Raw genomic sequence first — 144,179 nt, 5'->3', positions numbered from 1 at the left:
TGAAGCACCAGTTTGCCGTCCTGGCAGTCTAGTCTTGTTTGCCGCTTGTCACCAGACACATTGCTGTTTGACTGCGTCTGCTGTTGGGCCATGGCTGCCGCCTCTAGTGTCTTCTGCGCTGCCATGTCTTCTGGGGGCCACCATTCATCGTCTGTGATATCATCTATCTCAGTTTCACTGCATCCACTAGACAGTAGATACAACTGCTTGTCCTGAAGGCTTCTAACCTTGACTTCCGCTACTAAAATATTCTCTATAGTGTCCACATTTTGAACTTCACGTGAGAGATCTTCCACTTCCCTTCCAACCTCGTGAAGCCGATTACCTCTGTGACACAGTCTCTTGATTTTCACGAAGCAGCTGCTCACCTTTTTCATAATATCTTTTTTATTTTCGTTTAGATTTTGATGGTAGGCCTGAATCTGGCCCTGAAGAGCTCGTTTCTTCTCCTGGAGGCAAACTTTGGCTAGCTGGACGTCGTGGCCTCGGGGGTGACCAGAGTAGAGACACAGGCCGCAGAGAGGTAGAGCGCAGCCCCGGCACCAATAGGTCAGTTCTCCCCCGTGATCCCTACACAATTCGTGCTGTAGAAAACGAGGAAACTTCAGTATATTTGGTTAAATTATTTAAATTAACTGGGAAGCAAAAGACCCGTAGGGATCATAAAGCAGCTTGGAAATGGCACGTGGTTAGGTTTGATCCGAAGAGTAATTGTAAGTCTAAGGATAAAAAGCCCTTAAAGAATAAAAATGGCACAATACCGTGATAGGAACAATACACAATTAACCCACACATTTAGAAACCTATACACATACTACGTTTCAGTCCGACTTGAACCATTAATAACTCATTAAGAGTGCGTGACTAGTTGATGCTTCAAGTCTTGACAGAAACGTCCTAAGTGTCTTCCTATGTGCAAGTTATTTGTGAAAAAAAAGGTAAATCAACGAACCTGACGAATAAAGTAAATTTTACATATGAAGAACGTATGTTAATACTATGGCTGGAGCAACTGATACAAGACTGCAAATCACAAGTGGAATCTAGATGATATTTGGGTCGGTCCTTGACTTAAAAATCACCAACATTATTACTCATGAAGTGACAAGAGTCCAGAACACAAAAACGGATCATTATTGGTACATATCACCTTTTCACCATAAAGAATATTTTAATCCTTAATTAGGAATTAAGGTAAACTCCCTTAGCATGTAATACACAGACACCTCATGGTGAATATGTCTCAATTTAGACATGCTGTATTCTCAGATGTTGCTTTTTTTTCCATTTCTGCAAAATTTACGTTAAATCCCTAAAGCTCTGCCACAAATACCGTGAATTTTTAATGTTTACAGTACTACTAGCAATTAGGTAATTATACAGATTACATATTATCTATAATTTCTTTAAAAGTTTGACCTAAACACATTCTGACACCATCTAAGCATAAAATAGTTCCCTCTAATATATCTTTGATGAGTTACGAGAATTTTTCTACTCCCAGAGCCCGACAACCTGGTATTCTATACCTGGAGTTTACCTGGAGAGAGTTCCGGGGGTCAACGCCCCCGCGGCCCGGTTTGTGACCAGGCCTCCTGGTGGATCAGAGCCTGATCAACCAGGCTGTTACTGCTGGCTGCACGCAAACCAACGTACGAGCCACAGCCCGGCTGGTCAGGAACCGACTTTAGGTGCTTGTCCAGTGCCAGCTTGAAGACTGCCAGGGGTCTGTTGGTAATCCCCCTTATGTATGCTGGGAGGCAGTTGAACAGTATCGGGCCCCTGACACTTATTGTATGGTCTCTTAACGTGCTAGTGACACCCCTGCTTTTCATTGGGGGGATGTTGCATCGTCTGCCAAGTCTTTTGCTTTCGTAGTGAGTGATTTTCGTGTGCAAGTTCGGTACTAGTCCCTCTAGGATTTTCCAGGTGTATATAATCCTGTATCTCTCCCGCCTGCGTTCCAAGGAATACAGGTTTAGGAACCTCAAGCGCTCCCAGTAATTGAGGTGTTTTATCTCCGTTATGCGCGCCGTGAAGGTTCTCTGTACATTTTCTAGGTAAGCAATTTCACCTGCCTTGAAAGGTGCTGTTAGTGTGCAGCAATATTCCAGCCTAGATAGAACAAGTGACCTGAAGTGTCATCATGGGCTTGGCCTCCCTAGTTTTGAAGGTTCTCATTATCCATCCTGTCATTTTTCTAGCAGATGCGATTGATACAATGTTATGGTCCTTGAAGGTGAGATCCTCCGACATAATCACTCCCAGGTCTTTGACGTTGGTGTTTCGCTCTATTTTGTGGCCAGAATTTGTTTTGTACTCTGATGATTTAATTTCCTCGTGTTTACCATATCTGAGTAATTGAAATTTCTCATCGTTGAACTTATTGTTTTCTGCAGCCCACTGAAAGATTTGGTTGATGTCCGCCTGGAGCCTTGCAGTGTCTGCAATGGAGGACACTGTCATGCAGATTCGGGTGTCATCTGCAAAGGAAGACACGGTGCTGTGGCTGACATCCTTGTCTATGTCGGATATGAGGATGAGGAACAAGATGGGAGCGAGTACTGTGCCTTGTGGAACAGAGCTTTTCACCGTAGCTGCCTCGGACTTTACTCTGTTGACGACTACTCTCTGTGTTCTGTTAGTGAGGAAATTATAGATCCATCGACCGACTTTTCCTGTTATTCCTTTAGCACGCATTTTGTGCGCTATTACGCCATGGTCACACTTGTCGAAGGCTTTTGCAAAGTCTGTATATATTACATCTGCATTCTTTGTCTTCTAGTGCATCTAGGACCTTGTCATAGTGATCCAATAGTTGAGACAGACAGGAGCGACCTGTTCGAAACCCATGTTGCCCTGGGTTGTGTAACTGATGGGTTTCTAGATGGGTGGTGATCTTGCTTCTTAGGACCCTTTCAAAGATTTTTATGATATGGGATGTTAGTGCTATCGGTCTGTAGTTCTTTGCTGTCGCTTTACTGCCCCCTTTGTGGAGTGGAGCTATGTCTGTTGTTTTTAGTAACTGTGGGACGACCCCCGTGTCCATGCTCCCTCTCCATAGGATGGAAAAGGCTCGTGATAGGGGCTTCTTGCAGTTCTTGATGAACACGGAGTTCCATGAGTCTGGCCCTGGGGCAGAGTGCATGGGCATGTCATTTATCGCATGTTCGAAGTCATTTGGCGTCAGGATAACATCGGATAGGCTTGTGTTAACCAAATTCTGTGGCTCTCATAAAAAATTCATTTTGATCTTCGACTCTCAGTCTGGTTAGCGGCTTGCTAAAAACTGAGTCATATTGGGACTTGAGTAGTTCACTCATTTCCTTGCTGTCATCTGTGTAGGACCCATCTTGTTTAAGTAGGGGCCCAATACTGGACGTTGTTCTCGACTTTGATTTGGCATAGGAGAAGAAATACTTTGGGTTTCTTTCGATTTCATTTATGGCTTTTAGTTCCTCCCGCGATTCCTGACTCCTATAAGATTCCTTTAGCTTTAGCTTTTGATGTGCAAAATAATGTCGCCAAACAAGTTCTAAAAATCATTTCGTGTATGCAAGTTGTCCCTAATATTCATCAACATGAAATGCTTAAACATTTTTATATGGTTTCAGCATTTCTACATGGTTTCAAGAGTAGATATGAAAGGTTTTAAGACACTGAAAACCAGTAATGCCAGCCAGCTCTTTGTTGCCACTGAGGGGCTCTAGATTCAAGAATTGAAACTATTCTTACCTTCCTTTAATCGAATCTTTTCCTCTCATTCCATAGTCGCTATCTGTGTACCATGGGCGAGGCCAGGTACCAGGACTCAACCCCGGCAAGCAAGTCATTGGGTGCACCGCCATTTACCTTAATTCCCGTGTACATGGACGAGAGACCGAGAAGGGAGAAGCAGAGTGGTAGAGAGTCCACTTGTAGATGGTTGAGGTCTCGCCTACATGAGGGGCAGAGGAAGTCTCCAGAGGTTTGTAGGTTAAGTAGGCAGGTACGGCAGAAGGTGTGACCACAGGGGAGCACTAGAGGCTCTCGTGGCCCCGCCTGGTACACCTCCGAGCACACAACACATGTGATCGCGTCCTCCATCCTGCACACCTAACCACTCTGAGGACAAATAATTCAAAAGTTAGGTTTACTGAATATAAATGTGTACATGTGTGTACCGAGTGGCAGTATTGCACATAAATTTAGCTCTTTCCAGGGATGGAAATCAGCTTTTCTTCAGGTTATCCATAATTTATATTGTCAGAAGACAAGAGAAGTCTCCGGACACGGGTCTTAATCATATAGATGACCCGGGAAAGTTAATAAAAAAATATTTTTTGTGGGAATTGTGTATTTAGACAAATTAAGATTATCATTTAATTTTTTTTTTATTAGGTTTTGCAACGGAAGCAGTTATATTTCGTATAGAGAAACTATTTTGATGTGTAAATTTAATAATGTAACCCAGTCTAACACATGAAACCTAACCTAGACAGAGTTTGACGTGTAATCGGTCCTTCAGCACCGAATCTATGTAGGTTAGGCTGAGGAATATTAGGCCACGTTATATATACCTAAAAAAAACGCTACTTTCCCGTAGGCACTAAATTTAAATATCGGTGCACAACGCAGTTAATACTGGAGAATTTATGTAATAAAAATCTACCTGGGCCTATTATAATATTCTGTATATAATGAAACGTTGGTTACGTCTGTGATTAATCAATTGCCAGTTCAGAGCAGAGAAGAAATTCAAGTTGTTGCGTCAGGGCGATGAGTGGAGATTCGTAAGTTCATTTACTAATTAATACATATGACAGTGCATGCCAATCAGGTCTGAGAGTTTACATTATGTATGAAGAGGGTCGTTGTTGTCAGTATCCAGAGAGAATTTTACACAAGCCTCAGACCAGCCAGAATTTTTTGTTCATGTCAAAATGCAACGAGATAGGGTATATACACTGGTATTGCACGAGAGTAATTATCACTTTTTTTTAATTAAAGGATTCCTGACTGATAATGAAACTTATATGAAACCTTAAATGACCCTCGCGTAGTCGAAAACTTATAATTAATACAATTAACCGACTACCCAACCAATGTATGTATATATATAGCATATATAATATATATATACATGTATACACATAATATTCGTTGTTAGAGACAGGATTTTATCACAAGTGTTATCTGTACAAGATGTTTATGTTGTTTCATAGTTAAACCAAAAATCTTTTTCTGCTGTGTTTGGCTAGAATATTTACACCATCGCAGTCTTTAATATCTTTCATGGAGGGTATACCACTGAACTTAATATCGAACCCTTTCTATAGCACGAAGGCAGCACCTTCTTACGAGCGTTGTAAACCCACTTTTAAGCTTCAGAAACTAAGCTTATGTTCCTATAAACAAATATATATACAGGACGAGGAAAGATGATGTTCCCGTATGCAGGTGGAATATTGCAGGTAGTTAGTAAGATTCACGGGGCTGACAATGAAGCACGTGAAAGACTAGGTTGTCGTAGTTAGACAAGACGTAAAAGTCCACATTTCAACGAACAACAGTAGAGACACATGCACTAAGCTGTATATGGTGTTTCACCCTTTGAAGACAGCAGGGTAATTTGAAACTGTTATCGTTAAAGTACTCGGTTATGTAGAGCTTAGAACCAGTTGCCCGCCTTGTCTCGCATGCGTCGGACGACCCAAGCCGAATCACAAAAACGTAACAGCTAAAATCCCGGACAAGCAGTCACTCACATGATAGGCAGAAGGCCTTTAAAACAAACGGCGAGAACTTGCAAACATTACGTTGCTAAACATAAAGTCAAATCAGGTTCGGTTATATTAACATATAAACCCAATACCTACAACATAAAAAGAAACAGGAGTTAAATCCCATACTTAAAATTTGGCGGGAGTAGGAAGTCAAGTGGTTGAAAACTCGCTAGGAGGGTCCCTTGTCAACTACCACCGGGTGGAGTACAAAGGGGGGAGGTAGAGAGGTAACTATGCCTGACCCTTATTCAACAGTCATTCACTCATTTATACCACTACTTGTCATTCATGTGTCCACTCTTATCTAACGAACTTTTCCCCCTCACATTAGGTAAGTATTTCCTGACGTGGATCTTAAATCATAAGATGGCCCGCCACTGGAGCTTTTGGTTATCTGACCGAGGGCTTCCACTGGCTTACCTGTCCGCCTATGCGTAATGTACCATATAAGTAGAAATAATTTTGAAGGTTCAGTTTCTCATTTTCTAGTTTTTATCAATGGTTTGTGCAATGCGGATGATTACATTTTGTGCAGATATTAATAAAACATTTTAAGGTAACCTAACCTAATATAATGCAATTTAATTTAGAATTACTCCTAATTTAGATTAGGTTTCGTTGAGTTTGTTACGTTATGTTAGCCTTGATTACCAAAAATCATTTTTTTCCCCATAGCCCAAAATATAACTTTCTGTTACACGGTCCGATTAATATTGGAGAAATTACATAAACTTTTTTTTTTTTTTTTTTTTTTTTTTTTTTTTTTATTGAAAGGAGACGGTCTTCATAGGATACATGATCGACACCATGCCCAGCCCTTCTAGGGTAGGGTAGGTGCCTGAGCCCGAGCCTTTAGCTCATAAGACTGTCATTCCCATTTGCTCCCTTGGGGCGGGGATGGCAGACCAGAGAGGCCTAGCTTGTGGCTAGGCCTGGGGACAGTTGGTCCCAAAGATGAGGAGGTACCTGTGCCTCCTCCCATGGGAGACTTAGGTCTCAGACACTCCCTAAAGAGGGAGCCAAGGCCGGGCCACCACTTGGACAAGGCCCGGGCTGGGAGAATACCGGCTAATCTTTAACTAACTAATAGGATACATCAGGATATGCGACGGTGGTGGGGGGGTAGGGAGTTCATGATAGGTGAGGCAATGTTACGGGTATTTATAAACGTGAGGGATCCTTTACATATTAAATTGAGAAATCTTGATAGGGCAGATGGTAAGGCTTTGGTAGCGGCGGTAGAAGGAGTTTATCCGATGTATGATTGGCGTAATATTTGGGGGCGTTTAAACAAATTGCGTTTAAAACCTAAAGTCAGAGAAGTTATGTATAGATTTTTACATGGAATATTGCCGTCAGGAATGGTTTTATTCTATAAGAGAATACGAGAGGATGGGGAATGCAAGGATTGTGGAGGATTGGCGACTATTTATCATACGGTGTATTTTTGCGATTGTATTGAACTTATAAGGGTTTGGATGGGTAAGGTTTTAAGGTTAGTGGGGGGAGGGGGTTTGCAGGTCTTGAGGGTTTTAAGTTTAGATATAACTGGGGTGAATAAAAGGGTTGAGAATGCGATTGGGTATATGATTACGGATTATATATACATGATGTGGGCTATGAGGGAGGCGGACGTGCGTGCAAGAATTAATGCGTTGGCAGCAACTTTTTATAGGACACAGTGTAGGAATAAAGGGGTGTATGGAGGGAGATGGGAGAGAGATTTTAGTGAGGGTTATCGAAATTTCACATTAAGGGATTTATGGGATTTGCAAAGTGGGTAAGGGGACACAACGGGCTATTTTCCTAGACATGGGTGTGAGCATGGAGAGCTGTTTATAAGGATGTATAATTGAGTTTTGATATCTATGGGCAATATGGTTATTGCCCCGAGGGTTTCAGAAACTAAAAAGTTATCATTTAGAAATGTGTTGCACTACGATTGCATATTATCATTTATCATGCATAAATCATTTCAAGGACTTTATGATGAAAATTTCAATGACTCAAATATGTTATAGGTGTCTTTAATGATTTTGATTCAATTGTAATTGTTTAAAAAAAAAAAAAAAAAAAAAAAAAAAAATTGTTTTTCCTAGCATAAGCTACTGGGTCTTATTTTATGTTATATTTTATGTTGTGTTACAGTCTGCTTTTCAGTAATATTATATTACATGTAACTACTTGCATCATTTTTTTCTTAGTTCCGCTGAGATGTAAAATTTCACATCGTAGTTTTGTTTTGTTATATTGGATGTTTTTATTGTGACTTTTAGTATTATACCGTTTCCTTCTTTGTATCCTAAATACCTATGTATGTTCAGATCTTGTGATAATCGCCTAAATTAATGTTTGAGTATCGTGGTGCTCTGTTAAGCACCTGAGATCTTAGATTTAGTCTCGCATACGTGTGTGTTGACAGGCAGAAACCTCACCTATGTGTGCTTGTGTATGTGTGTCATTGTGCGTGTTTAGTTTTTTTTTTTTTTTTTTTTTTTTTTTTTTTTTGTTTTTTTTTTTTTTTATCTCTTGTTTTATTGTACAATCTTTAATTTCCAGTGTTTGTTGTTTTGTATAAGTAACCTTGTTAGAGATGTTCTTTAACAAATAAAACAATATCACTGTAATGTATAGTGTTGAGTGTGAGTGTGTATATTCACTGTAATATACGGTGTGTTGTGTGTGAGAGTGTATTACCATTGTAATATACAGTGTGTTGTGTGTGTGTGTGTGTATTACCACTGTGCAGTATGGTATCAATATTAGGTTTCGGGTTAAGTGAAATTCTAGTGCAGTAAGCTTTTGTCGTGTATCTTTTTAATATATTTCTGCTATTTGTATCGCACTGTTTTAAATAAAATATAAAAAAAAATTACATAAACTATCGCTAAGCTCAACACCGACGAACCACATTCAATACAAGCCAAAAGGTAGGAGGCTTTCTTCTTTTTCTGTAGTATTATAAGTGTATGAAAGAATGGGTGAGGCTCACCACTAACCTGCAGTTTGGATAAGAAACTTTAGATGCCATACACAACTCGACTCACGAAATCGTAATGACACGATTGCAAACAAACCATACCACGGGCGGGGATGGAACCCGCGATCATAGTCAAAACTCCAGACCGTCGCGTTAAACACTGGACCAGCTAGCCACAATAAGATTCGTCCAACTAGGTATATTTCTACACCATAGGAAGGCTAGCATAGACACCACTGTGACCACAAATGCAAGTTTTTACAGACGAATCTCTAGCTAGCGTGGCCGTGACGAGCTCTAGCTCAAGTCCCCTCAAAGCCGTTAACATGACTTATTGTGGCTAGCTGGCCCAGTGGCTAACACGACGGTCTGGAGTTTTGAGACTCTCTGATCGCGGGTTCTATCCCCGCCCGTGGTATGGTTTGTTTGCAAACGTGTCATTACGATTTCGTGAGTCATGTTAACGGCTTTGAAGGGACTTGAGCTAGAGTTCGTCACGGCCACGCTAGCTGGAGATTCGTCTGTAAAAACTTGCATTTGTGGTCACAGTGGTGCCTATGCTAACCTTCCTATGGCTTAGAAATGTACCTAGTTGGACGAATTTTATTGTGGCTAGCTGGTCCAGTGGCTAACGCGACGGTCTGGAGTTTTGAGACTCTGATCGCGGGTTCTAACCCCGCCCGTGGTATTTTTTTTTATGGCATACACAAATAACCCGCACATCGAAGAGAGGAGCTTACGACGACGTTTCGGTCCGACTTCGACCATTTATTTATGTTATTTATGTATCGTTCCAGTCACGGTATTGTGCCTTTTTTTTTTATATAGATGGCATTTCGGTCCGTCATGAAGTATTTTTAAGTCTACCTGATAATGGTCCACGGCGAAATAAAACGTCGTTCGACACATTCTCTCCAAATTGTGGGCAAGATGTCACTTGCTTCAGCCACGGTGTTGGACTTATATTCTTCTTGGAGCACAAGATATTAGCAGTAAATTTTATTATCAGTCAATCTGCAAACTGTACGAAAAGCTTACCGTCAAAATATAGCAATAAAACCATGCTGCATGTTGGAGCATGAGAAGAAAGCCATCCTATACATAATGGAATGTGACAGGAAAACCATCTCGTGTGAAAAAGCATGAAGCAAAAAAAAAAAAATTATGTGTGACGGAGCATGGCAGGAAAATCATCCTGCATGACGGAGCATGGCAGAAAACTCATCTTAGGTAATGGAGTATGTATTACAGAAGTATCATGCGTGATGGAGTATGGCAGGCAAACTGTCTTAAGTATGAAGACTCACGAAATCGTAATAACACGATTGCCATGGATTCTAACCCATTTTGTACCGTGGTTTATGTCATGAAATAAGAGAAAAAACATCCTGCATGATAAAACATGACAGGAAAACCATCTTGCGTGATAGGTGTGTTAGATAAAAAATATATTGGTACATCAGGGTAGTCACACAATGTGATGTAACCAATTCCGATAATAACCATAATAATAATAGTAATAATAATAATAAAAGGAGTCTCCTTGGGATGATAGATTCTACTGACTAGTATTACAACAATGCAGACACCAAATTTAACAAACTTGTTCAGCAAATCTTTGTTTTCAGCTCTCAGTTATTTTTTTTTTTGTGATAAAATAGGACAGAAACGTGATGATAGCATAAACAGCTTGATCGGTAAAAAAATTTCCTTAAAGAACAAAAGGCGACTTCACTCGCCGTCTTGCTGAAGCATCCCTTACACAACTTTCCTGGTATGAATCTTAGTCCTCGCTTTGTCTCCGTTGATGCCTTCCTTTCCTGTCTCATTACACTGTTAACACTGCTAAATGCAACAAACTTCAGAACACTCGTTACTTGACCTGATCCTTTCTTCTCCTTTCCCTACCTCTTCTTTCCTATCTTTTTCTTTTCTTTGTTTACCTTTCTTCTACTTAAGTGTTCTATCCTCCAGTTCCTCCCTTCCCCTGTTTCTGGTCCTGCCCCTTGTGGGCCTTTAGCTCTCCTGCAGTGCTCCTTTTCCATGTCCTCAGATTGACCCCAATTCTATGACTACTTCTCCATTTCTACTACTGTTGTTACTATTGCCTCCCTTCACTCCCCTTTCTCTCTTGTGTCACTAAACTACTCTCCCTACTTTCTACTACCACTATTACTTCTACTACTTCCTCTACCAGCCTTTCCACCACCACTACTTCTCTTTCTTCCTTAATTTGTTCCGTCCCTGTCTCCCTCGCTTATATATATTGGCTCCCTCACTTGTGTGTTAGAAAACCAAAATGTTTATAATTATAACCATAATTTTTAAAGGGGTGGGCTGGTAAGCCTGCGAAAGGCCTCGGTCAGATGATCAAAAGTTCTAGCTGCGGATCATCATATGACTAGGACTCGCGTCAGGAAACACTTGTCCTGTTTCCTGACAAACATTATACTTACCATCTTGTGTGTTAGTGTCGTAGTTTCTCTCTCTCCTATGTGAGGGTTATTTGTGTATTGTTCCTTAAAGGCTATGCAAACAGCTATCTAGTCACTGGGCTCTCCTAAGAACTGCTATTCGAGTAGTTAATTTCCAGTATTGTATATAGTCATTATAGATATACAGACGTGACATCTGATGATGACTTGACCTAGAATATTCTGACAGTGCCTCAAGAAGGATTAAACTCATTTAATACAAGTATGTTAACTGTTGCCGTGGAGCTGAAACAATTAAGCATGTATGTTTTACTTATCTGCATTAGCAGGAGTGATTGTAACAATAATTTTTCAAATTGTAAAGTCAAATGATAAAGTAACCCACAAAATACGAAAGAGAAAATTCATTAGTGTATTGTTAGATATAAAGCCTACTCGTTTGGTTTGTTAAGATTAAGTCTGTTGTGTACACGAGCAAGAATACTCTCACAGTATATACACAGATATACACATCTCGGTGTATATAATTTTGTAAAGAGAGATTCACAAAGTATTCATATCTACTGGACTGCTGCTACATGTATTAAACGCGTTGATTTTTAAATTCATCGTCATTAGTTTTATTTAATCCGATTTGAACCACTGACTAGGCCAGTATTGTTCTAGTCAGAGTGTTGTGCCTTTTTGATATTGTCTGGAAAATCCTACAGTAAATTGATATACCTTAACTTAAGCTTTAAATACAAAACATTTCTTCCTACCAGTAATTATGAGTTCTGATTCAGTCACACAGCTTGGCTTTCTTGGGTTATTCTGGCTTTGTTGCCTTCTGGATAATAATAATAATAATAATATTTTGTTTTTCACCTTCTCTTCCTCCTTCTTTCAAGAATATGCAATGGAAATAAGCCACTTTAAATTTTTGGGGGGTTATCCTACGTAATTTACACGTTACTATTGTGTAGCATATGTAGGCCCGGTGGCCTGGTGGCTAAAGCTCCCGCTTCACACACGGAGGGCCCGGGTTCGATTCCCGGCGGGTGGAAACATTTCGACACGTTTCCTTACACCTATTGTCCTGTTCACCTAGCAGCAAATAGGTACCTGGGTGTTAGTCGACTGGTGTGGGTCGCATCCTGGGGGACAAGATTAAGGACCCCAATGGAAATAAGTTAGACAGTCCTCGATGACGCACTGACTTTCTTGGGTTATCCTGGGTGGCTAACCCTCCGGGGTTAAAAATCCGAACGAAATCTTATCTTATCTTACTAGATAAACGGAACATTATCTCTACATGGTAAGACCAAAGTCATACCGCAGGTTAATGTCCTCAGAAATTTATAATGATGAACTTACCGTGACCTGGTGAATTAATACTGTACTTAGGGTGACGAATATGATTTATTAATACAACTATGCCATTTGAAAATAACTTCACAAACACACACAGGGAAAAAACAACAATCGCTTAATGAGTGACATCAATCGTCTGGCAGCGCGGAAACATCTCGCAATAATGAGTGTGTTTTTTATGAACCCAGAGAGAAATAAGGAGTAATTGTAACAGTCTATATATACATTATACTTGTTCTCCACTTCTTACTTACAGTTAATGTGGGATCAGTTTGGAGAGTGAGACAACAGTAGAGTGTAGCAGAAGTCTTTACATTGTACAGGGGCTCAACATGCTTCCGTAGGGCATCTCCATAGTTATATCTGGAATACAATCACTTTATTTTCTTAAATTTTCAGCCATGCAGTGGAGGAAAGTAATGTAGATACCTCCTCTAGGTCTCCTTCAATGTCACTTTCATCTCTTCAGAAGAGAACTAGAGAGTATTACTGCGCGGCAGGGCGTACCAACATCACATCAGGAAAAAAAAAAATACAGCTCCGGTCCTCACTGAGTCTGCCAGAGAACTAAATATTATCTCTGACCTTCACACCGAATGCCACATTATCTAGTTCATCCCCTCACCAAAAATATATATATGGAGCACTCCTACACAATTGGGATTCAAACGCAGGTGCTGGATGCTGTCACTGTTTAAGGGAGATACGTTTTATGAGATGATAATTATAAAAACAATGGTGTGTGGAGAATATTTTGGTGTGCAGCAACTCATGGTAGGCTGAGAGATGCACTTCATCTCTGGAAAATCAGATTTACTGCCACATGGTAACACAACAATAAAACCAATATTATTTCTAATAACGATAGTTATAATAGTAAACTGTTATAACAATCATGTTTTTTTAAATAAGCATTTTATAACAATAATAAACCAATACTAGTAGCAGTAGCTGTTATTGTTATATTAGTAGTATATTTTATTAATATAAAAATTAATATATCATGTGATATAAATTAATATTTACATGCATATTTCAGATACAAAGTCACATAGATACGTACTAAAGCACACGTACATGCTGTTATAACCTCACAAGTTATTCATTAAATATTCCATAACCATATTCTTTAAATTAATTTATACTTTGGCTGGCCTTGATGTGATGAAGTAACCCATTCCTGTTGTTAATATATATAAAATAACTGTAATTGTAACTATAACTTTTATAGGAGTGGACCGGTAAACCAGTGGAAGGCCTCGGACAGATGACCAAAAGCTCCAGCTGTGGGTCATCATATGACTAAGACCCGCGTCAGGAGACACTTGTCGTGTTTCCTGATAAACCTTACCTAGCGTAATCTAACATGTCGTAATATTCGCAAGGACAATGTCCTGACAAGGCTCTTAATATTCCGACGACCCATTTTTATATATACCTATTCCTGTCTCACGAAATCGTAATGACACGATTGCAAAAAAAAAAAACCACGGGTGGGGATAAAAGCCGCGATCAGTCATAAAACTCCAGACCGACGTGGCAAGCTCGTCGGTCTGGAGTTTTATGACTGATCCCGGGCTCTAACCCCGCCCATGGTATGGTTTTTTCTATCCCTGTCCTTTGTCGCTGTATAATGGGTGCTGAGGCCTCGCCAACTATTGTGGCTACCAAAAAATTATGTTCACCTCCCCCATTAGTGTTATAATTATCTTTTTTAATTTGAAGCAAGATATTCTGTCTATTGGTTTACCTGGAGAGAGTTCCGGGGGTCAACGCCCCCGCGGCCCGGTCTGTGACCAGGCCTCCTGGTGGATCAGAGCCTGATCAACCAGGCTGTTGCTGCTGGCTGCACGCAAACCAACGTACGAGCCACAGCCAGGCTGATCAGGAACTGACTTTAGGTGCTTGTCCAGTGCCAGCTTGAAGACTGCCAGGGGTCTGTTGGTAATCCCACTTATGTGTGCTGGGAGGCAGTTGAACAGTCTCGGGCCCCTGACACTTATTGTATGGTCTCTTAACGTGCTAGTGACACCCCTGCTTTTCATTGGGGGATGGTGCATCGTCTGCCAAGTCTTTTGCTTTCGTAGTGAGTGATTTTCGTGTGCAAGTTCGGTACTAGTCCCTCTAGGATTTTCCAGGTGTATATAATCGTGTATCTCTCCCTCCTGCGTTCCAGGGAATACAGGTTTAGGAACCTCAAGCGCTCCCAATAATTGAGGTGTTTTATCTCCGTTATGCGCGCCGTGAAAGTTCTCTGTACATTTTCTAGGTCGGCAATTTCACCTGCCTTGAAAGGTGCTGTTAGTGTGCAGCAATATTCCAGCCTAGATAGAACAAGTGACCTGAAGAGTGTCATCATGGGCTTGGCCTCCCTAGTTTTGAAGGTTCTCATTATCCATCCTGTCATTTTTCTAGCAGATGCGATTGATACAATGTTATGGTCCTTGAAGGTGAGATCCTCCGACATGATCACTCCCAGGTCTTTGACGTTGGTGTTTCGCTCTATTTTGTGGCCAGAATTTGTTTTGTACTCTGATGAAGATTTAATTTCCTCATGTTTACCATATCTGAGTAATTGAAATTTCTCATCGTTGAACTTCATATTGTTTTCTGCAGCCCACTGAAAGATTTGGTTGATGTCCGCCTGGAGCTTTGCAGTGTCTGCAATGGAAGACACTGTCATGCAGATTCGGGTGTCATCTGCAAAGGAAGACACGGTGCTGTGGCTGACATCCTTGTCTATGTCGGATATGAGGATGAGGAACAAGATGGGAGCGAGTACTGTGCCTTGTGGAACAGAGCTTTTCACCGTAGCTGCCTCGGACTTTACTCTGTTGACGACTACTCTCTGTGTTCTGTTAGTGAGGAAATTATAGATCCATCGACCGACTTTTCCTGTTATTCCTTTAGCACGCATTTTGTGCGCTATTACGCCATGGTCACACTTGTCGAAGGCTTTTGCAAAGTCTGTATATATTACATCTGCATTCTTTTTGTCTTCTAGTGCATTTAGGACCTTGTCGTAGTGATCCAATAGTTGAGACAGACAGGAGCGACCTGTTCTAAACCCATGTTGCCCTGGGTTGTGTAACTGATGGGTTTCTAGATGGGTGGTGATCTTGCTTCTTAGGACCCTTTCAAAGATTTTTATGATATGGGATGTTAGTGCTATTGGTCTGTAGTTCTTTGCTGTTGCTTTACTGCCCCCTTTGTGGAGTGGGGCTATGTCTGTTGTTTTTAGTAACTGTGGGACGACCCCCGTGTCCATGCTCCCTCTCCATAGGATGGAAAAGGCTCGTGATAGGGGCTTCTTGCAGTTCTTGATGAACACAGAGTTCCATGAGTCTGGCCCTGGGGCAGAGTGCATGGGCATGTCATTTATCGCCTGTTCGAAGTCATTTGGCGTCAGGATAACATCGGATAGGCTTGTGTTAATCAAATTTTGTGGCTCTCATAAAAAAATTCATTTGGATCTTCGACTCTCAGTCTGGTTAGCGGCTTGCTAAAAACTGACTCATATTGGGACTTGAGTAGCTCACTCATTTCCTTGCTGTCATCTGTGTAGGACCCATCTTGTTTAAGTAGGGGCCCAATACTGGACGTTGTTCTCGATTTTGATTTGGCATAGGAGAAGAAATACTTTGGGTTTCTTTCGATTTCATTTATGGCTTTTAGTTCTTCCCGCGATTCCTGACTCCTAAAGGATTCTTTTAGCTTAAGTTCGATGCTTGCTATTTCTCTGACCAGTGTCTCCCTACGCATTTCAGATATATTGACCTCTTTTAGCCGCTCTGTTATTCTTTTCCGTCGCCTGTAAAGGGAGCGCCTGTCTCTTTCTGTTTTACATCTACTCCTCCTTTTTCTTAGAGGAATAAGCCTTGTGCATACATCGAGTGCCACCGAGTTAATCTGTTCTAGGCATAAGTTGGGGTCTGTGTTGCTTAGTATATCTTCCCAGCTTATATCGGTTAGGACTTGGTTTACTTGGTCCCACTTTATGTTTTTGTTATTGAAGTTGAATTTGGTGAATGCTCCCTCGTGACTAATCTCATTATGTCGGTCTGGGGCTCCGCGCATACATGACTGAACCTCAATTATGTTGTGATCTGAGTATATTGTTTTTGATATGGTGACATTTCTTATCAGATCATCATTGTTAGTGAAGATGAGGTCTAGTGTATTCTCCAGTCTAGTAGGCTCTATTATTTGCTGGTTTAAATTGAATTTTGTGCAGAGATTTAAAAGCTCGTGTGAGTGTGAGTTTTCATCAGAGCTGCCTCCTGGTGTTATTACTGCAACAGTATTATTTGTTATATTCCTCCATTTTAGGTCCCTTAAGTTGAAATCCCCCAGGAGCAAGATGTTGGGTGCAGGAGCTGGAAGATTTTCCAGACAGTGGTCAATTTTTAACAGCTGTTCCTGGAATTGCTGGGATGTTGTATACATAGTTTAGTTTCTATTTCTCTAGTCTATCTTCCACTTTATCATATCCAGTTCCTGCAGTTTCCTTTCCTACGTGTTCTCATGGACCTCAGATCAAGGAGGAATCTCATCATCTTTTTTTTAAAGATTTGCAACATGATTTTCCTTTGGTTTTGTTAGGGCAAATTACCATAAAGAACAAAAGTAACGTATATGGCACACACATATATATATATATATATATATATATATATATATATATATATATATATATATATATATATATATTATATCCTCCATGGGGAAGTGGAACAAAATTCTTCCTCCGTAAGCTATGCGTGTCGTACGAGGCGACTAAAATGCCGGGAGCAAGGGGCTAGTAACCCCTTTTCCTTTTTGGGCTACCCTGCCTCGGTGGGATACAGCCGGTTTGTTGAATGAATATGTATATATATATATATATATATATATATATATATATATATATATATATATATATATATATATATATATATATATATATATATATATATATATGTGTGTGTGTGTGTGTGTGTGTGTGTGTGTGTGTGTGTGTGTTTGGGTGGAAACGTTGGGCATGTTTCCTCACACCTGTTAACCTAGCAGTAAGTAGGTACCCGGGTGCTGGGTGGCTAACAACCCTCCGAGTTAAAAATCGGAACAAATCTTATTTTATCTTATAAGGAAAATAGAACACGGTATTTGTAATGCGACAAGCGGATTTCCTGTTTTGTTTTGTTTTTCCTACGGTAAAGTGATAAGGAAGGAAGCTGAGGTTTGGGCGTCTAAGTCTACGTCGGTATAGGTGAGGACAGGAGAGAGTACCAGTTATCAAATAAACTAGTAAACTGACTCAAAGTGAAGAAATAAGACAGAATCGCGGTGTACTAATAACAATTTATGTGAATTGAAAAAATAAGCAATGAATGTTTCAATATTTAAGTAACTATTACACACACACACATATTAAAGGGTGGACCACTAAGTCAGTGGAAAGCCTCTGTCAGATGACCGAAAGCTCCGGTGGCGGGTCATCATATGGCTAAGAACCGCGTCAGGAAACTAATGTCCTGTTTCCTGCTGAGTCTTACCTGATTTAACCTCATGTAGTAACTCCTTTCGTCAAGAAATTGGAGTTAGCCTTCTTTTAAATCAAACCTTTCATCCTGTCCCATAGTCAATGCTTGACCTTTAATGAGTTGTGTTTTTTCTTGAATATAATCCCCTCAAGGAAGGTTCCTTGATGTTGGTGAGGGGCTCTTGATTTAGGGAATTGGATCTGTGCTCCAGTTCCCCGAATTAAGCCTGAATGCCTTCCACATATCCCCCCCCCCAGGCGCTGTATAATCCTCCGGGTTTAGCGCTTCCCCCTTGATTATAATAATAATAACTTGAATATAATAATAGCCTTAATGTAGCAGTGACACCATCTTGTAGCCTACTGATGTTACCTGATTAATTCTTACAATATAGACATGACAATACAGACTTTTTCAGTCGGATATAGAGAATAGGAAAAAAGTGGATTATGTTTGTGAATAAAATCAAGTGAGCATGGCAAGGTCAGGTCTTGTGCTGCAACAGGTGTCACCTACTCGCGTAATGTGTGTGTGTGTGTGTGTGTAGTGAGGTAGAATCAGCATGCTAAAACTACCTGAGGTTTTGGGCTACTGTCTCGGAATCTTCGATCAAGGCAGCCCCAAGTTTGCGACGTTTCTGCAGATTGTCCTCCTTCACGACCAACTTGGCACCTTTCCTTTTCATCAAGTGACCTTGTGAATGCTTGTGTATTTCGCAAGTGTTCTTCAGATTGTTACATGCGTGTTTGCATTCACCCAGGCGCTGGTTCAAGTTCCTCTGAACTGTTAGCTACTGTCTACACTCTTCTCTTTCTTCAAGCTCATTTTGCTATTGGTTCTAAAATTTATTATACGGTTCTTTCATTTTATTTATATAGATGGCATGTTAATTACAATATAACATAGCATTTACGATACAAGAAATTAAGTTACATTAATTCTCGACTGTATCTATTTCAAATTAAAATTATTGGTATTCACAGCATTATAATCTGTATTTACAAAATTCGGATATTATATACATAAAATATACATACCTAAATCAATTTAATTTTCATGAATATCATGTAAATATGTCTTGACAATACAGGTAATCTGGAGACATAACGGAAAGTTATCTCACAAAAGGAGCAATAATCTGTCAGATTCGGACCAAAAAAATGAGACAAAACGGATGAAACGAGTCTGTACTTTACGACACTTCCTCAAGGATGGTCCATAAAATAAGCTTCCAAGACATGTATGATTTTTTTTTTTTGCTAGTTCTCCAGAGTATCTTGGCGATTAGGTTTAGCGTGGTCTTGACAAGGTCTGGCGTGGTCTTGACAAGGTCTGACGTGGTCTTAACCAGGTCTGGCGTGGTCTTGACTAGGTCTGGCGTGGTTTTGACAAGGTCTGACGTGGTCTTAACCAGGTCTGGCGTGGTCTTGACCAGGTCTGGCGTGGTCTTAACCAGGTCTGGTGTGGTCTTGACTAGGTCTGGCGTGGTCTTAACCAGGTCTGGCATGGTCTTGACCAGGTCTGGCGTGGTCTTAACCAGGTCTGGCGTGGTCTTGACCAGGTCTGGCGTGGTCTTAACCAGGTCTGGCGCAGTCTTGACAGCCAAGGTTGAAAGTGTCTCAGGGATACATTATTTTCAAACCTCTGCAAGTGTTATTAGAGATCCGCTTTGAAGTTATTAACTGAATAATAGATCAGCGATGACGAGGCCACAGTGATGATGACCTTGGTGATAGGGTCACGACGTGGTGGGTTGTGTCAACTTGGTGGGTTATGTTAACTTGGTGGGTTGTGTCACATTGTAAAATCAGGAATGACCAGGCCACAGTCCGTAATATTGACCTCGGTGACTACGTCACGACTTGGGTTGTGTCAGGGTGTAAGGTCAGGAATGACTAGGCCACAGTCCGTAATCGTGACCTCAGTAACGGGTTCATGACCAACAGCCGCCCGGACCACCTCCAGCCCTGACGATACCTCGCCGAAGGGACTGGAGAAATTGGCCCCAGGCTTTCCTTTGGTACAAATGCCGAAGCCGTAATCATTAACGTCATTGGAGTAAGCGACCACCAAGCCCTCTCTGGGCTCTCTCCTATGCTCGCCGTCCCATTCCATGTCCAGCATCAACTCCCGGTATCCCGTGCCTCCATCGGGCGAGGCGTACTCAGTACACCAAATAGTTTCTCGTTCTTTGTTGGCATCTGAAACACTCCTGAAGTGTGCACCGACTAAGGAAGGGCCCATAGTGCCGAGGCAGAGTGCCAGGAACTGCTGTGCACGTCGCATGTGGCACCACAGCTGAATGTAAACACGACCAAGACAACGCTGACCATTACTGAGTTCCAGGAACACTTCAGACGGAAGCTGCAAGCAGAGAATGACTTTTATAAACGTGGATTACTAGATATAATCAATTTTTACATAAACATAAATGAAAAATATATATATTTAAACGTATAAAAGAAAATTTTAGAAAGGACTGAATTTTAAATGAGTTCTTACTAATTGACCAGTTTTACTTATTCAGCACGATATATATATATATATATATATATATATATATATATATATATATATATATATATATATATATATATATATATATATATATATATATATAATAGCTACACGACCTTGGTCCTTCAGCACAGGCATTCTTCCTCACATTCTTAGAATTGCAATGAACAGGTATAAGGATTGCAACATATTGTACTATGAAACGATCAGGTTGTGGAAGGCAAAATTAACCACTCGCCATACAATTGCCGTTATAACCCTCATCAGGCTGGTATTTCAGTTAAGATAGTTGAGAGTACTTGAGTAACGGTGGTATGTAATACACTCTCCTAATATGCCTTCTTATGTTCACTCTAATAAATTCTAATTGCAATACTTATACCTTGTTTATGGAATATCTGATAGAGTGAGGAACTTCGAAGATGAGAGGCCCAGGTTCGATTCCCACAATACTCTTTGAAGGGCACACACACACGCACACATACAGAGCTAGTGGGTAATTAAATTCTTGGAACATCACAATTGTTTAACGTCCTTTGAACGGGGAGGTTTAAGACCCTGAAGCATACTATTATATAATTACCTGCAAAGATAGGTGACTGTCGATGCGCTGTATGAGTGAGTGTAGCAGCAACCTGCCATCCCGGCAATCCAGTCTAGCACGGCGACTGTAAACAGTTGGTAGAGTGGCAGGCGGCGGCGTCTCCACCTGAACCACTACCTCTGTGGCGACCTTGTCTCCTCCTCCTTCTTCTTCTTCTTCTTTTTCTTCTTTTTCTGCGTCTCCACCTCCTACAGCTGCGTGCTCTACAGTAGAAACTTCAATACCGTCGTTTATCAAGGAGCTCAAACCCTCGTTCTGCAGATCTTGTAGTTTTTCCTCTAGATTAAGAACAGGCCTAATACTACAAGCTTTCTGTAGATCATTGAGTAGTGTGACCACATCTGTTTGAACTTGAGTCAGTATCTTCATTCTGTGCAAGTATTTGCGAAGGTTAAAGTTGACCTCCTCCATCATATCTTTAACAGAGTTTCCTATATACGTGGCGTTGTCTTTGATTATCTGCTTCCTCTCCTCCAGGAAGTTCTTGGCCAGGAGGACCTGATGTCCATGAGGATGGTTGGAGTAGAGGCAGAGGCTGCAGAGAGAACCCTCACAGTTCCTACACCAGTACTTAAGTTCGTCGCCGTGGTCGCTGCAACTCTCTTGCTGTTGATAAAACACAAGGTAAAGTCAGCATCTTTTAAGCTGTCTTGATATTCTAAATACAACATTTCTCCTCCAGACAGTAGATGAACGATGGTGTAAGGTTACAGATAGTGAGAGAGACGGTGTTTGAAGTGAAATATTTATTACGAGGTTTCGATGGTGACTGGATTTTATCAAGACAAGATATACTCATCAGGATGTATAGTGTAACACTATATCCAGTCATGGAAGAAAACGTCATGATAATGGCTTCATTGCAAATAATGTCTTTCTCACTAAAAATGTTAATGCATGCTGTGACTGAAACAATATGGGAGAAATAGAACGACAAGGGGTTGAAGTTGTGTAACTAATCCTGGACTATCCATCGTTCACAACGCATACTGCACCCAGATTAGGTTAGGTGGGTTCGTCCGGAAACAGGACAAGTGTTTCCTGATGAGGTTCTTAATCACAAGATGACCGAGGCCTTCCGCTGGCTGACCGGTCCACCCCTTTAAAAATTATAATTATAATTATTACATATTGCTATGTACCTCAAATACACGGTACCCAGGACCCTCGACAACAGTTTTGACCCACAAAATTCTTAGATGTGTTATAAACCAGAAAAAAACAATAAGCTGGTTCTGGCTCCTTATATCCCATTCTATTCCATTTCCTCACTAAACATTATTTAGGGGAAAAATAAACCATGAAAAAGGAAGCCAATAAACTTAACCAGAACGGTCATACAAATATTATACCATATAGATATAGAATCTATCTGGCAGACGTCTACACGACTAAATTTTCTCAATACGCGTATCAAAATATGTCACAAAGGGATACTGTTATATGCTCCATTCAAGGTAGGAGACTTGAGTGGGGAAAGTGACGATATTAGTGAATAGCTTATCATTCAAAGAACTGGAGAATTTCTTCCCTTCCTTGGATCTGACCTTATTTCCTGCTCCCCAGGAGCTGTACGACCCCCCAACGGGTTTATCCTTTACCCACAATAAGTAGGGAGAAGCGGTAACAAGAAGGAACTACGTAGAGGTGTATATCTCAGTACACACAGAGTTTACCCTTTTTCAGGGAGTAAAATATTATTGATGATCACATACAGATGAATTGCAACTTCGGAATATTCTCATAAATTAAAAGTTAAAACGGACGACGTTTCGCCTCCGCTCTGTGTCATTATTATTATTATTATTATTATAAAAAAGAAGCGCTAAGCCCACTAGGGTCATATAACTCCTTTGTGTCATTATCAGGTCGCATGAGTAATACGATAAAAGCATGAAGACCAAGATAATGGAAGATAAGATAGCAACTCAGGTAATGTTGTGTCGTCAGATTTAGAACAGTTGGAATTGTACTAGGCGAAATATGATAGAATAAAAGTCTACACAATATGAGAGAAAAACATCTCTAAAACCTGAAACAAACATTTACAGAGCGAGAGACAAACATCTGGAGTTAGAGATCCAAAGTTCTGATTGTCCACATCGCTCCCGGGCCATGCGGACAGGCTGCGCAGTAGCTCCTGATTCAACTGATTTCTGCGCAGTTTTCACAGACCACTACAATTCACAAGATGGCGGACCGACAAGGCAGGAGAGTTAACACGGTTTCTGTTGCATTCACACAAGGCTCCCTCAGTGTTCCTACAATGCACACATTAATGCCAAGCATTATACGAGACGTATACGGCATCCCCAATGAAGTATTATATGGCGTAGCTTTGAATGGGATGTCAAGGGTATTTATAAAATTCGTGAATGACGGCTTCTACAACAAGATTGTGGAAACTTTTCAAGAAAGGAGAATGGTAGTGAATTCAGCTGTGGAAGTGTGTCTACATGACGTGTCGACGTATGTCACCTGGGTCAAGGTGAGAAATGTGCCTTTCGAGGCGGAGGAGTACTATCTGCAGGATGTTTTCGGCAGATACGGAACTGTGCATGCAGCGACCAAGGGAGTGTGGAGAGAGGGCCCATACGAGGGGTTCCCGGAGGGCTCCTTCACCATCAAGATGACGCTCCGCCAGTCGATTCCCTCTTATGTACGTCTGGAGAAATATAGGACCCAGGTGTTTGAACATCAAAATGGTATACAATACCGACAGGTTGTTAGGTAAGACACTGTTGCATATGTGTCTTACCTAACGACCCAGGTGTTTGTTCATTACGCGGGCCAAAGGAAGACTTGCAGACTATGCAACTCTTTTGAGCATATGGCTGCCCAGTGCCCCCGTCAACTGGTTGGCCACTCCCAGGACCATTCACCTGTGGGCCTACGGGCTGAGGCTTTCGTGACTGAGCCTGGTACCTCAGCTGGGCAAGTTCCCAAGCTTTGGAGTGACGAGATGCAACAGGAGGACATGCAGTCTACGATGTGTGCCACCCTGTCTGTGGATGCATCGACCGTGCCCACGCTTACAGTGGATCCTGGGGGGCCTGAGGTTTTGCCACAGGATAAGTTGCTGGAAGACGTGTTGCAGGACCTTCTAGATGGAACAGAACATGGTCCTGTTGTTTCGACGGCGTGTCGTGAGTTAACGACTGAGGAATCCCCTAACATGGAAATGCAGGATAAAACCACGTTCGTACGGACGCATGAGGTGGTGGTGGAGGTTCACCAGGAGGCTTCGTCTAGCGAGGAGATGCATGTGGATGGCAGCTCCCGCAAACATTCGGCGGGAGCGTCGGATATGGACGACGTCTTGACACCAGGACAGCGCCCGGGGAGGAAATCGTGGGCGAAAGTGGCTGAGCCGCCTGTCACAGAAGGGATAGTTTCAAGGTCCCAGCATAAGGGTAGAGTATGGGGGGAGGGGGGTCTCGAGAAGCCGAATGACAAAGACGGGCAGTCTAATGTGCGAGTGGGAACAGGAAAGACCCAAAAACATAGAGGTAAACCACCTTTTTTGTAAATTCAAGTGTGTTACTATCAATGCCAATGGCTTAAGGACTGAAGTTAAAAAAGTGTGGATGGAGTGGTTTTTGCGTCGTTACGATGTGGATGTATGTTTTATGCAAGAACATAATTATAAATTTGGTAGAGAGTTACGGTTGAAAGGCTACCGAATGTATGTGAGTAATTCTTTAAAATTAAAGGGTGGGGTGGCTATAGCGGTGAAGGAGTCTAGCCCTTGGAGCGTCTTGGGATGGGAGGAGGGGGGAGATGAAAGGATGGTAAGGGTGGATGGGTATTGGGGTGGGGTTAGAGTTTGTTTTATCGGAGTTTATATGCCAGCGGACAGTAACTCTAAAGTTAAAATAGACTTTGTGAGGGAGGCTTTAACGTTTCACATCCGGGGTTTACCTTTAATTTCGGTCTTAGGTGGGGATTGGAATTGCATTATCCGCCATGGGGATGTTGAGCAAGGGGGGCGGGGTGCGTTCTACCTGTCCTAAGAAATCTGCTGGGGATATAGGGGTTTATGATGTAGTGGGGAGGGGTGGGTGGGGGGTGGAACATACGTTTGTGCACAGAGGTTACGCGGCCCGACTGGATAGGATTTATGCAACACAAGGAATTCGAGTTGGGCGCGTGCAGACACTTGATCTGGGGTTTTCCGATCACCGTGCAGTGCTAGCGGACTTGGACTGGGACGGAATGATCAGGGTTTATTCAGGGTATTGGAAACTGAATGGGCGGCTCTTGGAGGGGGAAGGGGATGGGTCCGCTTCTCAGGATTGGTGGAAAAATATCTGGGAAACGCGGATGGCAGATGAATGTTTGTTGGAATGGTGGGAAACACGTGCCAAACCCGGAATAGCGAGTTATTATAAGAAGTGGGGAAAGGAGGAAGCAAGGTGGAGGTTTGGGCTACAAAACTATTTGGAGGGGCAGCTTAATGATTACTATGTAGAGGGTGGAAGTAGTAGGTATGACGACATTGAACATCTTCGTAGTCGACTTGCAGAAATTCACAATGAACGTTTTAATGCGGTTCGAGTCAGAGCAGGTATGGAAGAAGTGCTATGGGGTGACAAACTTTCCAGTTGTGTCTTGCGCAAGTTCAGGGTCAGACAACAGGCGACGTCCCTCTTGCAATTGGAAGTATGCACGGGTTTGGGTGGTTACCTGCCGGGTCAAGTACTCCTCACCACGGACAGCATGAGTTTTTATACTGATCTATGGTTTGGGGAAAAGCTACGGCGGGGAGTAGGGGGGGTCCAGGCGGGTGGCCTGGGGGGGAGGGATTTCAGAAAAGTTATGTGACAGGGATAGAACGGTACTAGAAGGTAGAATTCGAGTGGAGGAGGTAGAGGAGGCGATTTTTAGTATAAGTAAAGGAAAGGCACCAGGTATAGATGGCATTTCGAATGATTTTTATAGGGCGCATTGGGGAAGTATAAAGCATTGTTTGGTTGATGTATTGAATTGCATGCTCACGGAGGGGAGGTTAGGTATGTCGCAAAGTACGGGGGTAGTTGTGTTGGTGCCAAAAAAGGGAGGGGGGAGGGGTCTGAGTGCATATAGAGCTATGTCTCTTATGTGCTCGGACTATAAAATCTTTGCAAAAGTTTTAGGAAATAGAATGAGGAAGGTTATGGGGTTGGTTATTCACGAGGGACAGCTAGGCATACCAGGTAGGAGCATGAGGGACGGGCATGTACGTATTAGGGAATTTTTGGAGGAATGTCAAGGGGGGGGGTGTCCTCGGGCTTGACTGGAAAAAAATGCTTACGACTGTGTTGATAGAGATTTATTGAGGCTTATTTTATTGAAGCAGGGTTTTGGAGAGGAGATTGTAAGATGGGTTGATACCTTGTATGTCTCGGCTATGATACGCGTACAGGTAAACGGTAAATTGGGGCAGCCGGTCCGTATGGAACGGGGTTTGAGGCAAGGGTGCCCCCTCTCCCAGCTGCTTTTTGCTTGTATGCAGAACCCCTTTTATGAGCTGGTGGATGGTGGTTTGAGGCGTGGGACGCGGAGTAGTGACCATGCAGCGCATGTGGTCGGGTACGTAGATGATACCACGATTTTGTTAAAAGGGGAGGAGGATTTGCGGATCGTGGGATGGATTGTTGAGTTTTTTGGGACAGTCTGGCATGTGCGTCAATAAAGCAAAATCGAAATTGTAATAAAGTTGGTAGAATTACCGACAATATGTATAGTAAAAGGACACAAGTGCAACTAATGTGACATTTATTGTGGCAACGTTTCGCTCTCCAGGAGCTTTATCAAGCCATGGCTTGATAAAGCTCCTGGAGAGCGAAACGTTGCCACAATAAATGTCACATTAGTTGCACTTGTGTCCTTTTAAAATCGAAATTATTGGAGGTGGGTACATGGGTGGGAGGGGGGGTTGGGCGAAAAGTATGGGTGGTCAGTCGTGGTGCAACTTAGAATATGTGGTATCGTGTACATGGCAGATGAGAGGGAGGGCCGAAGGGTGAACTCAGAATTGGTGGTTAATAAGGCTTTATATCGACTTCGGGGGCTAAGAGCTGGGGATGTATCTTTGCAGCAGAGGACAGTAGTGGTTAATACACTTGTTAATAGTAAAGTATGGGGTGTGGCTGAGGTGTACCCTTTAAGAGATGTGGATATTCAGGAACTGCAGAGAAGGGTCTTACGTTATGTTTGGGGTTTCGGGAGGGCTTGGTTAAACCGGGAGGTTGTCATGACCCATGTTCGCCGTGGGGGTTTAGGTCTCCTGGCTTTGGGGCCACGGGTGAAGGCCCTCTATGTTAAGCAGCGGTTCCTCAGGGCGGGCGGTGAGAAGGGCATCCGGGTGGGTCGGGTAATGATCCACATACGTAAATGGTGGAGCGGGAGGGGATTAATCGAGTGTGAGGACATGCTACGTTTGTTATTAAAGTTGAGAAATGCGCCGGGAGGGGATTAATTGAGTGTGAGGACATGCTACGTTTGTTATTAAAGTTGAGAAATGCGCAACGGATTCGGGTGGGGCAAATGGTCAGCATATGTTGTCGTAGGGAAATTGTACAGGGATTGTCTGTTTTCCGCTGTATAATTGGGGGAAACATGGGACGGATTTTGTAAACTTAAGTTCGCACCAAGGGTTCGTGAATTGGTGTACAGATTTGTCATGGGGATTTTAGCATCAAAATCGGTCTTAAATAGGATGGGTTTGGTAAGGGAGGCGGATTGCTTACGTTGCGGTCTCGAAGAAACAGCTTTTCATGCAGTCTACTTTTGTGATACCTTGGACAAAGTTCGTTCGTGGTTGGGGCGGGTTTTAGATTTTCTTAGTGGGGGAACTATCTCAACCTTACGAGCCTTAACATTAGACGTTAGCGGAGTATCAAGTGAGGTACGAAGAGCAATAATGTACGTGGTGGCTGATTTTCTTTATATATCGTGGGGTATGCGGGAAACCGGGGGATCAGTTAGGATCAGGGCAATTGCGGCAGGTATCTATAGAACGTATTGCAGAAATAAACTCATATATGGTAGAAGTTGGGATAATAGTTTTCCTGCAAACTATCGAAGTCTTATTGTTCAAAGGTTGCTGCAACTGGGGGTGGGGTAAGGCAACGGGGGGCTGGACTTCTCCCGTGGTAGCACCAAACGGTGGGTTCGGGACTTCAGGGTAGAGGGCGGGTTTGGGGAGTGACGTGTAGGTATTATGAATGGTTCCGTGCGTCTGTGTGTGTATGGTTGTGGCGTTGTGTGGAACTGAGATCTTGGATTAATCCTAATATGGTCGTGCATCTTGATAATACAGATAAAAAGCAATATTTCAGTATATGTTCCAGCCTCTGCAAGGCTGAACCGGTTCCCGACTATGACCGGGGCTTGGTGAAGTATGTTGGGTCTTTCCTGGGATTCCCGTTAGGTTTTGTTTAGTCATTTGTAAGCGGAAGCCTCGCTGATATCACTGCTTAAAGTACACGTTATACTGCCCTTTAAGGGGAATGTTCATAAACAGACCTTTGGTGTTGGTTGTAAACTTTTGATGAAGGGCAAAAAGTTTCATTGGCCTAAGATTGTTCGAATATGTAGTAGAGGTCACCTATGTGAGGGGGGAGGTTGAGATGTATAATGTCCTATATTGTAATCTTTGGGCATTTAAGTTCCTTGGTCAGCAGCTTTTGTGGGATATGTTGTTCTGTCACCCAGTGATATCACATGTATTTTTTTTTTATCATTTATGGTGCATTATAGTCAGCTGATGTTCAATTAAGCACCTTTACTAATATCACTGTATACAAGTAAGGTATATTTTTTTTGTGTGGGTTTATAATTAGTTTGAGAAACTAAATAGGGGGTTGGTCGGGGTATTAGGTGTCTTAGTGTTTCCTCATATATAATCATACATGTTAGATCTGTAAAAGTCTTATGTTGATTATTAAAGACTTTTTGCATATTTTGATTCCTTTTTCAATACATGCAAAACCAAAAATAAAGAACACCATGTTTTAATTTCAAGTCATGTGGGTTTCTGATAGTTATTTTATATAACCATAGTACTAGTGAGTGTGTAATGTATTAGTTTATATGATATTGTTTTTGTATATAAAATTTTTATATATCCATAGTACCATTGAATGCGCAATGCATTAGTTTATATGACATTCTTTTGTATATAAAATTTCATACACAATATGAATAAGACTGTCAGGTTTGGTTATATATTTATTTGGTGTTTAAGGTATGTTCCGGTAGTTCTCTGTTTAGTTATATATATTGTTGTTGTCTTACATAAATTTTTTACGGTTCTTGTTTTAAAATAAATTTTGTATGTCACACATGTATACTGTGTTTTAAGTCAATTATGTATAACACATGTATACTGTGTTTTTTTTAAATAAAATATAAAAAAAAATGTTGTGTCGTCAGATTTAGAACAGTTGGAATTGTACTAGGCGAAATATGATGGAATAAAAGTCTACACAATATGAGAGAAAAACATCTATAAAACCTGAAACAAACATTTACAGAGTGAGAGACAATCGATCGACACCATGCCTAACCCTTCTAGGGTAGGGTAGGTGCCTGAGCCCGAGCCTTTAGCTCATAAGACTGTCATTCCCATTAGCCCCCTTGAGGCGGGGATGGCAGACCAGAGAGGCCTAGCTTGTGGCTAGGCCTGGGGACAGTTGGTCCCAAAGATGAGGAGGTACTTGTGCCTCCTCCCATGGGAGACTTAGGTCTCAGACACTCCCTAAAGAGGGAGCCAAGGCCGGGCCACCACTTGGAAAAGGCCCGGGCCGGGAGAATACCGGCTAATATTTAATAATAATAATAATAATAATAATAATAATAATGAGAGACAATCGACACCATGCCTAACCCTTCTAGGGTAGGGTAGGTGCCTGAGCTGGAGCCTTTAGCTCATAAGACTGTCATTCCCATTTGCCCCCTTGGGGCGGGGATGGCAGACCAGAGAGGCCTAGCTTGTGGCTAGGCCTGAGGACAGTTGGTCCCAAAGATGAGGAGGTACTTGTGCCTCCTCCCATGGAAGACTTAGGTCTCAGACACTCCCTAAAGAGGGAGCCAAGGCCGGGCCACCACTTGGAAAAGGCCCGGGCCGGGAGAATACCGGCTAATCTTTAATAATAATAATAATAATAAGTGAGAGACAAACATCTGGAGTTAAAGATCCAAAGTTCTACAGAGACAAACATCTACAGAGATACAAACATCTACAGAGCGGGAGACAAACATCTACAAGTGATACACAAGTCTCGTTGTGTCCCATAGAAGACATTAGCCTCTCAGCATGACGAGGTTTTGGCTTGCTCTGTCAGCACTTATATAAGAATGAGTGTGATTTATAAACAACACTTTCACCGGAGCTAACTTGTTTGCGGTTATTGTTAGCATAATCGTTTAGAAAGCTCAATTGGATATATAGAAATCCTTACTAGGGTTATTGATAACATCTGGGTATAGAAAACTCATGTAGGTATCCAGGATAGGTTAGGTAGAACTCGTCAGGAAACAAGACAAGGGTTACTATCCGTCTTACTGGTCCACCACTCTTTTAAATATTATATAAAGTTAAAAAGAAATCTCTGATCAATATTGGGTTTAGGTATTTGGGATTTCACCATAAATATAAGTCAGCAAGTAAAGTTTTTAACATGAAATCGTTATGCCATGGAATAATATATTACGGGCTTTTGATTTTTTTTTTTTTTTGTAGTAAAATGCCTTATTGCATAAAGTATTCATTTTGGGCTTATATAAAAAAAATTGGTAAATGGTCTTAATATAATAAAATAAACAGTTTATCTCATTTGCTCCGGCGCACAACCCACAAAATTTTGAAGTATTAACACGGTCAAGATCCGACCAGATAAACACGATATTGACCAAATTTTTGTTAGGTTTATTGGCAGACAACCTGTCTTAGAAAATCAGTCCCTGAAATGTGATACAACTGAGAATTATAGAACACAACACCTTACAACGTGCACGCGATAACCATCTTAAAATTCTCAACTAATTCACAGACTGAAAAGGGTAACTAGGCGATGTTTCGGTCCTTCCTGTACCATCTCTAGTCCTAAGAACTGCAGATACAAATTAAACAAGAGTAAGGAAAGGCACTCACTTGACACTTGGTATAGGCGAGAGACAAACTCAAGGCTTGGATGTTGACGGGAAGATCTGCGGCATCAACCTGGCTGATATCCTGACTACAAGATGGGCAGGAGAGGTCTCCCTCCTTCTGGACGCTGACGATACAGGTGCGGCAGAAAGTATGGCCACAGGGCAGGAGAACCGGGTCGCGGGAGTCAGTCTGGTATAACTCAGAGCACACCTCGCACCTCACAGTCTCGGACATCCCTGAAGGGGTGTGGCTGGCTGCTGTAGCTCAGGCTACTGCCGTTGGTTTTTATCCTGAAGAGGATTTCTGAATGTCAGGGATTTTTAAATGTCATGGAACTAGATTCTCTCTCTCTCTCTCTCTCTCTCTCTCTCTCTCTCTCTCTCTCTCTCTCTCTCTCTCTCTCTCTCTCTCTCTCTCTCTCTCTCTCTCTCTCTCTCTCTCTCTCTCTCTCTCTCTCTCTCTCTCTCTCTCTCTCTATCTCTATCTATCTATCTCTTACACAAGATTTTACGAGGTTAGGTTAAGGATTCTTAACTTTATTTACACGTTAAGAGCGAGCTCTGTCTCTCTCTCTCTATCTCTCAGAGAGAGAATTTTCACTAGTGTATTTGTGGTTTATGATACAGTAAGACGATGTTTATCAGGTCTTCAGTAAGGATCTTGATAAGGTATCACGCAAAGGCAACCATACTAAGAATCTACGTAAGATTACTAATATCAGTTTTTAAAGGGGCGGAAGGGTAAGCCAACGGAAGGCCTCGGTCAGATGACCAAAAAGCCCCAGAGGCGGGTCTTCATATGACCAAGACCCGCGTCAGGAAGTAATTGTCCTGTTTCCAAACGACTCTTATGAAACCTAATACAGATTTTCTATAAATTATGAAAAATACTTCTTTACAGATGTGTGTGCACTGAAAATAATAGTTCATGTTTATGTGGAGTATATATCTCATTGTGGTGTCCCGTGGCCTGGCGGCTAAAGCTCTCGCTTCACACGACGAGAGTCTGGGTTCGATTCCCAATGAGGGTAGAAACATTGGGCATGTTTCATTACACCGGTTGTCTATGTTCCCCATTAGTAAAATGGGTACCTGGGTGTTAGTCGACTGGTGTGGGTCGCATGCTGAGACAAAATTGACCTAATTTGCCCGGAATGTTCTGCATAACAAGCGGCTTTGTATATAGTAATATGTCATTGATGTCAGCTATGGTCTGTATACCTTGTAAATGTACTATTATTATTAATATATATTTAGTATTTACCTTGATTTCAGTGTACTCACATTTGGATTTAAAGTACTCTTGATTGTGAGTAAGTGACATATAGCCTAAGTGACCCTCGTGTCCTGTCGATAGGCTTTGACCTCAATTAACCAACCAATCAGTTGTGTAGGATATAAACACCGTGAATACATCTCTTAATGTACTTACACTGAGAGTTCACTGTAATCCCTATTTTAGTGGTAAAAATATTCTTGTATGGCGGTGAACAAGTAACATACAACCTTATAAACTCTTGAGTAGGCTTGTAGCTTAAGTAATCAACCGGAGTTATGGCTGACTGAAAACAAAATGGGGATTGTATAAATGTGGACACATCAGAATAACACTAGACACAAGCAGAGTTCCACAGGAGTCAGTATTGGGACTCCTAATCTTCACACTTTACATATATGATTCAGATTTAGGATATTTTACGTATTCAATATATCTTAGATTATTATTATTATTATTATTATTATTATTATTATTATTATTATTATTATTATTATTATCATCATCAAAAAGAAGCGCTAAGCCACAAGGGCTATACAGCGCTGCAATATATCTTAGAAAACTAGACATTATCTAATTAAAGAAAATTTGCACTTCATGTATTGCTCTTAGTATTGGCTAGATTATGGTGATACTGTTATGATGCTGTCCTTAGTCGTAGGAAAGAGCATACATATACACATTATTAACACCCGGGTACATACAACCAATGCGTAGCGACTACATCAACAGACGTCGTCTCACATTAAGTACACACAGTGATTGTATCTACAAACACACACAGTATCAGAATCAACACCAGCACACTACTAGTAAAGTACACACAGTGTCAGCATGAACACCCTCCACACAGAATGATTGCATCAACATCCGTACACAATAAACAGAGACAGCCTCCTCCTGGGGAGCACAGGGATGTGACGAGACTAGTGTCTCAGCTCGGCTTCAGTGTCAGTGGCTCGTGATATCTGAAGGAACCAGCAACACTATCTCAGCGAGTGGCCACACGTGTGTGTCCTGGAGTCCTAGACTTCTGGAGTCCTACACCTCCTTCCTCCTGGTCCTACGCTCCTCCCTCTTCACTCCACCTCACGCTTTTTTTTTCCCCCCACATCTCCACCTTGTTCACTTCCTCCTTCCCTCCTCTGAATGATGCTGCAGTTTGTGCTAAATTAATTGTGCGTCTCGGGGATATTTTCTTCAATTACTAAGCATTCGTTAATTCCTCCCCTTACTCATTCATTACCACCTTTAATTCTCCCCTTCCCTCCCGCTCTCTCTCTCTCTCTCTCTCTCTCTCTCTCTCTCTCTCTCTCTCTCTCTCTCTCTCTCTCTCTCTCTCTCTCTCTCTCTCTCTCTCTCTCTCTCTCTCTTTCTCTCTCTCTTTCTCTCTCTCTCTCTCTCTCTCTCTCTCTCTCTCTCTCTCTCTCTCTCTCTCTCTCTCTCTCTCTCTCTCTCTCTCTCTCTCTCTCTCTCTCTCTTTCTCTCTCTCTCTCTCCATCCTTTCCCATCCTACCTCACCGATATGAATTAAATAAAAACATAGTCTGGTGTCTGGCGCCGACACTGTCCTCACCAAACATTTAGTGCACCAGAGAACTTCAGATTTAGCACATAAAAATATTCTCCCCAACTCTGCATCCTTTATTTTCCCCTACCCCTAACCCCCTTTACCTTCGCTTTCCCTAAACCCTCATCTCCCTAGACCTAGTGAACAACACACATAGCTTCCGTGTTCAAGGCAGACAATGTGTAGAGAATATCGTGGCCGCGGCGCCTACATCATTCAAGGTCACATAACTTCAGCCTGGCATAAAAACTTGTTTTGAAGGCGGGGTTCCTGCTAGTGCTCTGGTTCCTGCTGGTGCTCTGGTTCCTGCTGGTGCTCTGGCTGAATTGCTCAACACCAGACAGAGTATTCAGTTGAATAAAGATAAATTAATCTTGAAAAGTAGAGTATACGGTTTATTCCCTATATTAACGTCGTTGATTAATAATTATTACAAGGTGGGGGAAAAAACCCTCTTGGATTCCCCACATTTTTTCCCAACCAACCTAACATTTATATTCAATGATATTAAAGTACAAATGTATTTCAGATGATTGATTTACATCGTTATTATCTACTGGGCTTCTGGTGGAATTTTTTAAAGCAATATAGTGAACAGGTTAGGTTTATCAGGAAACGGGGCAAGTGTTTCCTGTTGGGGATTTTAGTCATATGATGACCCGCCGCTGGAACTTATGGTCATCTGACCGAGTCCTTCCACTGGCTTACCGGTTCATTCTTTTAAAATTTATTGTTTTTATTATAACCAGTTCATTAATTTTTTTTTTGACGACGACAGTAGTTATACATTCACCGATGCTGTCCCGGTCCAGGTCTTCTCCAGGTGACTGTACTAGTTAATACTACTTAAACTGCAAAAAAAAAAATACACTGTTTATTATTTAAAATATATTTATGGTTTAGTAATTTTTTCAAAAACTAACTTCTGTTCATAATTAAGATTTTGGTGGAGATTTTAAAGGAACAAGACTAGCCATTTATTATAATTAAAACTGCAAGAAATATAAGCTGTTTATTGTCTTAAGTATATTTGTTTTAACATTTTTTCAAAAGGTTTTAATCTCAAAACTGGGGAAGATATCGGGCGGAAAGGAGAGGCTAACAATAAATGTCTAAAAAACACTTGTCTGTGATTTAAGCAATAACACAAGTGCTGGCGGAGACGTGGACAATGAAGCTGATCTGTATATTTCGACTCGCAGTGGAAATCTTCATCTGCTGAAGAGGACATCAGTTGGAGGTCGAAATATAGAAACAAACTTTATTTTCCGTTTCCGTCTCAATGTGGGGTGTTATTTAGCTTATGTATACAATATTCCTCATTCCTTACTTCACTTTAGATCTTCCTCTTTACTTTATTCATCTTATTTACTAATGAGATAACATTCAGAGGAGTATTCTGTCTCCTTACTCATGTGAAAAGCAACATTAATATAGTTTTTCGCATTACTGTCAACATTAAGTTGCTTGCAGGTTGGCATTTAGTCTCTCTTCCCTCTTCAGTCTCCCTCCTCCTTTTATATATCTTTCCCTTCTTCCTTCTAACGCTTCCCTTTGCATATTTCTCACTCTTCCTTCTCAGTTTCTGAGCACTTCTCACTCCTGTCCTGTCTCTTAGTCTCCGTATTCTTCCACTTTTTTTTAAACTTCCTGTTAGAATGTACTTTTTTTTAAATCCGCGTTGCAGGACTACACTGATCGTTACGACATTGTGCAACGTTAGAGCAAGAACTAATTGTAAGTGTATCTCGCATCTACACACTTTAACATCTAGTGTTGCAGCTTCACTTTCGGCAGCGCAGCTTACTTTCAGTCGGGGATGAAATTTCATATCTGAGTCGCTTCGTTATAGCCTCGCCACTGCACAATCCTGAGTCGTGTTGCCCTCTGCCTCCATTGCTTCATACGACGGATCGTGTACTGGGGGGGGGGCGGCAGCAAACATTTATTAGGATACAAGACTAGGGTAGGCTAAACCGTAAAGAGGAGAGCTGTGAATCCCCTGGAAGCTCTCCTGGTATCCGCAAAGAAGCTATTATTTTTAAGTTTTCCGGAAGGCTTTCGGGTATCCCGCAATGAGATGAACTCGATGGCTCCTGGAAACTCTTGGAGTATCCGCGAACACGAAAACTGGAAGTCTTTTAGGATTATCCACCAGATTTGAGAGCCAGAAGTCTTTTAGAAACTCTTGGAGAATGCACATAGAGAAGAGCTTTATGCCTTCTGGGAGCACTTCAAGTATCGGCTAAGAGCGGAGACAATTTTTGGCGGTTGTTCAAGAGTTGTGATTCCCTGCCGATGCCGCTGCGCTTTTTAAAGAACAGTTGAACTTTATATCTTCCTTGTATTTTCATCTACTAAGAACATTGTTGGTAAGACTTGCTCGTTCCTCCTGCAAGTGGTGTTTTCACCAGGGATGAGGTCACGGCCAGCTGGACTTATAGGTGTGGGTCGTCAGCAGGAAGACACATAGGTCCTTCAAGGTCGCTTCCTGCACAGGATATCATGTCACCCGCACCTGATCACCTCTCTGTGGTCACTACAGTACCTGGTCAAATCTCTGTGGTCACTATTCTTTTGTCATTACATCTAGTCACATTTCTGTGGTCAGTTTTATGTGTGTTCTTATCATCTCCCCTCCCCTTCTACCGTCTCATCCCTCCCATCCCTTCCCCTACCCTTCCCTCCGTTCCTCATTACCTCTCCTAACTCGCCTACAACCTATCCTCATAATACAAAAGTCCATTTTCTATTCCCTAAACGATCTAAGCAAATATTAAAAATTAAATCCTTTTTTATAGGTTAGATAAGATTACTTTAGTCTACCCTAAATTAAATTTTACTCTTACATAAACTCAAAGTAAAATTTTCCCGTCTTTTCGTCAGAAAAGTCGAGCATTAAAAGACTAGTTGGTTAATTGGGCTTGAAGCTTAACGATATAGTACTAGAGTTATTATATTAATGTTGTATGTCACTTGTTCACCACAAATCAAGAACGCTGTTTTAATCTCAAATATGGACCTTGTGGAGTAAAAGTTAACTCTAGGTGTATATATACTTAGGTATATATACTATTACACGTACGTGCAGTTACTCTCAGTATGCACACATCAAGACTGTAGTAATAGACGTACTACTTATATGGAATATTCGCCAGGACAGTGTCTAATAGAGGTACAGGGGGACCCCGCTCATACAGCACCTTCATTTCGGTGTTCCACGTTTTTGTTGGCTTCGAATTGAGCCATTTGTAATTATGTTCCACCTGCCGGCGATCTTCGCTGGCGGGTGGAACATAATCATAAATGGTTCAGTTCGAAGCCAACAAAAACGTGGAACACTGAAAAGAAGGTGCTGTATATGCGGGGTCCTCCTGTACCTCTATTAGACACTGTCCTGGCTAATATTATAACAAGTATTTCTGTAAGTTAAATCCTTAAAAGATCAGTAATTCAGCAGTAGTGATATAAATGGTTTAGAAAACTGACAAGTTGAAGAATGAGACACTTGTAAAACATTTGGGAACCCTTACTGGGGAAGCTTTTCGCCAGCCAGTGACTTCTTCAGTCCAATACAAAAAAAAATAGTGGAAGATGGGGAGGAGTTTGAGATAACCAGTCCCTCAGCTTGGGGTCGATGTGTTCAGTAAATCAATCTCAAGACTGATGGATTGAATGGCCATTAAAGCTACACGTAACCTGCTACCACCAGTCAAGACTAATCCCTATGAAGCCCATAAACTACATGAGGGCCATTAAAGCTACACGTAACCTGCTACCACTAGTCACAACTACTTTAATTCTTAAACCAGAGATTAGAGCAACCTTTCAGTGTATATAAACTGAAAGACATACACCTCACAGTGTATGTATCTAGCGCATTGGCGCAGAATTCGTTTTTTGTCAACTTCTGTATTTAACAATAAAGATAGGTTTAATTTATGTTTGTCGTCTGAAATAAGCTACTTATTTGCCGATAACTTTACATATGTATTGTACGATAGATGGATGAGTCGATGAAACTTCCTTCTCCCCTCCTCCCCTTCTCCTTGTCATCTTCCTTCTCCTCTCTTCTCTTTCTCCGTCTACTTTCTCCTTTTCCTTCTCCTCCTCCGCTTCGTCTCCCCTCCTCTTTCTTCTATCCCTCCTCCTTCTCTTCTTCCTCTTCCTAGTCCTTCGTTTCCTTTCTCCTCTTCCTTCTCATAGAGGAGGACGAGAGGGAAGGAAGGAGGGAGAGAGGAGACTGGCTATAACTCTCCTAGACCAGTCATTCCCAACTTTGCTTCGCTAACTGACTGCTAGAGTGACAGGTGGAGCTGATTTGGAATTCCTTTGAGTCAGTGTTTGTGGTGTTGTTGTTGCAAGTGAGCAGAGAGATGACGTTAATGGCCTTCCTGGTTGTGTATTCTTTATAAAGTATTAGTGGTGTTAGGACATGATATGATGGGTGTTTTTCTTCGGGGTAGGAGGGAGCTCAAGATTAGTAGGGATTGTAGTAGGGATGGGGTAGTTGGGGGTCGTGATGTAATTGTGGTGATGGTCGTGGTAGCGGTGGTAATACTACAGCAGTAGCCCAGAACCTTACCTACTGCATAAGCAGGTAAGGTTAATGGACGCATATATACAATATAACACACAGAGCTATGAGTGATGAACTCCTAAGGCTGTAAACATTAAAAGTGTCTTTGTTTGTAGAAGCAGGAGAAGAGATATGAAAACCACACATAAGATATGTCAAGGAATACGAGAATATAGATGATATTTAGATGAGTAAGACACATGTACATCAATTTGATATCTCTGTTGTTGAAGTTTGATATCTTTATTATTCAAACTTTTATACATGTGTCTTATTCACCTACGTGTCGCTATTGTATACCATTAGTGTGGCGATATACTATTATATTTATTTTGTGGCGCCGGGAGAAAGGGACAACAGGAGGCCACAACTGTCATCCAAGGAAAAAAAAAAAAGTGCCCAGAAGAGGCTAGTATTTCCAAATTCAACGATAGACTTCTTGGATTATATCCGTGAAGAGCTAGTGTGTGTGTTACAAACACAGGATTTTTTACAAATTTATATGACAAAATACTGAAACACCAAGATCACAGCTCTGCTCCTGTGACTACAAACAGGTACTCACACACACATACACACACACACACACACTGGCCACGCGCGGGGCCACGCGCTGTGAATCAATCCCTGCCATCACGTATAGGTGAGTACACAAACTCCTCCGCTTCCTCTTACTCCTTGCCTGGGAAAATTCATCTCTTAGAGTTCGTCTGTGTGTGTGTGTTTGTATATGTGTGTGAGTGTGTCTGTGTCTGTCTGTGTACTCACCTATTTGTGGTTGCAGGGGTCGAATCATAGCTCCTGGCTCCGCCCCTTCGCTGATCACTATTAGATCCTCTCTCTTCCTGCTCCATGAGCTTTATCATACATCGTCTTACAACCATGTATGATTCCTACCTCCACTACCTCACTAGCCAGATTATTCCACTTCCTGACAACTCTGACTAAAGAAATACATCCTAACATCCCTTTGACTCATCTGAATTTTCAGCTTCCAATTGTGACCCCTTGTTTATGTATCCTATCTCTGGAAGATCCTGTCTCTGTCCACCCTGTCAATTTCTCGCAATATTTTGTAAGTCATTATCATGTCTCCCCTAACCCTTCCGTACTCTAGTGTCGTCAGTCCGATTTCCCTTAACCTTTCTTCGTAGGACAATCCTCTTAGCTCTGGAACTAGTCTTGTTGCAAACCTTTGCACTTTCTCTAATTTCTTGACGTGCTTGACCAGGTGTGGGTTCCAAACTGGTGCTGCATACTCCAGTATGGGCCTTACTGAGGTATCGGGACGCTATTCTCAGGTTTGCCAGGCGCCCATATGCTGCAGCAGTTATCTGGTTGATGTGCGCCTCAGGAGATGTGCTCGGTATTATACTCACCCCAAGATCCTTTTCCTTGAGTGAGGTTTGCAGTCTTTGATCACATATCTTATACTGTGTCTGCAGTCTTCTTTGCCCTTCCCCGATCTTCATGACTTTGCATTTGGCGGGGTTAAATTTGAGTAGCCAGTTGCTGGATCAGGCTTCCAGCCTGTCCAGGTCTCCTCGTATTCCGATTTAATTCTCCTCGTTAACTTCAAATCATCTGCAAACAGGGACACTTCTGAATCTATCCTTTACGTCATGTCATTCACGTATACCAAAAATAGCATTGGTTCTAGGACTGACCCCTGTGGAACCCCGCTCGTCACAGGCACCCATTCTGACACCTCGTCACGTACCATGACTCGTTGTTGCCTCCCTGTCAGATATTCTCTGATCCATTGCAGTGCTTTTCCTGTTATGCTTGCCTGATCCTCTAGCTTTTGCATTAACCTCTATCCACCTCTCTCGTGTCTTCCGTTACCGTATCTTAAAGCTCCAGTAGGTTTGTGACACAGGATTTTCCTTCCCTGAATCCGTGCTGGTTGTCGTTTATAAGCTTATTCCGTTCCAGGTGTTCCACCACTCTCCTCCTGATGATCTTCTCCATGACTGCATACTATACACGTCAGTGATACTGGCCTGTAGTTTAGTCCCTCGTGTCTGTCTCCTTTCTTAAAAACGGAGACTACATTTGCTGTCTTTAATACCTCAGGTAGCTGCCCAGTCTCAATTAATGTGTTAAAAATGTTGTTAGTGGCACACACAGCATCTCTGCTCCCTCTCTAAGGACCCACGGAGAGATGTCTGGTCCCACTGCCTTGCAGGCATCAAGTTCACTTAGCAGCTTCTTCACCTCCTCGGTTCTGTGTATTTCATCCAGCATTTGTTGGTATATGTTGGTATGTGTGTGTGTGTGTGTGTACTCACCTAATTGTACTCACCTAATTGTGGTTGCAGGGGTCGAGACTCAGCTCCTGGCCCCGCCTCTTCACTGATCGCTACTGGATCCTCTCTCTCTCTCTGCTTCCTGAGCTTTGTCATACCTCTTCTTAAAACTATGTATGGTTCCTGCCTCCACTACTTCACTTGCTAGGCTATTCCACTTGCTGACAACTCTATGACTGAAGAAATACTTCCTAACGTCCCTGTGACTCGTCTGAGTCTTCAGCTTCCAGTTGTGACCCCTTGTCCCTGTGTCCCCTCTCTGGAACATCCTATCTCTGTCCACCTTGTCTATTCCCCGCAGTATCTTGTATGTCGTTATCATGTCTCCCCTGACCCTTCTGTCCTCCAGTGTCGTCAGTCCGATTTTCCTTAACCTTTCCTCGTACGACATTCCCTTGAGCTCTGGGACTAGCCTTGTTGCAAACCTTTGTACTTTCTCTAACTTCTTGACGTGCTTGACCAGGTGTGGGTTCCAGACTGGTGCTGCATACTCCAGTATGGGCCTAACATACACAGTGTACAGTGTCTTGAACGATTCCTTATTAAGGTATCGGAACGCTATTCTCAGGTTTGCCAGGCGTCCGTATGCTGCAGCGGTTATTTGGTTGATGTGTGCCTCCGGTGATGTGCTCGGTGTTATGGTCACCCCAAGGTCTTTCTCCCTGAGTGAGGTCTGTAGTCTTTGTCCACCTAGCCTATACTCTGTCTGCGGTCTTCTTTGCCCCTCCCCAATCTTCATGACTTTGCATTTGGTGTGTGTGTGTGTCTGTGTGTGTGTGTGTGTGTGTGTGTGTGTGTGTGTGTGATTTTTAGTGTATAAAGAACCTGTAGAATGAGGCTGACGTTCATGTACTGATAATTATTATCAATATTGAAGGGTATCCCACTTGTAGACAACAAAACAAGTGAAAAGAAATCACATATTTCGACTGACAACTGGAGTCATCATCAGCAGTGTACTACTAGATTACGACTCCAGTTCTGTTGTGTATACCGGAGGGATTCGCTTCTGCATCGACAAGTGTTTCATTACAATTTTATCATCATTCTCAATATTAAATAATACATTATTCTAAAAGTGTAGTTTAATTTTAATTATGAGGTAAAATTAACATTTTCCTTGCAATGAAAAAAGAAAATCAGATTGTAAAAATTAGCCTAATTTAATAGAGGAAAAACTTTTTTTTCTTTTATGTTATACTATTACTGAGAAATATATTCTAGAGATATATGTCGCTTAGTGCATCTATTATAAACCTTATTTTAGAAATTAAATCGTTTCTATCTGATGGTGAATAGATTACATCAGCCTTCATGCAGTCAACGAGCTTTAAACTCCATTAACCAATCTTAGTAACGTTACATCACAAATTATGCAAACCTAAATTCCGAATTCGAAAAGAGACAAACAGAGATTCAGCTAAGAAAATCCTTTGTAATGTTGGAGAGAAGGCAGACCACAAGAGAGCGCTGAGCATGAAAGCAGTGGTGGTGAGCCGCTGAGATGTGTGGTAATGCCTGTATTGTCTGACCTCTCAGGAGATGACAGCAACAACAAAGAGACAGACGTTGTCCAGCGACCTCCTCCTCCTCCTCCCACAAAAATGTTGGATGTCTCTGCACTGCCCCAAGCGAGTGACGCGAAATAGATGGTGGAAGAATTTTGTTTGTCAGGAGAAATGGGGAAAATTTTCTCCTGACGCGGATTTAGTTAAACATATTCTCGCTCAGGGAGCAGAACGCGTGCAGTCTTTGCCAAACTTGCCATTAAAATTTTATTTGTTTTAATTTGTGGTTAAATACACGTTTTTATAAGTACATAACTTACTCCAGACCCAATCCAATGTGACCTGAGAACTGATCTCCAGGCTTTTATAATAATAATGATAACAACAACAACAACAATAACTATAATAATAATAATATCTTTATTTACTACAAGTACACGTACATGGTATACAGGCCTAGCTGACATCAATGACATACTACTATATAGAAACTACTGGTATAACTAGCCAAAACACAAATAATTTGTTTTTGGTTAGTTAATGTACCAGCAGTGTAACTAACTGCAGGAAACTTTAAAAAAAATGACTGGAAACTTCGCAAGAAAAGTAAAGTAGTGAAATGGAGATAAGTTCCTTAGTCTTATATTGACCTGCTCAGGTTGGTTGCTTAATGAGGTTAAAATAAACTCAGCATATATCCTGTGTGTTCAATTATAGTCCTGACACGGGTCTGTAATCTTTCGACGACCCGTTAAGAGAGGTAAGTCAGGAAACAGGACAGTTGTGTCCTTACGCAATTCTTTGTCATATGATGACCTACCATTGAAGCCTTGGGTCATCTGACCAAGAGCTTCCACTAGCTTACAGGTCCACCCCCTCCAAAATCAAGGTATATTTGGAGCATTTGATTGTTTGACGGTGGCCTTCTGCTGACTTACCGGTCCATCCCGTACGAAATAAATATCACCTAACATGTGATATCTAAGTTTCTCCACACAACTCATAAAATAAATACTTTTTGGTGTCCTACCATGGACAGACGTGAAGATAACCTGGCAGCCCGAATAAGTGAACACAAAGAGGGACAATAACCCATGAGAGCCATGCATTATGGCTTATTTTCACTGGGGTCCTCTTAGAGCCTCATCTTTAGGATGCAACCCACTACTAACTCCTATTTACCCATTTGCTACAAATTAACGTCCTGCCTTGGGTAGCTTCTAATGAAGGTAGATAAGTACGTGAGTGAAAGGGGTTGGATTTGAGTGGGATTTGCACTTGAGTTAATAGTGGCAACGTTTCGCTCTCCAGGAGCTTTATCAAGCCATTGATAAAGCTCCTGGAGAGCGAAACGTTGCCACAATAAATGTCACATTAGAATGGCATGAGTTAATAGTGTTATCAAAGCTAATTCCTTGGGTAATATTGATAATGTTAGTGGGTCTGGATTTGGCAAGTACCTGCCAGGTATGGACTAGTAGGCCTGCTGCAGTGTTCCTCCTTCTTATGTTCTTGTGTCACCAGATATGTGGAAACGTCTCTACTCGTCTCGCTTCAACTGGTAACTGAAGACGGTTTTTTTTTTTGGTTGTGAGCTGAATGGTTCTTACCAATAAGTTTCAAATCACCATGCTTCCTTCATCAGACAGAGTGGAGGTCTCCAGAGTTAAATAGAGGAAAAAATGAAACTGAAAACAATGTCAGTGTCTCGAAGACTCCATTTCCAGGACTAGGGGTGGGTAGGGGCTGCCTCGGGAGGAACTGACAAGTCCTGCCACTCATCCAAATTGAAATGAGAGAGATATCATTTTTGTCCGAATTGAAATATAAGAGGACACACTAGGGCGGACTGTTTGCATGAGCTCACATGGAGTAAAGAATGAAGAGATTACATTCTTTCTTTGATCCTAAGTGTCCTGCGTAGAATGCAAATTGAAAACGTAATAGGCTGGCTGGAAATATTGAGTGAGAAATGTATAAAACTCTAATATATGAGAGCAAGAATTCGTTCTAAAATCCGTTTATATATTTTTTAAATCAAACGTACTACTAGGTATAACTTCCTGGTAGACAGTACCAACATTAGCAGTGATGTGACCACCCAGGAGTGTATAGTCCTCTCAGCCTGACCTAGCCACCCAGGTACAGTCCTCTCAGCCTGACCTAGCCACCCAGGTACAGTCCTTCCAGCCTGACCTAGTCACCCAGATACAGTCCTCTCAACCTGACCTAGCCACCCAGGTACATTCCTCTCAGCCTGACTCAGGTAGTCCTCCCAGCCTGACCCAGGTACAGTCCTCTCAGCCTGACCTAGCCACCCAGGTACAGTCCTCTCAGCCTGACCTAGCCACCCAGGTACAATCCTCCCAGCTTGACCCAGCCACCCAGTTACAGTCCTCTCAGCCTGACCCAGGTACAGTCCTCTCAACCTGACCTAGCCACCCAGGTACAGTCCTCTCAACCTGACCTAGCCACCCAGGTACAGTCCTCTCAACCTGACCCAGCCACCCAGGTACATTATTATTATTAAAATCAAGGAGGAAGCGCTAAACCCGGAGGATTATACAGCGCCTGGGAGGGATGTGGAAGGCATTCAGGCTTAATTCGGGGAACTGGAGCACAGATCCAATTCCCTAAATCAAGAGCCCCTCAACAACATCAAGGAACCTTCCTTGAGGGGCACCCAGGTACAGTCTTCTCAGTCTGACCCAGGTACAGTCCTCCCAGCCTGACCTAGCCACCCAGGTACAGTCCTCTCAGCCTGACCCAGGTACAGTCCTCCCAGCCTGCCCAGGTACAGTCCTCCCAGCCTGAACTAGCCACCCAGGTAGAATTTTCTCAGCCTGTGCTAGCTACCCAGTTATAGTCTTTTCTAAACTTAATATCACTGCGTAGCTCGTGGCTCCATCTTCAAGATTTATATATTAAAGTTGAATGTCTTGGCTAACACTTGGGCTGGAATATTTAGCAATAATGATTTTCATGGGCAGGGTGTGTCCATCCCCGTTCACTCACCCGTCCACTCACCCGTCCATCCGCCCGTCCACCGTCCACTCATCCATCCATTCACCTGTCCACTCACCCGTTCATTCAGACGCCCACTCAACCTTACATTCACCCATCCACTCATCCTTACATTCATCCGTCCACTCTTACATTCACCCATCCGCTCACCCGTCCACTCCTTAATACCTTCGTTTCCTATTAATCTCTTATTTTCTTCCCTGTTCCCATGAGAGTGCCTATCACCTTCCATCTCCACTTGAACCTTCCTTCAAAGGGAAGGAAGCCATGGACACATTTCTGCTATATTGTCCAGGTTAGATGTCCAAGCATGATCTGTCTCTGGGTTTATTTGTTTACTTTAATCAGAGGGGGTCATATAGCTCCTGGGAAATGGGAGGTATTTATGTTTGATCAAAGGAAGGGAAGGATAAGTCTAGTTCCTTGGATCAGGAGCCTCCTCTCACTGGCATCAAGGGCCCTCTTAATGAGAGGTATCAGTTCTAGGACAAGGTCTATAATGATCATAAATTTTCTGTCAATAATAACCATTTAATAAACTGACACTAATCATTATAAACTATCACTAACCATTAAAAACTATCTGACACTACCTATTATATACCATCTGACACTAACTATTATAAACTATCTGACACTAACCTTTATTATTCAAGGAGGCGAAGAATGAGTAATCTAAATTGGCAGATTTTTATTCATATGTCCCACTATAAAATATGTAAAATAAATGTAAAATTTATTCATGATCAATTATTTTTTCACATTCTTATTATATATTATTAGTACTGATATGAGAGAGACACTGAGCTCCTGACTTTTTTTATAATGGAACCTTAAATTTTATACAAATTTATCTTGAGACAGCAAGTCATAAGACGGGTTGCTGCGCTGAACTACCGAGCTGACGTCATCAAGGGGGCGGAGCTTATTTATGACTACCGAAAACTGAGCTCCCATTACCTGGATTTAGTGTTTACATTCAGTCATCAATTCACCAGTCATGTTATAATCCTAGTAGAGAAATACTACTGTACAGTACGGCCCCTGTGATTGGCTATCTTGATGGAAATAAACACAAATTTCTTTTGTCAATGAAATAGGAGCGTTGGAAAGCGACCTTCAGCACAGTAACTCATCTTATGGGTGGCTGTTGTCATTCATAAACTGTCTTTGTAATTAATTTCTTATTCTTTCTCATTTCAGGAATGAGACGATGAAGCCTTTTTGCGTTCTCATTATCATTTACGCTTTTTGTGCTTGCTTCAGTGAATGTGCAGCTCCAGTCTCCTCAAAAAGGATTCACTTAAATAAAAAAAAGCAGCATATATACAGTATTAATTAATCATCCTCGATTGTCTGCATAAACAATAAAATATAGAGATGTTTTGTAATGCTAACTGATGTCCTGTAGTATGAGAGAGGGAAGATCCTAGCGGTCTGTAGTGTAAGGAAGTGGAAATCCTAACAGCCTGTAGTAATAATGTGAGGGAAAGAAGATCCTAGCAGCCTGTAGTGTGAGGATGAGGAATATAGAGTGAGGAAGGGGAGATCTTAACAGCCTGTAGTGTAAGGAATAGGAGATCCTAGCATCCTGTATTGTGAAGGAGGGGGAAATTCTGGCATCCTGTAGTGAGGGAAGGGAGATTCTGGTAGCCTGTAGTGAGGTAGGGGAGATTCTAGCAGCTTCCTAATTACATTCATGGGCAGAGCACTAAACCCATAGGTAACATACAGACTCGGGAATTTGAGGCATTCATGCTCGATCCATGGAAAGGGAGCACAGGTTCAAATCCTTCGATCAACACAGCCTCTTGCTGGGTATAAAGTGAAGGAGGGGAGATTGTTTTTGTGAGGGAGGAGAAATACTAGTAGCATGCAGTGTAAAAGAGGCAGTGTAAGGGAGGGGAGATTTTTGTCGGCCTGTATAGTGAGAGGAAAAAGATATAGTGTGCGAGAAGGGAGATTATGTCATCCTGTAATATAAGAGAGGAAATTTCACAGCCTGTAATTAAGGAAAAGAAATTCTTGCAGCCTGTAGAATGGCAGGGGGTAGAGATTAATTGCATCCTGTAGAATGGGGCGGAGATTCTGGGGACCTGTAGTCTGAGACAGGGATATTGTCAGCCTGTAGTGTGAGGGAGGATACAGTGTCAGCCTGTGGTGTGGGAGAGAGGTATTCTGGCAGCCTGTAGTCTGAAGAGGGGAGGTTCTGTCTGCCTGTAATGTGAGGGGAGGAGGTGTTTTGGCGACTTTTAGCGAGAGAAATGAGATATTCTAGTCCTATAGTGAAGTGTATGTAGGAAGATGTTGGCTGCCTGTAGTTTGAAGGGAAAGATTCTTTCAGTCTGTTCTGTGAGAGAAGGGACATCCTAGCAACATACAGTGTGAGAGAAGATGGTCGTGTCTTGTACTGTAGTGAGGGAGAAGAGATACTGAGGCTTGTAATGAGTAAGACGAAATATTAAGCAGGATGTGTTGTGGTAAAGGAAAAGTAGATAGGGAAGCGTCTGATCTGCTTTTTTCTCTTATCTACCAAATAAAACACATATATAGTTAAACTTTCACTTATTTACCCTCTTTTTGCAATAAAATAAAGAAAAATATGATTAACAACGAAACTAAGATTAAAAAAACAACTTGAATGGCGTTTCTAGTATAAAAAATATTCAAGTTAGGATTAGACGTCTTTCATATTAAAATGTATATTCAACACTTCATTTGTAGGTATAAAATGCCTTTCCAGAACCTAATTCTGATATATTCCATCGTAAGCTCCTCTCTTCTATGTGCGGGTTATTTCTATAAATTGACTGCAAAATGTATGGTGGAGCAGAGTTGAAACAGCAAGTCATAAGATGGGTTGCTGCCTGAACACCCAACCTTACGTCATCAGGGAGGCGGAGCTGACTTACTGAATAATGAACTCTCATTGGCTAGCTCTAATGTTTACATTCAGTCATCAAATCACTGGGCTTGTTACAAGCCTGGTAGGCAATCCTTCCCTACAATAGTTTCTCTAATTGGGTATAATGGATATAAATACGAAGACTTTCTACCAATGAAATACAATCGTGGGAAAGAAACTTTCAGAGCAACAACCTGTCTTATGAGTTGCTGTTGAGAGGATCTTTCTGTCGCTAAAATTTTGGATGAATTTTGATTGAATTTATTTATTTATTTATCCCAGAATTTATTTATTTATCCCAGCTCTCTAGGACTTTGCCAAATTACAAACAATATAAATTAAGAGTATAAAGGCGCTATATAATGAAGGATATATTCTATATAATGAAGGATATATATATATATATATTCTGGCAGAGTATGAGGGGAGGGGAGATTCTGAGGTGCGGGAGGGAATGAATATCCTAACAGCCTGTAGTGTAAGGAAGTGGAAATCCTAACAGCCTGTAGTAATAATGTGAGGGAAAGAAGATCCTAGCAGCCTGTAGTGTGAGGATGAGGAATATAGAGTGAGGAAGGGGAGATCTTAACAGCCTGTAGTGTAAGGAATAGGAGATCCTAGCATCCTGTATTGTGAAGGAGGGGGAAATTCTGGCATCCTGTAGTGAGGGAAGGGAGATTCTGGTAGCCTGTAGTGAGGTAGGGGAGATTCTAGCAGCTTCCTAATTACATTCATGGGCAGAGCACTAAACCCATAGGTAACATACAGACTCGGGAATTTGAGGCATTCATGCTCGATCCATGGAAAGGGAGCACAGGTTCAAATCCTTCGATCAACACAGCCTCTCTCTCTCACTGCCGTAAAGAATCTAAGGAACACCCTTAAGAAAAGATAAGATAAGATAAGATTTCGTTCGGATTTTTAACCCCAGAGGGTTAGCCACCCAGGATAACCCAAGAAAGTCAGTGCGTCATCAAGGACTGTCTAACTTATTTCCATTGGGGTCCTTAATCTTGTCCCCCAGGATGCGACCCACACCAGTCGACTAACACCCAGGTACCTATTTGCTGCTAGGTGAACAGGACAACAGGTGTAAGGAAAAGTGTCGAAATGTTTCCACCCACCGGGAATCGAACCCGGGCCCTCCGTGTGTGAAGCGGGAGCTTTAGCCACCAGGCCACCGGGGGTAAGGAACGTCCTAGCAACCTGAAGACAAACTATCTCCTTACTCTCTCTCTCTCTAAATAATATAAATAAAGTTATCCTCTCTACAAAATAATAAATCAAGTAGGTTATAAAGTTGAAAAAAAGCTGTATAAATAAATAGACGCAAAAAAATGCACAATTGTGGTGTGGTGGAGCAGAGTTAAAACAGCAAGTCATAAGATGGGTTGCTGTGCTAAACAACCAAGCTGACTTCATCAGTGAGGAGGGCGGAGCTTATTTACAACTGCCGTATCCCCGAACGTGATACAGTCAGGTTTCTAGGCCTTCTCTTTGACCGTAGGTTATCCTGGAAACCTCACATTACCTCTCTGAAGGCAACTTGTCACAGCCGGCTAAACCTTCTTAAAAACCCTTGCTCATCTTTCCTGGGGAGCTGATCGTCGAACTCTGCTTCGCCTACATTCAGCCCTCGTTTTATCGAAACTCGATTATGGTGACCAGATTTATTCCGCGGCCTCTCCTGCTACTCTCGCTAGCCTTAACTCTATCCATCACCAAGGATTACGTTTGTGCCTTGGTGCTTTTCGCTCTTCCCCTGTTGAGAGCCTCTATGCAGAAGCGAATGCTCCATCCTTGTCTGATCGCCGTGATGCCCATTGCCTTCGCTACTATGTACGCTCTCACGATCTACACAATCCTTCCATTTATAGAATGGTCACCGATATTAGTAGACATTCTTTATTCGTTCGCCGCCCCTGTTTGCTCCGTCCCTTTTCTCTTCACCTACATTCACTCTTGTCTTCCCTTCAGTTACCACCTTTATATGTTCATGTAGCATCTCACTTTTCCCTACCCCCCTGGGAAGTTCCAGCTGTTCGGGTCTGTTCTTTCTCACTCCCTTGCTCGAAAGCTCAACTGCCTACGGCGGCTTCCCTCTCTCTTTTTCTTGATCACTTCCACTCCCATTCTCATGCCACCACTGTGTACACAGATGGCTCTAAGTCTTTAGACGGCGTCGGATTCGCAGCAGTGTTTCCGGACAGCGTCGTGCGGGGGCATTTACTATCTTCGGCTAGCATTTTTACTACTGAACTGTATGCCATTCTTGCAGCACTTATTCGTATCGCATCTATGCCTGTGTCATCATTTGTGGTAGTCTCAGACTCCCTTAGTGCTCTACAGGCTATACGAAAATTTGATACATCTCACCCCCTAGTTCTCCGTATCCAACTTTGGCTACGCCGTATCTCTACGAAGCATAAAGATATTTTTTGTTGGGTCCCTGGTCATGTCGACATACAGGGCAATGAACAGGCAGACACTGTTGCGCGGTCAGCAGTACATGACCTACCAATTTCCTATAGAGGTGTTCCATTTCTGGACTATTTTGCTACAATAGCTGCCCACCTTCACGCCCGTTGGCAACAACGTTGGTCAACTCTGCTTGGTAACAAACTTCATTCTATTAAACCGAGCATAGGTTACTGGCCGTCTTCTTGTCATCAGTGCCGTGGTTGGGAGACCACTCTCTCCCGTCTTTGCATTGGCCACACTCGTCTTACTCACGGGTATCTCATGGAGAGGCACCCTGTACCTCTCTGTGAGCAGTGTCAAGTTCCATTATCGATTAGCCACATTCTGTTAGACTGCCCTCTTTATCAACGAGCACGCAGAATTTACCTCCAACGCCGTCTTCATTCTACTACTCTCTCTTTATCTTCCCTTCTTGCTGATGGACCCTCCTTTAATCCTGACTCTCTCATTGACTTCTTGACAACGACTGATTTACTCCACAAACTCTGATGATGATACCTTATGCACTCCCCTCAGCCCTTTCTAGCTCAGTCTCTTGCTGCCCTTTACCCTTTCACCATCCACTCCTCCGCTGTTATCCGTAACCTATTACTCATCCACCTCCCTTTTGCCACCTGATGCCCTCGCTTCCTTCCTGCCCTGCAGCGCTGTATAGCCCTTGTGGCTTAGCGCTTCTTTTTGATTATAATAATAATAATGGATACTGAACTCCCATTGGCTGGGTTAATGTTTACATACAGTCATCAAATCACCGACTGTGTTGCAAGCCTAGAAGAGAAAAATGTGTTGTCCTACAGTACGCTCCCTGTTATTGGCCATAATTGATGTAAACACAATGTTTTTCTACCAATGAAATGCAAGCGTGGGAAGAAGACTGTCAGCGCAACAACCCATCTTATGGGTGGCTGTTTATTATTTCGTTTATTTGATCTCTCATTATGTAAACTGTATTTGTTCAATCATTCATTCATTGTGTAGTGGGAGAGACAGTCTTGGGAGAATGACACGCTGTAGCGTGAAGGGAGAAAGAGCTTGGCAGCCTGTAGTGTGAGGGGGGGGAAGAGTTTGGCAGCCTGTAGTGTGATGGGGGAAGAGCTTGGCAGCCTGTAGTGTGAGAGGGTGAAGATTATTATTATTATTATTATTATAATCAAGGGGGAAGCGCTAAACAGAGCTTGGCAGCCTGTAGCATGAGGCTGCAAGCTTGGGAGCCTGTAGCTTGAGGTTGAGAGCTTGGCAGCCTGTAAGGAGGAATTGGCAGCTTGTACAGGTACAGGCAGATTGTGGGTACAGGAGTAAATTCTTGGGTAAGGGTAGTTTTGATAAGGACCTGGCTTGTATGGGCCAGTAGGCCTTCTGCATTGTTCCTCCGTTCTTATGTAATGTAAGGGGAGGGAGAACTTAGCAGCCTGTAGCGTGAGGGTGAGAGCTTGTCAGCCTGTATGTAGCAAGAGGGGAAGAGCTTGGCAGCCTGTACTGTGAATGGGTAAGGATTGGCAGCCTGCAATGTGAGGGAGAGTTTGGTAGCCTGTTGTGTGATGGCGAGAGCTTGGCAGCCTGTAGTGAGGGGGGAGAACTTGGCAGCCTGTAGTGTGAAGGGAGGTAGCCTGTAGTGTGAGGGAAATGAGGTAGCCTGTAGTGAGGAGAGATACCCTGTAGTGTGAGGGAGAGCTTGGCAGCCTGTAGTGTGAGGGGGATTATTATTATAATCAAAAAGAAGCGCTAAGCCACAAGGACTATACAGTGTGTGAGGGGGAGAGCTTGGCAGTCTGTAGTATATATAAATTTCCGTTTGCCTATAGCATGAGGGAGATTATTATTATTATAATCAAAAAGAAGCGCTAAGCCACAAGGGCTATACAGCGCTGCAGGGCAGGAAGGAAGCGAGGGCATCAGGTGGCAAAAGGGAGGTGGACGAGTAATAGGTTACGGATAACAGCGGAGCAGTGGACGGTGAAAGGGTAAAGGGCAGCAAGAGACTGAACTAGAAAGGGCTGAGGGGAGTGCGAAAGGTATCATCATCAGAGTTTGTGGAGTAAATCAGTCGTTGTCAAGAAGTCAATGAGAATGTGATTTGCCATCTGTAGTGGGAAAATCCTGGCTGCATAAATATTAAAAAAAGATATTTTGGCAGCTGGAAGTGTAAGGAAATGTAAACAGCCTTTGTAATGTTGTAAAGAAAGGAAAGCATACATGAAGAAGCAAATGCTTTTTCCTGTTCTTAGTTCATAACCTTTGTAACTTGTCATGAGTGTGACCAGCTCTACCTGGAGCTCATTACCTTTGTAACTTGTTCAGCTATCAAAACTTCGGAATCCAGTCCCTGGACCCATTATGTACCTCTGTAATCTTTTGACTTCCGCCCACAGGTTGGGTATGAAAACATAATTTCTTATTGATTTTTTGCTATTTATCCTTACTGTAAAACAAGGATAAACTAGCATGGATCTCACCCACGTTGAATAAACCAAATTAATAAAAGATGTATGCATAAATATATTTATTATTTATTATATGTATATGTAATTAATTTCTTCTAAGATCCCCTAACTAACAATGAATGTGTGTGTGTGTTTTGTTCCCCTAACAATGTGTGTTGTCCAGAATTGAGACAGCAAGTCATAAATTAGATGTGTTGCTGCAGCACCCAAGTCAACGTCATCAGGAGGGGGCGGAGCTTGCTTACAACTGCTGGATACTTAGCTCCCATTGGTTAAATCTAATGTTTACAATCAGATATCAAATTACCAACCGTGTTATAAACCTCCTATGGAAATACTACTGTTCAATACGCTTCCTGTGATTGGCTGAAATGGATGTAAATAGTTTCTACCACTGAAATGCAAACAGGGGAAATCGACCCTCAGCACAATCATTCTAGTGTTGTTGGTTCACTGCATCTTACTAAGTTTCTGGGTTTGAAAGATGCTTCAACTTTCTCCTAAATAATTAATTTGTGATCATTATTCTCTTTTTTTTCCTCACTATTTCATCTTGAGTCTCTCACTGGAAATACAAAAACCCCAATGGAAATAAGTAATTTTGACTTTTGGGTTACCCTAGGTAATTTACACATATATGATAATTGTACTTGTGGTCCTGTACCTAAATAAATTTACTTAAAATTCATCAATTAATTATTTGCCTCAGTCCTTTAACACCTATCATTAATACATAAAAATTATTATAATGGAGCACTAAACCTGTAGGATTATACAGTGCATGTTGGGGGAAGGGGGAAGGTATTCAGGCTTAATTCAGGGAACCGGAGCACATATCCAATTCCCTAGATTAAGAGCCCCTCACCAGAGTCAAAGAACCTCCACTGAGGGGAATACATAAAAAAAATTATTGACACTCAGTAGTGTGGTTGAGAAAGGAAGACCTTATCCATTTTCTCTTGTTTTTTTTATTTAAATAACGATGCTTTTATGTAGTTTTATTTCAATTTTCCTTTGCAGTAAATATTAGTGGAATATTTTCCGTATACGCTTCATTAATATGAACTTCTCTTTAGATTTTCACTATTTGTGGTGTGATGCAGCAGCCTCGAAATATTAAGTTATAAGATCCAAGGAAGGAAAAGCCAGGTCCATTTCCTTGGATCAAAAGACTGTGTCAAGGCAGCTCCCTCGAAGGATATTTTTAGTATGTACATGTATGTTTTGCTGCAGCAATTACTCCCGTGATGGGAAAGTTCATTATACTTAGTGAAACTATATGAAATATGTCAGCTGTTGGCTACTTTCTTATTAATTTAAAAAATTAAAGGGATAAACTCATAAAGGTTATACAACATTGTTACCTTAACCAGAGCAAAACTATATTTGTAGCCTACAAAACAAAGAGAGAATGTTAATGAACATCGAGACAAAAATCCATTATTTTTTGGTGAAAATGTGCAACACCCAATTTTCAATATAGCAGTTAAAAATACTGCAATAATATATTCATACAGGAGTGCTACACCCATAGTAGACATACACCTGGGGAATGAGAATCATTCAGGTTAGATCCAAGGGAGTCATGTCCAACTCCCTGGATCAAGAGCCCTCACCAGCCTGAAGGAACTTCTTGTGGGGAACTTGGCTTAATAAGACTGGTTAAAATGGATGGTACTTTTTTATTTATTTTTAATCAGGGGTAAGCATTAAATCCATGGCATGGGAGGCATTGAATCAAGAGTTGATCAAAGGGAGGGGAGGATCAAGAGCCCTCATCAGCATCAAATGTACTCTGATGTGGAATTGCTAAAAGTGTAGGGTTCATACAACACCTGGGCAAATAATGGGAGGTGATCAGGCTTGATCCAATGAAAGTAAAGAAAGGACTGCAGTGAAGAACCTTATTTGTATACAATGTTTCCCTTTCATTTCTTAAGTACATATAAAGCACAATGTTTGGTGAAATGTTTGGGAGAGGAAGGTCATCCTTGTAGTAGTGTCTTTGTTACCAACAGCTGGCAGGTTGTCATAGTCTCTACTGTTGATTTGATGAAGAGGATGGCTCTAATTCCTTGTTAATAAGACATAATATGTGGTTTATGGCATTTTATTGAGAAGAAGTTTTAGTTGTGAGAAGTGATAAAGTCCATGGTGGACAAAACATCTCAATAAAATGCTATAAACTGTATATTGTTTCGTACTAACAAACTTGTCAGTATATTCTGCCACTGACACACTCCCAGTCCTATGAAGAGCCCACCACCAGATTCAAGGGATCATCTGACACAAAGCAGTGTACAGATACGTACATTGTTACCCAGTATATGAAAACTTCAGCAGGACCAACTTTCACAGGCTGTAAGCCTAAAGATTCTTTAACGGGGATTTTTCCTTGAAGACAGTGAAATGCCCAACCCAAGGAATTGGAGCTATCCTGTTCTTCATCAAACCTGATTACTTCCCATCCCCCAGATGTATTATGAACCTTATGCCAGGTTAAGTGCTTCCCCATGAAAATAATCTAAACTTGTAGGGGTAATATAGTATAATTCTTGGGGAATGCAAGGTATATATTGCAGTCTTGATCTAAAAAAAAGAAGTGAGATAGCTAAAAATTACTTGGATCAAGAGTCCTTTACCAGAACCAAGGCATCCCTCCTCCTAGAAGGAACTAACCCTAGCACTGGACTTAAACTGAAAAGTTATTTGAATATTTCTACCTCAAACTTTGTCACAGACTTACATTTTACAGACAAATTAATGAAGAGTTGTACACATACTATGACACAATCAAAATGAGGCTGCCTGCAGACTCTGATTTTATGCAATTATTTTATAATGTCTACTGCATCTCTACTTTGGATCTGATTCTTCTACAAAGTAGGGAGGCTTCAGTTTAATGTTTTCACACTTGTAAATTTCTACCTGTAAAACCTTTTAGCACATACATGGACTAAATAGCCAAGATATATCTTCTTTCTATAACAAAACCCAAAACTCTCTATCGGTAAAACCTAATTTTACACAAATATTTTTATAATGTACCTAAAAAATTGACATTCATCTACAAATTATACAGTTGGCAATGCAAATCTAGGGCACTTGGCTCAACATTAAGCTGAAGTGAAACTAAAGTTTGGATGAAAAACATTTTGCAAGTACAGTGGACCCCCGGTTATCGGCCGGTTTGGTTATCGGTTATCAGTCAACTCAGTTATTGGCGGGTTTTTCGGCGCCCGGTTATCGGCCGCTCACTCGGTTATCAGCTGTTTTGGATGCGTCCATCCGCCAGCTGGGGCAGCTTGCACTTTAGTTTGGCTTAGTCTCTTGATGGCTGAGAAAGCTTCTGCTCATACATCCAAACATTTCGCTTGTTTACCATTGTTTTTGGTGGTTTTTCTCCCAGTGCAACTGTGAAATAAGTAAAGATGGCTCTAAAGAAAGTTCCTAGTAAAGTTCCTGTGGTAAAGAAAGTGAGAAACACCATGGAATTTAAGTGTGAAGTGACAGAAAAGTTTGAGTGGTATGAAGGTGATGGAACTTGCCAGGATGTACAGCAAGAATAAATCAACAATTACATCCATCCTGGCAAAGAAAGAACAAATCAAAGATGCTAATGTTGCAAAAGGAGTAACTTTTCTAACTAAACAAAGGCCACCAATAATGGAAGAGATGGAAAACTTATTATTATTGTGGATTATGGAAAAAGAATTAGTGGGAGACAAGTGTTGTGGAGTCGATCATTTGTGAGAAGGGAAAGCAGTTGTTATGAGGATCTTGCAAAGAAAATGCCTGGAACAAGTGCTGCAGTTTGTGAATTTAGGGCCAGCAAAGAATGGTTTGATAAATTTAAGAAGCGTAGTGGCATACACAGTGTTGTAAGGCATGGTGAGGCGGCAAGTTCTGACAAATGTGCAGCTGAAAAGTATGTTCATGAATTCCAGGACTATGTAAAGGCTGAAGGATTCGAACCCCAACAAGTGTTCAGTTGTGATTAAACAGGCCTGTTTTGGAAGAAAATGCCAAACAGGACCTACATTACCCAGGAGGAAAAGGCACTGCCAGGACACAAGCCTATGAAAGACAGGCTTACTCTTTTGTTGTGTGGTAATGCTAGTGGGGATTTCAGATTATTATTATTATAATCAAGGGGGAAGCGCTAAACCCGTAGGATTATACAGCGCCCAGGGGGGGATGTGGAAGGCATTCAGGCTTAATTCGGGGAACTGGAGCACAGATTCAATTCCCTAAATCAAGAGCCCCTCACCAACATCAAGGAACCTTCCATGAGGGGACACTTTCAGAGTAAAGCTTTTACTCATGTATCACTCAGAAAATCCCATTGTGTTCAAGAAAAACAATGTCATGAAGAATAGATCGTGTGTGATGTGGAAAACTAATCATAAGACATGGGTCACAAGACAAATTTTCAAAGAGTAGGTTAATGATGTGTTTGGCCCAAGTGTGAAAAAATACCTCCTGGAAAAGAAATTGCCACTCAAGTGTCTCCTGGTACTGGACAATGCTCCTGCACATCCTCCAGACTTGCAAGACCAAGTGTTTAGGGACTTCAGTTTCATCACAGTGAAGTTCTTGTCTCCTAACACCACTCCTCTCCTCCAGCCCATGGACCAGCAGGTCATTTTAACTTCAAAAAACACTACACAAAAGCAGTGTTTCAAAAGTGCTTTGAAGTGACTTCACTCAGTTGACCCTAAGAGAATTCTGGAGGAATCACTTCACTATCCTCCATTGCATAAGCATAATAGGTAAGGTTTGGGAGGGAGTGACTTCCAGGACTTTGAACTCTTCTTGAAGAAAACTGTGGCCAGATTGTGTCCAAGAGAGGGATTTTGAAGGGTTTGAGGCTGACTCTGACCCTGCCAACCCTGTGCACTCTATTGTGGCACTGGGGAAGTCCCTGGGGTTGGAGGTGAGTGGTGAGGATGTGGAAGAGTTGGTGGAGGACCACAGAGAAGAGCTAACCACTGAAGAGCTGCAAGAGATTCATCTCAAACAGCAACAGACTGCAGCTGAGGAACTTGCTTCAGAGGAAGAGGAAGAGGGAGTGAAGGAGGTGCCTTCTTCAGAGATTAAAGAGGTGTGTGCAATGTGGACTAGGGTGCAAGCTTTTGTGGAGAAACACCACCCTGACAAAGCTGAAACAAGCTATATCTGCAACATGTTTAGTGACAAAACCCTGTCCCACTTCAGGGAAATCTTAAAGAGATGCCAGAAACAGAGCACTCTGGACAGTTATTTTGTGAGACAGGGGTCCAGTGACTCTCAAGCTGGTCCTAGTGGCAATAAAAGACAGAGAAGGGATTTAACCCCAGGGAAGGCTTTGCTACCTAGTCTTTATGGAGGGGGATTTCCCTTCCAAACACTAACTCCTCCCTCTTTCCTCCTCCCTATCTTCCAGAAGCCAGCATTAGCCTTCACTAAAGGTATATAATACTTACATAATTGTTAAAAAAAAATATTTTTTTGTGGATATTTTTGTTTGGAATGAATTAATTGTATTTCCATTAATTCTTATGGGAAATATTAATTCAGTTATCGGCCACCCTTCTGGAATGGATTACAGCCGATAACCGGGAGTCCACTGTACGTTGTGAGGTTTACACACTTCTGGAAAGACATCTATGGAATGAATGATGGTGAATGTACTTCCTTTTTTTGGTCACTCTTCCTTGCAAGGAAACAGCTCATGTTAAAAAAATTAGGCCTTTACGTATGTATGTTTTTGTTTACACAGAGTTGGGTAACATCTTATTGGCTTCTTAAGTAAAGTGCTATAGTTAAGCCACCATCAAATACAGTGTGTGACTCAAGAATACTTATTTAGTTTCAATGAGAAATATGGCTTAACATTACAAGTTGTAAAACATCATGTGCTTCTTAATTTATACACCTGAAAAATACAATGATTATTTTAGCAAAACCACACAGAAACAGTATAATTTATTTGCAATTTTATATACTATGCTTCATTTTTATGTCAAATATAAATGATTCTACACCATACATTATATAAACAATTGGCATAAAATATTTAGCTACATAACATTTAACCCCACACCTCTGCCCAACACACTAACATTTATCATATTACTTTTTTTATAACTCCATCTATAAACACAGGTGCCTGGCTGTAAGTAGCAGATGAGTTCCAGGCCCTTGGCAGCCACAGTAAGCTCACTCAGACTATCAACACTTAATTCTGCATAATTAAGCTCTTCTGTACACTTCACAAAATGTACTGATCCCAAACGGCAAATATTTATCCCATATATGAAATTACTGATAGATATTAGACATCATATAACTGCAATTTATATACAATAAATCTATATGAAGACAGGGGAAACAACTGTGGGGACGTCATACATCCCTAAGGCTTACTTTTACTGGAAAACAGTCCCCTTCTCTTCTATATACTCTAACCTGACCCTCACTCTCCTCATAAAGGCTCTTTACTGTTCTTAAAAACGTACTACCAATTCCAAGCATTTGCAACATCTGCCACATTGCTCTACTATTCACTCTACCAAATGCCATTCCTGAATCTACAATTGTGACAAGCCATTCCTTATCCTTATCTAAATATTGTTACTTTATGTGCCTTACAGTAGATACTTGGTCTACATATTCCCTACCCTTCCTAAATCCTTGTCTTGATAATGAAAACTTTATTGTAGCATGATACGTGTTTGTACAAAGGAATGTAACAATTTGGTGAACATGCCAAAAGCCCCTTTATATGCAGAGCATTTCGGGTCTTACCCCAAACTCTTTCACTTATACTTCTATAGACCACAAGATGCAGTCTCAGCTATCAAAAATCCAACAATTCCACATTTATTAACTATGTTAGTAAACTGGCAGATTTGCACCTACACAGCTAAAACTCGAGTGGATATCATCCTTGTCACAGGATGCATCAGCCACTCAAGAAGTGGCATACTCAAATTATTTTATGTTGAGTAATTCTACAGCACTTTAAAAATAAAATGGGCAATTCCAACCCTCTTAGTATATACAAGTGTTGAAAGTTTGAAGCTAATCAGAAGAGTGGCCCTCTATATATAAAACTGACCATTATGTATCTGCACATGTCAATACAACAGTTCAGTGTACCTTTCCCTAATTACAGTACCCTAGCATTGAAAATCTGAAATCAATCAGCTGAGACATTCTCAGGTTATCAATGAAAATATACAATAAGAAGGCCAGTGACTGCCGACAGTTACCAGTAAATGGACACACATGCATGCACTTAGCACACCTTTACTGAAGACTTCTGCTCTTGGACCTTGTTTACTTCAAATACACAGGTACTGTATTTGAAGTGATTAAGGTCCCAGGACTGAAACATCTTCAATAAGCATGACTTGAGGGTATGCATTCATTCCCTTTTTCCCTCTATGAATGAAAACTGGAAGAAACAAACAATTCAGGAAACCACTTAAAGGTACTAGTCATTAAATAATAATAATAACAATAATAATCTATAAATATACATTGGGAGGATATATGTAACTTACAAATACTCATAAAAATCAAAAACTAGAGAAAATTCTTTACAAGTTAATTTTGTGTGCAAAATTTTGTAAATACCTATACAGGATATGCATAAATAAATATGTAAATAAATATTTAACATTTTATATATATATTACAGCAATTTTGGCCATTTCAGTGATTAGTTATAACCAGGAGAAGGCAATAAACCCTTAAGAGAGATTAGATTTTCTTTAGGTTTTTAACCCAGGAGGGTTAGCCACCCAGGATAACCCAAGAAAGGCAGTGCGTCATCGAGGACTGTCTAACTTATTTCCATTGGGGTCCTCAGTCTTTGCCCCCCCCACCAGATGCGACCCACACCAGTCGACTAACACTCAGGTACCTATTTGCTGCAAGGTGAACAGGAAAACGGGTGTAAGGAAACGCGTTGAAATGTTTCCACCCGCAGGGAATCAAACCAGAGCCCTCAGTGTGTGAAGTGAGAGCTTTAGCCACCAGGCCACTGGTGAATGGGAGTCAATTAGGTTCATTCCAAGGAAAGAGAGGATAGGTCCAATTCCTTGGATCAAGAGCCCCTCACCAGCATCAAGGCACTCTCTTGAGGGGTTCACTAGTACCTTATATTTCTCATAATCATTAAGTCAAAACTGCAAAGAAAAATTTTACCCATGAATTACAATGTGACTGATATCTTTTCCCAAATTTTGCCTCATAAAAAGCAATACTACACAATTTTGCTTTTGTAGGATATTAGATATATAGCCATGCCCTTACCTGCATGCATTTACTATAACAAATCTTAACCCGTGAGCTCTCATACAATGCTAAATTTTAAATAACCCACCAATTAACCTACTGAAGTACTACGTATATATCCTGGGAATCAGTGGTAATCAGAGAAAATACCCACCGAATCAAAGGACTCGGCAGTCTGAGCATCTAGCAATGCCAGCATGGATTTTGCACCATCTATTGTTACCTTTCACTATAAAAATTTATAAGGATTTGATTATGTCTCTTGAAGTGGCTGATGAAAAGTAGAGTGTTACAACTTCAACCACAGAATGTGAAATTTATTATATGGTAAACTGTTAAATCAACAAGGGCTCTGACCATACGTTTACTCTTGATAATTTTACCAAATATTTCACTCATATTCAACTGCAGTATTAGTTATTCTCACATATTTATATTACTTATTGTGTTTCTTAGAAGTGATTGCATCCTAAAATGTGCTAAATGAATTTTCCACATTAAACCATTTGTTTTTATTTTGTGGACATTCTATTTGGTGAAATCCAACATTAATCAATTAGAATAATATCTGAAAAAATGTGGCCTCTGAAACATAATGAACATAGCTCTGAAATAAAACCCGTTATATGGGTACAGTCCGTGTTACATATTTGAAAATGCCTGATTCATGAGACCTTTTGGAACATATCCTGCAAGAATTTGAGTCTCGATTAAATCCTAAAACATATGAAGTAAGATGTTGCATTACAATTACAGTATGTGATGGTTTTCTCATTCAGTGATATAATATAAACCAGTGGTATGGAATTATTTATATTGTTTATTGATATAAACCAGTAGTATGGAATTATTTATATTATTAATAGTCCTTTTCCTGGATCTCATGTTTTTGGTAGTCCTTACAAATCAGTGACCTAGGCAGCTGCTTGGCTGGCCCCTTAATCTGGCCAATGATTACATAAGCAACTGAATTATTTCCCTCATCATTGCTGACATGCAAATTATGGTGTGCGAATATATACTGTTCTGTTGTCTGGTATTTATGACACGTATCAAAGTACAGTAATATCAGAACACACTTCAGGTAAGACTAACTACTGAATGATGGTGAATGCAGTTTCTTTTTTTTGGGTGGACACCCTGTCTTTGTGGGAAACAGCAGATGTGTTAAAAATAACAATGTTCAAGGGTGTATTTACATAATCCTACATAACAGTGCAATTATGCAAATATAAGCACTTCTTTGGTGGAAGTTGTTTGCATGCAGCAAAGTGTTTCTAAGCTTAGCCTAGCTTTAATTACCGAACCTTAATGTTTTATTAATGATGCATGATACTAATTTTGATGTGTAGATACTTTATGCAAATTTATAGGAAACTAACTATAAATTCTCATTACTTAGCAAAATAATCCTGGCAAAGTAGGAAAAGTTAGCAAAGTCTATCTCTACAACATTACATACATAAACAGAAAATATTAAAGAGCATATTGCAAAATATAAAGTTATGCATATATTGCACATTTTATGGGAATGAAACAGACCTGTGGAAATTGGTGCATAATTCATATTATTATTAAAATATAATGTACAGAGGAAATATTTTTAACTATTGCTGCAGGGAGGTCCCAACAGACATTAAACCATTAATAGGATCTGCAAATCTTGGGTAACAATGAATATAAATGACTGAAGAACATTTGCTTGATTGCCATCATCATCTTCACTACATGTATCATTTGAAGAGTTCTTGCCTTCCAATGAGATTAATCTTGTGTCTGCACGAGAGGAATTAGCTATAGCAGCGACAAGAACAGGAATATCAACTGCATTATTTGGTAGCATCATCAGTGCTCTACCATGGGTTAGACACAGGTGAAATATGGTAGCCAGCTCTGCCACTTCTAGAAAAAAAAGAAAGATGAGGTTGTGTCAGATACAATAAGTCAAATAAAATACGTTTGATGGGCAACAGAATACATAATAACAATTTAACCTAAGATTACAAATACAATATTTAGCAGCACACTTACAAAGTCCAAGGAAGTGGAGCTAAGATACCCTTCTTTGGATTGAACCTAATTACCTCCCATTCCCAATTTGCTGTGTGATCCTTATGGATATAACATTTCCATGAAAAATAACAAATATAGACAATCCATAATTATGTTATAAACAGATCAAGCTACTGATTAATCTATCAAAAAATGAGGAATAACAGATTGCACACTTTTTAGATTTAATATATTCAAAGTAATATTCACAAGATAGGCCTCCATTTAAGGCATTATGAGCTGTATGACCCTTGTAGGTTTAGCACCTCTTTTTTATAATAATAATAATAATAATAATAATAATAATAATAATAATAATAATAATAATAATAATAATAATAATAATAATAATAATATGAAACAAATGTCTCATTAAGTACTTGTAATCTGTGGTGAAGTTGGATTTGCCCTTGTTGTCACTGGTGGGATACTCTCTGACTGTGAGCACCTTCGCTGAGTCTGAGACTTGGGGTCCCTTGCGATGCTTGTACCACCAGTATTCAAAGGCCAAGGTCACACATGCCAATCCAATGCCCACAAAGATCACGATGAACACACCACCTGGAGAGCAGAGCAACAGTGAGTTAGCATGGCACTGTGGCTGACCAGGCTGTAGTTTGACTTCCACTTGCATGACTCTTCTAGAAAACTGATTCACCCACTCACTATTTCTCTCATATTTGCTCTAATGCCTATTCCTTTTCTATTCTTTCTCTATCACTTTCTTCATACCTATTTTATATCCCCCACTTTCCACTCTTTCCTTGCCCTCTTTATCCCTAATAACCTTGTCTCAATTCTATATTTCCTCTTCCTTCCTCTCTTTTGCCTTCATCTCCTTTAAGTACCTCTTCCTCCACCCTCATCTCTCTTCCCTCTCCTCCAACTTCCCTACATCGTCGCTATCTTTTCTCACTCCTCTCCCTTCCTTTCTCTGTATCCTCCCTTCATCAACCTATACCCCCTACTCTTACCCTATGAGCCACTCACCAATATTCTCGATGCTGATGCCATCACTCTGGTCATCGTCCTTTTCACAAACTTTCTTTGCTGGGTTCTGGTTCCACCAGCGCTCCTTCAGGGTCTCCAGCTTTCTCTGGTTCAGCAGCTTCAGGATTCTGCAGGTTCCACGGAGGAGCAGGAAGAAGGGAGGGAGGAAGGGGGTGGAAGCAGGGGTAGAGTGAAATGAAGGAAGGGGTGGAGGAAGTAGAGAGAGATGAAGAGAGGAGATGGAAGGGAGGGATGGAGAGGAGTGGAAAGTAAAGAGTAGGAAGGGGAGGATGGAAGCAAAGGAAGGGAAGGGAAATGGAAGAGGGGAAGATAAAATTGGGGCATGAAGAATGAAGGTACCATGAGTAGGACAGAGAGAGGTAGATGGAGTGGCCATAGATATTAAAAAGAGATGGAAGATAAGCAAAGACAGACAGTAATGCAAGAATGTGAAAGAGTGATGAATTCAAAATGACATGAATTGGTAGAAAGGAAGAGGAGGAGAGCATGTTATAGAGGATTATGGTAAGGTGATGGAGGGCCAGTAGAGGAATTGATAATAATGGAAGGAGAATAGGAAGAGAGAGAGAGAGAGAGAGAGAGAGAGAGAAAGTGGAGAAAGATCAATTAATAAATATTTAGAAGTAACAGCACTGTAAAATATCAATAAGATCCAGAAGAGAAGGCAAAAGCACACACACACACAAAAAAAAAAATTCATTAAAATGAATGTAAAAATTCTCAATGACAAAAGTAAAAGTTATAAAAAAATATTAAAAAGTACAAACATACAAAAATTTTCCCTTCACTTATTATTAATAACTATGAATAATAATGTGCATTCACAGTAACATGCGACATCAAAAGAGGAAAAGCAAGAATTGTTTTTAAAGGATAAAAAAATGGGATACGATACATGCCAAACTGTACGGTTCAAATGTGATGTGGGAAGTTTGAAGTTCAAATTTATTAATACTGGGTCCTGTACATATAAAGGAAATAATAAGTATACAAAAGGACAAAAAATATAAAATTATTTCTAGGTTTGTAAGTTGTCATAAGTTAACCTTGAATGTCCGAAACACTCCCAACACCATACGTCCCCATGAACGCTATATAATATTTACACACATATACAATATTATGAGTATGAAGATGCAATATATAGAACAATCTTGTAGGGACAATGTTTTAAACACAGTGGAGCTTCATCAAGTCATGATAAAAATACTCTGGGCAAAATGTTCCTGCAATAAAACCTTGTTCAAGTCATGATAAAATGTTCTTGCAATCAAACCTTGTTCTACATATTGTGTGCTCATGCCCATACCTGTACCCATTACACCTTCACATCCACTTAATACAATACTGAGCAGCGGACAGAAATGGTTAAATAAGTGATTGCTAAGATTAACCTACAGAATGGCTTGGATAAATTGAGCAAACAGTGAAAGATGGATGTCAAATGGAATTTAATACAGATAAATGCCAAGCAGTGGAAATTGAAGAATGCAAAATCAAGCAACATGAAGAATATATACTGAGTAAAAAACTATTGAAAATATCAGACAGAGGAACTTATGAGTTATCATTTGCAAAAACCCTTGTGGGTTTACCATTTAGTTTTGATTGTAATAATAACAATAACAATAATCATTAACAAAAAATAATTGCTATAGGAGGATCGTATAAACGAAAATGTGAGAGACTTATGTTACACTGGATGTAACCAAAAATATCAGATAACACACTGGTACCTATTTACTCCTGGGTGAACAGGAACAAAAGAGTTATGGAAACATACCCAACATCTCTACCCATCCCAAGATTAAACCATTGTCCTTAAGCTCTTTAGCTAATAAAACTCTTGAAAAATGGTATGGTGATGCCGACAAGATGTGCAAGAAGACACTTATGTACAGTTCAAGACATTTACCAAGAGGAAACATTTTGCCATGAGTGGTTTTGAAGAAGTCACTCATTGCCAAACATTTCCTCTAATAAATGTCCTGAACTGTTAATAAGTGGCTTTTTTCACAATAAGACTCTTGCTCCTTGTCAACACTTAAGACTCACTATGAAGTACAATATGATGGTCTAATGAAAGGTACTATCCAATATGCAGGCTTCTTGTGCAGAATAATTGGTAGTATACTGAAGTGGAGTAGAATTATGTGTTAAAGAGAAAGTGTTATTAGAAAGAACTCTGACTCACTCAGTCACATCACTGCCTATCTGTTATTTTTTAAATAAAAAGTGTCATTATCATTTTTAATATTCAATTTTCATGTTAACCTCATACTTATTACGTACTGAATTAGTGAGTGACAATTATCAGATTGTATTCAACAATGAATACTATGTAGATCTTTTTTAATGGTATTGATTATTTAAATATTACTTTAGATAACTTTTAAAAACAAGATTTATAGAGTCCATGCTCTCATTTATCAGTACTTGTCACAAAATTAAAGGTACCCTTGATAACATGACCTATCAAGTTTTCAGGTGATAACAGAAACCTTAAGCTCTAAAAAAATTACTGTTGAGGTAATATTCCAGTGACTATGCATTCAAAGTGATTTATAAAAATCTAGACTAGAGGGAAAAATAATATTATAATAATAATAATAATAATAATAATAATGGTGTGAATATAATGCAGAGAATTCGTAGTTTGGAAGTCAGGAGGAGGTGCGGGATTACCAAAATTGTCGTCCAGAGGGCTGAGGAAGGGTTGTTGAGGTGGTTCGGACATGTAGAGAGAATGGAGCGAAACAGAGTGACTTCAAGAGTGTATCAGTCTGTAGTGGAAGGAAGGCGGGGTAGGGGTCGGCCTAGGAAAGGTTGGAGGGAGGGGGTAAAGGAGGTTTTGTGTGCGAGGGGCTTGGACTTCCAGCAGGCATGCGTGAGCGTGTTTGATAGGAGTGAATGGAGACAAATGGTTTTTAATACTTGACGTGCTGTTGGAGTGTGAGCAAAGTAACATTTATGAAGGGGTTCAGGGAAACCGGCAGGCCGGACTTGAGTCCTGGAGATGGGAAGTACAGTGCCTGCACTCTGAAGGAGGGGTGTTAATGTTGCAGTTTAAAAACTGTAGTGTAAAGCACCCTTCTGGCAAGACAGTGATGGAGTGAATGATGGTGAAAGTTTTTCTTTTTCGGGCCACCCTGCCTTGGTGGGAATCGGCCAGTGTGATAATAATAATAATAAAAAAAAAATAATAATAATAAAATAATAATAATAATAATATTTTTATTTCTACAAGTACATGTATAAGGTATACAGGCCTATTTGACATCATGACATACTACTACATATATAGAAAGCTGCTTGTTATGAAGAGCATTTCGGGCAAATTAGGTCAGTTTTGTCCCAGGATGTGACCCACACCAGTCAACTAACACGCAGATACTTATTTTATACTCATGGGTGAACATGGACAGCAGGAGTCTTAAAGAAACACGTCCTAATGTTTTCCAGCTGTACCAGAGATTTGAACTCTGGACCTCAGTGCATGAGCTGAATGATAATCTACTCTTAGCAATGAATAGGTTGCCACTTGGAACAAACTGTATGCAGGGTGGAGATTTCAGTGTCTTAAGAGAAAAGACAGAATGAGTCTGCATCAAAAATACATTAACTGGAATATATCTGGAGAGTGTTCCGGGGGTCAACGCCCCTGTAGCCCAGTCCATGACCAGGCCTCACGATGGATCAGGGTCTGATCAACATAGCTCAGAGAAAGGATAAGGCTGAGTGGAAAGTGGACATTCTACCACATGAAGGTTAACTTACGCATCATTGAACTGGTCCTTAAGTGGGGAGCCCTGCTGGACTGCGATGGCATAAGGCTTGCGAGAGAACTCCTCACCGACGATCTGCAGGTCACAGTTGGTCAACACTTGATAACGAATGTCTGTGGCATCACCTGTGAGGGAATGGGAGGAGGAGGAGGAAGGAAGGGAGGAAACTCAGGTGAAACAGTTTGTACTATAAAACCAGAAGGGCACAGATGCCAAGCTGCTTTGCCAGGATATGGTGTGGCATAGATCAAACAGGCAGTGACGTGAATAAGGCTGTGGGATGCAAATATTGAACTTGCCTAATATTACAAGTCCAAAGCATCTCAAAAAGAGACTGACACATGTACATTATGTGAAAAGGAAATGTTGATGAACTCCCATCAATGTGTGTGTAGTTGGATTATATACATAAGTGAACTGTTTATACTTGTTATGAAAACAAATGTATGTTAGTAATGTACATATAAGTATTTGCTAGATAATGAAGATGTCTTGTGTGTTTTGTTGAATTTTTTCTTGTTAAAATGTAACATTTTTATATTTCATATGTTTAATTCTGTTGATGGTGTTTGTTATACATGTCATGGTCAGAAAATGATGGCCATGTTAAAAATATGAACCTGAGGGGATCTTACTTGTAGCAGTTTATTGTGTAGTAGAAAAAATGTATTTTCAAAAAATTGTGACAAGAAAATCCATGCTGATTTATGGCTGCACTTTAGCTTGAAAAAAGCCATGCTTAAAAATCACAAAAATATTTCTGGTGGCCAAAAAAGTAGCCAAGTGCAAAAAAATTATTCACACTATCAAAATTCAAAAAAGTTTGCCAGTTTGACATGGCTAACAACAAAAATGCATTTGCACATGCTTTTCAAAAAAAAAAAAAGATAAAAATTAAAAATCCATAAATGATCACTTCAAAAAATGAAGTTTTTTGTTAAAAAAAAAAAGTAACATTTCCACACAAAAAAGCATTAAAAAAAATTTAAAGTAAATTAAAAAGAGGGTAGAGGATAGATGTAAAAAAAAAGATGTATGTATGTAAGCACTGTCACTCACGCCCTCGAGAACAGGTCTTTGAGGGGCGAGCCCTTGGTGACAGCAATGGCAAATGGCTTCTTGGAGAATTCTTCCCCAGCTGCCATCATGTCGCACGAGGTGAGGATGGCATAGCGGATCTGAGTGGCCTCCCCTGTCGATCACATGCCCATACTTGTTACTCTCAGGTTCAGAGATGCTCTCTACCCCACAGTTACTCATCTACTATAGAATTACTTTGAATACCTAAGACAACTGCATCATCACTTGACCAAATTTAGACAAAAATAATAGCTGCTCTAGACACAGCCATTATCACTGACAAAACAACTGATCATTACTAAACCTTCCTAGTCAACAACATAAAATTATCATCTGAAATTAATAAAATCTCATTTAGGATCACTGATGAGGCATCAGTAAATAACTTCCCCATAGCAATCAATAACACTGACTAGCAGAGAAGTTAACAATGATCAAGACATTTACATTTTTTTTTAACTCATCTGTCCATATACAGTGGTACCTTGGGATATGAACAGCTCAAAACTCGAACAATTATGTAGGTGTATTTATTTAAGCACTTTTGTAAGTGTATTTTTAGGGTTCTGAAACAGATTAATCTAATTCTACTATATTATGTTTGGTAGCAGAGCAGGAGATGCACAAATTAACATTAAGATTGACAACACTCTAATTACCAGAAATAATGGGGGAAAATTCCTAGGCTTATACCTTGACAACAACCTGAATTTCAGCACCCATATCCAGCATATAGCCAAAAAAGTATCCAAAACGGTTGGGATCCTCTCCAAGATACGATACTACGTGCCGCAAAATGCCCTTCTCACACTATACCACTCACTTATTTATCCATACCTCACCTATGCTATTTGTGCTTGGGGATCAACTGCAGCAACACACCTAAAGCCAATAATAACCCAACAAAAAGCTGCAGTAAGAATAATCACTAAATCCCATCCCTGGCAACACACCCCCCCACTCTTCATAGATCTAAACTTACTCCCAGTTCAGTACATCCACACTTACTACTGTGCAATCTACATCTACAGGGCCTTAAACTCTAATATCAACCTTGACCTAAAACGCTTTCTTGATAGTTGTGACAGAACCCACAGGCATAACACCAGACATAAACATCTCTACGACATTCCCCGTGTCCGACTAAACCTTCACAAAAATTCAATGTATGTCAAAGGCCCTAAAATCTGGAATACCCTACCTGAGAACTCTAGAACTGCAGACACATTCATCACCTTCAAAACTACCATTAGAAAACATCTTATCTCCCTGATACACCCCGTCAACTAACTACACGAATACCACCTGGTGGTTCACACTTACACTCACTCACTCATTTGACCATAAACAGAAATATTAATCTCAGTCTTAAAATAATGAATCCTGTGATACTCCAATACTGAAACTATGTACTGTGCCAAAACAAAAGCATTCACATTGCTAAACTCACAAACTAGTATTTAGTCACTTAGCCATAATACCAACTTACCTCATAATTTGTAATATTTTACAATTAAGAATAAAACTAAGTATGCCCGAAATGCCTAGCCATGCTAAGCGTTCTAGTGGTACACTCTGTAATCACAATTTTACTACATGTAAACCAAACAATAACCAAATTTCTGTAAACTCAGCATTGTAATCCTTATAGAGAATAAACTTTGAATTGAATTGAATTGAATTTACATTATTCCTTATGGGAACAAATTCATTCGGTATTGGCACTCGTACAGCCTTCTGGAACAAATTAAGTTCATATCCTGAGGTACCACTGTATTCCTACAAAAATTCAAGACTTACAATAAACGCTACAAGGGTCACAGTAAAAAGATTAAATACACCATGGCTAACCAACAGCATTCTCAGAACCATTGAAAAAAAAAGCTTATCTATGAAAAAAAAAAAAAAAGATGGAGCCCAATACCCAAAGAACTAACAGAAAATATATACATCAATGCTTACCTAGCTAATAAAGATACCCAAAATCTGTATTATGCTAACAAATTCAGTGACAAAAAAACATTTAAAAAACCTAGAAAGCACTCTCTAAAATACCAAAGAAATTATACTCAATAAACCAAAAGAACCTCCTATTCCAATCACTGGAACAGCAAATAAACAAATATTATAATATCTTCTTGACTAATAGATCAAACCCAGTCAACAAAATCCCACACTCCCATAGTTCTCTATACCTAGTGTCAACAATTCTACAGAGGTAACTTCAATAATGTATTCACTAAAACACAAAGAAAGAAACAAAGCCAATATACTGTACCACCATACATAGCAATAATAAAAAGTTGCTCATATACAATACTATTGCCAACCATTGCGGCACGTTCAATAAATAACAGAAGCCAAAACTTTCCTTCACCATACTTACCACAGGCTAGCAAGGGTTATACCATTCCACAAAAGTGGAGACCCAACAAAAATCAATAACTAGAGGCCAGTTTTTAATTTGCCGAGTTCTAATTTGTCAAAAAGAACAAAAAGGTACAATACTGTGATAACCCACATGTAGGAGAGAGGAGCTTAAGACAACCTTTGTAAATGGTCCAAGTCGGACTGAAACATTGTCATAAGCTCCTATCTCCTACGTGCAGGTTATATGTGTACTCTAATTTGCTATTTTATCTAACTCATTACAATTGTAACCAGATATAAGCATGTATATAGTTCATTACCACTGTAATTTGTTTCGCTATTAAAACTTTACAGCCCAGTCCCTGGACCCATTATGTACATTTGTAATCTTTTGACTACTGCCCACAGGATGGGTATGGGGTGCATAATAAAGATATTAAACTATTATTATTATCTACAATTTATGAACACATAATGCATAAGAAATGTATGCATTCATAACTAAACATAATTTTGATAAGTCTGGTTTCAAGCCAGGATATATTACAAATAAAGCATTAATATAAAGGATTGACTCTATACAACTTTAGAGTATAATGAATATCCAATGTATTGTTTCTTTACTGATCTATGAAAAAGCTTTTGATACAGTAGATCAGAGAATCCTGCAACTTCAACTAGAATATTATGGAATCAGAGACCATGCTGTCACATACAGACACCAACATTTGACTTTTCATAATAGTGTGTATGTCGTCAACTCTTAAGCCCTCTATTATTTCTCATTTACACCAATTACCTACCTAATGCGTCTTAGGAACTTAAACCAGTTCGGTTCGCAGATGACAACTCCTGTTATCTAAAATCCAGATACAGTGGTTCTTAACAATACTGTAAAGATATATATAGTACTTAGATGACAACCAACAAACTCATACTATTAGATAAGATCTTTTACATATTATTGGAAATAAAGCAAAAAAATTTAATTAAACATTTTACATAGTATGTTCAATCGAACATGTTGTACATTGTATCAGAGTATGGTGATACCAATACTTTTATATGGGTGGGAGGGATAGCCTTTAAACAATGCAGCAAGAAGGAAGCCAGAGGCAGTAGAGGTGTCACGTGTGAGAATAATGCAATGGGGTGAATATAATGCAGAGAATTTGGAGCACACGGCTAGGCAGAGTTGTTGAGGTGAATTGGGCATTCAGGGAGGATGGAGCAGGATATGATGACCAAGAGGTTAAATAATTCTGGGGTGGAAGGAGAGGTTAGACATCATCCCAGGAAGGATTGGATGGAGAGGATAAAGAAGGTTTTGACTGCTAAAGGCTTGAGCATCCAGGAGACTTGCATTAATGTGTTAGATCAGTGGGTGGAGACAAGTGGTTTTTATAGCCTGACTTGCTGCTGAAGTGTGAGCAGGATAACATTTATGAAGGGATTAATGAAAAATGGTTAACCAGATTTAGGACCTGGGATGGGAAAGCACAGTTCCTGCACTCTGAAAGAGAAGTGGGGATGTTGCAGCTCAGACAGTCGAGTCATTTCATTTGTGATGTCTGCACACTCCTGGCAAGACAACTATTTTACAAATGATTCCCTTAAAACAATGCATTTCCATGTGACAACCCATTCCCATCTGACAACTGATTTTCCTAGAAGGGCCATTTTGCATAAAATAATTTATGTAAGGTAAATAATTTTGTAAAACTGCAAAACTGAATAACCTTTATGAATTTATCTTATTTAATAAACATAATTAATCTTTACATAACTGCTATAGTACTTTTACTTTGCATTTCCTGAACTAATTGACTAAATTTTTTTATGTATGCAAAGAGATAAGTGGAATGCCTGTGAATGTAATGAAACTCTTACTAAAAAGAGTAGAATGTGTATTTACTGTGTATTAACATACTGTATAATGCCTAAGTGATGTTGCAACACCCAATTCACTACCTGAACCAATAATGGTTCAGGTAGTGAATTGCTTAAAAATCATCTCATTTCTCAATACTAACCAAACCAGCCAAAACAACTTCTAATCAGTTATTTATATTATATGACCTCTAGTCTATTAAACATCTGTCAGTCCATGAAATATTACTGCTTGAACCATTAACTGTAACACTGTTTTATTATGTACATCTTCAAGATTATTATTCTTATAAACCTTCACCTTGACTACCTCACATTAGTATTAAGATTAAATAAAGATTTTAATAAAGGATAACCACTCTTGTCTAGATTTAAGTAGTCATTATGTACCAGGATTAGTCTGCCTGAAATGCCCCAGCATGATAGTGGCTTTCTTTGTACTTAGCAAACCAAAACTGTAATTACACACTGCAACTTTTACAAACAAATAAAATCTTTATTCTTTTTATTCTTTATTCAATACCTGACTTGCTTCTTACACCAAAAACAAACTTTACACATTCAGTTTCCTTAAAACTACAGTAGCTGCTTGCCTTCCTTACTTTCTGGAATAACAATATCATAAAATGGTTAACTCAGACATTAGATAACATTAGGTGGAATGTTAAGTAGAAAATTCTCCCTAGATTTTACCAGGAGAACCATTATGTGATAAGGCAAGAAAGTTGGAACAACCTGGAAGTAGGTAGGGCATTTACCTATAAGGAGTGAGTTGTGGGTACTGGTGTAATGGGTAGGTTTCTAGGTTGTTAGCACAAAGAAAACTCATCTGTTCAATGTCCTCATACAAGCATGCACACTTACACATGCATGAACACACATTCATACTTACACTCATATACATGCTTTCATAAGACATTTTAGAAGCCCTTCAAATAGCAGAGTCAAAAGTTATTAAATAATAATTTTTTTTTTAACACATTGGCCGATTCCCACCAAGGCAGGGTGGCCCGAAAAAGAAAAACTTTCATCATCATTCACACCATCACTGTATTGCCAGAGGGGTGCTTTACACTACAGTTATAAAACTGTAACATCAACACCCCTCCTTCAGAGTGCAGACACTGTACTTCCCATCTCCAGGACTCAAGTCCGGCCTGCCGGTTTCCCTGAATCCCTTCATAAATGTTACTTTGCTCACACTCCAACAGCACGTCAAGTATTAAAAACCATTTGTCTCCATTCACTCCCATCAAATACACTCATGTATGCTTGCTGGAAGTCCAAGCCTCTCGCACACAAAACCTCCTTTACCCCCTCCCTCCAACTCTTCCTAGGCCGACTCCTACCTTGCCTTCCCTCCACTAAAGATTTACACATGCTCGAAGTCATTCTGTTTTGTTCCATTCTCTCTACATGTCCGAACCACTTCAACAACCCCTCCTCAGCCCTCTGGATAATAGTTTTGGTAATCCCACACCCTCTCCTAATTTCCAAACTACGAATTCTCTGCATTATATTCACACCACACATTGCCCTCAGACATGACATCTCCAATGCCTCCAGCCTCCTCCTCGCTGCAACATTCATCACCCATGCTTCACACCCATACAAGAGTGTTGGTACAACTATACTCTCATACATTCCCCTCTTTGCTTTCATGGACAAAGTTCTTTGTCTCCACAGACTCCTAAGTGCACCACTCACCCTTTTCCCCTCATTAATTCTATGATTCACCTTATCTTTCATAGACCCATCTGCTGACAAGTCCACTCCTAAATATCTGAATACATATTCCTCCTCCATACTCTCTCCCTCCAATCTGATATCCAATCTTTCGTCACCTAATCTTTTTGTTATCCTCATCACCTTGGGCAACTCAAATTGTTTATTTATTTATTTATTTATTTATTTATTTAATGTCTTTGCAAACAGAACATTGAAATTGTGTATATACAATAGTGAGTTGCAATACAAAGAGAGCCTCTATTATGTCTTGGCATTATGGGTCAATTTAACATTATTGGCTTACATTCTGCTTAATACTTAGTAGTATATCATAGTTGTACAGTAGGAAAGTAATTATTTCATAGTTGCACAGTAGAATATTAATTATAAATGAATCAAAATTTGTATAATACAAAGATATGTGTATTTATATTCTAAAATGCTTTTGTGAAAAACAATGATTCAATTATATTCCTGTCAACAATGGATAAAAGGTTCAATGTGATTGTTTCAGTTATGATGTGGGAGTACATAGGTGAGTAAATTTATACTGAGTATTTAGCATTTAGTCTAGAGTGATTAAGTGGCTCTTGAGAAGAGTCTTAAATTGATTTTCAGACTGGGTTACTTTAATATCTTCTGGTAATGAATTCCATACTTTGGGGCCCTTTATGTGCATAGAGTTTTTACACAGTGTGATATGGACACGAGGTATATCAAAAAGAGATCTGTGTCTTGTGTTGTGGTCATGTGTCTGATAAATATGATAGTAACGAGTCTATCACCTTTGCATGATAGTGGCAAAGAAAGCCATTATCATGTCGGGGCATTTTGGGCAGACTCATCCTAGTACATAATAACTAAGAATATCTTAATATGAATTTTTTTTTTAACTTCTTTTTAACACACCAGCTATCTCCCACAGAGGAAGGGTGACCCAAAAATGGGAGCACATTTACCATCATTCATTCAACAGTTGTCTCACCAGAAGTGCATGGACATCCTAATTCAAAGGACCCTCTGAACTGCAACAACCTCACCCCTCCTTCAGAGTGCAGGTACTGTACTTCCCACCTCCAGAACCTAAGTCCAGCTAACTGGTTTTCCATGAATCCTGTCATAAGTGCAACAGTCCAGCAGCATGTCCATCCATAAAAAACCCTTCTCTCCACTCACTCCAATCTAATGTGCTCACACAAGCCTGCTGGATGCTCAAGCACTCAAAACTTCTTTTATCTCCTCCCTCTACCCCTACCCCTCCTGTCTTCCACTTCAGATTTATGCACTTCTTTTTCATCCAGTCCTGATCTATCCTTTTTCAGTGCCCAAACCACTTCAACAATCCCTCCTCAACTCTCTGAATTACAAGTCTGGTTACCCTATACTGCCTGATAATTTCTACATTCCAAAATCTCTGCAAAATATTCACAGCATCATAATAATAATAAAATATAATAATATACTTATACAAAAAAATTATATAATATCTTCAGACAATTTAGACAAATATAAACTTATGAGAAGAGTTTTACTCTACTGAGAATATTGAGTTCACTTAATGAAAATGAAAACCTTACTACCTGTCTTCAACCATACATCTCTCTCTCTCACCCACACTTCCCTCTGTCACTCACTTTCCTCTCTCACCCATACTTCCCTCTCACCCACACCTCCCTCTTGAATCCATGCCTCTCTTTCACCTATACTTCCCTCTCTCACCCACACCTAACTCTTTCATCCACACTTACCTTCCTACCCCATACTTACCTCTCTAACCCACACTTATCTCTCTCGCCTACACCTACCTCTCTAACCCACACTTATCTCTCTCGCCTATACCTACCTCTCTAACCCACACCCCCCTTTCTCATATCTCCCTCTCTCACCCACATCTCCCTCTCTTGCCCACATCCCATCTCTTACCCACACCTTGGTCAACCACTGTTACCACCACTGACATACCTAGGTAAGCAAATCCTTCACTTGTAGAGGTAGATTTCCTGACCCTCGCAATAGCAGCCTCAAGGGAATTGGGAAGGCCAGCCTCCTGCATGGACTGCCACATCTTGGTGTACTTGTCGCTCACAGGGTAGTCCCACACTGCAAGCTTGGCCCGCTCAACGTCACTCATTGAGTCATTTAGGGACATATCCTTCCAAATCCTGCCAGAGAGTTAGGATAATAACTTTTATACATACAAACATTTGAAATAATTCTTGCTGCTTGGCATTAATGGGTTATCCTATTACAAATCAATATAATTTGCCACTAATGTACATATGTCTATATCAGCTGTAACTTCAGTGGGTTATCCTAGGTTCTTGCAAAGAACACTACTATAAAAAACATAGACTGGAAATAAGCAAAGAATTAGAGAAATTATATTCAGCAACACCAACCAAACTAATGAAGAAATTTTAACAACCTGACAGTAGTACTGTTGATATATTTAACCCTTAAACAGTTCAAACAGATCGACGTTCAAATTCGTAGTGCTACAAAAGTAGATCTACTTTTTTTTACATATTTTCAAATATAACAAAAAAAAATGTAGGTAAAAGTTTTTTTTACACGTTTTCACATGCAAAACAAAAGAAAAAGATCTACATTTTTTTACATACTTTCAGATGTTGAAAAAACGTATATATACGTTTGGACCATTTAAGGGCTAAGGAAACTAAAGGGAATATTTTTCATTAGTTATTGCATTAACTTAGACAGAAAAATGCCAAACTACCAACAACTCCCTCACAGATCTTCTTAATAAAAAATTTGCTGGAAAACTAAGAAAGAATCTTATAATGAACTATTTACAGGAATCATGGATTCAGATTAACAAACATAAATATGTAAAAAACAAATTCAGTCACACCCTCGAACAAGTAACAGTAAATCATACCAGAAATAATGAAAATGATTATGAAATGTATGTGTCAAGAGAGAGAAAAGAATGGTGAGAGGGCCAACCTACTCGTAGAACTTCTTCTCGATATAAGCCATCCGCTCGAAGTAGGTCATGGTGGAGGTGCCGTTCACTGGGGCATACTGTACCTTGTATTGGTTGCTCAGGTCATCCAGCGATTCAATGGGGGTATCCAAACGTGACACTGCAGGAGGTGACACAAACTATTATTCAGTTATTCACAGAAGTTCAGTTATACAGAGATTAACTTATACATAGTAGTGCAATTATACAGTGATATGGCTTTAGAATGGGTAGGGGATGTGTAGACAAAGAGTTTACATTGAAGCATATAAAAGAACAATATTTAGATAAAGGTATGGAAGTTTTCATTGCATTTATGGATTTAGAAAAGACTTAAGATAGGGTGGACAGGGGAGCAATGTGGTAGATGTTGCAAGTGTATGGAATAGGTGGTAAGTTACTAAATGCTGTAAGGAGTTTTTATGAAGATAGTGAGGCTCAGTTAGGGTGTGTAGGAGAGAGGAAGATTACTTTCCAGTAAAAGTAGGTCTTAAACAAAGATGCATAATGTCACCATGGTTGTTTAATATAGTTATAGATGGGGTTGTAAAAGAAGTAAATGCTAGGGTGTTGGAGAGAGGGGTGGGATTAAATTATGCAGATTCAAATACAAAATAGGAGTTGACACAGTTACTTTTTGTTGGTGATACTGTGCTTTTGGGAGATTCCAAAGAGAAGTTGCAAAGGTTAGTGGACGAGTTTGGGAGGGTGTGTAAAGGAAAAAAGTTGAAAGTAAACATAGATTAGAGTAAGGTGATGAAGGTATCAAACGAGTTAGATAAGAAAAAATTGGGTATCATATTGGAGGGAGGGAGGGAGTATGGAAGAAGTGAATGTGTTCAGACATTTGGGAGTAGACTTGTCAGCAAATGGGTTTATGACGGACAATGTAAACCACAGAATTGATGAAGGAAAAAAGGTGAGTGTTGCACCAAGGTATTTCTGGAGACAAAGAACATTATCCATGAAGGCAAAGGAGAGAATGTACGAGAGTATGGTGGTACCAAAACTCTTATGTGGGTGTAAAGCATGGGTTATAAATGTTGCAGCAAGGAAGAAGCTGGAGGCAGTAGAGATGTTGTGTCTAGGGGCAACGTGTGTCGTAAATATTATGCAGAGAATTTGTAGTGTGAAAATTATGAGATGTGGAGTTACTAAAAGTATTATTCAGAGGCCTGAGGAGGGGTTATTGAGGTGGTTTGATCATTTAGAGATTATGGAGCAAAATAGGATGATTTGGAGGATGCATAAATCTGAAGTGGAGGGAAGGAGGATTAGGGGGTCATCCTAGGAAAGGATGGAGGGAGAAAGGGTAAAAGAGGTTTTGTGTGCAAGGGGCTTGGACATACAACAAGCATGCGTGTGTTATTAAGTTAGTAAGTAAGTTTATTCAGGTATACACAAATATAGTTACATAGATTATCATACATAGCAGCATGCTGCATTTTACTGTATTCTTTTGTACTTCACTGTATCATGTTCAAATTAATAAATAAATAAAATAAATAAATAAATAAATGTGTAGAGAACCAGGATAACCTAAAAAAGTCAAGAAAAGTGACTTATTTCCATTGGGGTCCTTTAAATAGGAGTGAAGACTAATGATTTTTGGGACTTGACAAGCTGTTGGAGTGTGAGCTGGGTAACATTTTGTGAGGGGATTCAGGGAAATCTATTAGCCAGACTTGAATCCTGGAGGTGGGAAGTACAATGTCTGCACTTTAAAGGAGGGGTTTGGGATATTTGCTGTTTGGAGTGACATCTGAAGTGTCGTATCTGCAAGCCTCTACAAAGACAGTGATTACATGTGAATGATGGTGAAAGTATTTCTTTCTCTTTTGGGTCACCCTGCCTCAGTGGGAGATGGCCATCATGTTGAAAAAAAAAATCCTGAACATTTTACAGAATAATATTAAGTTATATGGTGATTGTAATTTTATCCTCTTGGAATTATAACTCAGAGCTAGAAAAATATTGTCTCAAACACTAATAATTTAAAAATATATTGCCTTCTTTGCCTTCTCTTGTTATGGTATAGATCAAACAACCATCTTTAAAACTTAAAATAAATTAGGTTCTAAACTACAGTGGACCCCCGGTTAACGATATTTTTTCACTCCAGAAGTATGTTCAGGTGCCAGTACTGACCGAATTTGTTCCCATAAGGAATATTGTGAAGTAGATTAGTCCATTTCAGACCCCCAAACATACACGTACAAACGCACTTACATAAATACACTTACATAATTGGTGGCATTCGGAGGTGATCGTTATGCGGGGGTCCACTGTATAGCATTTTTGTTAACACTGAAATTTGTACATTATACTGACAATGGTATAGCATACATGAAGGGATTAATATTAAAGAGAACTGTTTACTTCAGCAGTGGACACTCACACAAATTTTAAGTGTGAATCTAAGCCGCTAGAAAAACAAGGACACATATAAGGTGCAAGATTTTAATCAATTAAAAATTAACGGAAAATAGAACAAAAGAGGTTAAAAGAAAGTGACAAAAAAGACAGTTGCAGAGAGAAACTTATTGCAATATTTCATCTACAGAACAGACTTCTTTGGTTAATGAGTAACTGAAGAAGCCTGCCCTTTCAAGAAGGTTCTTTTCTGTAACTGTGTCTTTTTCATCACTTGTTTTATTCATTTTTTTTAACACACATGCTGTTTCCCCACCATGGTAGAGTGACCCGAAGAAGAAGAAGAAACACTTTCATCATCACTCATTCCACCACTGTCTTGCCAGAAGCGTGCTTATATCACAGTTCAAAAAGTTCATTAAAAGAAAGTGGATAGTGAAAAGAATAGATACATGTAGCAAAATTCAATAGGGAGCATCAGACCTGTGAGGAAGGCAGCCAAGTTAGCAGTGTATGAGGCAATGATGATGAAGCCAAAGAGCCACCAAGTTGCTGCCACCAGCCGCCCAGACAGATTCTTGGGTGCCTCTCCTCCTCCCTGGGGCACATGATATAGTATGTGAGCTGTGATGATGCTGTACATCACTATCTTAAACAGAGTTCATTAGTTTATTATCTGTAATGCCTAAATTTATGCCTGTATACCTTCAATATCCTTATACAGTGGACCCCCGGTTAACGATATTTTTTCACTCCAGAAGTATGTTCAGGTGCCAGTACTGACCGAATTTGTTCCCATAAGAAATATTGTGAAGTAGATTAGTCCATTTCAGACCCCCAAACATACACGTACAAATGCACTTACATAAATACACTTACATAATTGGTCACATTCGGAGGTAATCGTTATGCGGGGGTCCACTGTATATAAGCAAATAATAATTATTCCCATTGAAGTCTAAAGTTACTCTACTCTTGCCCAAAATACTCTGCATAACCATTGACTTTCTGCATGCACAACGTAATGTCACCCATACACAAATATAACCCACACATAGGAGAGAGGAACTTATGATGAAGTTTTGGTGTGACAATAGAGAGTTCTCTCTCAATTCATTAATTTTATCTCATTCCAGCACATAATGAGGCAATGTGTAATAATATATTAGGTAAACTAATACATGGCACTCTGCAACTGCAAGTACAAGAATGTACACCTGATACTCTGAGCCACTATGTCCTCAAGTAGATTTGTTATTATTATTACAGTATATCCATTGAGGGATCATACAGCACCTGAGGAATGAGAGGAAATTAGGTTTGATCCGAAGGAAGTGTAGCTCCAATATCTTGGATCAAGAGCCTTCATCAGCATTAAAGCACTTCCTTCCTTATGCCCTGAGTAAGGCCACTGATGTGATGAACACCTTTAGGGTATCTAGTATCATGACATAAGACAATTTTTTACCCAATACAATTTACAGGCTAAGAGCTCTTATTCTACCTCAGCTCATTTCAAAGCCAAGCCTTAACAAAGATACATCACCACCACCCCAATATGCCATTAACCCTTTGAGGGTCGACAGGCCCTCTCCGAAACTCGTTCTCAGGGTCGGCCAAATTTAAAAAAAAAAAAAAATATTTTCTCTTATGAAAAGATAGAGAATCTTTTCCCGATCATAAAGACACCAAAAGTTTGAAATTTGATAGAAAACTTACGGAATTATGCTCTCGCAAAGTTAGCGGTCTCGGCGATGTTTACGCATCGGCGATTTTGCCCACTTTGAGCCCCATTCGGCAATTTCACTGTACTAGTCGACAAAAAACATGAATATTTCGCTAGAACTCCATTTTTTTCTATCGAATGGGTGCAAGAAACCACTCATTTATGAAATTCAACTATCCAGTACAGTGGTCAGAATTTAGCAATTTTGCCAATTTCACACAAATTTCAAAAGATGCCAATTTCCGAATAGGGTCCAGAATAAACAAGAAAGACATTCCTGGCACTAAAATGACATTTCCTCTAGTCATTAGTCACGTCTCAAGGCCCCTCTTATATTCTTTTGCTTTCCACTTTGAATTTTTATTTTCACAAAAAATATAAGATTTACTGTTATGCAGACTACTGCATTAGTGTAAAAAATGGTATAAATATTATTGGTGCACTTGTGAAAGAATATTAGACTCACCAGTTGACGTGTATTGCACGCTTGGCACGATTTGTTTACTTTTGAAGTTTGGTAAAAATCGAACATTTCTGCTACTTTGAGCTCAATTTCAAGGCACCTTTCTTTGTAAAACCAGTCAAAATCATCTCAATTTCTGTAATATGTCTTCCATTCTATAAAATGAGACCAAGAAAACTAGAATACAACAATAAATACCATACGAAAATACACTGCAAAGTCGCTGATTTATTCAAAAAAAATGGTCAAAGTTTTTTTTTTCTCATTATGCACTGTGTGCTGCAGGATTTTTTTTAGACTGTGCACACTGACCACATAGACCCATTCTTTCATATGAAGGCCTAGCAGCTTTCTCCCACTAGATTTGAGGCCGCTAGAATTTATGAGTACTAGTACGTCAAAAACCCCTACGCGTAAGACGTACTAGTACGACGAAAACCCTCAAAGGGTTAATAACGGTTGACTAACACCCAGATACCTATTGAACACACCTGGGGGGTGAGCGATGTCATGCAGAACCAGAGACATTCCTTCAAGTTAAATTCTCTCTTCTCTTCATCATCCTTGTATTTCTCCCTGTTGTTCTGGTAGCTGTAAGGGCTGAACCGATCAAAGATGTACAGGAGGATGCTGCAGAGGAGAAAAGAAGATGAACAAGATGCTGTGAGAAGGCAGAAGTGGTAAAAGGAGAAGGTTTGTGAAAAACTATACAAAGATGACATGGAAAAAAAGAAGATATACAAGAGATGCTGTAAGCAAGAGATGCACAAGACAAAATGTAGTGGGATGCATTGTATAAAGATGCATAGATGCAATTTAAGCCCTTATTTCCTATAGGTGTAATATTATAAACATGGGCTGTGTTCCTGGCAACCAATGTCATGCATATCCCAGAATTTCAGTATTTTACTAGCTATCTCAGTATGTAAAACTGGGGAACAAGGGCATAAATAGTAAACAAATAATGGCAAGGTAAGGGAAAAATAGTATTAATCTTTGAAAGGTAAATTTAACCTAAAGGATCAAACTCACATCCTCTCTCCTCCACTCACCCTCTCTCTCTTTTCTCCTTCCAGCTGCTTAAAATTAACTCTTCATTCTTTTGGTGAAGCTCTCTCCTCACACTTGAAGCTTTCATACCTCTTCGCCTAGCGAAGCCCTCAAGCTTTTCCAGCTCAACCCCCCCCCCACTCGACACCTCATGAATATCCTCGCCCTTCATCCCCCCCTCCATTTCTTAACTGCACTCCTTACCTGGTGAAACCATAGGCAACGAGGATGCAAATCCACACCTCTGGCTCAAGCACCGTCAGGAACTTGAAGAGAGATGTGGGTAGCTTGACCTTCTTCATCATGATGGTGATGCCCACCAAGTCATAGTATGGAACTGTGAAGTCCACCACATTTTCCCGCTCTGCCATTACTGACAGTGGTGCTAAGGCAATGTCTGCTGCCTGGAAAGAAACCAAGATAAAACTGACTGAATGAGGGAGAAAAATAGAGGGAGGGCAGGGAGGGAGAAAAACAATGAGAGGGATACTGTGTTTGAAAACTATGCTATATATTATTTAAACAATAAAATACTTGCAGGCAAAAGAGAATCATAATAAATGTAGTAACATTCTTGTGTAACATCTGATGAAGAAATAAAACTAATGTAGGCATATGACTAACAGATCATTATTCAAGTAATGAACCAAAGTACTGGATGAAACAATTAACATAGCAGTGATCTTAGCTAAGGTTTAGCAAAAATAAAAAATCAGTACAGGCAAAATGAAGTTAGTATGTCTTGGTCCTGTACTCAGGATATCCTAATCCTGTTGTTAGGATGCTCATGGTCATGTCAAGATGTCCTCATGTGATGGTCAGGAAGTATTGGTCATTAGGTCAAGATGTCCTAGTCCCATGGTCAGGACAGGTCAGCATACTATATAAAATGCTGACAATAATATCATTCAAATACAATGATGAGCTAATCTAGGATACCGAGCAGACATAAGTAAGGCTACCAACCTTATCAATAAGTTGCTTGATCATACCATTCCACTCTTGATTGTCATTCATTGTGCCAAATTGACCATCTGGAGCTTCAAAAATCTCATACCTGAAAAATGGAGACATAATGAAGTCCTGCTCAATCACAAACTTCTTGAAAGCCTTTTCAATAAATTTTTTTCAGTTGGTGCAAATGTTCTAATTCACTTTTTTACCCTTCACAGAGAGCACTCCAGTGGCAGTGAAGGGCTTTTGACTCAACAGTTAAACTTCCCTTCCTCAGATCAAACTAGATAACCTCCCTTTCCTCAGGTTATGGATGACCCTTACACGTTTAGTACTTACCCATGACAACATATCTTGTAACACTGAGGAGTAAATTACATTGAATAATGGTTGTACCTGGTCAAGGACTAGGCTATAGGGGCACTGGAACACCTTCTAGGTAGATCTATTTCTCCTAGCTCCATATAATTTCATTAGCTCTTCATGAAAGTTTATAGCATATAATACCTATAACTAGTTGATTACATGTTTATTCTTAAGTCTGCCTAAAATACCTATGGGCTTCTCCAACCTGCTGTTTTCAATTATACTCATTCTTCATTTATTCATGCTTCCTACAATAAATATATTCAATACTCAATATAAGTATGAAAGTATTTTAAGGTAAGTAATATGTGTACTGTATATGCATTTTTAGGCCTATCTCTATTGCTCGCTTAATATATGATAGTGTAAATAGGTTATTAGGCTATGATATGCATTTGAAAGTGAAAATAGGTTATGTTTCACTTTACAGCGATTTTTGCTGTACAGTAGCAGCCCGGAACCTAACCTGCTGTATAAGGAATATCCACTAGGAATTTTTATTGACCTAAGAAAAGCTTTTGACACAGTAGACTTGCTCAGCTATCAAAACTTTGGAGTCCAGTCCCTGGACCAATTATGTACCTCTGTAATCTTTTGACTACCACCCACAGGATGGGTATGGGGTGCATAATAAACATATTAAACTAACTAAAACTAACACAGTAGACCACGACATCCTACTCCACAAACTTGATCATTATGGTATAAGAGGCCATGCGCTTGCTTATTTCAAATCTTACATTACTAATAGGTATCAGTATGTCACCATTAAAGACACAGCATCAGCAACACGGCCACTTGATACTGGAGTTCCGCAGGGAAGTGTCCTTGGTCCCCTGCTCTTCCTCATATACATCAATGACCTTCCAAACGTATCCCAACACCTGAAACCCATTCTCTTTGCTGACGACACGACTTATGTCATCTCTCACCCTAATCTTGCCACCCTCAACACCACTGTGAATGAGGAGCTGATCAAAATATCGACTTGGATGACAGCCAGTAAACTTACGCTTAACACTGACAAAACCTACTATATTATGTTTGGTAGCAGAGCAGGAGATGCACAAATTAACATTAAGATTGACAACACTCTAATTACCAGAAATAATGGGGGCAAATTCCTAGGCTTATACCTTGACAACAACCTGAATTTCAGCACCCATATCCAGCATATAACCAAAAAAGTATCCAAAACGGTTGGGATCCTCTCCAAGATACGATACTACATGCCGCAAAATGCCCTTCTCACACTATACCACTCACTTATTTATCCATACCTCACCTATGCTATTTGTGCTTGGGGATCAACTGCAGCAACACACCTAAAGCCAATAATAACCCAACAAAAAGCTGCAGTAAGAATAATCACTAAATCCCATCCCTGGCAACACACCCCCCCACTCTTCATAGACCTAAACTTACTCCCTGTTCAGTACATCCACACTTACTACTGTGCAATCTACATCTACAGGGCCTTAAACTCTAATATCAACCTTGACCTAAAACGCTTTTTTGATAGTTGTGACAGAACCCACAGGCATAACACCAGACACAAACATCTCTACGACATTCCCCATGTCCGACTAAACCTTTACAAAAATTCAATGTATGTCAAAGGCCCTAAAATCTGGAATACCCTACCTGAGAATTCTAGAACTGCAGACACATTCATCACCTTCAAAACTACCATTAGAAAACATCTTATCTCCCTGATACACCCTGTCAACTAACTACACGAATACCACCTGGTGGTTCACACTTACACTCACTGACTCATTTGACCATAAACAGAAATATTAATCTCAATCTTAAAATAATGAATCCTGTGATACTCCAATACTGAAACTATGTACTGTGCCAAAACAAAAGCATTTACATTGCTAAACTCACAAACTAGTATTTAGTCACTTAGCCATAATACCAACTTACCTCATAATTTGTAATATTTTACAATTAAGAATAAAACTAAGTCTGCCCAAAATGCCTAGCCATGCTAAGCGTTCTAGTGGTACACTCTGTAATCACTATTTTACTACATGTGAACCACACAATAACCAAATTTCTGTAAACTCAGCATTGTAATCCTTATAGAGAATAAACTTTGAATTTGAATTTGAATTTGAATAAGCAGGGCCCCCCTGTAATGTAAAACTATAAAATGTCACGGAAAACAAACTACAATGTACTTTACTAATACTTTACTATGAAAGTGGCAGGAATACTCAGGAAAACTTATGTTCAAACTTCATTACATTCCAGCAATACATACATATTTCTTCCAACTCAAAAACATTTATTTACCATAATGTGTTTGCAGCAAACATTTTTTTTTTTTTAACTTTCCTTAACTGTGCTCTACCACATCACTATAGCATCCTGAAGGAAGATAAAGGATGATTTACATATGCCCTGTTCTATATATTTTATTTTGTGAAGTTTCTGCCTAGTAATACAACTATTACCTAACGAATCTTAACTAGTCATAAGTTTGCCTGTGATACTCCAATATAGGAACTTCAATAGAAACTATGTATTGTACCAAAACAAAACCATTCACATTGCTAAATTTATGAACTGTAATGCAGTTACTTAGCCATAATACCAATATGCTCCATAATCTGTACCAATATGTATAGAGTTTTGAATTAATCTTAGTCTGCCTGAAATGCCTAGTCATGCTAGGTGTGATAGTGGATCTCTCTGTAATTAGTTTTATATAATATGTAAACCACACAATATCCTATACAGTGGACCCCAGCATAACGCTATTAATCCGTTCCTGAGAGCTCAATGTTATGTGAAATTATTGTTATGCGAATTAATTTTCCCCATAAGAAATAATGGAAATAAAATTAATCCGTGCAAGACACCCAAAAGTATGAAAAAAAAAAATTTACCACATGAAATATTAATTTTAATACACACAAACTTAAGAAAACATGCACAGTTACATGACACTTACCTTTATTGAAGATATGGTGATGACTGATGGGATGGGAGGAGGGTAGACTGGATGGTTTTAGTGTTTAGAAGGGGAATCCCCTTCCATTAGGACTTGAGGTGTTAAGTCCTTTTCCGGGGTTGCTTCCCTTCTTCTTTTAATGCCACTAGGACCAGCTTCAGAGTCACTGGACTTCTGTCGCACAACATGTCTGTCCATAGTGGCCTGTACCTCTCGTTCCTTTATGACTTTCCTAAAATGTTTCACAACAGTGTCAGTGTAATAGTCACCAGCATGGCTTGCAATAGCTGTCTGAGGGTGATTTTCATCCATGAAGGTTTGCACTTCAAGCCACTTTGCACAGATTTCCTTAATCTTTGAAGTAAGCAACTTCTTCAATTTCTCTCTCCCCTCCTCCGAAGCAATTTCCTCAGGTGTTACCTCTTGCTGTTGAAGTTGATCTAGCAGCTCATCAGTGGTTAGTTCTTCATTGTCCTCCTCCACCAACTCTTCCACATCCTCCCCACTAACCTCCAACCCCAAGGACTTCCCCAATGCCACAATTGATTCCTCAACTGGCATAGGATTCTCAGGGTTAGCCTCAAATCCTTCAGAATCCCTTTGGTCTACACATTCTGGCCACAGTTTCTTAAAAGCAAAGTTCAAGGTCCTCTTAGTCACTCCCTCCCAAGCCTTACCTATAATGTTTACACAATTGAGGATATTAAAGTGCTCTCTCCAAAACTCTCTTAGAGTCAATTGAGTTTCTGAGGTCACTACAAAGCATCTTTCAAACAGAGCTTCTGTGTACAGTTTTTTGAAGTTTGCAATAACCTGCTGGTTCATGGGCTGCAGGAGAGGAGTGGTATTAGGAGGCAAAAACTTCACCTTAATGAAGCTCATGTCCCCACAAAGTCGCTCTGCCAAGTCTGTAGGATGACTAGGGGCATTGTCTAACACCAGGAGGCACTTAAGGTCTAATTTCTTTTCAGTTAGGTAATTTTTCACAGTGGGGGCAAATGCTTGGTGTAACCAGTCATAGAAAAAGCCCCTAGTCACCCATACCTTATTGTTTGCCCTCCACAGCACACACAAATTAGCCTTGAGGATATTCTTTTGCCTGAACGCTCTGGGAGTTTCAGAGTGATACACTAATAAAGGCTTCACTTTGCAATCACCACTAGCATTAGCACACATCAACAGAAAATCCTAGAGGGACTAGTACCAAACTTGCACACGAAAATCACTCCCTACGAAAGCAAAAGACTCGGCAGACGATGCAACATTCCCCCAATGAAAAGCAGGGGTGTCACTAGCACGTTAAGAGACAACACAATAAGTGTCTGGGGCCCAAGACTGCTCAACTGCCTTCCAGCATACATAAGAAGGATTACCAATAGACCCCTGGCTGTCTTCAAGCAGGCACTGGACAAGCACCTAAAGTTGGTACCTGACCAGCCGGGCCATGGTTCATATGTTGGATTGCATGCAGCCAGCAGTAACAGCCTGGTTGATCAGGCCCTGATCCACCACGAGGCCTGGTCACAGACCAGGCCGCAAGGGCGTTGATCCCTGGAACTCTCTCCAGGTCTCCAGGTAAACTGTAACTACCTCTGTTGATATATAAAAACTCAATGTTCAGTTCGAACCAACTATGACATATTTTTTTTTTTTTCAACAAGTTGGCTGTCTCAGACCAAGGCGGGGTGACCCAAAACAGAAAGAAAATCCCCAAAAAGAAAATACTTTCATCATCATTCAACACTTTCACCTCACTCACACATAATCACTGTTTTTGCAGAGGTGCTCAGAATACAACAGTTTGCTCCCTCTCCATAGGATGGAAAAGGCTCGTGATAGATGAATGAGTCTGGCCCTGGGGCAGAGTGCATGGGCATGTCATTTATCGCCTGTTCGAAGTCATTTGGCGTCAGGATAACATCGGATAGGCTTGTGTTAATCAAATTTTGTGGCTCTCTCATAAAAAATTCATTTTGATCTTCGACTCTCAGTCTGGTTAGCGGCTTGCTAAAAACTGAGTCATATTGGGACTTGAGTAGCTCACTCATTTCCTTGCTGTCATCTGTGTAGGACCCATCTTGTTTAAGTAGGGGCCCAATACTGGGCGTTGTTCTCGATTTTGATTTGGCATAGGAGAAGAAATACTTTGGGTTTCTTTCGATTTCATTTATAGCTTTTAGTTCTTCCCGCGATTCCTGACTCCTAAAGGATTGCGTGCAGCCAGAAGTAACAGCCTGGTTGATCAGGCCCTGATCCACCACGAGGCCTGGTCACAGACCAGGCCGTAAGGGCGTTGATCCCTGGAACTCTCCAGGTCTCCAGGTAAACTGTAACTACCTCTGTTGATATATAAAAACTCAATGTTCAGTTCGAACCAACTATGACATATTTTTTTTTTTCAACAAGTTGGCTGTCTCAGACCAAGGCAGGGTGACCCAAAACAGAAAGAAAATCCCCAAAAAGAAAATACTTTCATCATCATTCAACACTTTCACCTCACTCACACATAATCACTGTTTTTGCAGAGGTGCTCAGAATACAACAGTTTAGAAGCATATATGTATAAAAATACATAACATATCCCTCCAAACTGCCAATATCCCAAACCCCTCCTTTAAAGTGAAGGCATTGTACTTCCCATTTCCAGGACTCAAGTCCGGCTATATAAAAATAACCGGTTTCCCTGAATCCCTTCACTAAATATTACCCTGCTTACACTCCAACAGCTCATCAGGTCCCAAATATCATTTGTCTCCATTCACTACTATCTAACACGCTCACACACGCTTGCTGGAAGTCCAAGCCCCTCGCCCACAAAACCTCCTTTACCCCCTCTCTCCAACCTTTTCGAGGATGACCCCTACCCCGCCTTCCTTCCCCTACAGATTTATACGCTCTCCATGTCATTCTACTTTGATCCATTCTCTCTAAATGACCAAACCACCTCAACAACCCCTCTTCAGCCCTCTGACTAATACTTTTATTAACTCCACACCTTTTCCTAATTTCCACACTCCGAATTTTCTGCATAATATTCACACCACACATTGCCCTTAGACAGGACATCTCCAATGCCTCCAACCTCCTCCTCCTCGCTGCAGCATTTACAACGCAAGCTTCACACTCATATAAGAGTGTTGTTACTACTATACTTTCATACATTCCCTTCTTTGCCTCCATAGATAACGTCTTTTGCCTCCACATATACCTCAACGCACCCCTTGCCCTTTTTCCTTCTTCAATGCTATGAATAACCTCATCCTTCATAAATCCATCCGCTGACATGTCAATTCCCAAATATCTGAAAACATTCAATTCTTCCATACTCCTCCTCCCCAATTTGATATCCAATTTTTCTTTATCGAAATCATTTGATACCCTCATCACCTTACTCTTTTCTATGTTCACTTTCAACTTTCTACCTTTACACACACTCCCAAACTCGTCCACTAACCTTTGCAATTTTTCTTTAGAATCTCCCATAAGCATAGTATCATCAGCAAAATGTAACTGTGTCAATTTCCATTTTGTATTTAATTCCCCATAATTTAATCCAACCCCTCTCCTGAACACCCTAGCATTTACTTCTTTTACAACCCCATCTGTAAATATATTAAACAACCATGGTGACATTACACATCCCTGTCTAAGACCTACTTTTACTGGGAAGTAGTCTCCCTCTCTCCTACACGCCCTAACCTGAGCCTCACTATCCTCATAAAAAATCTTTACAGCATTTAGTAACTTACCACCTATTCCACATACTTGCAACATCTGCCACATTGCTCCCCTATCCACTCTATCATATGTCTTTTCTAAATCTATAAATGCAATAAAAACTTCCCTACCTTTATCTAAATACTTCTCACATATATGCTTCAATGTAAACACTTGATCTACACATCCCTTACCCACTCTAAAACCTCCTTGCTCATCCACAATCCTACATTCTGTCTTACCTCTAATTCTTTCAATAATAATACCATACACTTTTCCTGGTATACTCAGTAAACTTATTCCTCTATAATTTTTACAATCTCTTTTGACATATATACCTAGTATTAAGTATAGTTTGTAATGTATTAGGTTTAATCTGCCCGAAATGCCTCAACATGATAGTGGCTTTCTTTGCAAATCAATGTTGCAATTAAACATTGTAAACTATGCATGGAAATAGTCTCCTTATAACATGTCAGTCACACACTGTAAACTTTGCAGAGAAATAAAAATTTGAATTTGAATATGAACAGGTGGACTTTCTAGCCAGAGTGAGTTATTATTAATTTTGCCACTATAGGTAACTGGGTAAGGACAAAACAATTGCATAACAATGTGTACGAGGATACTTCCTGGTGGGGTACACCTTCACCTGCCACTAAAATTACCTCCTGGTTGGGTACACCTTCACCTGCTACCAAGGTGACCTGGTGGGGTACACCTTCACCTGCCACCAAGGTTACCTCCTGGTGGGGTACACCTTCATCTGCCACCAAGGTTACCTCCTGGTGGGGTACACCTTCATCTGCCACCAAGGTTACCTCCTGGTGGGCTACACCTTCATCTGCCACCAAGGTTACCTTCTGTTGGGGTACACCTTCACCTGCCACCAAGATTACCTCCTGGTGGGGTACACCATCACCTGCCACCAAGGTTACCTCCTGGTGGGGTACACCTTTGCCTACCACAAGGTTACCTCCTGGTGAGGTACACCTTCACCTGCCACCAAGGTTACCTCCTGGTGGGGTACACCTTCACCTACTACCAAGGTTACCTCCTGGTGGGGTACACCTTCATCTGCCACCAAGGTTGCTTCCTGGTGGGGTACACCTTCACCTACCACCAAGGTTACCTCCTGGTGGGGTACACCTTCACCTGCCACCAAGGTTACCTCCTGGTGGGGTACACCTTCACCTGCCACCAAGGTTACCTCCTGGTGGGGCACACCTTCATCTGCCACCAAGGTTACCTCCTGGTGGGGTAGACCTTCACCTGCCACCAAGGTTACCTCCTGGTGGGGTACACCTTCACCTGTCACTAAGGTTACCTCCTGGTGGGGTACACCTTCATCTGCCACCAAGGTTACCTCCTGGTGGGGTACACCTTCATCTGCCACCAAGGTTACCTCCTGATGGGGTACACCTTCGCTTGCCACAGGGTTACTTCCTGGTGGGGTACACCTTCACCTGCCACTAAGGTTACCTCCTGGTGGGGTACACCTTCATCTGCCACCAAGGTTACCTCCTGGTGGGGTACACCTTCACCTGCCACCAAGGTTACCTCCTGGTGGGGTACACCTTCACCTGCCACCAAGGTTACCTCCTGGTGGGGTACACCTTCATCTGCCACCAAGGTTACCTCCTGGTGGGGTACACCTTCACCTACTACCAAGGTTACCTCCTGGTGGGGTACACCTTCACCTACCACCAAGGTTACCTCCTGGTGGGGTACACCTTCACCTGCCACCAAGGTTACCTCCTGGTGGGGTACACTTTCATCTGCCACCAATGTTACCTCCTGGTGGGGTACACCTTCACCTGCCACCAAGGTTACCTCCTGGTGGGGTACACCTTCACCTGCCACCAAGGTTACCTCCTGGTGGGGTACACCTTCATCTGCCACCAAGGTTACCTCCTGGTGGGGCACACATTCTCCTACCACCAAGGTTACCTCCTGGTGGGGTACATCTTCACCTGTCACCAAAGTTACCTCCTGGTGGGGTACACCTTCACCTGCCACCAAGGTTACCTCCTGGTGGGGTACACCTTCATCTGCCACCAAGGTTACCTCCTGGTGGGGTACACCTTTGCCTGCCAACAAGATTACCTCCTGGTGGGGGTACACCTTCATCTGCCACCAAGGTTACCTCCTGGTATGGTACACCTTCACCTGCCACCAAGGTTACCTCCTGGTGGGGTACACCTTCATCTGCCACCAAGGTTACCTCCTGGTGGGGTACACCTTCACCTGCCACCATGGTTACCTCCTGGTGGGGTACACCTTCATCTGCCACCAAGGTTACCTCCTGGTGGGGTACACCTCCGCCTGCCAACAAGATTACCTCCTGGTGGGGTACACCTTCACCTGCCACCAAGGTTACCTCCTGGTGGGGTACACCTTCATCTGCCACCAAGGTTACCTCCTGGTGGGGTACACCTTCATCTGCCACCAAGGTTACCTCCTGGTGGGGTACACCTTCGCCTGCCACAGGGTTACTTCCTGGTGGGGTACACCTTCACCTGCCACCAAGGTTACCTCCTGGTGGGGTACACCTTCATCTGCCTCCAAGGTTACCTCCTGGTGGGGTACACCTTCATCTGCCACCAAGGTTACCTCCTGGTGGGGTACAACTAATATAATCAGTTCTCTTGCACTTGCCACGAAGCAATCAGCCACTTTAAACAACTAATCCACCAATATTCTGGTAACAGTGTATTTATTGTCAACCAGGGGCAAGTTTTACAGTCTTGTAACAGTCCTTATTAATAATTCTGGTAAACTGTATATGGCACTTTGTTAAATTCCTTTTTTTTTTAATGAACTGACTGTATCCCACAAATGCAGGGTGACCAAAATTTAATAATTTATACAGGAGAAGGGGTTACCAGCCCCTTGCTCCCAGCATTTTAGTCACCTCTTACGACAAGCATGGCTTACGAAGGTAGAATTCTTTTCCACTTCCCCATGGAAATGTTAAATTCATATTTTATGTACAGTATACCCAAGGCGAACATCAGCCCTGAATATTTCTTAAAGGATGAAATAATGGCTAAGTAAAAGAGATTGAAAATTAATGTACAGAATTTCTTTTCACAAATCTTACCCAAGCCCACAAGCCATAAAAATTTTATAATGCATCAAAGCCCAAAGAAAAAGAAAAAGACAGATTTTTAGGCTGCATTTGGATCAAGATCCATTCATAATCATCAATTCACCCCTCTGAAAGGTATTTGTTCCTATCGCTATGAAACTGAAGCAGCTGGATAATTTGAAACATCTCATCCAAAGCATTTATTTCCTGGGTTATCCTGTGTGGCTAACCTTCTAGGATAAAAATCCAAATAAATCTTATCATATCTTTACTGAGGTGACTAAAATACCGGGAGCAAGGGGCTAGTAACCCCTTCTCCTGTATAAATTACTAAATTTAAAGGGAAAACTTTCGTTTTTCCATTTAGATCACCCTGCCTCAGTGGGATATGGCCAGTTCGTTAAAGAAAAATATAAAAAAAATTACTGATAACTATAGTAGTCTTCAAAGAACACAGCTCTCTTGATGACCTGCATTCTCTTCAGAACCCACCTTTCCCTTATCCACTTCCTAGTCTACTACGTTTGACCTAAGAGCTTTAGCAAACATCTGGATGGAGGACATACGTACTCAAATTTGACAATCAACTTTATCTCATTGATGAGGTCAATGCAGTAGCCATAGAACTCAGGCTTCCCATCAGGTGTCATACGTTTCATGATGAAGGGCGGCTGCTGCACTGTGGTCACCCTGTACACCGTGACTGCCTGCAGGACAACATTCTCAGTACTGAGCATGGAGAAGCAGGACAGGAGCACAGGGCACAAAAAAGGTAGGAAGGAAGAAGGAGAAAATCAGGGAGAGGATTGGTAAGATGAAGAGGAAGGGATGGGAAAGACGAAGAAAGGAAGAAGAAGGATGGAGATGGAGAGAGGATTAGTAAGAGGGAAGAGGTAGGATGGGATGAAGGGAGAAGGTGAGAGGGAAAAAGGGATAAATGGTAATGAGGGAAAAGGTGCAGAGATCAGAAGAAGCAGAGGTAAGGAGTTATGGGAAGATGAGCTGGAGAAAATGGAAGTAGGGGTCACCTTCCCACTCACAGTGTGAGTGGGAAGGTGAAAAAGTGGACAAAATTAGGTGAAAGGAAGAGCATATGGTAGAAATTAGGTGAACAAAAGAGGAAGGTACAAAAAAGATAAATGAAAGATGATGGTGGGGATTTCATGATGGAAAGAGAGGATGGAAGATATAGAGCAAATGGAAGAGAGGATAGTGAAGATTAGGTGAATTAAAAGAGGGCAGTAGAGATTAAGTGAAAGCAATGGAGGATGGTTAGGATTAGGTAAAGGTAAGGGGGGACAGTGAAGATGAAGTGAAAGGATGATAGGGGTACACATAGCTATTTAACAATAAGAGGGGGTGGTGGGATCAAGTTCACAAGAGTGAAAATAAAAATCTGGTAGGGAGAAAGCCAAGACACCTCAGGCATAAAGCAGAAAGAGGAAAATAACAAATAGGCATAAGAAATGTAATTTACAAATACAGAGTTGGTAGCACTGCAGTCCAAGATGTACTCAAGACAGTGTCCTCTCTAAACTGAAGATTAGTTATGAATAGAATGAAAATATTAGACATGCTCTCAAAGGCTTGGATAACTAAATACAATATAGAAAAACAAAAGTTGTACACATACTGTACAGCCTCTCCTCACTTAACGATGGAGTTCCGTTCCTAAGACCACGTCGTTAAATGAATTTGTTGCTAAGTGAGGAGCATACTACGTATAATGATAGTGAGTTTGTGTCAACCATCTTTGATATTATTTTAATGTCACCTTTGCACCATTTATAAAATTTCTGGTATATTTTTACATATTTATACAGTAGTGTATTGTATAATGAAATAAAAAGAATAAAGGAAATCAGCTCTAATAAACATACATTATTTAGGTATGAATATTGGTCAAAGAGCCCGTTGTAAGTCCAAGGCATCGGTAAACAAGTAAGTCGCTAAGTGAGAAGAGGCTGTACATACTTTTTTATTTTTCAACATGTTGGCCATCTCCCATAGGGGCAGTGTGATCTAAAAAAGAACAAAACACTTTCATCACCATTCAACACTTTTACCATCATTCACACATAATCACTGCCTTTGCAGAAGGGCTCAAATACAATAAATACTGTACATACATACATACAATATGCTTTTATTTTTTAACATGCTGGCCATCTCCCACCGAAGCAGGATGACCCACAAAAGAAACACTTTCACCATCACTCACACTATACCAGAGGTATGCAGATACATGTATCATAATAAAAATAAAAACTCACCTTGAAATCTTGAAGAGACATGCCACTCTTGAAGGCGAGAGTGCCAGGCAGGCCGACTGCCCACTCACCCAGGGACCTACGTTCAGCTGTCTTTCCTCTCAGGATGGTAAACTTGTCCATGTTGAGCGTCATGTCAATGAAAGTCATGCCATTGCCACCCCACTTGATGTTGCCCAAGGTGTTGGTCATTGACACCTGGTGAGTAGATACTAATCAGTGTGTGTATAAAGAAATTTCACGGCACACAATGTGTGTACAAAGAACTTTCATGGCATACATAAGTACAATGAGGTACCTACATTAGTGGGAACGGTCAAAGGCCCTTGATCTGTATTCCCGAGAGTGCAGGCGGGAGAGATACATGATAATATACACTTGGAAAATCCTAGAGGGGTTAGTACCAAACTTGCATACGAAAGTCACTTCATATGAAAGCAAAAGACTCGGCAGGAGATGCAACATTCCCCCAATGAAAAGAAGGGGCGCCACGAGTATACCTGGAGAGAGTTCCGGGGCTAAACGCCCCCGTGGCCCGGTCTGTGACCAGGCCTCCTGGTGGATCAGAGCCTGATCAACCAGGCTGCTACTGCTGGCTGCACGCAAACCACCGTACGAGCCACAGCCCGGCTAGTCAGGAACCGACTTTAGGTGCTTGTCCAGTGCCAGCTTGAAGACTGCCAGGGGTCTGTTGGTAATCCCCCTTATGTATGCTGGAAGGCAGTTGAACAGTCTCGGGCCCCTGACACTTATTGTATGGTCTCTTAACGTGCTAGTGACACCCCTGCTTTTCATTGGGGGGATGTTGCATCGTCTGCCAAGTCTTTTGCTTTCGTAGTGAGTGATTTTCGTGTGCAAGTTTGGTACTAGTCCCTCTAGGATTTTCCAGGTGTATATAATCATGTATCTCTCCCGCCTGCGTTCCAGGGAATGCAGGTTCAGGAACCTCAAGCGCTCCCAGTAATTGAGGTGTTTTATCTCCGTTATGTGCGCCGTGAAGGTTCTCTGTACATTTTCTAGGTCAGCAATTTCACCTGCATTGAAAGGGGCTGTTAGTGTGCAGCAATATTCCAGCCTAGATAGAACAAGTGACCTGAAGAGTGTCATCATGGGCTTGGCATCCCTAGTTTTGAAGGTTCTCATTATCCATCCTGTCATTTTTCTAGCAGATGCGATTGATACAATGTTATGGTCCTTGAAGGTGAGATCCTCTGACATGATCACTCCCAGGTCTTTGACGTTGGTGTTTCGCTCTATTTTGTGGCCAGAATTTGTTTTGTACTCTGATGAAGATTTAATTTCCTCGTGTTTGCCATTTCTGAGTAATTGAAATTTCTCATCGTTAAACTTCATATTGTTTTCTGCAGCCCACTGAAAGATTTGGTTGATGTCCTCCTGGAGCCTTGCAGTGTCTGCAATGGAAGACACTGTCATGCAGATTCGGGTGTCATCTGCAAAGGAAGACACGGTGCTGTGGCTGACATCCTTGTCTATGTCAGATATGAGGATGAGGAACAAGATGGGAGCAAGTACTGTGCCTTGTGGAACAGAGCTTTTCATCGTAGCTGCCTCGGACTTTACTCTGTTGACTACTACTCTCTGTGTTCTGTTAGTGAGGAAATTATAGATCCATCGACCGACTTTTCCCGTTATTCCTTTAGCACGCATTTTGTGCGCTATTACGCCATGGTCACACTTGTCGAAGGCTTTTGCAGTCTGTATATATTACATCTGCATTCTTTTTGTCTTCTAGTGCATCTAGGACCTTGTCGTAGTGATCCAATAGTTACTGAGAGACAACACAATAAGTGTCCGGGGCCCAAGATTGTTCAACTGCCTCCCAGCATACATAAGGAGGATTACCAATAGACCATTGGCTGTCTTCAAGAAGGCACTGGACAGGCACCTAAAGTCAGTACCTGCCAACCAGGCTGTGGTTCGTACATCAGTTCACTTGTGGCCAGCAGTAACAGCCTGGTTAATCAGACCCTGATCTACTATGAGGCCTGGTCTCAGACCGAGCCGTGGGGGCATTGACCCTCCCATAACCCTCTCCAGGTAAACTCCAGGTAAACATGAGTTTTATAACTCATGAACAAATCATGTTCCTTGTGTTTCAATTTATTTATTTATTTATGAATGAGTAACGTTTCCTATGTTTAATTTATGAGGGAGTTGTTTGTAACCCAGGACCTATTATTTTATAGAAAATGGTAGTATAAAGGATGTTAGCCTCTCCATATCCACCCTGCCCTCTATTCCCACTGACATGATTGTTATTCTTGTTGGGTTTAGAAGGGTCATTGAAGGCTTATGCCATATCGAGCCCTGCTTCATGTTGTACTGAGAAAAGATATTGCCCAAAGCAGATGCCCAAACTGCTGTGCATTTACGTAAAATATTTTGAAAACATAATTTTGCCTGCCACTGCAGCAGATGCCCCTGCCACCATAGTAAGTGCCCTTATGTGATCTATAATAACAGCAAAAATCTTGAAAATCCAAAAGGAGCCCAAATGAACCTACTAATTTCACAGTGGTTTGCTTGCTAATAAAGTGTAAAATCTCTAGTCTATATGCAAAGACTTCCCATAGACTCAACAATATGTGCATTCATTCAACTCACCGACTTGAGGGCAGAGAGAAGGTCAAAGTCGTCCCTGACTGGAGGGTTGTCCTCGCTAAAGGCATCACACTTCAGGTATGTAAAACTGCTATACTTGCCGCTCTTAGCCAAGTTGCTGTAGGAAAGAGATCATATCGGTAAGTTATTCGAGCATCACTGAACACTACCTGCCATGACATCGAGAACTGCTCTTTGAGGACACTTTCCTAAACCACCATGGCCTTCCTTTCAATAAGAACTATGAGCTTCCATGAAGTATTTTGATAACCACATTATGGAAACTCTAAGTACACATTTCTCAATTGTTCAAAATTTGCATGCTTTGACAATTGTACTTACAAGATAATCCAGTAGCAAATTTATAATCTTAAAATGTAATCAAATATTTCAGTATCCAGCCCTTTCCCATCACATTTATATTATTTCACAATATACGTATAGCTCCACAGTTAAGGGCATTCAAACAGAGATTATAGTTGGCAGTGGAGCAGAACTGTACACAACCAGAGGCATAACTCACGCTGCAGCCTTGATACCCCTGATGGCATAGTCAAAGTAGAAAGCTGAGTCTATTGCAGGAGTGGCAGAGAGCTGGAAGTCTTTCTGGAGCATGGTGAGCCTCCCGCGCGTGTCAGGGCTGATACGTGGCCACATGAATACAACGGAAGCGTTCTCACACCCACACTGGATGTCATCAGTATCCTGCAAAAGCAAAAGTAGTACCTGTGACCTCTTCCTTTGACAGTAGCAACCAGGACCAGGTTACTTTGTGACACAATCAAACAGTGGCACATAGGACCAGATCATCATGTTACACTTCCACACTGACTAGGCTTGGGTCATTAGGTGATATTTCCAGACTGTGGCAACTATAATTTTAAAGTATATTACCTATACTGTGTAATATACTTTAAAAGACAGAATCAAATCAAATCAAATCAAGTTTATTCTCTATAAGGGTTACAATGTGGGGTTTACAGGATTTGGATATTGTGTGGGTTACATGTTATAAAATACTAATTACAGAGGGGGCCACTAGGACACCTAGCATGGCTAGGCATTTCGGGCAGACTTAGATTAATTCTTAACATTAAATCCATACAGATTATGGTATTAAGGCAAGGTGACTACATTATAATTTGTGAGTTTAGCAATGTGAATGTTTTTGTTTTATTTTTTTTTTTATTTTTTTTTATTATCACACTGGCCTATTCCCACCAAGGCAGGGTGGCCCAAAAAAGAAAAACTTTCACCATCATTCACTCCATCACTGTCTTGCCAGAAGAGTGCTTTACACTACAGTTTTTAAACTGCAACATTAACACCCCTCCTTCAGAGTGCAGGCACTGTACTTCCCATCTCCAGGACTCAAGTCCGGCCTGCCGGTTTCCCTGAACCCCTTCATAAATGTTACTTTGCTCACACTCCAACAGCACGTCAAGTATTAAAAACCATTTGTCTCCATTCACTCCTATCAAACACGCTCACGCATCCCTGCTGGAAGTCCAAGCCCCTCGCACACAAAACCTCCTTTACCCCCTCCCTCCAACCTTTCCTAGGCCAACCCCTACCCCGCCTTCCTTCCACTACAGACTGATACACTCTTGAAGTCATTCTGTTTCGCTCCATTCTCTCTACATGTCCAAACCACCTCAACAACCCTTCCTCAGCCCTCTGGACAACAGTTTTGGTAATCCCGCACCTCCTCCTAACTTCCAAACTACGAATTCTCTGCATTATATTCACACCACACATTGCCCTCAGACATGACATCTCCACTGCCTCCAGCTTTCTCCTCGCTGCAACATTCATCACCCATGCTTCACACCCATATAAGAGCATTGGTAAAACTATACTCTCATACATTCCCCTCTTTGCCTCCAAGGACAAAGTTCTTTGTCTCCACAGACTCCTAAGTGCACCACTCACCCTTTTCCCCTCATCAATTCTATGATTCACCTCATCTTTCATAGACCCATCCGCTGACACGTCCACTCCCAAATATCTGAATACATTCGCCTCCTCCATACTCTCTCCCTCCAATCTGATATCCAATCTTTCATCACCTAATCTTTTTGTTATCCTCATAACCTTACTCTTTCCTGTATTCACTTTTAATTTTCTTCTTTTGCATACCCTACCAAATTCATCCACCAATCTCTGCAACTTCTCTTCAGAATCTCCCAAGAGCACAGTGTCATCAGCAAAGAGCAACTGTGACAACTCCCACTTTATGTGTGATTCTTTATCTTTTAACTCCACGCCTCTTGCCAAGACCCTCGCATTTACTTCTCTTACTACCCCATCTATAAATATCTTAAACAACCACGGTGACATCACACATCCTTGTCTAAGGCCTACTTTTACTGGGAAATAATTTCCCTCTTTCCTACATACTCTAACTTGAGCCTCACTATCCTCGTAAAAACTCTTCACTGCTTTCAGTAACCTACCTCCTACACCATAAACCTGCAACATCTGCCACATTGCCCCCCTATCCACCCTGTCATACGCCTTTTCCAAATCCATAAATGCCACAAAGACCTCGTTAGCCTTATCTAAATATTGTTCACTTATGTGTTTCACTGTAAACACGTGGTCTACACACCCCCTACCTTTCCTAAAGCCTCCTTGTTCATCTGCTATCCTATTCTCCGTCTTACTCTTAATTCTTTCAATAATAACTCTACCATACACTTTACGAGGTATACTCAACAAACTTATCCCCCTATAATTTTTGCACTCTCTTTTGTCCCCTTTGCCTTTATACAAAGGAACTATGCATGCTCTCTGCCAATCCCTAGGTACCTTACCCTCTTCCATACATTTATTAAATAATTGCACCAACCACTCCAAAACTATATCCCCACCTGCTTTTAACATTTCTATCTTTATCCCATCAATCCCGGCTGCCTTACCCCCTTTCATTTTACCTACTGCCTCACGAACTTCCCCCACACTCACAACTGGCTCTTCCTCACTCCTACCAGATGTTATTCCTCCTTGCCCTATACACGAAATCACAGCTTCCCTATCTTTATCAACATTTAACAATTCCTCAAAATATTCCCTCCATCTTCCCAATACCTCTAACTCTCCATTTAATAACTCTCCTCTCCTATTTTTAACTGACAAATACATTTGTTCTCTAGGCTTCCTTAACTTGTTAATCTCACTTCGAAACTTTTTCTTATTTTCAACAAAATTTGTTGATAACATCTCACCCACTCTCTCATTTGCTCTTTTTACATTGCTTCACCACTCTCTTAACCTCTCTCTTTTTCTCCATATACTCTTCCCTCCTTGCATCACTTCTACTTTGTAAAAACTTCTCATATGCTAACTTTTTCTCCCTTACTACTCTCTTTACATCATCATTCCACCAATCGCTCCTCTTCCCTCCCGCACCCACCTTCCTGTAACCACAAACTTCTGCTGAACACTCCAACACTACATTTTTAAACCTACCCCATACCTGGAAATAAATGGTATAAAATACCGACACAATGGAAATATAAACACAAATGCAGTATAATGTGATCCTTTATTGACTATGTTTCACCCACACAGTGGGCTTTTTCAAGTCACAAACAGAACTACCTGGGGTGGAAGGAACGCGAGTATTTGTAGTCCGGTTCAGAATGCTGAGGTCAGGTGAAGAATGCTGCATCTGATGATGTACCGAGTGGGGTTATAGAGTCTAAAAACTTGGGTAGCTTGGAAAGGAGATTGGATAAGTTTGTGAGCAGACCTTCTACAGTGTTCTTATGTGGGATAGCGATAAAGAAGTTTCTTGGCAAGTGGTTCAGCTATGTTATAGAAGCCACTATTCTGGTTGAAGTTGTCGGATATAGAAATAAGTGATGATTCCAGGATTCTTCGGTATTGAGTGTTGTCTTCTGTGGCGATAAGTCTTGAGTTTCTGTAGTTTATCAAGTGGTTGTGTGAATTACGGTGTTGTACGCAGGCATTCCTTGTGTCGTCAGACCTGCTTGCGTATTGGTGTTCTGAAACACGTGTTTGGAGGTCCCTTGATGTTTCGCCCACGTATAACTTGTTGCAGTCATTACAAGGGATTATGTATACCCCTGCAGAGAATGGAGGCTTGTCCTGTCTACTACTGGTGATGTCCTTGATGGTCGTGGTTGTGGAGGTAGATACTTGGAATGATGTTTTGGCAAAGATGTTGGAAACATGTTTGGCAATGGAGTTGGTGGGAAGGACTATGTATCTCTTCTCGGCAGTGTCTTCTCTGGGTGTGTTGAAGATGTTTAATGCCCGCCGTCTGCAGTCTCTGATGAAGTGACGAGGATAGTGGAGTTTAGAAAATATTTGTTCAATTATAGTGCATTCTTCCTCAAGGAACTCATTGCTGCAGATTCTGAGTGCACGCAGGAAGAAGCCTATAATTACACCACGTTTGGTTTTGGTGTCGTGGTGAGAGTAGAAGTGGAGAAGATCGTTTTGGTTGACGATTCACTTGATCTTCCCATTCCAGCCAGCGATTTCATCGACCTTGTTGAACTATGTGTTGGTTTTACGTGTTTCTCTTTCGAAAATCACCTCTTTCAGCAGACTTTTGGACTACCCATGGGTTCGCCACTCAGTGCAGTCCTGGCGAACCTATACATGGAACATCTAGAAGCCGAACGTTTCTCCACCATTATTCCTTCGTCTGTCACCTGGCTCCGTTATGTTGACGACATTCTCCTCATAACTCCTAAACGCTTCAACGTTCAAGCTCTCCAAGACAAGCTCAACCAGGTCGAGCCTTCAATCCAGTTCACACTTGAAGAAGAAGTCGACAACACTCTTCCTTTCCTTGATGTCCTGCTCTGCAAAGCTGACCACGAACTTCGTTTTAAAGTCTATCGAAAACCCACCAACCAAAACGATCTTCTCCACTTCTACTCTCACCACGACACCAAAACCAAACGTGGTGTAATTATAGGCTTCTTCCTGCGTGCACTCAGAATCTGCAGCAACGAGTTCCTTGAGGAAGAATGCACTATAATTGAACAAATATTTTCTAAACTCCACTATCCTCGTCACTTCATCAGAGACTGCAGACGGCGGGCATTAAACATCTTCAACACACCCAGAGAAGACACTGCCGAGAAGAGATACATAGTCCTTCCCACCAACTCCATTGCCAAACATGTTTCCAACATCTTTGCCAAAACATCATTCCAAGTATCTACCTCCACAACCACGACCATCAAGGACATCACCAGTAGTAGACAGGACAAGCCTCCATCCTCTGCAGGGGTTTACATAATCCCTTGTAATGACTGCAACAAGTTATACGTGGGCGAAACATCAAGGGACCTCCAAACACGTGTTTCAGAACACCAATACGCAAGCAGGTCTGACGACACAAGGAATGCCTGCGTACAACACCGTAATTCACACAATCACTTGATAAACTACAGAAACTCAAGACTTATCGCCACAGAAGACAACACTCAATACCGAAGAATCCTGGAATCATCACTTATTTCTATATCCGACAACTTCAACCAGAATAGTGGCTTCTATAACATAGCTGAACCACTTGCCAAGAAACTTCTTCATCGCTATCCCACATAAGAACACTGTAGAAGGTCTGCTCACAAACTTATCCAATCTCCTTTCCAAGCTACCCAAGTTTTTAGACTCTATAACCCCACTCGGTACATCATCAGATGCAGCATTCTTCACCTGACCTCAGCATTCTGAACCGGACTACCAATACTCGCGTTCCTTCCACCCCAGGTAGTTCTGTTTGTGACTTGAAAAAGCCCATTGTGTGGGTGAAACGTAGTCAATAAAGGATCACATTATTCTACCCCATATCTCTTCGACCCCATTGCCTATGCTCTCATTAGCCCATCTATCCTCCAATAGCTGTTTATATCTTACCCTAACTGCCTCCTCTTTTAGTTTATAAACATTCACCTCTCTCTTTCCTGATGCTTCTATTCTCCTTGTATCCCATCTACCTTTTACTCTCAGTGTAGCTACAGCTAAAAAGTGATCTGATATATCTGTGGCCCCTCTATAAACATGTACAACCTGAAGTCTACTCAACAGTCTTTTATCTACCAATACATAATCCAACATACTACTGTCATTTCGCCCTACATCATATCTTGTATACTTATTTATCCTCTTTTTCTTAAAATATGTATTACCTATAACTAAACCCCTTTCTATACAAAGTTCAATCAAAGGGCCCCCATTATCATTTACACCTGGCACCCCAAACTTACCTACCACACCCTCTCTAAAAGTTTCTCCTACTTTAGCATTCAGGTCCCCTACCACAATTACTCTCTCACTTGGTTCAAAGGCTCCTATACATTCACTTAACATCTCCCAAAATCTCTCTCTCTCCTCTACATTCCTCTCTTCTCCAGGTGCATACATGCTTATTATGACCCACTTTTCGCATCCAACCTTTACTTTAATCCACATAATTCTTGAATTTACACATTCATATTCTCTTTTCTCCTTCCATAACTGATCCCTCAACATTACTGCTACCCCTTCCTTTGCTCTAACTCTCTCAGATACTCCAGATTTAATCCCATTTACTTCCCCCCACTGAAATTCCCCTACCCCCTTCAGCTTTGTTTCTCTTAGGGCCAGGACATCCATCTTCTTTTCATTCATAACATCAGCAATCATTTGTTTCTTGTCATCCGCACTACATCCACACACATTCAAGCATCCCAGTTTTATAAAGTTTTTCTTCTTCTCTTTTTGCTTTTGTTTTAGCACAATACAAATTGTCTATATTGGAGTATCATATGCAAACTTATGACTAGTAAGGATTCATTATTTTAAGATTAAGATCAGTATTTCTGTGTTTATAGTCAGTGGGTGAGTGAGTGTAATTGTAACCACCAGGTGGTTATCATGTAGTTAGTTGTCGGGGTGTATCAGGGAGATAAGATGTTTTCTAACTGTAGTTTTGAAAGTGATGAATGTGTCTGCAGTTCTAGAGTTTTCAGGTAGGGTGTTCCAGATTTTAGGTCCTTTGAAATACACTGAATTTTTGTAAAGGTTTAGTCGGACACGGGGAATGTCATAGAGATGTTTGTGTCTGGTGTTATGCCTGTGGATCCTGTCACAACCTTCAAGAAAGCATTTTAGGTCAGGGTTAATATTGGAATTTAAGGTCCTGTAGATATAGATAGCACAGTAATAAGTGTGGATGTTCTGAACAGGGAGTAAGTTTAGATCTATGAAGAGTGGGGGGGTGTGTTGCCAGGGATGGGATTTAGTGATTATTCTTACTGCAGCTTTTTGTTGGGTTATTATTGGCTTTAGGTGTGTTGCTGCAGTTGAACCCCAAGCACAGATAGCATAGGTGAGGTATGGATATGTAAGTGAATGGTATAGTGTGAGAAGGGCAGTTTGCGGCACGTAGTATCGTATCTTGGAGAGGATCCCCACCATTTTGGATACTTTTTTTGTTATGTGTTGGATATGGGTGCTGAAATTTAGGTTGTTATTGAGGTATAGGCCAAGGAGAGAGTATGAGACAGTGATTGTTCCTTAGCCCTAGAGAGAGACTGTACCTTAGATTGTAATTAGAGAGAGTTACACCATGAGAGTCAACCTGAAAGAGTGCTCATACAGTACTGAACATAAATTTGAGAGATTATACATTAGAGACAGAGACTGTACCTTAGAGAGGGCATACCAGGCATACTTCCTTCCAAACATATCATTGGCAGTAGCAGCATCAAGGACCTTGCTTATGGTCTTCTGACTACCCACTGCGAAGAAGTTGACAATGTCTGCATCCTGGTGGAAGATGCAAGAGACAAAATAAAATGTGTAAGAAAAAAGTTACAAAAGCTAAGTTTACAATTTATTTGGTTATAGTTTTTATACATTTAAGATACCAACACAATTTGATACAATTGCCTGTTCAAAAGAAAGATACATTATTATTATTTTTATTATGCAAAGCATTTTGGACAAACTGATCCTAAAACTTTCATATAAATACAGTTTTTTATTTTTCTTTATGCAGTACAAAATAATGTAGTTTACATACAATAAAACATTGGTAGACAGAAAAAGAAAGCCACTGGTATGCAATGCATTTTGGGTAAACTAATCACAGTCAGCTCTCTTATAAGGCTCACCTAAACCATGGACCAGGTGGGATTTGAACCCATGGGGAGTGAGTCTTTAAACTCCAGGGTACAAATTCTACCCTACCCATTCCGTGAGTTTGTTTGTTATTACAATTTCGTGAGTCATAAGGCTCATCTATAGAGTGCAATTTTTTGTCAGCACAATTGAAAATGTATGTATATCTAAAACTGAATAGTGCATGCAAAAGCCCTTATAGTATACGCTGTTTAATTTTTTTGGTACAGTTTTTCATTCGTATTTACAAAAAATCACACTTTATAGAGGACTTTCATAAGAATGCTTACTGTACTAATTAATTCTAGTCCTAACACATACAATCATTATAAGCATTATGAGAGAGTACAGCATGAGTAACTCTTTTGTAGGACTCTGCTCTAATCATATTATAGTAAAATTTATTCCAATATATTTTATTTTCTTTCTCAGAATGGACAGGGTGGCAGCTCACCTTGAGTCGTTTAGTCTGCTGGCGAACCTTGTTATCTGTCGACTCTACCATTATCATGATGTGACGACATGGCAGGTTCTGCAGCAGTGACTTGTACTTATGCTCCATCACTGTGGAATGGAGATGGTGAAGAGAGGGAAAGGTGAAGAGAGGGAAAGGTGAAGAGAGGGAAAGGTAAAGAAAGGAAAATGGTGACGAAAAGAATGTAGATGGAAGCCTAAAACAATATGAACAATACTGACAAATATGGCACCTACATACAGGCATGCCCTGCTTTAGTGCTTCACAACAGCATTTTGCAAGTGGAGCAGTTTTCAATTATACCTATTCTTCATTTATTCAGACTTTTTTTTTTCAATGAACTGGCTGTATCCCAACGAGGCAGGATGATCTAAAAAGAAAAATGAAAGTTTTTCTTTTTAAATTTAGTAATTTATATAGGAGAAAGGGTTGTTATTCAGATTTCCTAAACTCACTGTAAGTAATGTGTGCACTGTATATGCATTTTTTAAACCTAGCTATAATGCTCACTTAATATATGATAGTATAAACATGTTATGAGGCTTTTATAAGCATTTAAAAATGATAAAGGCTATGATTCACTTTACAGTGATTTTCACTTTACGGCAGTAGCCCAGAACCTAACCTGCTATATAAGCGGGGCCCTCCCGTATTCCAATAATAATTCCAACCTTGTTAGATGACTAAGATACATGTGCAACCCTTTCATATCCATACTACGAAGAAGCTTTGACAAATAGTGCCATTATCAACCCAATACAGAGCCACAATACTGGAAATGGAGGATTATTTGATGTGCTCAGTTCCTCAGCCTTGATGAGACGTTGCACGTCTTATTTATCTATACGTACTTACTACTATTGTTATTATTAGTATTTATTGTGCCTCATCCAAATAATAATACTAACAATAATCTTTATTTCTACAAGTACATGATACAACTTATACAGACTTAGATGACATCAATGATATAAGTACTATATAGAAAACCCCTGGCTATGCAGAGCATTTCAGGCAACTTACATTAATTTTGTCCCCAGGATGTGACCCCTATCAGTTGGCTAACACCCAGGTATCTATTTACTGCTAGGTGAACAGGGATATGTGTTTTAAGGAAACAAATCCAATGCTTCTACCCATACTGGGGATCAAACTACAGACCTCAGTGTGTGAACTGAGCATGCTACCAACCAAGCTATAGGACACCATGAAGAAGAAATCACATTCATCATCATTCATGCAACTGTTATCTTTCCAGAAGTGTGCCGACATTGCAATTCAGATTACTCTCCGGCTGCAACATCCTTGCCCCTTCCTCCAGGACACAAATTTGGCAAAAAGTTTCCTCTGAATCCCTTCAAAAAAGTTACCTTGCTCACACTCAAATAGCACATCCAATAATAACCATTTGTCTCCATTCACTCCTGTATAACATGTTCATACAAGTAATTATTATTATTATTATTATTATTATTATTATTATTATTATTATTATCTAATTATAATTTCTTAAAGAAATTGAAATCTGCCTAGCTTCTATGAGCTATTGATAAGGATATGCAAAAGGTTCAAGTAAAATTTTGCAACTTGGCATCAATACAGTCCAATAACAACCCAAAGGTTCCTTTAAGTAAGCTGCATCAGCACTGAAGACTTGAAGCCAATCAGATAAGAAACAGGAATTCACAAATTATTGCTTGAAAATCAGTATTTCAGTTTTCACATTTTATTCAACAAAAATGGTAGATACCTATGCAGCCCAAGATCTATCAATTCCAGCTAGTATAAACGAGGTTTTTCCAATGGGCCAAAGAAAACAATTTGACCTTCAATGAGGACAAACTTCAGCTACTCCAGTGAGGAAACATTAAAGAAATAAAAACTGGAATTGCAAATAGAACAAACTCAGACCACTCAAAAGAGAGGATGATTTATGTGAGGGTCTTAGGAGTGATATAATGTTAGAAAATGTTAGTCAAGGATCCCAACAGGGTTATCACAACCATGAAGAAACATGATAGGCAGGAACACTAGGATCTTCAAAATATTAGATTCCAATCCAATGATGACAGTCTCTAAGTCATTAGTTTCCCTTAGAGTGAAATATTGCTGTACACTTACAGCCTCATTTAAAGCAGATGCATATAAAGTAAGCAAATACCTAAATTTTTGGGAATGCCTAAAACCCTCCAAACTGTATTCCCTGGTATGTAGGTTACACCACAATCTACACTTGGAAAATTCTTGAGGGATTGATCCCAATCAACACACCAAAATAATTCCATATGAAGCTAGAGACTCTGCAGATGGTGCAAAATATACTCCAGTAGAAAGGAGTATAAAATATACTCTTAGAGGTAACTAAATAAGTGTAAAGAAATCAAGACTTTTAACACCTTCCTTTCATACAAATGGAAAATTACCAACATATCCCTAGCTGTCTTGAAGCTACTCAACTCAGTTCCTGATCATTAAACAGTGGTTCAACCACTGGGTTGCATACACCTAACACCAACAACCTGAATGATTAGCAATCAACCTTGAGGCCTTTTCTGGGAGCAAGCCATGGAAACTGTGACCAATAGAACTAAAGATGGAGGTAAAGAGCAACCTAGATAGATGGGAACCCAGATAGGTGGCAACCTAGATAGGTGGCACTCTTGATAGGTGGCAACCTAGATAGATGGCAACCCAGATAGGTGGCAACCTTGATTGATGGCAACCTAGATAGGTGGCAACCTTGATAGATGGCAACCATGATAGGTGGCAACCTTGATAGATGGCAACCTTGATAGGTGGCAACCTAGATAGGTGGCAACCTTGATAGCTTATTCCTCTAAGAAAATGGAGGAGTAGATGTAAAATAGAAAGGGACAGGCGCTCCCTTTACAGGCGATGGAAAAGAATAACAGAGCGGCTAAAAGAGGTCAATATATCTGAAAGGCGTAGGGAGACACTGGTCAAAGAAATAGCAAGCATCGAACTTAAGCTAAAGGAATCTTATAGGAGTCAGGAATCGCAGGAAGAACTAAAAGCCATAAATGAAATCGAAAGAAACCCAAAGTATTTCTTCTCCTATGCCAAATCAAAGTCGAGAACAATGTCCCGTATTGGGCCCCTACTTAAACAAGATGGGTCCTACACAGATGACAGCAAGGAAATGAGTGAGCTACTCAAGTCCCAATATGAGACCTTCATCATACCTCTATAACTGGCATAACATCTTAATCAAAAGAGTATAAATGAAAGTCATTCTTAATCATCTCTGCGTAGCAAGCCGCTAACCAGACTGAGAGTCGAAGATCAAAATGAATTTTTTATGAGAGAGCCACAAAATTTGGTTAACACAAGCCTATCTGATGTTATCCTGACGCCAAATGACTTCGAACAGGCGATAAATGACATGCCAATGCACTCTGCCCCAGGGCCAGACTCGTGGAACTCCATGTTCATCAAGAACTGCAAGAAGCCCCTATCACGAGCTTTTACCATCCTATGGAGAGGGAGCATGGACACGGGGGTCGTCCCACAGTTACTAAAAACAACAGACATAGCCCCACTCCACAAAGGGGGCAGTAAAGCAACAGCAAAGAACTACAGACCGATAGCACTAACATCCCATATCATAAAAATCTTTGAAAGGGTCCTAAGAAGCAAGATCACCACCCATCTAGAAACCCATCAATTACATAACCCAAGGCAACATAGGTTTAGAACAGGTCGCTCCTGTCTGTCTCAACTATTGGATCACTACGACAAGGTCCTAGATGCACTAGAAGACAAAAAGAATGCAGATGTAATATATACAGACTTTGCAAAAGCCTTCGACAAGTGTGACCATGGCGTAATAGCGCACAAAATGCGTGCTAAAGGAATAACGGGAAAAGTCAGTCGATGGATCTATAATTTCCTCACTAACAGAACACAGAGAGTAGTCATCAACAGAGTAAAGTCCGAGGCAGCTACGGTGAAAAGCTCTGTTCCACAAGGCACAGTACTAGCTCCCATCTTGTTCCTCATCCTCATATCCGACATAGACAAGGATGTCAGCCACAGCACCGTGTCTTCCTTTGCAGATGACACCCGAATCTGCATGACAGTGTCTTCCATTGCAGACACTGCAAGGCTCCAGGCGGACATCAACCAAATCTTTCAGTGGGCTGCAGAAAACAATATGAAGTTCAACGATGAGAAATTTCAATTACTCAGATATGGTAAACATGAGGAAATTAAATCTTCATCAGAGTACAAAACAAATTCTGGCCACAAAATAGAGTGAAACACCAACGTCAAAGACCTGGGAGTGATTATGTCGGAGGATCTCAACTTCAAGGACCATAACATTGTATCAATCGCATCTGCTAGAAAAATGACAGGATGGATAATGAGAACCTTCAAAACTAGGGAGGCCAAGCCCATGATGACACTCTTCAGGTCACTTGTTCTATCTAGGCTGGAATATTGCTGCACTCTAACAGCACCTTTCAAGGCAGGTGAAATTGCCGACCTAGAAAATGTACAGAGAACTTTCACGGCGCGCATAACGGAGATAAAACACCTCAATTACTGGGAGCGCTTGAGGTTTCTAAACCTGTATTCCCTGGAACGCAGGAGGGAGAGATACATGATTATATACACCTGGAAAATCCTAGAGGGACTAGTACCGAACTTGCACACGAAAATCACTCACTACGAAAGCAAAAGACTTGGCAGACGATGCACCATCCCCCCAATGAAAAGCAGGGGTGTCACTAGCACGTTAAGAGACCATACAATAAGTGTCAGGGGCCCGAGACTGTTCAACTGCCTCCCAGCACACATAAGAGGGATTACCAACAGACCCCTGGCAGTCTTCAAGCTGGCACTGGACAAGCACCTAAAGTCAGTTCCTGATCAGCCGGGCTGTGGCTCGTACGTTGGTTTGCGTGCAGCCAGCAGCAACAGCCTGGTTGATCAGGCGCTGATCCACCAGGAGGCCTGGTCACAGACCGGGCCGCGGGGGCGTTGACCCCCGAAACTCTCTCCAGGTAAACTCCAGGTAAACTATGAAAGCAAAAGACTTGGCAGACGATGCAACATCCCCCCAATGAAAAGCAGGGGTGTCACTAGCACGTTAAGAGACCATACAATAAGTGTCAGGGGCCCAAGACTGTTCAACTGCCTCCCAGCATACATGAGGGGGATTACCAACAGACCCCTGGCAGTCTTCAAGCTGGCACTGGACAAGCACCTAAAGTCGGTTCCTGACCAGCCAGGCTGTGGCTCGTACGTTGGTTTGCGTGCAGCCAACAGTAACAGCCTGGTTGATCAGGCTCTGATCCACCAGGAGGCCTGGTCACAGACCGGGCCGTGGGGGCGTTGACACCCGGAACTCTCTCCAGGTAAACTCCAGATGGTAACCTAAAATACTCCGAGGACAAGAGAGGCATAATATACTACCTGGAGTTTACCTGGAGAGGGTTTCAGGGGTCAACACCCTGCAGCCCGATCTGAGACCAGACCTCATAGTGGATCAGGGTCTGATCAACTGGGCTGTTACTGCTGGCCGCACACAAGCCGACGTACGAACCACAGCCCGGTTGGTCAGGTACTGAGTTTAGGTGCCTGTCCAGTGCCTTCTTGAAGACAGCCAGGGGTCTATTAGTAATCCCCCTTATGTATGCTGGGAAGCAATTGAACAGTCTTGGGCCCCAGACACTTATTGTGTTGTCTCTTAGTGTACTCGTGGCGCCCCTGCTTTTCATCGGGAGAATGTTGCATCTCCTGGCGAGTCTTTTGCTTTCATAGGGAGTGATTTTCGTGTGCAGGTTTGGTACCAATCCCTCCAGGACCTTCCAAGTGTATATTATCATGTACCTCTCTCGCCTGCATTTGAGGGAATACAGATCAAGGACCTTCAACCGTTCCCAGTAGTTTAGGTGCCTTATCGCACTTGTGTGTGCTGTGAAAGTTCTTTGTACACTCTCCAGGTCTGCTATGTCGCTAGCCTTGAAGGGGGCCGTTAATGTACAGCGGTATTCCAGCCTAGAGAGCACAAGCAATTTGAAGAGAATCATCATGGGCTTAGCATCCCTAGTTTTGAAGGTTCTCATTATCCATCCTATCATTTTCCTAGTGGATGAAGTAGATACATTGTTGTGGTCTTTGAAGGCGAGATACTCTGACATTATCACTCCCAGGTCCTTCACATTACTTTTCCGCTCTATTGTATGGCTAGAATTTGTGGTATACCCTGACACATTTTTAATTTCTTCAAGTTTTCCATGTATGAGTAGTTGCAATTTCTCCTCGTTGAACTTCATATTGTTTTGAGTGGCCCATTCGAAGATTTGGTTGATGTCCACTTGGAGTCTCGCAGTGTCTTCAACGGAGGTTACTACCATGGTGATCCGGGTGTCATCCGCAAAGGAAGACACAGAGCTACTTCTTACATCTCTATGTCAGAAATGAGGATGAGGAATAGAATGGGAACAAGTACTGTGCCTTGTGGAACAGAGCTTTTTACCGTGGCTGCCTGGGACTTTACTTTGTTTACTATTACTCTTTGTGTTCTATTTGTCAGGAAATTGTAGATCCATCTACCAACTTTTCCTGTTATTCCTTTATCCCACATTTTGTGTGCTATCACACCATGGTCACAATTGTCGAAAGCTTTTGCAAAGTCTGTGGTCCAGTAGTTGTGACAGGCAGGAGCAACCTGCTCTAAACCCGTGTTGCCCTGGGTTGTGTAATTGATGGGTACCTAGGTGGTTGGCTATCTTGCTTCTTAGAACCCTCTCAAAGATTTTTATATGGGATGTTAGTGCTATCGGTCTGTAGTTCTTTGCAACTGCTTTACTGCCACCTTTGTGGAGTGGGGCTGTCTGTTGTTTTTAGTGTGTGTGGGATGACCCCTGTGTCCATGCTCCCTCTCCATAAAATGCTGAAGGCATGCGATATGGCTTCTTGCAATTTTTGATGAACACGGAGTTCCACGAGTCTGGGCCTGGGGCAGAGTGCATGGGCATGTCATTAATTGCCTCTTCAAAGTCTTGTGGAGTTAGATAATATCCGAGATTTTTGAGATGACCAAATTTTGGGTTTCGTTCATAAAGAATTCATTTGGATTGTTGACCCTTAGAGTGGACAATGGCTCGCTGAACACTGAGTCATATTGGGACTTTAGTATCTCACTCATTTCTTGGCTATCATCTGTGTATGTCCCATCCCGCCTAAGCAGGGAAAATTAGTGTGGAGAAGAAGTCAAATAAACCATACCACGGGCGGGGTTTGAACCCGCGGTCAGTCTCAAAACTCCAGATCGTCGCGTTAGCCACTGGGCCAGTGGCTAACGCAACGGTCTGGAGTTTTGAGACTCTCTGACGGCGGGTTCAAGCCCCACCCGTGGTATGGTTTGTTTGTAACCGTGTCATTACGATTTCGTGAGTCATTAAGTCAAATAGTTAAGACACATACCGAAGGTCTCATCATATATGATGCCAGCATTGGTGATGTTCTGAGAACTGACGATGTCTCTGATGACCTGCACGATGACATCACCTGGAGGCATCAGCTGCACCAAGTATTTTGTCTCGTTGGCAGACAGGGTGCGCCACTCCCTAATGGCAAGAGAAACATGGTAATAGGTATGGTAAATGGCAACAGAAACACATTAACAGAGACAGTGAGTACAACTAGGTAATTAAACTAGCAGGGACACAACTACCATGACATCAGCTCGGATGCTCCATTTTCGCTTTACATTATTATAATTGTGAATGAGAAGCACTAAAGCAGTAAGGGATCATACAGCCCATTTAGCGTGGAAATTATTATTATAATCATGGGGGAGGGCTAAACCCGTAGGATTATACAGCGCATGTGGGGGGATGGAGGGTATTCACTCAATTCAGGGAACTGGAGCACAGATCCAATTCCCTAGATCAAGAGCCCCTCACCAGCATCAAGGAACCTCCCTTGAGGGGTTTAGAGTGGGAAATAGATTTAAGTCCAGGAAGGGGAGGATAGTTCCAACTCCATGTAACAAGAGTTCTTATCAGAATTAAGACACCACCAACATAAAATGTTTATGATGCACAATAAAGGAAGTACTAGTGCTGCTATTAAGTTTATGAGGCACAACAGTAATAGCTACGAGAATATTTATTAGTCACACAGCACACTCTTACACAAATTATTTATGTTGATGCTTCTGTTCACCAATCTACTGGTGCAGCTGTTAGTGCTGCTGTTGTCATACAGAGGGATGGATCTCAGGTGACTTCAATATAAATCTCCTGCAAGACCAGGACCCACACGTTACTGAATTCACAAACACAATGAGTAACTGCATGTTGCTACCAACAGTAACAAAACCTACAAGAGTTACAGAGACTAGTGTTTCCCTACTTGACCACATCTGGACCAACACCATATCCCCTTTAAAATCAGGCATAATTACAGATAATACCACAGACCACTACCCTACTTTCCTCATAACAACTCTTGGTAAAATACCCCAAGACACTACTAAAGTCACCTTCAGACTTCACAATGAGGCAGCCATTAATAACTTCACAACAGCAGTAACAAACATTGACTGGCACACTGAGCTAGAAATCTATACAGATATTGACGAATGTTTTAATAATTTTCTAAAAAAGACCCAATACCTTTATAACAAGCACTGCCCTAAAAAAAACTAAACAGATGACAGCTAAGAGACTGAACCGTCCCTGGCTAACACCCAGCATTCTCAAATCCATAAATACAAAACACCGATATGAAAAACAGTACAGAATGGGTCACATAACCAGAGACCAAACAAAACGTTACTCGTCAATCCTAACCAGCCTGATAAGAAGGGCAAAAAAATTGTATTATGAGAACAGATTATCCAACTTACGAGGTGATATAAAAAAGACCTGGAAGACCCTATCAGAAATTCTGGGAACAAAAAAGATATCACGACATAGCGAAATAAAATTAGCAAAATCAGATGAACCCCAACTCCCACCAACAGAAACAGCAAACAGACTCAATGATTTCTTCTCCACTATAGGTCAAAACCTTGCCAATAAAATCCCAAGCTCAGATACCCCACCAAATGACTACCTCACTGGCAACTACCCGAACACACTGTTCCTAGCTCCGACTAACCCATACGAAGTCTCCCTTATTATCAACGCACTGAAAAACAAGGCAGGAGATTTAAATACCTTACCACCCTTTATATACAAAAAAGCGTCACAAGTACTATCACCAATCATTGCAACACTCTTTAACAAATCCATTGAATCCTCCACCTTCCCTACAGCTCTCAAAATAGCAAGGGTCACCCCGATCCATAAAGGAGGAGACCAAACAGAGTTGAATAACTATAGGCCAATATCCAATTTACACCCTCTCTCAAAAATCTTCCGAAAAATTAATTCATAAACTAATCTACTCCTACCTCATCTCCCAAAACATTCTCAACCCCTGCCAATTTGGATTCAGGCCTAATAAAAATACTAATGATGCTATTATACACATGCTAGAACATATATACACTGCAATAGAGAAAAAAGAAGTCCCACTGGGGATCTTCATTGACTTACGTAAAGCTTTTGATACAGTTGACCATGACTTGCTCCACGTAAAATTGTCGACAACACTATGGTATTAGAGGGCACTCCCTCAACTACCTCAAGTCTTACCTCAGCAACAGAAGCCAATATGTATACGCAAATGGGGCAAGCTCTTCCGCACAACCAATTACAGTTGGTGTCCCACAGGGAAGTGTCCTTGGCCCTCTTCTCTTTCTCCTATACATAAATGACCTACCAAATGCTTCGCAATTACTCAAACCCACACTTTTTGCAGATGACACTACATACGTCTTCTCTCACCCGAGCCCAGTCACGCTAGCCAATACTGTAAACACCGAATTACAGAAAATATCTACCTGGATGAGGACTAACAAACTTACACTAAACATTGACAAAACCTACTTCATTCAGTTTGGTAACAGAGCTACAGATGTACCTCTTAACATAACAATAAACGGATCATCTATCACAAAGCTAACAGAGGGAAAATTCCTAGGAATCCACCTCGATAATAGACTCAAATTTCATACACATATACAACAAATTTCTAAGAAAATTTCCAAGACTGTAGGCATACTATCGAAGATACGGTACTATGTTCCACAGTCAGCCCTCCTGGCCCTTTATCACTCTCTTATTTACCCCTATCTCACCTATGGAATTTGTGCATGGGGCTCAACAACAATTAACCATCTCAGACCACTAATTACCCAACAAAAGGCTGCAGTTAGAATGATAACAAATTCTCACTACAGGCAGCACACTCCACCAATATTCAAAACACTCAACCTACTCACCATACAAAATATCCATACTTATTATTGCACTTATTACATACATAGAACACTTAACTCTGATATTAACCCTCCCCTCAAACATCTCCTTGCCAACCTCAACAGAACACATGACCATAACACAAGGCACAGATCACTCTTTGATGTTCCTCGTGTCCATCTCACGCTATGCAAAAACTCAATGCACATAAAAGGCCCTAAAATCTGGAATTCATTACCTGTAAATATAAAAGAAACACTACCTGTTTATAAATTCAAGTCTCTTCTCAAAGATCACTTACTCACTCAAAACCAAATAAATACTGAATAACTGAACCTTATAAATTGTATATCCTATATGTTACTCACAATTATATCACACAAATGTTAAACCTAGGACCCAATCTAACTTTATTATTTTTTTAAATACACAACCTAACAGAATACTCCATTCGACTGAATGTACAGCAATGCATGCAACCATATGACCTGTCTTTGTAATACTCATTTGTGCTTTATAGTTATCTGTTTACAATAATGTTTTATCACTGATTTCATCATTGCTTAGTTAATTTTAAGTTAATTTTAAGCCAGCCCGTAATGCTATGCATATAAGTGGCTTTGGCATGCTGCTCTTACCTGTATTTTTTGTACCTCTGTATGTATGCTTAAATTACTAAATAAATAAATAAATAAATAAACATGCACTTCTGGAAATACAGCTAAATACAGCTAAGATATTGGAGCCCGCATCAATAACTGGGCCTCTACCCTTCAAACAGAACTGTTTGCCATGCTCCTTGCACTCAAATGCACCCATGTACCTAAGGTTGACATTTTAGTTGTAAATGATTCTCTATCGTCCATAAATGCTCTCGATTCATTAATTATTATTATTATTATTATAATCAAGGGGAAGCTCTAAACCCGTAGGATTATACAGCGCCTGGGGGGGGATGTGGAAGGCATTCAGGCTTAATTCGGGGAATTGAAGCACAGATCCAATTCCCTAAATCAAGAGCCCCTCACCAACATCAAGGAACCTTCCCTGAGGGGTCAACTCATTAAGTATAAATTGTGGCATGCTTGTGTCAGACGCCAGACACAGGTTTACCTGGAGAGAGTTCCGGGGCTAAACGCCCCCGCGGCCCGGTCCGCGACCAGGCCCCACGGTGGACCAGAGCCTGATCATGTAGGCTGTTACTGCTGGCTGCGTACGAGCCACAGCCTGGCTGGTCAGGACCGACTTTAGGTGCTTGTCCAGTGCCTGCTTGAAGACAGCCAGGGGTCTATTGGTAATCCCCCTTATGTATGCTGGGAGGCAGTTGAACAGTCTTGGGCCCCTGACACTTATTGTGTTGTCTCTTAACGTGCTAGTGACAGATATGGTAAGATTGTGGACAGTGGAGTCAGAGTACACATGCTGTGGATTCCATCTCACATTGATCTTCAGATGCATGATAGAACTGATGAATTGGCTAAGCTGTATGCTTTCAAAGAGGGACTAGATTACAATCTTGGCTTGTCAGTCAGCAGTTTGAGAACAATAATACGAAAAGAACCTCAACTGAATTTTATTGACTCAAGACGCAGGGAGAATGACACCAGTAAATCCATTTATCATCGTTCTATCCTGCAGGAGGAGCCACATGTCTATGGTATATCCAACAAAATAAGCAGACTCTTGGACGTCACTGCCGCCCGGCTCCGGCTGGGTTACAAGTATCTTTGGCAGGTTAAATCACCACCACCAGATGTAAACCAAATGAAATGTAAACTTTGCCAGATGGACTATTGTCACACCCTGCATCATTATGTACCGGAGTGCGATAAAATTGATGAATTCAAAAACAATTCACTCAGAAATATTCAAGAAATGTCAAGGTATGTCATCCACGGTGGCATATTACAAACCATTCTGGAAAAATACCCATGACTTTGCTCACTGTAAATAAAACATTACCACGTGTGTGTTATACAGCACATGTGGTGGGGGGGATGGAAGGCATTCAAACTCAATTCAGGGAACTGGAGCACACACACGTGTGTGTGTGTACTCACCTAATTGTGGTTGCAGGGGTCGATCCATAGCTCTTGGCCCTGCATCTTCACTGGCCGCTACTTTGTCACTCTCCCTGCACCATGAGCTTTATCATACCTCTGCTTAAAGCTATGAATGGATCTTTCCTCCATTACATCGCTTCCCAAACTATTCCACTTCCTGACTACTCTGTGACTGAAGAAATACTTCCTAACATCCCTGTGATTCATCTGTGTCTTCAACTTCCAACTGTGTCCCCTTGTTGCTGTGTCCCATCTCTGGAACATCCTATCTCTGTCCACCTTGTCGATTCCTCTCAGTATTTTATATGTCGTTATCATATCCCCCCTATCTCTCCTGTCTTCCACTGTCGTCAAGTCGATTTCCCCTAACCACTCCTCTTAGGACATACCCCTTAGCTCCGAGACTAGTCTTGTTGCAACCTTTTGCAACAAGGGTTGCAAATTGGCGCTGCATACTCCAATATGGGCCTAACGTACACAGTGTACAGGGTCCTGAATGACTCCTTAATGAGATGTCGGAATGCTGATCTTAGGTTTGCTAGTCGCCCGTATGATGCAGCAGTTATTTTTTTGATGTGCACCTCAGGAGATGTGCTTGGCGTTATACTCACCCCAAGATCCTTTTCCTAGAGTGAGGTTTGTAGGCTCTGACCCCCTAGATTGTACTCTGTCTGTGGTCTTCTTTGCCCTTCTCCAATCTTCATGGCTTTGCACTTGGTGGGGTTGAATTCCAGGAGGCAGTTGCTGGACCAGGCCTGCAACCTGTCCAGCTCCCTCTGTAGTTCAGCCTAGTCCTCGTTCGATTGAATTCTTCTCATCAACTTCACATCATCTGCAAACAGGGACACTTCAGAGTCTATTCCTTCTGTCATGTCGTTCACAAATACCAGAAACAGTACCGGTCCTAGGATTGATCCCTGTGGCACCCCGCTCGTTACCAGCGCCCACTCTGACACCTCGCCACGTACCATGACTCGCTATTGTCTTCCTGACAGGTATTCCCTGATCCATTGTAGTGTCTTCCCTGTCCTCCAGCTTTTGCACTAATCTCTTGTGTGGAACTGTGTCAAACGCCTTCTTACAGCCCAAGAAAATGCAATCTACCCACCCCTCTCTCTCTCTCTCTTGTCTTACTGCCATCACCCTGTCATAGAACTCCAGTAGGTTTGTGTCACAGGATTTCCCATCCCTGAAACCGTGCTGGCTGTCAATGATAAGCTCATTCCTTTCTAGGTGCTCCACCACTCTTCTGATAATTTTCTCCATGACCTTGCATATTATACACGTCAGTGACACTGGTCTGTAGTCTAATGCTTCATATCTGTCTCCTTTTTTAAAAATCGGGAATACATTTGCTGTCTTCCATACTTTCGGTAGTTGCCCTGTTTCGATAGATGTGTTGAAGATAGTTGTTAGTGGTACACAGAGCGCCTCTGCTCTCTCTCTCTCAGGACCCATGGAGAGATGTTATCCGGCCCCATCGCCTTTGAGGTATCTAGCTCGCTTAGCAGCCTCTTCACTTCTTCCTCGGTTGTATATATTGTGTCCAACACTTGATGGTGTACCCTACCTCTCTGCCTTTCTGCCTCCTCTGTGAACACTTCTTTGAATCTCATGTTGAGTTCCTCACATACTCTGCGGTCATTTTTTGTGACCTCCCCTCCTTCCTTCCTCAGCCTGATTACCTGGTCCTTGACTGTTGTTTTCCTCCTGATGTGACTGTAGAACAGCTTTGGGTCAGATTTGGCTTTCACTGCTGTCATTCTCGTACTGTCTTTGGGCCTCCTTTCTTACCGGTGCATATTCATTTCTGGCTCTACGACTGCTCTCCTTATTATCCTGGGTCTTTTGCCTTCTAAACTTCTTCCATTCCCTAGCACACTTGGTTTTAGCCTCCCTGCACCTTCGGGTGAACCACTGGCTCGTCCTGGCTTTATCGTTATTCTTGTTACCCTTGGGTACAAACCTCTCCTCAGCTTCCTTGCATATTGTTGTCACACATTCCATCATCTCATTTACTGACTTCCCTGCCAGTTCTCTGTCCTACTGAACCCCGTTCAGGAAGTTCCTCATCCCTTCCTGCTTCCCCCTCCACTTGTAATTCTACTATGTATTCGAAGCTCAGAACCACATGACCACTGGCCCCAAGAGGTCTTTCATATGTGATGTCCTCAATATCTGCACTGCTGTTAGGTAAGACACATATGCAACAGTTAGGTATCTTTATTTCGAAACGTTTCGCCTACACAGTAGGCTTCTTCAGTCGAGTACAGAAAAGTTGATAGAAGCAGAAGAGACTTGAAGACGATGTAATCAGTCCATCACCCTTGAAGTTTTGAGGTGGTGAGTCCCTCAGTCTGGAGAAGAGTATTGTTCCATAGGTTGAAACAATATGGAGTTGAAGTGACAGGATGAAGCCTTATGTACCGCCAGGACTGAAGAAGCCTACTGTGTAGGCGAAACATTTCGAAATAAAGGTACCTAACTGTTGCATGTGTCTTACCTAACAACCTGTCGGTATTTTATACCATTTTAATGTTCACTCTGTCAGACACTGCAACACAAGGGTATCTTGGTACAGAACTGAAATCAACTTGGACAACTTCCACTAGTGAGAATGGCTGGATTTGAGAGGGACATGACCTCCCAACGACTACATTCTTACCTCTACCAGTGGCCTACATTTCACCTCCTGGCGGTATATAAGGCTCCATCCTGTCACTTCAACTCCATATTGTTTCAGACTATGGAACAATAATCTTCTCCAGACTGAGGGACTGACCACCTCAAAACTTCAAGGGTGATGGACTGATTACATAGTCTTCAAGTCTCTTTTGCTTCTATCAACTTTTCTGTACTCGATTGAAGAAGCCTACTGTGTAGGCGAAACGTTTCGAAATAAAGATACCTAACTGTTGCATATGTGTCTTACCTAACAACCTGTCAGTATTTTATACCATTTTAATGTCCATCTGCACTGCTCAAGGTGAATACTAGGTCCAGTCTCGCTGGTTCATCTTCCCCTCTCTCACTGGTAGTATCCCTTACGTGTTGGTACATGAGGTTTTCCAGTACCACCTCCATCATCATCCTAGCCCTCCACATGTCTTGGCCCCCATGTCGCTCCAAGTTCTCCCAATCGATTTCCTTGTGGTTGAAGTCACCCATGATCAGTAGCTTTGCCCTGCTCGCATGAGCCCTTCTGGCCACTTCAGCCAGTGTCAACCATCGCTCTATTACTCTCATCATAATTTCTTGACGTGCTTGACCAGGTGTGGATTCCAAACTGGTGCTGCATACTCCAGTATGGGCCTGACGTAAATGGTGTATAGAGTCTTGAACAATTCCTTACTGAGGTATCGGAACACTGTGTATGTGTGTGTATGTGTGTGTGTGTGTGTGTGTGTGTGTGTGTGTGTGTGTGTGTGTGTGTGTGTGTGTGTGTGTGTGTGTGTGTGTGTACTCACCTATTTGTACTCACCTATTTGTGGTTGCAGGGGTCGAGTCCTAGCTCCTGGCCCCGCCTCTTCACCGGTTGCTACTAGACCCTCTCTCTCCCCGCTCCATGAGCTTTATCAAACCTCGTCTTAAAACTGTGTATGGTTCCTGCCTCCACTACGTCATTTTCTAGGCTATTCCACTGCCTTACAACTCTATGACTGAAGAAATACTTCCTACTATCTCTCTGACTCATTTGTGTCTTCAACTTCCAATTGTGGCCTCTTGTTTCTGTGTCCCCTCCCTGGAACATCCTGTCCTTGTCCACCTTGTCTATTCCACGCAGTATTTTATATGTCGTTATCATGTCTCCCCTGACCCTCCTGTCCTCCAGTGTCGTCAGGCCGATTTCCCTTAATCTTTCTTCATAGGACATTCCCCTTAGCTCTGGAACTAACCTTGTTGCAAACCTTTGTACTTTCTCTAGTTTCTTGACGTGCTTTATCTGTGTGTGTGTGTGTGTGTGTGTGTGCTCACCTAATTGTGGCTGCAGGGGTCGAGACTCAGCTCCTGGCCCCGCCTTTTCACTCATCGCTAGTAGGTGTGTGTGTGTGTTCGCGCGCGCGCTCATGTGTGTGTGTGTGACCCAAATAACATTTGCACTAATAACTCATTACAGTTGTGACCGGGTGTGCATGTGTGAATGGCTCATTACTTTGCAACTTGTTCATAATTGTAACCATATATAGACGTGCAGATGATTCATTACCTTTGTAACTTGCTCAGTTATCAAAACTTTGTGGTCCAGTCCCTGGACCCATTATGTACCTCTGTAATGTTGTGGTCCAGTCCCTGGACCCATTATGTACCTCTGTAATGTTGTAGCCCAGTCCCTGGACCCGCTCTGTACCTCTGTAATATTGTGGCCCAGTCCCTGGACCCATTATGTACCTCTGTAATGTTGTGGCCCAGTCCCTGGACCCATTATGTACCTCTATAATACTGTGGTTCAGTCCCTGGACCCATTATGCACCTCTGACTATGCCCACAGGATGGGTATGGGGTGCACAATAAAAGTATCTAAGTAAGCCAAGTACAATATTACATGACAGCTCAAAACTCATAAAAAGATTTAATGAGTATTATTTCCTTATAAGTGTGAAGAAGAGCTAAGTCTTTGATGTGGTATTAAGTGGATATAATTGACAGAGAGATGACACACACTACAGTGAGTACAGTAACAGATAACACGCACTACTGCGAGTACAGTAACAGATAACACGCACTACTGCGAGTACAGTAACAGATGACAAACACTACAGTGAGTACAGTAACAGATGACAAACACTACAGTGAGTACAGTAACAGATGACACACACTACAGTGAGTACAGTAACAGATAACACGCACTACTGCGAGTACAGTAACAGATAACACGCACTACTGCGAGTACAGTAACAGATGACAAGCACTACTGCGAGTACAGTAACAGATGACACACACTACAGTGAGTACAGTAACAGATGACACACACTACAGTGAGTACAGTAACAGATGACAAGCACTACTGCGAGTACAGTAACAGATAACACGCACTACTGCGAGTACAGTAACAGATAACACGCACTACTGCGAGTACAGTAACAGATAACACGCACTACTGCGAGTACAGTAACAGATAACACGCACTACTGCGAGTACAGTAACAGATGACAAGCACTACTGCGAGTACAGTAACAGATGACACACACTACAGTGAGTACAGTAACAGATGACACACACTACAGTGAGTACAGTAACAGATGACAAGCACTACTGCGAGTACAGTAACAGATGACAAGCACTACTGCGAGTACAGTAACAGATGACACACACTACAGTGAGTACAGTAACAGATGACACGCACTACTGCGAGTACAGTAACAGATGACACACACTACTGCGAGTACAGTAACAGATGACACACACTACAGTGAGTACAGTAACAGATGACACGCACTACTGCGAGTACAGTAACATATGACACACACTACAGTGAGTACAGTAACAGATGACACGCACTACTGCGAGTACAGTAACATATGACACACACTACAGTGAGTACAGTAACAGATGACACACACTACTGCGAGTACAGTAACATATGACACACACTACAGTGAGTACAGTAACAGATGACACTGGTGAAGAGCTCTTAATCCAATGAGATAAAGCTCCCCTTCTGCTTCCTTGGATAGAGCTTGATAACCTCTCATTTCCCTGGCGCTGAATGACTTACAGATTTAGCTCTTGTGAATAAAGTGACCACAAGTGAAGAAAAATTATAATAGGTAAAAAAATGTAGTGTACTAAAATTACACATGCACAATGATCAGCAATCACCTAATAAATCTCTATCTCAATTTGCAATCATATTTTTGTAATTAATTTCAATATCTCCCTATTACACTGGCAATGTATTAAGTCATAGGGACTAACTGAAATTGAGATCAAAATATATCGAACACTGATCAATACTGACATTGCTAAATGAATGCTGTACATAAATAACTCACACAGGAGGGAGAAGCTTACGACATTACGACATTTCAGTCCGACTTGGACCATTTAGAAATGGTTCAAGTCTGACTGAAATGTCGTCATAAGCTTCTCTAGCCTATGTGCAGGTTATCCGTGTATTGTTCTAGTCACAGTATTGTGTCTTTTTGTTCATTATGAACATTATGGTTGCACAACATTTTAATGAATGGCTTGTCACATGATTTTTTCAAAAAAATTTTCCTTGTGTGTAAGCATGTTTCTTTATGCTCTCTGTAGCATACATAAACTATCTAATCCCTTATACACAACATATCACCATCATTTCTACCCCAAAGTTCACTTTCTAGCCAACCAACCGACAACCACAACAACACCTGATATCGCCATCTTGGCCATAGGAGGCTGAGAAGGTGGGCAGGGCAAGAGCCCGGGTAAACATCTTGGCAGTCTCAGCCATGATGCCAGTGGTAGTGACATCGAGAACGATGTGTGGTGGCTTCCCAGCATCAATAGCTTTATCCATCAGGTCACAGGTCGCATTTATCGTCGCCTCGATGTCCCCCCCTACAGTATCCACCGCCGTCAATGAAGCAGCAGCACAGAGAGGTGGAAGTAAAAGGTTTGATTAATATGGTATGACATTTTGATAAATCAGGGTGACTTAAAGAGCATTTGACTCACAATTAAAAGGAATCACATTTGATTTCTGGTCAAGTACATATGCATGGACAAATCTCATTACATCTAATGGTCCTGCAATGAACCCACACCTGCTTTCCTCCTCCTACAATGAACATACATCTGCCTTCCTCCTCCTGCAATGAACCCACATCTACCTTTCTTCTACAATGAATCAACATCTGTCTTCCTCCTCCTGCAGTGAACTTGCTATAGATCTGATAGTCAATAAGCTTAGTAAAATATTTAACAATAGTTTAACAATAGTAAAATATTTAACAATAGTTTAATGCTATCTCTTTTCCTTGCTCGCTTGTCTCTCATAACATAAGGTGATTATTGACCCATTTATTACCCGAGTTCTACTGGTATATTTTATTATTAACTTTATTATTGACCATGATAAATAATGTCACACTCTTAACTTTATTAGGTTATCCTTGGGTAAAGCTATATAATATGCTACACAATATATGTATATATAGGAAAGTACCACCTCTAGTGCTAATTGGGAACCCTCAGTCTTGGAAAGGAGAATATTCCTACTTCAGAGGCAAACCTAGAGATTTTTCCGTAAGTGTTGTAAGAGGCGACTAAAGTGCCAGGAGCAAGGGGCTAGTAACACCTTTTCCTGTATAAATTACTAAATGTAAAATGAAGCAAATCTTTACTTTTCTTCTTTTTCAGGTCACCCTGCCTAGGTGGGAGATGCTGGTAGGTAGGCTAACACAGTCCTATTTAAACATTTTAAGAGCCATCATCACACAAATAAAATGCCTAGAAACACCCTGTAATTCAGGACTTTTTAAGATATCTTTTAAGACTACGGAGGAAAATAATTATTTTTTAAGAGCATCTCCTGGAATCACTGACACTTGTGAGATTTCTATTCTTATATTGTGAAAGAAAAAACAGCTTTGGTGGGGAAGAGTTATAATGTACTGTGCATCGCTTATTGTCATCCACTGTTATTAGTGTGTAATGTGGTGTGTATTAAGCACTAGTGTCGAGTAATTTGGTTCGTATTAAGCATATTAATGCTGAATGTCAGCACTGAGCAAGAAGTGTTGAGCAATCATAACTGAGTAACACAGTGCTGTGCATTGTGGTCAATATTGAGCACAAGTCGTGTAATGTGGTCAATATTGAGCATAAAAATGTGTAATGTGGTCAATATTGAGCACAACAGTGTTGTGTAATGTGGTCAGTAGTGAGCACAACAGTGTAGTGTAATGTGGTCGGTACTGAGCACAACAGTGTTGTGTAATGTGGTCAGTACTGAGCAGACCAGTTCTGAGCAGTAGCATCAATATGAGCGTTGTAGGGACACCAAGCGCCACGCAGATCTTAAATCAATAAATAAATAATAACTCGGGTAATCTGTAAGTCATAAGTCTTACACTTAGGATCGATGGACATTGATTTTCCAACGTACACCATCTACATATTATATAAATGTGTGCCAGGTGACGTGAGATTTTATACTGGCAGATACTAAATGATAGTAGGTAACTTATCTTTAAATGTTATTCACGTATAATATATCTTAATTACAAAAATCTTACGCAATTCATTATTTAACTGACTATAACTAATCCCGATAATGCCTGGTTAGCACACTTAGCCATTTTTTTTTTTTACATATATTCAATTTACAGACTGAGATATTGTTCCATGTCAGTTCATTTCAAAATATTGTCTCAGTTATGGTATATTACCCCGTAGAATAAGACGCACAATACTTGACAGATATCCAGGTACCTAATTACCGCCAGATGAAAAGGGGTAGCGGATGTAAGGAGACTTTGCTCAGACGTTCTCTACCAGGGAATTGAATCTGGAATCCTTTGGTTGTGAGCCAAACTGTCTAAAAAAATGCATTGCTAGAACTATCAGAGATGCATTAGATTACGATCATTAAGGCATCATGTTCGCTAGCCGTTGAATGACTTAAAAAAGACTAATTGTAAGAACTTAATGTAAGAACTTACATTACAGCACAGATTGTGGTGAACTGACCGTGCTAGAAAAATGTATGCTAAAATGTCTCATGGCATTCAAAACCAAACAAAACACTTGAGAAGGAAGTCATGAAATTTTAAGAGCACCTCGAACTGGTATATGACGCAAAACGTTGAGCTGGAAGATTACACTCAACGCTCTTGTCAGTAAAAATAATAATAAAAAACACACACACGTAGGACACCCAGGTTAATAAAACATCTAAGTAATAAATACTAGTAAACAAAGCGTATAGTAAGGCACCTTTCTTAATCTCCATGGTGTCGACTCCATCCACCGTCACTCCTTCACCGGTGTTCTTGCCCAGGTAAGCAATGGCTGCCTTGATGCCCTGGTCTGCCTGCATGTTCCCTTCATCACGCAGTACCACTGTAATGATGATAACACATGGACTACCAGTGTACTCTTGGTAACCTCTAACCTCCACATGATCACCCCCTTCCCCAAACACACAGAGTATGAACAAACCATAAATAACAAACCATAAATTAGACACATGTGCGGCGTCTGGTTGTCTTTGTTGTGGACGTTTCGCCATCCAGTGGCTGGCTGGATGGCGAAACGTCTACGGTGGGGATGCCCGGGTGTTGTGCATGTGTCATTTCATCCTGTCGGTATTATATACAATTCTTGTACTACTACTACTACTACTACTACTACTACTACTACCACTACTACTACCTCCACCTCTTCCTGCCTATATATAGCCGTCCTGCTCCTCCTCTGTTAGTGTGACTTTGTCAATGGTCCAAGTCGGACCGAAACGTCGTCGTAAGCTTCTGTCTTTTATGTGCGGGTTATTTGTGTAATGAACAAACCATACCACGGGCGGGGATAGAACCCGCGATCAGAGTCTCAAAACTCCAGACCGTCGTGTTAGCCACTGGACCAGCTAGCCACAATCTTACTGTGGCTAGCTGGTCCAGTGGCTAACGCAACGGTCTGGAGTTTTGAGACTCTCTGATCGCGGGTTCTATCCCCACCCGTGGTATGGTTTGTTTGCAAACGTGTCATTACGATTTCGTGAGACACAGAGTATGTAACCTACGCCTGAAAAAAAAAAAAACATGTCAAGGACCCCAATGGAAATAAGTCACTCTGGCTTTTTTGGGTTACCCTAGGTAATTTACACTATGCATGATAACTGTATTTACGTGTACCTGTAGGTAAATAATCTGGGGAAAGTGCAGAGGAATGTAACGAGACTTGTTCCGAGTTAAGAACCATGAGCTACGACAAGAAGTGAAAAAGAGTTTAATGTAGCTGACATAATGAACAAAAACCAGCGGATCTATAATAGCATAAACAATATTCAGGTAAACTGAGAGGAAAGACAAGGACAGACCGTTTGAGAGGCTAGAAAAAAGGTACTCGTGGACACCGCTGGAAATCAAAGGCACAGATGAGCCGTATAGATGCCAGGAAGTATTTCCCCAGGGAAGTGGAATGAGCTCGATGAAGTGGTGGAGGCAGGCTTCATACACAGTTTTAAGAGTAGGTACGATAAGGCCCATGAGGATAGGAATGGGTGAACCTGGCAAGCAGCAAGTCGAGTGGTGGGGTCAGGAGCTATAACTCGACCACTGCAACCAAACATGGTTTTACATAAAATTATATGCGTACACACGCCAGCACACACGCGCCAGCACACGTGTGCACACGACAGAACACGCGTGCACACGCCAGCACACGTAATAATTGATGGGAGAGTTGATACAGGTGCTGAATAATGGAAATATTGTGTGGCTTCACTCAGAGCTATCACAGTACCACCACCCTTATCCCTTACACGTGGTAGGGGTAAGTGATAGAGGCAGTGGTGGAGGCAGCGGTAGTAGAGGTGACGCAGGATGTGATGGTAGTGGTGATGATGCAGAACTTGTGGTTGTAGTGGTGGCGCAGGAAGTGTGGTGGTGGTGCAGGACGTGTGATGGTGCAGGACGTGCGGTAGTGGTAGTACAGGACGTGCGGTGGTGGTAGTGCTGGACGTGTGGTGGTGGTGGTGGTGCAGGACGTGTGGTGGTGCAGGATATGCGGTGGTGCAGGATGTGTGGTGGTGGTGGTAGTGCTGGACAAGTGGTGGTGGTGCTTGACGTGTGGTGGTGGTGCAAGGGCATACAGTGGTGGTGCAGGACGTGTGATGACACTGATGGTGGTGGGCTCGTCAGTGGTGGGGAGGGACACTATTATAAAACCTTACCAGTCTCTCCATACAATATTCATAGCTTCTAGCTTGCTATAGATCAATACCTCTGCTCTCTTTGTGAAGCGCTTACGTGGAGTTATATGCGTGTAGCAGGCTCATTCTCAACAAGTATACACACACATTCATCTCGTGTGTCGGGGACAAGCCTCATTTCGAACATATCTGGTGCTTAATTCGAATACACGAAGGTTTTAATTCGAACACACGACTTTATTGGAACACGTAGAACTTAATTCGAATACATGTAGGGTTTACTTCGACCACCACAGCAAAATCAGTGGTTTGCTTTTAGTATTAGTGGAGACAGTAGCTAGTGGAGGCCTACACACCTAGGGATACGCATATCAGTGTACCTATACTTTCTCAATGTACATTTTAGTTTTACCTATACTTTCTCAATGTACATTTTAATTTTATTTTAATCTGGGGACACACTAAACACGTTGGGGTCATATAGTGCTTAGGGAATGGGAGACACTCAGATTCGATCCAAGGAAAGGGAGAATAATGGCAATTCCTTGGGGAGCGCTCGCACGCGCGCGCGCCCACGCGCACACACACACACACATACACACACACACACACACACACACACACATACGCACACACACACACACACACACACACACACACACACACACATACAAACACACACACACACACACACACACACACACACACACACACACACACACACACACACACACACACACACACACACACATATATATATATATATATATTCATGGGGAAAGCAAAATCTGTCCAGTCGTCTCGCTCGCCTGCGCATCCAGACTTCTCTACGTCGATTTTTATTTTTTTGCTTAATCTTCGTATCGCTGATACAAAACTACTCATGCTCGTGCGAAATGGCAATACACACACAATGCAATATACAGACCACAATACTTACACAGAATACAATACAGTGCATACACAGGCAAGAAGGTTGTGAAGAATCTAATTGAGTCGTATCTAGGTTAAGGTCTGGGTCGGATCTACTATGAAATTAATGAAGCTTAAGCTTCAGGGCCCCTAATCCCAGAGGGGCCCCAGAAGCGACTGCAGTCCTCAGTGCTTAAAAATTTTGGGTCTATTGTATGAGGGGTTGCGAAGGGGCCCCCCCACAACCGTTCAAGTTTCAGGGCCCAGAAAATGTAGGTCCGCCACTGGGCTTGAGTTAGTTAATGTCAATGATCATTTCATATCAACGAGGCTTGAGTTAGTCACTATAAACGATCGTTAAACGGCAACGTGGTGCCAGACGATCCTGAACTAGTAGCCTGGTGTCTAGAGTGTATAAATTATTATAATAAAAAAGAAGCGCTAAACCACAAGGGCTATACAGCTAGAATGTATAGATATACCTATCAGTATATAATATGTATATAGTTTAGAAAGATACGTAAGCAAACACTATGACATATTTATTAGAAAACGTTTCGGTCCTGGGACCTTGATCACTTCTAACATACAGAGGTAGAAAGGCATTATATATATAGGCGGAGAGTGAGGTGTGACGCACGTGACCTGAGGAATGTCATAAGAACCGACTTGTCAGTATTTATTACCAAGGTTTATACCATAATATGTATATATTGCAAACACTAAGAACCCATTAAATTATTGCTTGGTAAGTGTATATTAAAATCCGTAAGGTAATAAAGCTAGAATTGACTGATGCAAATCGCTTCACCCATATTGTTGACTTTGACCTTTGAAGCCTACACTCGCTTCTCAACTATCGACCCAACGAAACCAGGCCACTTGTGACCTACCTCCCTAGCACAATATTATTATTAATGTGGGACGCAACGCTGTATGACCCTTGTGGGTTTAGCGTCTAATTATAATTATAATAATAATAAAGGTAAGCGCTAAATCAGCAGGAAGGAGGGTAACTACAATTCCATCGATCAAGAATCTACCACCAGTATCAAGCACCGTCCTTGGATAAAGAAACCAGTGTAAATTCCAGCACTGATCCCATCGACCCTTGTTGGAGGGCTCTTGATTGAAGAAAGTGGAGCTACAACCTTATTCCTTACATCAAATCTGATTACCTCCACTTTTCCCCAGGAGTTGTACTGACTGATTTTGCACTTCCACGTAACTGAAATAATAATTATTTGACCCCAGCGGGTTAGCGCTTCACGAATATACGCAAATCTTTATTATCAAATATGAATTTTGTATCGAAGCTATGATACATTATTACTGCGTTATTTCTATTATTTCCAAAACCTTTCCCAATATACCGATAAAACGTTTTAATAAATACAAACGCTGATTTGATCAATTTTTAACTCTTATGGAGAGTTTTATCAAGTCACGAGAAAGTTCTGCACAAAGAGAAATGTCGCAATATAAATCTGGATGTTCTGCAACCTTGGTCTTGTCTTCACTATTTAGACCATAAATATCTTGCATTCACGAATATTTACGATGCAAGGGGAAGTCTATCAATTGCATGAAGGTTATTAAGGCTGTATTTTATCTGTACCCCATCAATGACGGACACTTTAATCCCTAAAATATATATTAAATTAAATTCTGTGTATATGCACTGAGATATAATCTTGTGTATGTACAATAATAAATAAACCTCTCATAGTTCATACTCTGAGATACACACTGATCGGTGTATATTACAATTTATATGCCCTCTCAACTAGATAATACTCAGTACATGTCGTCTTGGTACACATTATTAGTATCAAATTAAGCACTAAACCCATAAGGGTCAAGGGTCCACAGCGCTCCATACGACAATGCAAATACAATACAAAATTTAACCACCAAAGTATGTTTTCTAACAATCTTGTGCCATTATATAAATTCATAAAGGAAGTCACGGAGCAGTACATTAAAAAAGGTGTGTGAATATTCCACTTCTCTTTCTACCAAATCTATAAACAAACACATTTACGTAACCTTGTTGAAACTGAAATTACTTTTAGAAAAAATATAACATTCATGAAGCGTTAAACCCATAAGGGTCATATGATGCATGGAGGGTAGGAGGGCTGGCGGGTAAATAGGTTTGATCTGAGGAACGGGAAAGTAACTACAATTCTCTGGACTAAATGCCCTTTACCAGACTCATAGATAAGCAGTTAAGATATGTACTCACTTATGTTGACTTTCTGCTGAGCTGAGGTCCTGGCTACCAACATGGCTGCCAGACAGAGGCAAGGCAGGAGCCGTGGCCCTCCCACCCTCCACGTCTGTGACATCCTCGTCGATTTGGGAAGCTTCTCTACGGCTTTAGAAGCGTCGATGAGTGCTCTTCACGTAACATCAAAATCTCTAGAGTAATCTCGTGTTTCTCCTCGGCCGGCGCCCTTCCCTCGTGTGTCACAATCTCAGTGTGTCTTCTAAGAATGTGCAATTGTTCTCCCCGAGGTCTTACAGTCACTATATGCTGTCTCCAGGATCTTCAAGCTTTATCCTCCTGTGTCAGCACCAATTGTGTCCTTGTTCACTGAGGGTTGACAAGACGGTTCTTCGCAGTCATCTGTAAACGAATGTTGGAATTTGAAGAAAAGGTCACTGGTGGAGTGACATATAAAGTCAGCCCAGCGATTCAACTTCCTGGTACTTCAAAATGGTATTTTAATTGAATCAGAAACTTTAAATTTTAGGCATTGCAAACTAATAACTGTGACCGACTAGCATGGTGGTGAGAAAATTCACATTAATCGAACACTTTATAAAAATTAATGGAAATAAATTATACTATTTGGCTTTATCTTCATTAATAATAATGCATTTAATGCAAACCGTATAGATTTTTAACACAACTGCAAATTTATCTTAATTCAAGCTTAATAAAACAAACAACAAATTACAAAAATAATTATTTACCACTGTTGAAGACTAGAGTGGTGTTATGCTCTGGTCTATGTGATGACTGGAGGTTGAGACTGGGAGTGGGTCGAGCAGTGTGGTGAAGGCGTGGTCGCCACCACTCCACCAACCACTGATTCAACACACACAAGCTCCGCCTTGCTCAAACTCCCAGCAAACCACACATCGCCCCGACACACATGGAATTTAGTGTAAAATGTCGTTTCTAGACAATATTTTGCATTAGCAAGTTCTTTATGTTAATAATGACGGAGTATACATAGTGCACACACACCACCTTACAACATACATCAAACATTACTTTGAAGATCTATATGCTTAAGAATTAATGATGTGTGTAAAAAGATTCAATAGTGAACCTATCTGCATAGACTACAGATCCGAGTTAAATTATCTCTCCGAGGGAGGTACTAGGATGCCGGAGGAAACCCTTGATCGTACCTGATTACTTCCCATCTCTTAGAAGCTGTATGACCCGTATAGCTCTAGCGCTTTCCACTGAATGAAATAAAATAAAAAAATTTAGATTAAAGATAGACTTTAAATGTGATTTATCATCTCTCTTGATGATTCTGAAGATTCCTAGACCAGACGAGTGCTGCAGCCTCATGCTAGTGAGGGCCTTCAAGGTGCCTTCATGCCAATGAAAGACTGATCCAAGGAATTAAGGAATTAGTTATTCTTCCCTTAAAATTTTAAGTGAGGTATTTGAGCACAAGGCTTGAGAAATAAACTTTCAGCAGTGTTGTAGACTTCTAGAAACAGTTAAGAGTTGTAAAACGATGCTCTAATTCTCAGCTCTTAGGATGAAAAATTAAAATTTCATCAGGATGAAAAGGAAGGTAAGCGCAATAAGGAATGTGCGGTGGTTGGCAGAAACTATTGGAAATATGCTCGATGAAACTGATTGGAAAATAGTTTCAGGAAGCTCGAGGAGAGTGAAATTGAGGGTTGAAGGCCTAGTCTAGGCCTTCAACCCTCAATTTCTGTTCTCTAGGCCGTCTAGAGAACAGAAATCCTTTTTCTGTTCTTCCGGATACGAGTGCGGTTGCGGATAAGGAGACAGGAAGGATAAATGCATCAACATGTACACAAATGTACATGTTAATGCATTTGTACAAGAATGTACATTCTTGTTGTATATTCCCATATTCAATAAGTGGACCGGGCTTTCTGTATAGGAGTAAGAGTGGCAAGACAGAGGGTTTGTTTCTGTGTAGCGGGTGTGGGTGATGATGTAAGTAACAGGTTAGATAACATCATGTTAGGTAATGAAAACAACCCCATTATCTGCCTCAGTGCTGGAAGTTATGATGCTGGGAAATGTAAAAGTGAAGAGTTGTTGGCCAGTTACAAGGAAGCTGAGATCTAATTAGATAAAGAGAAGGGATCCTGATCATATGTGGTATTTTGCTTAGAAGGGAAGAGGGCAGCAAATAAATTTCTAAGGCAACTGGGATAAATTGCTATCTTAAAGGGTACTGCAAGGAACTTAGAATTCCATTCATTGACAACTGGGATAACTTCTATGGTAAACATAATATGTATGTGGTGCATCACTCTGAAGCAGGGGTGGAAACATTGATTAATTCTGTTGAATAATCATTGCTAAATTGTCTAAAACTTTAAAATGATAGAAGATAGAGGTAAGGATGTGTGTAGGAAACAAAGGAGCTGCAGTCCTTTGGGCAGAGAGAGGAAAAAATGGGTAGATATATCAGGCAAACGTTTAGAAAACAGGAAAGCTCATAGAATATTTCCTGATAAAAAAAAACAAGAAAATTGGTCAACATACAAAAAGAGACAAGGAGAAAGGGGAGTCAAAAAACTTCCTTAGCATCTATTATAAAAATAATGGGAGTGCAAGACATAAAATAGATGAACTAGGCATACCTGGATAAGCAAGAAACAGCTATTACTGCAATAACTGAAACCTCATCCAATTTGAAAAATAGGGACATGCCTGCTGAATTCCACATACAGGAGAATAAATTATTTCACAATGATAAGAGTCAACAGGAAAGGGGACGGAGTTGATCTGTATGTTAGATGTAGGTAGTAGATTCGCCGGTATAATCTCCCAGCCCGGGCCTTTTCCAAGAGGTGGCCCAGCCTTGGCTCCCTGGCATGGGTGTCTCAGACCAATGTCTGACATGGGAGGAGGTACAAGTACCTCCTCATTTTCTGGGACCAACTGTCACCAGGCCTAGCCCCATTACCCGCCCCATGGGGCTCGGAGGGAGAAGCTAGGCACCTTGGGCTGCCACAAACCCTGCCCACACTGGGCTCGAAGGGTGTGGCAGTTGCATAGCAGCAAACAATGTCAGGAGGTGCAAAGACAGCAAACACTACAGGGTCCTTTTGGAACCACACCCCAGCTTTTGGCATTAAGCCTGAGCACTGGGGAAGCTCAAAAATGTCTCTTGTTGTGTGTGTTGGTGCTGGTACTACTTCACTTGTCCGTTGCACTATGTTGTATGTTAGAGAAAATGTAAACTGTTGCATCAGAAATGATATACAGATGGAAGGGACAGACACGGAATCTTTTTTCAGCTACATTTTCTTGAAGGGCATGTAAAGCTACTCTGCAGTGTGATTTACAGACCCCCTTCCACCACACCTAGACACGGTAAACTTTTTTGGGGATGAAATTATTCAGGTGTCTAGAAACGCAAATTTAATTTTAATGGGAGAATTTTAACTTGAGGCAGCGTTAGTCGACGCTGTGGTTCATATCCTGGAAAGGATACAAAAACTCAAATTGAAATAAGCAGCACTGCTTGGCTTTCTTCAAGTGTAAGTCGTTACTATGCATAAAAACTGGGTTAGCACAGGACCTCAGCTGATGCAGACTAACCTCATTACGCTATTGTGAACTTATTATGTGTGATGGAGTAAGATAGGCGGAACATTCTCTGTGACAGATTTTCATTATAATCGTGGAGAAGCGTTAAACCCGTATGGACCAGAAAACCTGGGGGGATGAGAGGTAATTACTTTCGTTTTAAGGAAGGAAGCTCCAGTTTCCTGGATCAAGTGGTCATCAGTACTTGATCCAGGAAACAGGAACTTTATCACTTAATAGCTCATCATATAACAGAAATTGGATTTAATTATTAAAGTTAGTGATATAAAATTAATAATCTTTCTTTGTCTCCTAATAACTTATGCAAGTTTAATGACAAATCAAATTGTCATAATTCTTGTTAAGGTTACCACAGGAACTGCCTCTGCTTTTATTGTATCTGCTCTCTCTCTCTCTCTCTCTCTCTCTCTCTCTCTCTCTCTCTCTCTCTCTCTCTCTCTCTCTCTCTCTCTCTCTCTCTTTTTTACACAGGGTTTGACAAGGTTAAGGATCCTTAGCTTTATTGACAAGCTATTTACAGGTTAAGGATTCCTAACTTTATTGGCAAGCTAAGAGCTGTTACCTACATCAGCTCATTTGAAAGCATTTTTATTGTTATGAGACATACAAGTAGGGAACAGGATGAAGTTGGAGCCATCTGTGGGCCAGCATTTTCATTTGATCAACTGACTTTATCTCGTTGACATCATTATGCTGTACGAATGTGTTCCATACTCGAGTCATCCTGGGTATATATGATCTCAGATGGAGTGATGTTCTGGAGAAGGGTACAGCCAGAGTGAAGTTGCTGCTTTCTGCCCGTCTTGTGGCATAAAAGCTTGTTTCACGCTGTCCTCGAAGTGGATCCAAGTGTGGTACTTTGACAATATTGGCCTTGTACATAACAGTAAGGCCATCCACATCCCTCCTATGTTGAAGGCTCTGCTGAAATGACAGAAATATCCAGGATGGGTCCAGGCGAGAGATGAGACGTCTTGCTCTGTTCTCTACTCTGTCAAGCAGTCGCAGATGAGAGGGGGGGGGCAGGCAAACCAAGAAAGTGGAGCTCTCTCTCTCTCTCTCTCTCTCTCTCTCTCTCTCTCTATATATATATATATATATATATATATATATATATATATATATATATATATATATATATATATATACATATTTGCAATAAGATCACAGTAAACAGGTAATATCAGAATATGCAAAACAACAGCTGCGAAAGAATAGTGAAATTCCAATCGCTTTCGTGACTTCTCACATTATCAAGGAACTATATGAAGTCATGAAAGCGTTTGGAATTTCACTTTTCTATTAAGCATGTATGAATGTATATTAGATCCATTTCATCGGATCAATATAGGTTTATGGGAAAATTAATACAGAATTTGTTGTTCTACTTAAGGGTCCCCTCAAGGGAGGTTCCTTGATGCTAATGAAGGGCTCTTGATCTAGATAATTGGATCTGTGCTCCAGTTCTCTTAATTAAGCCTGAATGTCTTCCATCCGCTCCCTCCATTGGCGCTGTATAATCCCTACGGATATAACGTTCCCTCATGATATAATCTACATAAAGATCAAAGCGGTTAGCGTTTAACCGATACCTGGGAGTTAGTCAATTGTTTAGAATGCATCCTGGGGAACGGCCTAAAAAGAACCCCATTGGAAATAAGCTACATTAATTGGTTTTACTGAGTTATCCTGGGTTACTAACCCTTCGGGGTTAATGATCAATTAAAATATTTTTTACTGACATGTAGCATTGTAAGTCATCATTCAGTATGCAGCACCATTAGTCATAAATGAACGTACAACACCACAAATGAGCATCGAACTACAAATATACCAGTGGTCAACACACTAGCTTGCGGGTTTTAGGGCATACCCGACATGGGCTCGATTTCCTCCCGTTCTGTAATATGTAATAACACCTTACCTGGTAGGCAACGCTGTCGCTTCACATACTGAGTGTCCATGGTTCGATCTCCGGCAAGGCTGGAAACTTAGGACGTGTTTCCTTAAGACACCTGCTGCCCATGTTCGTCTATCAGTAAAATAGGTACCTGGGTGTTAGTGGACTTTTTGTGGGTCGCATCCTGGAGTTTACCTGGAGAGAGTTCCGGGGTCAACGCCCCCGCGGCCCGGTCTGTGACCAGGCCTCCTGGTGTGTCAGAGCCTGATCAACCAGGCTGTTACTGCTGGCTGCACGCAATCCAGCGTACGAGCCACAGCCCGGCTGGTCAGGTACCGACTTTAGGTGCTTGTCCAGTGCCTGTTTGAAGACAGCCAGGGGTCCATTGGTAATCCCCCTTATGTATGCTGGGAGGCAGTTGAACAGTCTCGGGCCCCTGACACTTATTGTATGGTCTCTTAACGTGCTAGTGACACCCCTGCTTTTCATTGGGGGGGATGTTGCATCGTCTGCCGAGTCTTTTGCTTTCGTTGTGAGTGATTTTCGTGTGCAAGTTCGGTACTAGTCCCTCTAGGATTTTCCAGGTGTATATAATCATGTATCTCTCCCGCCTGCGTTCCAGCGAGTACAGGTTCAGGAACTTCAAGCGCTCCCAGTAACTGAGGTGTTTTATCTCCGTTATGCGCGCCGTGAAGGTTCTCTGGTTCCTGGGGGCAAAATTGACCTAATATGGCCGGAAAGCTCTGCATAACAAGGGGCTTTCTATATAGTAGTATGACACTGATGTCAGCTAGGCCTTACTTGTAAAAATAAAGATTATCATCAGCATTATTATTATTAAACATGTAGTACTTAAAAGCCATCACTGAACTTGTATCTTATCACCCTAAAAGTTATCACTAAATATGTAGCATCCCGAGCATCACTCAACATGCATCTCCCTAAAGGTCATCACTGAACATGTAGTAACTTAAGTCACCATTTAATATGTATCGGCTTGAGAGAGTCTGAGTTGGACAGAGCACATTAAAAAATTATGAGATTCACCCAAGACAAGCCACACTGTTTTCTATAATTCAAACCTCTTCTCTCGTTTTCTATTATTTCCACCGGTAACTCTGATTATCTATATTACACCTCGGGTGGCGATCGAAATATAGGAACTGTCATTCTCCTTCGTTTTTGACTCCCGGGGAACTGCCTGTCATTGTTCTTATATTTGAAAGGAATCACTAAACCCATATGACTTATACATTGCCTGGGAAATGGAAGGTACTCAATATGATTCGAAAAAGGGGAGTAGCTCAGTCCTCGATGACGCACAGATAGTCCTCGATGACACACTGCCTTTCTTGGGTTATCCTCGGTGACTAACCCTCCGGAGTTAAAAATCCAAAGAAGAAATCTTATTTCCCTATATCAAAAGCCCTTTACGAGCGTCAAGGCGACTACCGTGAAGGGACATTAAACAGGAATCTCTATTGAGGATTTTGCAATCACATGATCAAAGTAAGCTGATTTGAACTTGCCATCTATGTTAGAAATTCAGGTGCACGAACTTGTGATTATTATAATTATAACTAAGCGCTAAACCTATAAGGGTCATACAGCACTGACGAACTTGTGATGATGAGAATATACGATAAACTGTGACGATCTTAAGCTCTCGAAAACTGCTTAATAATAATCAAGAACGTTAGTCATCTTCAACTTGAACATTATGAAAGGTATCTACAGGAACTTCAGGTAGAAAGGTTGAAGAATAATTAATTTGCCTCTGTATAAGGAATTTCTCACGTACATCACTTTGACTTTTTAAAATCGTGTTTTTTTCCGCCATTAAATAACTCGACTATGATTCTTTTGAACTGCTTCAGTCTTTATTAGCTAATGCATCTTTTGAAACGGATTATTTAACCTTTGCTGATGCATTTCACGGTATTAATATCTGCGACAACTACATAATGCCTCATCTGATTGGCTTTAAGCTTTCAAATCTAGTAAATCTTAGAGGAAGGTTCGAATTGGTTTTGAGTTGTATAGATTATGTGCCTTTTTTGTTGAAGAAACTGAGGTAGTTCCCATGCAGAAACCTGTGAAAACTTCTTTCGAGTGGCTTCAGATCTTGAATACTGATGTTGAATTGCATTAGATGCTTATGCCACTTTGTACCGCTCCTTTTGCAAACACTAATAAGAAAGCGCTACACAAAGGGGAAAATGTGATAAGGCGACTCTGAAACAGTCGAAACAATTGCAGTTGTTCATAGAACTTGTCTAAAGTTCTTAATTATTATTATATTAAAAGGCAGACCCTTATGGGTTTATCACCTAGTTATGATTAAACAATAATTATATTAAAAAGCTAAACTGGCATCTGGAATATTCCCTGATATAAATTTATATACCACAACTGCTGACAATAAATTGGTCGTCAGGTTTCCCTGCTGTCTTAATCATAGAAATGGCAATTATAAGATAAGATTTCGTTCGGATTTTTAACCCCGGAGGGTTAGCCACCCAGGATAACCCAAGAAAGTCAGTGCGTCATCGAGGACTGTCTAACTTATTTCCATTGGGGTCCTTAATCTTGTCCCCCAGGATGCGACCCACACCAGTCGACTAACACCCAGGTACCTATTTGCTGCTAGGTGAACAGGACAACAGGTGTAAGGAAACGTGTCGAAATGTTTCCACCCGCCGGGAATCGAACCCGGGCCCTCCGTGTGTGAAGCGGGAGCTTTAGCCACCAGGCCACCGGGCCATAATTTTTAAATTATTATTATTATAATCAAAAAGAAGCGCTAAGCCACAAGGGCTATACAGCGCTGCAGGGCAGGAAGGAAGCGAGGGCATCAGGTGGCAAAAGGGAGGTGGATGAGTAATAGGTTACGGATAACAGCGGAGCAGTGGACGGTGAAAGGGTAAAGGGCAGCATGAGACTGAGCTAGAAAGGGCTGAGGGGAGTGCGTAAGGTATCATCATCAGAGTTTGTGGAGTAAATCAGTCGTTGTCAAGAAGTCAATGAGAGAGTCAGGATTAAAGGAGGGTCCATCAGCAAGAAGGGAAGGTAAAGAGAGAGTAGTAGAACGAAGACGGCGTTGGAGGTAAATTCTGCGTGCTCGTTGATAGAGAGGGCAGTCTAACAGAATGTGGCTAATCGATACTGGAACTTGACACTGCTCACAGAGAGGTACAGGGTGCCTCTCCATGAGATACCCGTGAGTAAGACGAGTGTGGCCAATGCGAAGGCGGGAGAGAGTGGTCTCCCAACCACAGCACTGATGACAAGAAGACGGCCAGTAACCTATGCTCGGTATGGAAAATTTTCTAGGGTGCTTACCTGTATGTACCTCAACATTATATACATACCAGTAATCTCATTGGGAGACAACCATATTGTTTACCGTAGTCACCTCGTGTAGACATGTGAGAA

General features: G+C 41.0%; 3 protein-coding genes across 5 annotated transcripts in view; all 3 read right to left on the bottom strand.

Annotated features, from left to right (window-relative positions):
* The window catches only part of LOC128700684 (uncharacterized), a 15,918-nt gene extending 2,809 nt beyond the window's left edge, over window positions 1–13,109 (bottom strand). The window contains exons 1-3 of one of the 2 annotated variants that reach the window (XM_053793988.2): window positions 12,788–13,109; window positions 3,853–4,104; window positions 1–584 (exon numbers count right to left, since the gene is read on the bottom strand). The exon at window positions 1–584 is cut by the window's left edge and continues 40 nt beyond it. In XM_053793988.2, the coding sequence (XP_053649963.1) occupies window positions 1–584; window positions 3,853–4,086 (818 nt within the window). In that variant the 5' untranslated portion in view covers window positions 4,087–4,104; window positions 12,788–13,109. Of the gene's footprint in view, window positions 585–3,852; window positions 4,105–5,891; window positions 5,957–12,787 lie in introns of those variants that run through there. The other variant, XM_053793989.1, reaches the window with a different exon arrangement.
* Window positions 13,110–18,882: 5,773 nt separating this feature from the next.
* LOC128700797 (tripartite motif-containing protein 5-like) lies at window positions 18,883–33,845 on the bottom strand. 2 transcript variants are annotated; one of them, XM_070097119.1, is made up of 4 exons: window positions 33,294–33,845; window positions 31,315–31,604; window positions 21,156–21,782; window positions 18,883–20,419 (listed from the first exon to the last, which is right to left on the bottom strand). In XM_070097119.1, the coding sequence occupies exons 2-4, from the start codon at window positions 31,546–31,548 to the stop codon at window positions 19,928–19,930; spliced, it is 1,353 nt and encodes a 450-aa protein (XP_069953220.1). In that variant the 5' UTR covers window positions 31,549–31,604; window positions 33,294–33,845; the 3' UTR covers window positions 18,883–19,927. The 2 variants fall into 2 exon arrangements, with proteins under 2 accessions (XP_069953220.1, XP_069953219.1); XM_070097118.1 differs by having other exon boundaries at window positions 18,884–20,419; window positions 33,466–33,844.
* A 24,675-nt stretch (window positions 33,846–58,520) lies between these two features.
* Window positions 58,521–136,089, bottom strand: Ir25a (ionotropic receptor 25a). The gene is made up of 21 exons (XM_070097115.1): window positions 135,976–136,089; window positions 135,242–135,625; window positions 130,146–130,271; window positions 127,577–127,766; window positions 116,273–116,415; window positions 108,797–108,906; window positions 107,869–107,988; window positions 100,715–100,896; window positions 100,195–100,309; window positions 97,573–97,767; window positions 95,870–96,006; window positions 85,173–85,263; window positions 84,411–84,610; window positions 83,648–83,786; window positions 81,451–81,565; window positions 78,580–78,715; window positions 77,571–77,770; window positions 68,533–68,665; window positions 64,735–64,862; window positions 64,125–64,305; window positions 58,521–63,594 (listed from the first exon to the last, which is right to left on the bottom strand). Exons 2-21 carry the CDS (start codon window positions 135,342–135,344, stop codon window positions 63,546–63,548), a joined length of 2,793 nt encoding a protein of 930 aa, XP_069953216.1. The 5' UTR covers window positions 135,345–135,625; window positions 135,976–136,089; the 3' UTR covers window positions 58,521–63,545.
* Window positions 136,090–144,179: the final 8,090 nt, after the last annotated feature.

This window comes from Cherax quadricarinatus, chromosome 56, assembly GCF_038502225.1.
Source record: "Cherax quadricarinatus isolate ZL_2023a chromosome 56, ASM3850222v1, whole genome shotgun sequence".
Taxonomy (NCBI): Eukaryota; Metazoa; Arthropoda; class Malacostraca; order Decapoda; family Parastacidae; genus Cherax; species Cherax quadricarinatus.
This window is presented reverse-complemented; position numbering and strand designations above follow the sequence as displayed.

Excerpts from the sequence above, each read along its gene's own strand:
- Ir25a (XM_070097115.1), bottom strand. The coding sequence starts at position 135,344 with ATGTCACAGACGTGGAGGGTGGGAGGGCCACGGCTCCTGCCTTGCCTC. Across the intron at positions 116,416-127,576 it reads GGCCAAGATGGCGATATCAG|GGAGTGGCGCACCCTGTCTG; the intron begins GTGTTGTTGTGG and ends TCTTGCCATTAG. Across the intron at positions 68,666-77,570 it reads TGAAGGATTTGCTTACCTAG|GTGATGCCACAGACATTCGT; the intron begins GTATGTCAGTGG and ends ATTCCCTCACAG.
- LOC128700797 (XM_070097119.1), bottom strand. The coding sequence starts at position 31,548 with ATGTCCGAGACTGTGAGGTGCGAGGTGTGCTCTGAGTTATACCAGACT. Across the intron at positions 21,783-31,314 it reads TCGCCTATACCAAGTGTCAA|CAAGAGAGTTGCAGCGACCA; the intron begins GTGAGTGCCTTT and ends TTTTATCAACAG. Across the intron at positions 20,420-21,155 it reads ACAGTCACCTATCTTTGCAG|CTTCCGTCTGAAGTGTTCCT; the intron begins GTAATTATATAA and ends CTCTGCTTGCAG.